Source organism: Adiantum capillus-veneris, chromosome 1, assembly GCF_014529385.1.
Source record: "Adiantum capillus-veneris isolate H3 chromosome 1, ASM1452938v2, whole genome shotgun sequence".
Classification (NCBI taxonomy): domain Eukaryota; kingdom Viridiplantae; phylum Streptophyta; class Polypodiopsida; order Polypodiales; family Pteridaceae; genus Adiantum; species Adiantum capillus-veneris.
In genome coordinates, this window is record NC_140931.1 from 150,069,015 (window position 1) to 150,213,193 (window position 144,179).

The window sequence follows — 144,179 nt, forward strand, 5'->3', positions numbered from 1 at the left end:
CAACTTAAGTGTACAAAAAGATCCATGTCATGAATCTTAATGAGTCATGTGATGTGTGATGAGAGAAAACACATAAGAGATGTTTTCAGAACACGACAAGAATACCATGGATGCATCCGGAACGTCCAAAACCTTAGGACAGCACTTTAAAACGCTGCAATCTGACGTCTCTAGCGCAAGATATAGCATTTTTAAGCCTAGGGCCTCATGAGGTCAGAACCAAGCGAACAGAGGCCCTTGAGACTTGACCTCATGAGGCCCTAGGCTTAAAAATGCTATATCTTGAGCTAGAGACATCAGATTTCAGCGTTTTAAAGTGCTATCATAAGGTTTTTGGACGTTTCAGATGCATTCTAAGGCTTAAAAATGCTATGTCTTAAGCTTAAGGCCTCATGAGGTCAGAACCAAGCGAATAGAGACCCAAAAGACTCCTCAAGAACCTCTATTTTCTTGGTTCTGACCTCATGAGGCTCTAGGCTTAATATGCTATATCTTGAGCTAGAGACGTCAGATTTTGACGTTTTAAAGTACTATGCTAAAAATTTTGGACGTTTTGGATACATTCTAAGAATTAAAAATGATATATCTTAAGCTTAGGGCCTCATGAGGTCAGAACCAAGTGAATAGAGGACCAAGAGACCCTCAAGAGCCTCTATTCGCTTGGTTCTGACCTCATGAGGCTCTAGGATTAATATGCTATATCTTGAGCTAAAGACGTTAGATTTCAGCGTTTTTAAGTGCTATGCTAAGGTTTTTGGAAATTTCGGATGCATCCTAAGGCTTAAAAATGCTATATCTTAAGCTTACAGCCTCATGAGATCAGAATCAAACGAATAGAGACCCAAGAGACCCCTCAAGGGCCTCTATTCGCTTGGTTTTGACCCCCTCATAGTCTTAAATAGCACCTATCAATCGCTATCAAGTATGATTCATTCGAATCTGAATTGCAAGTACTTCATAAAAAGGTGAATGATTCTTGTGTGAGATGCACACATACAAGTACTTCACTTTATAGGATAGCAACAAAAGGTCATAAAAAGGAGTTTGGTGCTTGTGCAAGATGTCACTATCAAGCGCCTTACTTTTCTGGTGATAGTGACAATTTCATCAAAATGGTTTTCATGGACATTTTCAAAATGAGAAAAAAGGCTTTTTCAACGTAACATTAACCTTCTTACTATTGTCTAAGGAGCATTATCTCATTAGAGCTAAAAGGCCCAAAAGTGAGTCCATTTCTTTCCTAATGATTCACAAGGTCTTGTAACATTTTAACATGCAAGGGGGGAAAACATTGACTACCCCAATGGCTACAGATGTAAAGCTTAGCAAGAATGATTGCCCTCGGATGCTCAAAAGTCAAAGATGGAAAAGGTACCATATTCTTTGACAGCTGGCAAGCTCATGTTTTCTGGTTAGCAAGCGACCAGATATTGCATTTGCAGTGGGAGTGGGAGTGGTGAGTAGGTATATGGAAGAAAGCATTGGAAAGCAATGAAACATATCTTGAGATACATCAAGAGTCAACCGGTAAGTGCTTACGCTTTGGGAATAGTGATGCATTCATAGTTGGATATACTACTTTAAATTATGTCGGTTGTGTGGGCACTAGGAGATCCACATCTGGCTATGTTTTTTTGTTTGCTGGAGTGGAAATCTCTTGGAGATCATGTCTTCAAAATTGCACTTCGTCTTTCACCACTAAGGTTGAGTATGTTGCAGTTTCTAGTGCTAGCAAGGAAGCTGTATGGTTATCTCGTCTAGTTGGAGACCTTGGTACTGGAGTGTTACATTGTGACAGCCAGAGTGCGATTGTGTTAGGAAAGAACCCCATGTTTCATTCCAAGTCAAAACACATCGAGGTCAAGTATCATGTGATACGAGATATTTTGCCTAGCAAACGCGTGGATGACAACCCTGCAGATGCTCTTACCAAGAGCTTAGCCACCACAGAGCGGTTCACACAATGCATTGAGATTATGGGCATAGGTTGAAGCCTCATGATGCTTCACATTTGTACATGATTGTCATAACATAGGCCGGGTCTCTGTTGAGATAGGAGCCAGAAAACCTTTATTAGGGAGTAACCAAAGTTTGTGCTCCACCCCTAAAGATTCAACCTCCACTTGTCGTATTGTTAGAAATGGGAAAATTTTGGATACCTTAGGTACCAATTCCAAAAGCGAAGTCTCACTAAGAGAACATAAATCTTTCCAATAATCTTTAATAGCTTTCGCAGCTGCAGCATCTCTACAAAAAATGCTGCTGGTATGTGGGAGAATTGGAATAGTCGGGGCCGTGACAAAACTCGAATTGAGCGCACACTACTTTTTGAGAAGGTTAGCAAGTTGGCACCATCAGACACGAACTTGGCCAAGTCCTCTTTATGAGCTTTAGAGATAGTTGGAATATTAACAATAATGTTAGTAATAACTGAGACACTCTACAACCAAAGTTTTGACCCATTTGTCAAGCAGACTCTCGAAATTAGGGAGGTAGTAGGATTACTAGACGACGCCACAATGAGAGCAGATGATTCCGCATCTTGAATGCATCTAAGAACCAAAAGTGAAGCTTGTAACAGCGGCTCCATTGGCAAATCCAATCGCTGATACAAGGAAATTTCCTGAAGAAAGCATAATTAGAAATGTCTCAGAAATTTGAAAGAAAGTATACAAGGTAGAATCTAAAATAAACTATACAGTTAATGGTTTAATGTAATATTCTAGTAGCTATCTCAACCTTCAACGAGTCAAAAAACATTCATAATGACCGTGTGAGGCTAGCCCCTCCTAGCTTAGACTGACTATTTTACCAGAACAACCTGACCTAGCACAATACTGGGAGCCTGGTCCTGACCCAGTGGTAAGACTGGATCTAAGTGCGATTTGTGTGTGTTTTAGTTATTTACTTATATTACCCACAGACGAACGTATACATGTTCAAAGACCAAGGTACCCAGATAAATACAAAATTTATTATACAAAACAAACTTAGATAGCCTGATTTTGTACAAATGAATAACATCAGGTTGGTACAAGACACCATTTAAAAGGTAGAAACTCCTTCACAAACTTCAAACCAGCTGTCAATCTTGCAAACAGTAAAGCACCAAAAAGTTGAACCAAACAGAGTAGCCCTCACCTGCATCCATAGAAACAAGACAACATTCTGTTAGCATTGGCTCCGTATGCAGGTGATGCATGGGCATCCTAGTTGTTATCCATGTCACAAAGGTACAACTTTTTTGTGCAAGTACACTTATCATTGAAAGAGAAATTTCAAGAGACTTTGGTAGTCAATTACACCATCATAAACAAACCTTTACCAATTTGGTATACTGGTACTGGTACCAGTCTTAGATTTTTCAGTGTTAGTATTGGTACTGGTAGTATTGGTACTGCTAAATTGATATACTGGTACACAAGTATTGGTACTAGTCTCAGACGTTAGTGCTAGTACTGGTACTAGTAGCACTGGTACTGATACTGCAATATTGCTATATTGCTATACTAGTATACTTGTTCCAAGACATATTGTCTATGTCGAGAATACCAAAGAAAGGTAAAAACCAGTAGTTTTATACTCGAAAATAGGAAATAGGTATTTCTATAAGAGTCTTGCAAAGAGCTTGTGTACTAGTACTGACACGGGTCTAGTATATTGGTATTGGTACTAGTACCAGTTGTTAACCACTTGCGTCCACTCCTAGTAGTCATGGGTCGGGCTTGTCGGTCCGATAGGAAAAGGGTAAGAGTGATCGTCGATGAGAGGTGCACTCTAACAGTAACATTCAAGGGTTAGTTGGCTAAGTATGGGCGTCCAAGTGTCAATGGGGCGAGCTCATATAAAAGTCACCTAAACCTAAAAATCATTCATTCTCTCATTTGTGCAATGCAAGAAGAGTGCTCTTGCTCCATCTCCTTCTTCGTCTCCCTTGTGTACTAGTGTGTGTGTGTGTGTGTGTGTGTGTGCGTGCGTGCGGCTTGTGAGAGAGAGAGAGAGAGAGAGAGAGAGAGAGAGAGAGAGAGAGAGAGTGTGTGTGTGTGTGTGTGCGCGTGTGATCAAGCATTGCAGCGGCACGACGACGGCGAGGCGGTTGAGCGCGGTGCAACGGGGGCTTCTTCTTCTTTGTGCGAGGAATCCTCCACGAAATCAAGTGTAGAGCGGTGAGTGACACACCATTGTCATCTTTGAGCTTACTAGTTTAGGCTAGTTGCGTGCTTGGAGCCATCTGTGGCTTGCACACAGTGCTAGGCATGGCCCTTGATTCGATACGTGCAGCAGAAGCCCACATTTTTGGCATCGCTGTTGGGAAATCGCCCTGCACTAAGCTGAAGAGGCACTATGTGCTTCTTCTGTGAGTGTTTGTGTTAGGACGGAAGAGGAAGAAGAAGAAGTTATTTTCTGCAAGCTTTAATTTCCTACATAATCTTTGTTTTTTGCCATTGTCTGCTTTTACAATTTTTTTTTTAATTTGCACAGTTAGTAGTTAGTAGTTAGTAGTTAGTAGTTAGTAGTGAATGAGTGTTTTTTGCCAATGTCTGCTTGCACACAGTCTTTACATAGTTAGTGAATAGCTTGTTTTATGTCAATGTCTGCTTTTACGCAGTTTTTTATTTGCACAGCTAGTAGTTAGTGTGTTAGGTAGTAAAAGAGTAAGCAGTTAGCAGAGTAGGAAGTTGTAATGTGAGTTAGTAGTTAGCAGAGTAGATAAGCTTAGTTAGCAGAGTAGTTAGCTGCAGAAGAGATAAGGTTAGGTTAGTTAGGAGAGTAGGCAAAAAGTTTTTGTGTGTGTGGCCCAAAAAGGCCACCGAAACCGCGCGCAACAACTGGCCAAAAAAAAATTAAAAATTAAAAAAATTAAAAAAATTAAAAAAAATCGAAAGGTATGAGCGTGCTCTACAAAAAAATTGGATCAGGATCGGGATCATTTCCCCAAGCCCCAGCCCACCCTAGGCCCAGGCCTAAGTCCTTACTCTTATGATATATACTAGACTCACTCTTATATATATACCCTACCCTCACAAGAGGGAATGAGGGCATGTGGGAAAAGTTCCTCAAGTCCTCCACCATCCCCTTCACACTCACCCTTTGGACTTACTAATTCTAGCCCTCTCTCCACCAGAAAAAGTCTATTTTTAGGATTCTGGGAGCTGTACATAACCAAAATGGGGGTTGTAAAGCACGGTACATCCCTCTAGCCAAGACGCTTGTTTTGAGCTATCGCACGCTATATTATGTGGCTCGGTTAAAAAAAGGGACCAAAAATACCAAAAAATGGGTTATAAACACCTAAAAAACTAGGTGGGCGGCCTCCATGGGCACTCACCAACACCTCTAGAGTGTCGAGGTCACATGCACCTACGCTCTGGTCGTGTGCTAGAGGACGAGCACATCAAAAGTGTCTCCGTTTACGTGAGTTCTCATTATTCCTCTACCTTAGGCTCTAGACCCTCAGCAGGAACCCAAGGTAGTACCACTCAGGACCCACATATAGCATCTAGTGACTCTTCCTATGACTATGACATCATGGAGGGTTACCCAATGCCTAATCCTGATAGCTCAAGCCAAGACATGCATGCCATGGGTCCACAGTCCAGGCCGAGCGTGCTTAGCCGCTTGAAGAAAACCTTTAGTAGAGCCACTCGCTCCGAACATGGAGCTAACAATGTAAATGAGGGGGTGGGAAAGTAAATTCTCCATTCATGACCAACGTAGACCCTGTGCCCTTAGAGAATGTGCACGTGAATACTCCATTGACTGCACCTCCGGACTCTTCAGAGCTATTTCCCTCCGAGGTTATATTACTGATGGTAGAATCCTTGCCGAAGTACAAGAAGTTGAGCGGTATATCATCGCGGCTAGGGAAAAGGAAATTGAAAGCTTACGCAAGGCGGAGCAACAAAGAGAGTTAAAATCGAAAGCCCCTATGTCAATATCTTTGCTAGGAGAGCAATCGAGTGCTCCTGAATTAGCGACCACTAAGGGTCGACCCATAGAGATCCACATTGCATCTAGTTCAAAGGACACCCCTACAATCTCAAGCCTAGATGGAGCGTTCCTAAATGATAACTGGGAGTACGAACTACAAACAAAAACTCTAACCGACCTATACACAAGTCACACGTATCACGTGGGCTAGTTAGATGTCCAACAATCCACAACGGGTGCTACTAGTATGGAGGATCAACAACAAAGAGTTTCTGCGGTTATCCATAGGGTTATTGAGGTAGATAGACAGAACAAGGGGATCCACATGCCTTCAACGGGTCTCATGAGTATCTTGGATAGAGGGAAGGCTAAACAACCAACCTTATCGCAAATGGAGACACCCTCGGTAAGTCGGATGGATCCTCCATATGTTGTTTTGCCAGGGGTCTCAGTGCAATCTGAGCCCACAAGCAGTAGCTTTACTTTTCCAAGCCTAGCTCATCTTTCCCTTGATGACACCACGGCTACCATGCCTACCCCAATGATGGGCACGCCAAGAAACACTCCATGGACCTCATTTGTTATTAAAGCACCACTACATGGTAGCTCAATGCAGACAACGGCCCCTACAAGTGTGTACCAATAGTATGCACCTATGGGTCATTGCACTCATGTAGCCCCTATCCCTCCCATTGTTTCAACAACCTATGCTCCACAACCACAACACCCAAGCTCTTATTTCCATGGGACCATACCGGCTAGCATTAGCATGTCACATCCAACGTCTGCCATGCTTAGGGCCATACATATGAACTTTGGACCGCCACATGGCACAACACCGTACCAAACGTGGAACCCAAGGGCTTCCTATGCACCAAGCAGCCCAATGCCAATACCTACTCCACATGTAGTCTCTGGAGCACCTCCACCCACGGTTCCTGCTCACTTAGGTGACTTGGAAACATTTTCTCAAGTTATCGATCGATCTATTGCTGAGAATATGTGTAATACGCCTGATAGATAACATAGAAGTAAGGCAGTACAAATATCCAAGCTCACACAAAAATTTAGTGGAGACGGGGATGTGATAAAGCAAATCAAAGTGTTTGAACAAATACCTAACCTTAAGTGGGAAGGCTGGGGATTGGTATAGAACCCTAAGGGTGGAAGAAAAAACAATTTACCCTACTCTTAGGAGACTGTTCTTAAAAGAATATATACGAGAGGGAGTGCTTTGGGGTGTAGCCTCTCAGCTCTAGAAAGCCCAACGAGAGGAAGGAGAGTCGGTAAGAGACTTTATTAGTCGCTTGAAGCATTTGAATTCTCGTTGTAAACCAAATAAGCGCTACAATAATAATCAATTGCTTGATAGATTCATTAGGGGATTACAACATGAGGATATCTACAATGGCCTAAGTCATTAGAGGTATCACCACTTGGGAAGCGGTCACCTAACTCGCAAGCATCAGGACACCAGCCAATGACCCTAAAGCCTATTGCTAAGGAGCCAAAGATATTTGAGATGACTTTAGCAGATCTCACCAAGGCCATTCAACAGAGTCTTAGAGAAAATCGTGCTCCACAAAACAAACATATGTATCCAAGAAGGGAGCAACAATGGTTCTCAGTATGCTATGGACCGCATAGTATCAGTGCATGTCCTACTTTTAGAGTAAAATTCAATGGGAATTGCAATGCCTGTGGGACGTATGGTCATCAAGCTAAGGATTGCATAGTATTTAAGCGTGCGATGGCCAATAGACCAACCTTAGCATGGACATACACACATCGAGTGCCTGCATTGATGCCGGACCCACCTCTTGAACAAATGTCACAACACATGGTCTCTATGGTCCCGAATGTTGTTCAAACAACACCCTTACCACCTCCAATGCTAGGGCCGCAACCACCACATCTGAGAATCACATCAATGAATCAAGTGGGTTGTGAGTCATCTAATATAGACCCTAATATTTCCTATGGGATTGATGCGCTTGAAGAAAGTTCACAATACTACATGGAGGACTATTGGGGACAAGTCAAACCTGTCTAGCCATTAAACTTGATTGAGGTTACCGAGGATCCATCACAAAGTACACCTATGGTACCAGTAAACAAACTCACACGATCGATGCTCCAAAAACAAAATATATTATTGAGGAAAGAGACACGGCATCAATTGCCCAATCTCAGAAAAACAAGAAAACACGAAGGAAGAGATCGCAAAAAGCAGCGAAGTCAGAACCCAGTTCAAAGACCAACAATAGGGACTGGTGACAACCCCGTATATATGAACGATGATGAAGAGGATTCTGATTCAGGTGAAACCATGGAGACCAAAACAACCACTAAGATAGAAACCAACAAGGAAGATCTTCATGAGCCACAAGGACCAGGATCCAAGGAGAAGATAGGAACTTATTCAAACCCTACATAGGAGATCGAGCGAGTCAAGCAATTAAGGAGTTTGGTAGAAGATACCCAAAGGTATCTAGAGCCAGCACCTAGGTAGATCCAGATTACACACACGGTGTTCCCTACGCAACAACAACCTCACCAAGTCCATAGACCCTTATCCATACCTAGTGTCATCCAAGAAGAAAGTGATTTAAAGTCATGGGAAAGTGGACGTACTCACTTCTTGATGGAAAGAATGTTTACAGAGGGACTACCTGACCCTATTGAAGAAATGGATATCCCATCTTCCCCATGTCAAGGGACTGAAGCCCAACAGGTGCCGTTAAACATTGCCAAATTGATGGATTTCATGTCTTCAGAAGTTAGAACCACCATCATGTCCAAACTATATAAAGACCCGGAGCTAGTCTCAGCTCTTCGAGCTTTCCTCAATGGAGAACTGAAGGTTGGTGGGCCACCACAATTTTCACATATGGATGAGCTAGGGAGATTCCAATAGAGGAGGAACACTTAGATCCACAACCCAACCTAGATGAGAACCTTGTTGTAGAATTACCTATTAACAAGTTGGGACAATACTTTGAGGGAGATGAATCCAATGCAACCATACCGATCACTACCAAGGGATTAACTGTGAAGGGAATCCTTGATGGTGGTGTTGGGGTTAGCATTGTAGCTAAAAATTGTTGGAAAATTATGGGAAGACCTCACCTTGCGACCACAACCATAGTAGTGAAGACGGCCAATGGGTCTATTGTTAAACCTATTGGGATGCTAGAAGATCTCAAGATCAAGGTCTTTGGACATAAAATAAGAATTATCTTCATTGTTATGAATTTCTCCAAGCACACTATGGCATCAGTGATGATCTTAGGACATCCTTTCATGAGGGAAGCAAAAATGGCACATGACTGGTCTAAAAACCATGTCTACTTGCAGTTCCAAGATTCTGTCATTTGAGTGGATCTTGTAACTGGTTGAGCACATCCCCTAGGAAACAGGTTTATAATTGATCATAGATCTAACACCACAGTCCACTCGGCCCCATTGCAGTATTGTTACACGTGTAAAGCGGACACTGATGTTGGGGAAGATTCTCCTTATATGGATGTACTACCTGGGATGACTGAGTCGGACAATGTGGATTGGGTCCACCTAGCAGAAACCATAGACACTTGGGGAAACAGGGGGAAGACCTGGGTAACACCTAAAGAGGATGAAATGCCACCACTCGTACCCTTAAATCTGCTAGAAGCAAGGTATGTAGCTTCTGATGACCTATAAGATGAAGGTTTGACTGGCATTGGAACCAGTAGCGTCTCATTAGACTATAGCCCACACGATTTGGGGTCAGAATCATCAATTGAAATTGACTCTGAGGATGAAGAATCTGAGTTAGATCTTAGTGTAAATGTGGGGCAAACCATTCAGGGCCCAGTGGTACCCTAGATAACAATCTATCCAAGGGAGCAGAAGACACAAGTAGCGATTCATCTAGTGACTCTTCACTAGAGATCGGTCATAATCAAAAATTAGACAAGAAGAATAAGAGATATAAGAGGCAACAATACCAAGCAAATGTGCGTGCTAGAATAAATGAAAAGAAATCTACCGCAGAATGGCTTAATTATATGGGGGCATGTGATGCTCATCAAAAGTTGGTAGATAACTAGGGTGAATACCTTCAAAGCGTTATGTGGTGTAGTCCACAACCCATTGACGTCGCACAACTAGAGGCTACATAGAAGCCAAAGTTGATCCGTACCATAAGGAGACGACAAAATCAAAAGTTATCTCAACAACAAAAGGAATTGGAAGTGAAGTCACAGTCCACAGAACAACAGGACCCCGCAGACTTACACCCTCCACCTAAACATTTCAAGTCCTACACCACAGAGGAACGTAAGGTTGTGTATACAAAGGCTCAAAGAAAACCTATCGATGGGAGCAATGGAGTCTATGACGGTCCAATGATAGTTAAGGAAATAGAGTTAGCAGACCCAGGAGAAGAGTCCAAACCTGTTTTCATTGCCCAAGATCTGAGAGAGACTGAGGAGTGTGTACTTAAAGAACGTCTCAAGGAATTCAGGGATATATTTTCCTGGACATATCATGATATGAAAGGTGTTCCACCTTCCATGGTGCAACACACAATCCCCATGAATAGCACGGCTAAACCAGTTCAGCAATGACCCTACCCAATGAATCCTATATATGCAAAGATCGTTCAAGAAGAGATTGAAAATCTTGTGAAATGTGGAATCATATACCCTATTGAGCACTCAATATGGGTGTCTCCAATAGTGATTGTGCCAAAAAAGGATGGGAAACTCAGAGTGTGTGTTGATCTCAAGAAGGTCAATGCCGCCACTAGGAGGGACCATTACCCCTTGCCATATTCAGAACATGTGCTCCAAAGAGTTGCAGGGAAGGAAGCTTATAGCTTTTTAGATGGGTACTCAGGCTACAATCAAATCACATTGCGCTAGAGGACTAAGCTAAAACAGCCTTTATAACCGAATTTGGAGTGTTCACATTTCATGTTATGGCTTTTGGCTTTACCAATGCCCCTGCTACCTTTCAAAGATTAATAAACACTACTTTTAGAAAATATTTGAGGGAGTTTTGTGAAGCTTTCTTAGATGACCTTTGTGTTTATTCCTCTTGGAAAGAACATCTATCATGCTTACGAAAAGTGTTTGAGAAGTGCAAATTGTATCGCATCTTCTTAACCCCTTTCAAATGCCAATTTTGGATTAAACATGGAGTCATTTTAGGCCATATAATGTCCAAAAATGGTATTTCCACAGATGAGAGCAAAATTAAAGCCATTGCTGAATTGCCACCACCTACAAACTATAAAGGAGTTCAAAGGTTCATGGGCCATGTTGGCTATTACCGATGGTTTATTTTAAATTTTGCCGAGATAGATCGTCCTTTGTACAAGCTTCTTATTGAGTTCCACTGGACCTCGGAGTGTGCACATGCTTATGAGTCATTGAAAAAGACCTTGACCAGCGCTCCTATTCTACGAGTGTCCGATTGGAATGTAATTTTCCATGTGCATATTGATGCATCGAACTTTGCTATTGGGTGTGTTCTAGATCAACCAGGAGAACATAAACTGGACTACCCCATTAGCTTTGCAAGTCGTCAATTGAATGATCCCGAGAGAAACTACACCACTACAGAGTGAGAAGGATTAGGTATGATTTAGCTACTACCTTCTAGCCAACAAGTTTGTTTTCTATGTTGATCATCAAGCCTTGTTGTATCTAGTAAATAAACCTTGTTCTACGGGAAGAATTACACGATGGTTGTTAATTCTCCTTGAGTTTATTTTACCGTTGTGGTGAGACTTGGTCAAAGATGGAATTTTGGAGGGAAAAGACGTCACTAATGAGCAAAGAGATATTCGATTTGGCTATGATAGAGAAGTAATAATTCTTCTATGAATGTATATTTACAAAGTTGTTTGAATTTCTCTATGAACATATATCATGAAGCTGTTTGAATTTCTAATATTCTTACTTAGAGTTTAGTACTCGTCTTTATACTTTTAGGTATAGGCATATAGCAACATGTGGGCTTATGGACAACACCTTTGAGTCGACAAAATTAATCAACGATGTGTTACTCAAGATTCTTGCATTGTTTCATCTTTTACACAACAATCACGTGCAAGTGAAAGAGATACAAACCCTATCAATGAGGAGGTTGGTTATGTGGAAACCGTAGTTGGTATTTATGAACTCAAATTCCATGTTTGCAAGTGGGTAATAAGATTTTGTACATATACACAAATATGGATGCTATTTCTTCTAAGGCAATTTGAAGATCTTATGTTAAACATATTATATTAAAGATTGATTGGTTCCATGGTGAGTGTAAAGGAGCTAGAGCCACAATGAGACAAGTGCCATCTAGTTTTTGAGCAGTTGACTCTTCAAAACCATTATGTACAACACAAGAACCATATGTTTTCCGGCACATTGTGAGCAGGCCATCTTCTCAGTTCTCCAGATTCTCTCAATCCATGGAGGTAAGTCGTGCCTGTCAATCCTAAAGCATGTCAGATATTTGACACCACCAACTCAAATGGAATCTTATATGATGTAACTCAAAAGACCGACACAACTTCTACACATTCCCATCTCCTAATAACATTAGCACATGACGACTACTCTAATGAAGAAGAGAGCGGCACTGATGCAATGGATGATGAAACAAAAGATTTGGCCTTAGAGTTAGACATTGAGCCTTCATACAAGCCTAATCCATCCTCGATTGGTTTGCTAGACACTCTCTCACTTGATGCAAACTCGACAACTGAAGAGCTTCAAGAAGCAATGAAGGACCGAGTTTGACTGAACCCTAAAGAATAGAGTACCGTAGAAGAGAATGAGCATTGTAATCCATTCAAAAGCATGAGTACCCAAACCCTGAATAATCGGTAAGAACAAACTCCCCTAATTTATTTTTTTAGTCGAATAGAATTTGGTACTACATATTTTTATTTTTATTAGTTCTCTCCTACTTTCTCCCCTTTCATATGGGACACCAGCCCTTGAGGTAGAGGCTAGCCCACCAGCTATAGGCCCTCAGGCTCGAGGGTGAGCCCAAATTGGCTCTATGGCTGAGAGGTGAGCCTGATGTCCGCCCATTACGTGTCTAGGAGTGAGTTTGACTTGCGACATACCATGTGTATAGGATTTTCTTGGTTTTATAACCGCGAATATTTTTGAGGACAACATTTTAAAATAAGGGTAGAAGTGTTACATCCCCAAACATTAGGATGGGTGCCTGCAGTATGTTTGATTAGTGTGATCCTATAAGTAAGTCTTGAGTCTCATTTGCGATCGTCATGTGTGATCACCACACTTGGACTCTACACCGATGGTGGCTCTTCCCGCGCACCCATATTGGTGTGGGATCGTTGGTATGGGACACCGCCTCTTGCGGCAAAGGCTAGCCCACTGGCTATAGGCCCTTAGGCTCGGAGGTGAGCCCATATTGGCTCTATGGTTGGTAGGTGAGCCTAATGTCCGCCCATTACATGTCTAGGAGTGAGTTCAGCTTATGGCATTCCACGTGCGCAGGATTTTCCCGAATTTATAACCATGAATAATGTTGAGGATAGAAATTCAACATAAGGGGAGAAGTGTTACATCCCCATACATCAGGGTAAGTGCTTGCAATATGTCCAGTCAATGTGACCCTATAAATAAGATGAGTCTCATTTGCGATCGTCTTGTGTGATCACCACACTTGGACTCTACATCGATGGTGGCTCTGTCCACACACTCATACAGGTGTGGGCTTGTTGGTATGGGACACTGGCTCTTCCAGTATAGGCTAGCCCACTGGCTACAAGTCCTCAGGCTCGGGGGTTAGCCCATATTGGCTCTATGGTTGAGAGGTGAGCCTAATGTCCGCCCATTAGGTGTCTTGAAGTGAGCTCGGCTTGCGGCATGCTTGTGTGTGCATGACTTTCCCGATTTTATAATTGTGAATATTATTGAGGAAAACAATTCAAAAAAAGGGGAGAAGCGTTACGTCCCTAGACATCAGGTTGGGTGCCTACAATATGTCCAGTCAATGTGACCCTATAAGTAAGACTTGAGTCTCATTTGCGATCGTCTTGTGTGATCACCACTCTTGGACTCTACATCGATGGCAGCTCTGCCTGCAAACCCGTACTATTGATATGGGAATCGGCTATTGCGATAGAGGCCCTCAGGCTTGAGGGTGAGCCCATATTGGCTCTATGGTTGGGAGGTGAGCTTGATGTCCATCCATTACGTGTCTAGGAGTGAGTTCGGCTTGCGGCATGCCATGTGTGCATGATTTTCCTGATTCTATAACCGTGAATATTATTGAGGACAACAATTCAAAATAAGGGGAGAAGCGTTGCGTCCCCAAGCATCAAGATGGGTGTCTGCAATATGTCATATACACGGCGATGCACTTCACTTTACCCGATAGGTTGGCTTGAGGCGGGACATGTGTTCCTAGGGTAACTTGGCATCAAAGTCTCTATTTCTCTACAATTCTGGTACCAAATATGTTTCCCAGTCACTTTTAGTGAGTTTACATATTTATTAGCATTTGGGGCATTTCTCTCTCTCTCTCTCTCTCTCTCTCTCTCTCTCTCTCTCTCTCTCTCTCTCTCTCTCTCTCTCTCTCTCTCTCTCTCTCTCTCTCTCTCTCTCTCTCTCTCTCTCTCTCTTTGCATCTCTCTTGTTCATTACATTCACAACTAGGGAGATCGAGATGCCCCCGCGAGGAGCTTCACAACATCGATGGAGAAGACAACAAAGGATTTGAGCCATACTATTGCGACATCCTGAGTACATATGAGGGTAGATTCATCACCCATATTATCTCTCTCTTGTATTGGGTACCCATTGTATCAATGATCACACATAGCCAACATAGTTCAAGCTAGTAACACTTCTAGATTCAATGTAGTATCTCTTTTTTGTACTCAAACATGGTATGAGATTCACCAATTTGTAACAAATTGGTCTCATAGGTCACTTTGGCCTTTTGGAAATGTTAATATATCGTTTCATTTATCTCATGGCTTCATCAGAGAATGTCCCGTTGTGTCGTAATAGCTTGGCCATTCGCTACCCGATTTTTTTTTTTGTCCCATCCCTCTCCAAACTTGCATTGTAGCTGAGCAATCATAAACTTTTTGTCGATATCTAGCTAATCTCTACATTACAAGAAGATAGATTAGAGCAAGTGAAGAATTATAAAACGTTTAAAACAACATATAGATATGTACGACCAAAGTATGTGGAGTCGAGACATGTACTATTCCGCAACTGCCCTATGTGTTGCCAAAAAAGGACGCCGCCCTCTGATGGACACAATCCGCCTGTTCATGTCAATGTCGCAGGTGACACCGTAAGAGCCAACACACGTCCACCAAAACGGTCCATGGTGGTCAGAATCGGATCCTAGCGAGGGCGTGGCAGACGCATGGGAGCTCGACCGAGAGGGTGTCAATGTCGAGATCGGAGAAGGTCCCTAGGCCGTAGAGGTATGTCGTCAAACTTGTCAAGAATAGACTCTATGTGCATAAATTAACAAAAAGATAATTAGATCAATGTTTATGGAAATATTATACTTCTATAATCAAATATCTAACAAATATCGTGTGTCTTGGTCCTGTTGTGTGACTGCGCCATCCGATGGCCACTGAGTCGTCTGTACTGACGGCTGAGCAATGGTAGATCTGGCTCTAGAAGAGGGGTCCTACTATTATCACGAGTGTATCACATTTTGGTGAGAAAAAATGATATACCTAGGTGCACAATATATATCTACATACATACTTTATATAAAAAGAGATTCAACATGTGTGTTGCTCCTTCTAAAGGGTCTTGAGAAGAGCCCTCATTTGGGCGTACAGGTCTCAAGACCTCCTATAGCCGATGTATGGTGGCCTCCAACTCCTCATCGGGGAGTTGCTTGTACTCTATGATGTCCTCTACTATCTGCTCCCTCGAAACGTTGGTAGGTCGTAACATGCTCTTCAATGCCGGTAGTAGTAGCCCCATTCAACTTGAGATGGGAGTCCTCGAAATGATCTGTTTGAAAATTTTAGGTTTTAGTCAAAGGTAAAATGATCCACAGAGCTTCTTTAAAGACATTTTGTCTCTTATCAAAGAAAAAGAGAGAGGCTTTACACTTCCACAAATCTTTACTTCTTTCCTTCCTTCAATGATTTCTTTTAGCATGAATGATGGTTCGTTTTACTTTATGTGAACAGAGGGAATGGGAGCGAGCAATAGAGATGTGTAGAGGAGAAAGAGAGAGAGAAGATGAGACCGACACTGGATGGGGTCTCAACCAACCCTCTCAAGGACCCCCACACCATTGCCCATATGGTATTTGATTTTGATTGCGTACATGGAATGTTGCCGTGGTAACTTCTCATGAAGAGGCACCTCTGGGTTGTTTTGATGCACCGTTGGATCCATCTTGATGTGGGATTTTTTATGGTTAGCAAGGGGTATATTTGGATTTGTGCGCTTTCCATGAGGTCTCGCACGGCCGTAGAGGTACCCAAAGAGTTGATTTGGGGGATCATGGCTCTATACAAGTCAGTGGTGGGGAATGTACACACTCCATAGGGGATTTTTGATGTGGTTCACTCCACTATTGGGGTGAAACGGGGTTGCCCTCTATCTCCTACACTATTCGGCATGTATGTGGGTGAGGTTGCTAACTACATTGAGAGGTTCGATGATAGAGGAGCACAGTTGGCAGGGACATGTATTCCACTATTGTTATATGTTGATGATATTGTGTTGATGATTTGTACACATTTTCCCATGATGGTGGACTGTCTATTAACCTAGGGAAAACCAAGGTTATGGTGTTTAACACCACACCACAGTGAGTCAGGAGGTCAGCACCCACTTTTACATATGACGAGGAGTGGTGGAGTATATAGATGCACACATCTATCTTGGGGTAGTCTTCAATGGACCGGTGTTTTCATTGAGTAGAGCAACAAAAACTAGATTGACGAGAGCTTATGTAGCCTTGGGAGAATTGGAGAAGATATGTTCGGAGGTTCAGTTTCAAGAACCTCAAACAAAACTATGGCTTCCTAGAAAAAGTATTATTCAATAAGGAGTCTCATTCCAGATTGGAGCTCTTGATATCTTGGGTCGTTGGCTTCCCAAAAAAATATCATCCAATAAGGAATATTCAGTGGTTGTTGGCACGTCACAATGCAATGTTGGAATTAGGGTTGCAGAGAAACACACACAGCTTGGAGAAGACGAAGGAAGCTCAAGGCACACAATAGAGAGTGTGTTACTTAGTGTTCAATGGAAAGATAGATAGCCCTAGAGTGATGGGCGTATATACAATGCACGGGGGAAAAAACCTCCTAAAGAGGGAAAAAATGCTCCGGCGGTCCTAGTGTGTTCACACACATCACTACCACATGTATATGGTAACAAATCCCCCCTGGAGTGATGCGGTGAACGAGAGCTGGCACATGAGTAAAGGGAAGTGCCATGCCCTGAGGACAGGACCAGTCCACAAAGGGGAGTAAGCCCAAAGCTTTGCGGAAAGCTTCAAGCTTCTCACGAGACAATGCCTTTGTGAAAAGATCTGCAAGGTTGTCTTGTGTTGGCACATAAGCCAAGCTGATCTCTCCTGCTGAGAGCCTCTCCCTGACATAGTGGTAATGCACCTCAATGTGCTTTGTGCGAGCATGAAAAACTGGGTTCCTCGCAACTGCCAATGCACTCTAACTGTCAGTGTAGATAGTGTTGGCAGTGTCCTGTCCAACACCCAAGTCAGCCATAAGGCGTCTGAGCCATACACACTCAACCGTAGCTGTGAAGACTGCCCTGTACTCAGCCTCACAACTCGAAGTGGCCACAGTAGGTTGCTTCTTGCTCAACCATGATATACATGAACTGCCAAGCATGAAACAAAAACCACTTGTGGACACTCGCGTGTCAAAACAACCAGCCCAATCTGAGTCCGAAAAAGCATGTAAGTCTGGCAGCAATGATCCCCCCTTGGGATAAAACAAGCCAAGATGTAAAGTGCCACTAAGGGAGCGGAAAATCCTCTTGACAGCCTGCCAATGCTTAGACCCTGGGCTATGCATAAATCTGCTGACCTGCGAGACTGCAAACTGAATATCTGGCCTCGTGTTGCATACATAAATGAGGCAGCCAACAGCAGTTTGGTAAAGAGTGACATCAGCAGGATCGCCAGCATCATGTAGACTCAACTTCAAACCTGTTTCCATGGGAGTGGCAATAGGTTTGCAATCCTCAAGTCCAAACTTACATAGCAATGTCTCTATGTAACTTTTCTGACACAAGGCAATACCACCATCACACTGCTTAAACTGTATACCCAAGTAATGATGCAACAGCCCCAAATCTTTCATCTTGAAAGTAGCATTCAAATCAGCCTTAAATTCAGCAATATGTCTCTCATTTGGTCCAGTGATCAGCAAATCATCAACATAAAGAACCACAATGAGAAATACATCATCCTCACGCTTTACATACAATGTGCTTTCTATGGGACTGCTACGAAAGCCTCGTTTAACCAAATGAGTGTCAGCTTTCTCATACCAAGCACGAGGAGATTGCTTCAACCCATACAAAGCCTTCTTACATTTGCACACTTTGTCCTCTTGTCCTTTTATGACAAAACCGCGAGGCTGCGTTACATAAACTTCCTCAAATATGTCACCATTCAAGAAAGCAGTAACAATGTCTGATTGATGTACATCCCAACCAAAATGAGCTGCCAATGCACATAGAAAACGCACAGTAGTCATACGACAAGTGGGAGCAAAAGTCTCTTCATAATCTATGCCTTTTTGTTGTGCATAACCCTTTGCAACAAGTCGAGCCTTATGGCGATCGATCTCACCATCCGGCTTGCGTTTCAACTTGTAAACCCACTTCGTACCAATGGCCTTTTTGCCAGGAGGAAAATCACATAAAGTCCATGTGTCATTCTCTATAAGTGCATCATATTCTGATTTCATGGCAGCAATCCAATTTTCTGAATTCTGTGCTTCATCAAAAGACAGAGGCTCCTCAACATGATGTAAACTAGACACAGCCAAAGCATAACAATCTGATGCATAAGATGCATGGCGAGAGCCTGAACGAGTACGACTAGATAAAGGTGCATCCAATTTACTGTCACGCAAAGTGTGCACCAGCCATTTTGGCATACCTCTAGCCTACTCATTTTCAGCCCTTTCCTCATCAAGTACATCATGTACATCTACATCAGTGATAGGCTGTTCTAAAAAAATTTCAGAAACCCCCATAGGCTGTACATTTGCCTCATTGGAACTTACATTCGTATTTCCACCACTGAAAAGAGGCAACAAAGTGTCATAAATGTCCTGTGAGCTTACATTACTGTCTCTAGTACATGACAGCAAGGGCTGAACAGAATCTTCCACAAACACTACATCCCGTGAAACCAGAATACGTTTTGTTTGCGGAGGATACAACCTGTAACCTTTGCTTTCAGCACTATAACCAAAAAAAATACATTTGACAGCCTTATCATCCAATTTTCTGCGCTGCACTTGTGGCACCAAAGCATATGCCAAACAGCCAAAAACACGCATGTGCTCAATAGAAGGCTTTCTATCATGCCATGCTTCATATGGAGTAATAGACTGCAAAGCTTTCGTAGGACACCTGTTAAGTACATAAGTGGCACACATGATGGCCTCAAGCCAAAAAGAATGCGGCAAAGCTTGACTTTTGACCATACATCATGCCATTTCCGTTAGTGACCTGTTTTTCCTCTCAGCAACACCATTTTGCTGAGGTGTATAAGGCACTGTACATTGGTGTTTTATCCCACGACTAGCCAGAAATGCATTAAATTCATGAGACATATACTCCCCCCCTCGATCGGAACGGAGGGTGCCCGTAGTACATTTTGAGACATTTTCAGCCATAGCCAGAAATTGTTTGAAGCACATAAAAACTTCGGACTTCGCTTTAAGCGGAAATACCCATGCATGCCTGGAGTAATCATCAATGAAAGTCACGAAGTACAGGTAATTGCCCAAGGACGGAGTTTGCATGGGCCCACAAACATCACTATGCACAAGCTGCAACCTACATGTGGCCCGAACTGAACCATCCTTTGGAAACTTAGAACGCTGCATTTTACCCAGAATACAGCCTTCACAAACATGTTTGACAGGTGCTTCAAGAGGCGGCAAAGAAGCAACCATATCAGATTTTTGCAAACGCAGCAAACTGGCAAAATTCAGATGACCAAAACGTGCATGCCAAAGTTTTGCATCTGAAATAGCCCTTGAATCTGCAACAGCATTTGCAAAATTTTGTCCACACTTGTCATACAAAGTGAGCTTATACAGCCCACGGCACAAAAGCCCAGATGCAACAATGTCATCACCAAAACTGAGATCATGAACTGTACATCTGTCATCCACAAATTTGACTACAAGTCCAAGTCTAGCAAGTGCGGATACAGACAAGAGATTCTTCTTGATCCCAGGTACATAAAGTGCATCAACAAGTGTGAAGGAACTGCCATTAGCAGCAGTGAGCACAATAAGAGGCGTTGTTGGCACAAGTGATTGAATTCCCATGAGGGACAGACTCGAGAGAGGTAAACAATTCACGATGTGAGGTAATGTGCTTTGTAGCACCACTGTCGAAATACCACACATGTGAATCTGCAGCAACTGACAAGCATGCATCATGGACATCAGGATTGTAAGTGCACTCTGCGCTAAAAGCCCATTCTGCATCAACATCAGCATCACAATCTCCTTTCACAGAAGACTCAACAATGGTTGCATTTGTAGTGGAACCACCCTCTTTCTTCTTAGCCTCTTTGGCCTTCAACTTAGGACACGACTTGATCAAGTGATCATTGGCTTTACAATAATGGCAATGCATCTTCTTTTTGCCCTTATCACCAGAATTTCCAGACGAAGTGCTGCCAGTAGAAGCATTAGGAACAGAATTTTTGCCACTCGCAGCAGAACCATAAGAAGTGGCTGCATTACTGTTACCACCCTTTCTTTGAGAAGCAATAAAAGCCTATTCAACTGCACGCTGCCTAGTCCTATTTTTTCTAGAAAGTGACTCTTGCAACAGCAATGTGCATAATGCATCAAACTTGACAACTTCATGATTTCCTTGGGTCATCAGTCTCCAAGTACTAGCAAAAGTCTGGTAGGAATCTGGTAAGGCATCAAGAACAGTCTGCACAAGGGAACTGTCCGAAATGACTTCACCTGCAGAAATGAGTTGCTCATTGATATCCTTGACACTAGCAAGGAAAGTGTCCATATCATCTTCCTCATGCATAATCTTCGACTCTAGCTCTTTACGCAGCAAAGCTATTTTAGCTTCATTGCGGCTTGCATAAAGACCTGCTAGAATATCCCAAGCCTGTTTTGCAGATTTTGCTGAACGGATGTGAGGAATAATGGTGCGCTTCACAGACAACGCAATCAATGCATGAGCATGTGCATCCTTAACATCCCAACGAGCTTGTTCTGCCGTAGGCAAAACAACTCTAATAGCTGCAATCCTTGCAGCAAGACCTGCAACATCCTCAATATCGCCTACATCTTCAGAACCAGGACGTACATCAATGCCCTGCACAATGTTCCAGACACCTTTTGACACAAGAACATGTTGCATCATATAAGCCCACATAGGGTAGTTGTCCCCATCCAACCTGTCCTCAGCAGCAAACATCTTGAACACATCTGTGTTGTTGTTGTCAGCCATGGTAAATGCTGCACCTGATGTGAAAACTGCCCGAAAATAGGAGAAATGGAGTGGGAACAACTTGTGCTATATAGCACAAACCGTAGAAGACTGTAAGGCACCTGTTATGCAGAAAACGGCACTGACAGAAAATCTGCACAAAATGACGAAATAGCCTGTGCAGTACTGCCCGTAGTGGAAACGGAGGCCGAAATGAGCCCAAATCAAAATTCTGAGCAGACCTAGCTCTTTGAGCTATCCCGAAATATTTGTCGACCTGCGAACGCTCGCCAAAGCTCACTAAAATCGGAGAAAGTGAGCAGGCGTGTGCTGGAGCAGCTGGCGACTAAGCCCGGGAGGACGTGACCTACTCTGATACCAATTGTTGGAATTAGGGTTGTAGAGAAACACACACAGCTTGGAGAAGACGAAGGAAGCTCAAGGCACACAATAGAGAGTGTGTTACTTAGTGTTCAATGGAAAGATAGATAGCCCTAGAGTGATGGGTGTATATACAATGCACGGGGGAAAAAACCTCCTAAAGAGGGAAAAAATGCCCCGGCGGTCCTAGTGTGTTCACACACATCACTACCACATGTATATGGTAACATGCAACACAAATGATCACATATGTTAAAATACACAAATGCTCACACATGCATGTTAAAAGACATAGAAACATAAAGTCGCCAAAATGAACACTCCCCCCCCCCCTTCCTGCAATTAACCTTCTTGGTTCGGGCCATGAGCTGTTCAACGACTCCCTCATCACTCCTCCCACATAAGCTAAAAAGAGGTTTTTTACAACCAAATGCCCCCAGATCGTAGCATGTGTCATTTGGAGGTTCAAGCATACAAGCAAATGCTCCCCAGCCATCTCGTCTGCATCATTTAGAGGGTTTTTAGCATACAATGAAAGGCTCCCCAAACATCCCCTATCCGTGTCGTTCTGATATTTTCAAGCATGCAATGAAACGATCCTCAGACATACCGTTTGCACCATTTTGAGGTTCAGACAACACCAAAACAACATTTCTCACTACTCCACCCGAGAGTAAATCACCAAGCATTGAAACCAATATTAAAACCAGAGTCAAAAAATTCAAATCAGCACCAAGGCAGGTTTAAATTTAAAATAGATACCATCCATTTCAAACAAATTCCAAGGTGAAAAAGCATTCTCAACATCAGCCAAGCTCAAAAGTCAACAGGGCTTTTGTCTTGAAACCTGCAACAAAATTAGGGTTTCATTTTTTTCCATAAATTTGTAGTCAACCACAAAATGGTCCATACGCTTTTGAATAGACAAAACAAGCCTCACACACAATGTTCCTGTGGCAGTGATGGTAGCCCCAAGACATTCACTGGATGGGTATGCTTTCAAAAAGCACACACTTGAAGCTCTGATACCTCTTTCATGGGGATAGGCACCACGTGCCAACCAAAAATAACAGATTGAACAACTTTAAGCACTTCAAATGACAATGGAACTAAAAGAGATAGACACACAAGACAGGGAGTCCTAGAGTTCCACCCCCAAAGAGCATTGGCCCCAAACGTTGGCACCCCTTTTGGTATTTCTTTATATTTCTTGAACTCAGTACATCGTTGGTACTCCTTCCTCTGCATGTCCACGCGGGAGCGTGCCAGAGAATGAGCCCTTGGCTCATATTTAAAGGCCCTTGGCCTCTCATAATCAGTTACATGAAAATCTTCAAGTTCTAAAAGAATCTGGTCCCACAAACAACCAGCCCAAAGCATGGAAAATCCGTACACTATGCCACATCATTAGCATAAAACATGGAAGTTCGTACAGGTTGCCACATCATCATCACAAATCACAGGTGTTCGTACAGCCACCACATCATCATCGTATGTAGAGTCTTGCTTTATTGTATTGTTTTTAAGTCCCTTGGGCCCCATTGGACGGGGTCCCATAAGTTGGTGGGAACTCCTCTTTAAAGATATGCCACTCGGCAAGACTTTGTAAGTTGGTAAAAATTCTTGTGCCACTTATACTTCTTCTTCTGCTTCTTCTTAGGGTTTAGGCCCCTCAACCGAGATCTGGATGTTGGCTCCATTCTTAAGTGTCTTGACGCATTAGCAGTTTGTGATAGATAAATATGCTCAGCTAGCCCTTGAGTCTTCTCGATAGCTAGAGCTACTAATGGGGGGCACAACATGCTGGTATGGGCAAATGAAATCATGGTTCTAGTTACATGGTTTCAGCATGGATAGACTACCTCCGTTCAAGTACTCCTTGGATGCAACCTCCCTATCTCTCACACAAACATAGATCACCAAAATCATATGTCATGATTTGATTCAGCTAGATACCAGGAGCACATAGATATGACTGCCACAAAGTTCGGGTACTAAGATGGATTTCTACAGAGAGCATCTTCTCCAACTAATAGAAGATGGATATGTGATCACTGGCCTATATGAACACTCATTTAGCGCATGGGATACGATGTGCTATTGGTCAAATGGGGACATCATTGCACTAGCTAGAGATTGAGATTGGTAGATTTAGGAGAGTACCAATAGAGGCCAGGATATGCTAGTTGTGTCATATAGAGCCAGAGATAGAGTTACATCACATCTGTCATTGTCCATTACTTTCACTGTCTATTCAGAGAGGGCTTTGGACCATTGGCTAGAGTCATGAGATATCAGGATCAGAGATGCCTAGGCTTGTTTTTGCTAGAGCTACGTAGATATAGGGAGAGTCTCTTGAGGAGATCACACAATGGGAGACATTCACAGAGGGAGATTACTGACTTCTTTAGAGCAAGGACTCAGCAGCCAGATGAGCAAGCTTCACAGCAGACTTTAGAGCGCACTTATACTGGAGGTATATTAGTTGACAGAGCCATTGAGCTCAAGAGAGCTAGACGCCCACTTCTATGAGGGCAACCACAACATCGATGGAGGCTCCATCAGGGGATCATGGCTATTCTAGCACGACATGGGAGATGCCCAATTTGATTATTTATAGAGGTGGACATTGACAAAGCTCTTCAACAACCAATGCAGTACTTTCTCGTACAACCTCGTTGCCCGATGTCAAGCATCCTCGAGCATTGATGACGATGGTGATGGTGATTTTAGTCTTTTACTTTACTTCACTTCATTTTTTTTAACTTTTGTACCCAGACATTGGATTAGATCCACCAAGATTGTATCGGTTTTGTCTCATAGGTCATTTTGGCCTTTTGAAGACGTTTAATATAACATTTGATTCATCTCTCTCTCTCTCTCTCTCTCTCTCTCTCTCTCTCTCTCTCTCTCTCTGTGTGTGTGTGTGTGTGTGTGTGTGTGTCTTTCAGGATTTAACAGTAGGACCAAGAACAGTGGGTGTATGAGAACAGTTGGTATGAGGAGGAGTGTAGAGAGATGAGAGCATAGCTTCATAGGGATATTCTCCTAGGGTTCATCAATCTCAGACGGTCTTGGATAGCCTTCAGGTGCCTTGTGCGACAGAATAAGCAAACATACCTAGCTCAAATGGAATGAGACTTATACTAGTTGTTCTTGAGTAGAGACTCGGGAGAGGCATGGCGTTTCTTTCATGAGCACTCCCCTTCCCCAGTGATCACTTTTCCTGATGTGTGGAGTCAATATTGAAAATCCTTATATACGGTCCTTGGATAGACACCCCTTCTAGATCCTCTTGAACCATGCCCATCTACGAGTACCTTCTTTACCATTGAGATGGTAAAGACGGCCATGATAGGATGAGGACCAAGAAGGCATATAATCATGATGGTCTAGTAGCATAGCACTTTATACATGCTAGAGATATGTTGGCAAAGGTTCTTGAAGTTCTATTCAATCATGTCATGTGTGAGGGTCTACCTGAGACTTGGAGATTGTCTACTATTGTGCCTATCTTCAAGGCAAGTGATCCTTCAGAGCCAAGAAACTACCATACTATTATTATTGGACACACATAGGCACGGTTTTATGCATCTATCCTCGTGCAACAGTTGAGCAGATGGGCAGAGAGTGAGGGCATACGTGCAACATGACATGCCGGTTTTAGGAGAGGCTTCTCCACTCTTAACCATATTTTGACACTCAGAGCCATCATTGAGGAGGGTAGGACACATGGGAGACGGATTAGAGCCAAGAAACTACCATAGTATTATAATTGGACACATGTAGGCACGGTTGTATGCATCTATCCTTGTGCAATAGTTGAGAAAATGGGCAAAGAGTGAGGGCATACGTGCAACAGGATGTGCCGGTTTTAGGAGAGGCTTCTCCACTCTTGACCATATTCTGACACTCAGATCCATCATCGAGGAGGGTAGGACACATGAAAGACGCATTTATTGTAGCTTTGTGGATTTTCACAAAGCATTTGACGTGCCCGGAGCTAGATTGATGCGCAGACTATAGGAGACAGGAGTGCCCATTTAGTTTTGGGGATCATGGCTCTATACAGATCAGTGGTGGGACATGTACACACTCGAAAGGGGATATCTAGTTTAGTTCACTCCACTGTTGGAGTGAATCAAGGTTGTCCATTGTCTTTTACTCTTTTTGGTATGTATCTAGATGAGGTTTCTGATTACATGAACACAGAGGTGCCCAATTGGCAGAGACATGGATTCCATTGTTGCTATATGCTAATGATATTGTGTTGATTTCTGACTCATCGAAGGGTATGCGACAACATTTGGATGCATTGCATAGCTTTGCAAAGGATAGTGAGTGGATTTTTGTAAACCTTGGTAAAACCAAGGTTATGGTGTTTAACACCGCACCACAGTGGATCATGAGATAGCACCTACATTCACTTATGGTCGGGAGATTGTGGAGTACACATATGCATACACTTATCTTGTGGTAATCTTCATTGGGCCAAAGTTTTCTTTGAAGAGAGCAACAAAGACTAGACTGACCATAGCGTATGCAACCTTGGGAGGATTGGAGAGGATGTGTTTACAGGTTCAGTTCCCAAGAGCCCCGAACAAAGCTCCAACTCTTTGATACCTTGGTAGCTTCAGCTATGCTATATGGGGTTCAGGTTTTGGGACCCTCAGTGCGCCAGGATTGGTGGAGAGGCCCTTGGTACCTATGATCTCTCAATTGATTAAGGTAAAGGCCTCGGTGCCACACGAGATCACTAGAGCGGAGTTAGCAGGCCCCTCTATGGAGATAGAAGTGCTTACCAAAACAATCTCCTTTATACACAGCTTATGGAATACTATCAAAGATAGATATTCCAGATTGGCCCTTGAGTCCTCCAAATAATTAGCTTTACAGGGGGACACATCATGCTGGTATGCACATATGTCATCATGGTTTCAGAACATGGCTTAGCATAGACAACTTGCCTCCCTTCCAGTACTCCCTTGATGCACATGTGTCAACATGGTTTTAGATACATGGCTTCATCATCTCCCTTCTAGTACTCCCTTGAGGCACCATCATTGTCTCTTACAAAGGTGGAGATTCCTAGACTCATTCGGCAAGACCTGACCCAGTTGGACACTAGGAGGATATGGATAGAGCCGACACAAAAGCTGGGCTCGATGATGGATTTCTATAGAAAGCATCTTCTCCAACTCACAAGGGATGGGTTTGTGATTTGACCCAGCTATATGGATACACATCTATCTCATGGGTTACGGTGTGCCATTGGTCCGATTCGAACATCTTCACACCAGCTTGAGATTGAAACAAGTAGATTCAGAGGGATACTAGCAGCTAACAGTATATGCCGCCTATTCCATACAAAGCCGGAGCTAGAGATGCATTATATATGTTAGTGCACAAAGTATTACGAGATACGATCGCTTTCACTGTCTATTCAAAGAAGGCTTCGAACCCTTAGCCAGAGTCAAGAGCTATCAGGACCAAAGCCCGGGGGATTCACTCTATATACAAAATGGGACGCCACCTGCGAGCGGACAACTTTGATAAAACCCCTATATACGACCCATATTACGGAATATGACCCCCCTTTATACGCTTATACAACAATCAATGAAGAAAAATATCATACCCCTATCTTACATATAAGATTTAGGTCTCACATGATCTAATGGAGTAAAACTAGTCAAAGAGTTGTAGCATAGTGACTGGTAATGTACTAAGGAACCACTTCTATTGATAACTAGATGCACCCTCAATGTGTCTTAGTTTGACTTTCAAACTATGTGTCCAATCAGCATACACTCTAGCTACTCTCCAATTCTGACCCATCCAAAGCTGGTGTAAATCAACCGTTGACCTGCTCCAAATCAACCCTTATCTATGACCAGCTTGATGCAAAACTAGATGTGTGACCTGATAAAAAACTTTTCCTAAATTCATCCGAGTTCTAGTGCACATCGGTGACCAATCATTACAAGCATTCAACCCAAGTCAGGTCCCCCCCCCCCCCCCCCCCCCCAATAAATATGATACCCCCTCCCTTATTTTTCAGCTTGGGAATAAATTATTGGGGGTCTGGCCCCTAACTTATACGCTCATGTAGCTTGTTAAAAAACCCCCCTCCCCTGCACTTACGTGGTGCAGTAAGTTTTCCATGGTGAATCCCCCGGGGACCAAAGATGTCTTGGAATGTATCTACTTGAGTTACACATACACAAAGATAGTTTACTGAGGAGATCTGGAGAGAGACAATCCCAAAGACAGATTACTAATTTCTTCACACTGGACACTAGACAGATAGAGGAGTAACCACCATTGCAAATCTCAACTCATGCTCACACCCGCAGTACTCTCATTGACTGAGCATTGGAGCTAGGGAGATCAAGACGCTCACGATTGAGGTTAGGAGCTTCATAACATCCACAGTGACTACAACATAGGATTCAAGCCATACTATTTTGACATCCGGAGTACATATGAGGATGGATTCACCCATTGTATCTCTCTCTTGTATTGGGCACCCATTGTATTAGTGATCGCACATATCCCACACGATTCTAGCCAGTAACACTTCTAGATTCAATTTAGTATCTCTTTTTTGTACTCAGACATGGTATCAGATTCAACAATATGTCAAATTGGTCTCATGGGTCATTTTGGCCTTTTGCAGACGTTAATATATCATTTCATTTCATTTTTCATCTCTCTCTCTCTCTCTCTCTCTCTCTCTCTCTCTCTCTCTCTCTCTCTCTCTCCCCCCCCCCCTCCCTCTATCATGCTGGTATGCACATATGTCAATATGGTTTCAAATACATGGCTGTAGACATGTAGTAGTGTTAGTGTGTATACGCGCTTCACCAGGGGCACTTTTCTCCCACTGGGTTTTTCCCCCTGGACATCTGGTGTGAAAGGACACCTTATCTCTTAGGGTTTCATATAAGCTTTGTAGCTCTGAGTTTGAACACATTATTATTCCAATACAAAGAGAGAGACTACAGAGATCTCGTACACAAGCTCTGTGTCTTCTCCTTCTCCATCTTCTTCCTACTCTGAGTTGCTGTCTTCCTTCTGTTTCCTGTTTCATCATCTTCAACAATTGGTATCAGAGCAAGGTGATTTCCAGAGCCTCTACTTGCGTTTTCGCGTCCGCGCGCGCAATCGCAGTTTTCAGGCAGTTTTCGGAAAATTTGTTCGTGGGAGCATCCTCGACGTTCCGGGAGTATTCTGAGCAGGTGACCTGCGGTTTTACCCCCCTTTCGAAGCCGTTCGAGCCCTCAGAATTTTGTTCTGAGCAGCGTAGCAGAAGTTACTTTTCGGAGGCGTTTAGATCAAGAGGGTGTGCTTTTTGACAGATTTTCTTCAGGTAAACAGTTCTTTTGGGAAGCAACTTGTCTTAGCTTTGTGCTGAGATTTTGTGTAGAGTTTTGCTTGGATTGGAGAGGAGATTTGTGAATCTCTTGGAGGTTCTTTTGCTCTCTTGTGTGCATCTACAGTATGGCTCAATCTACGGAGAAAGAGATTTTTGGTGCGTTTACATCCGAAGACAAATTGGATGGTACCAACTATTCTCTTTGGTCTTTTATGGCCAAAAATGTTTTGGTTGGTAAAGGATTGTGGGATTATGTATCTGGAGATGAAGTTCGTCCAGGTAGCATTGCACCTGCCACGCCTGGTCGTGGTGCTGGTCGTGGTGCAGCTGTTGGTGCAGGACCCTCACAAGTCACTCCAGAGCAAAAGAGATGGGATACTAAAGATGCACAGGCTATGGCTGTGATTGCCTTAACCATAAAGAGGACAATCACACCACATATCAGATCTTGCAGAACTTCTGAGGATGCTTGGAACACTCTGCAAGCTATGTTTGGAGGAAGAAACGCTGCCAGAATAGAGTTTTTGAAGAAACAACTTGACAAAATACAGATGGACGAAGGTGACGATATTGTCGAGCATCTTACAAAAATCAGGGATCTTAAAGAGCAATTGCTTAGCATTGATGAAGTGATTCCAGAGAAGGACTTGGTTTCCAAAACACTCAATTCACTACCACCATCTTATTTGACTTTTCAGACTTCTTTGACTCTGTCTTTGCGAGCTAATCCTGACCCTCTTCATTTTGAAGAGTTAGTGGCTTTGCTATTGCAGGAGGATCAATCACGTAAGAACAAGTCTTTACAGGTGGATGGTATGGATCATGCTCTTGTTGTACAGAACAAAAACAGGGGTAAAGACAGTGCTCATCACTCCAAGTCTGGTGCAGGACAATCTTCAGAGAAGTCTAAAGGTGATTCCGACAAGTCCAAGAAGAAATGTAAATGTCACTACTGCAAGAAACCTGGTCACTACATTAGTGAGTGTAAAAAGCGAATTGCTAAAGAAAAGAAGAAAGAGTCAAGTTTGGTTGTTTCAGCTTCTGGTGATTCTTCTACAGCTAAAGAAGAGTCTGCAAACTTTGTGCAGGATTCTTATGCTTTCGTAGTATGTTCATATTTTTTTGCTTACAGTGTTGACAAGACACAAATTATTTGGTACTTTGATAGTGGTGCATCCAGGCATATTACTTCAAGGAAGGATTTGTTTTGTTCATTGGACGCAGCTCCAGCAGGAAAGAAGGTGACATGTGCAAATAATGCTTCTTATCCAATCAAAGGCGTTGGTAAGATTTTGATTACCATTTCAGATGGTTCAGATTTATGCTTGCCAGATGTCCTATATGTTCCAGGGATCAAGAAGAATTTGTTGTCTGTATCCTCTCTTGCAAAAAATGGTCTTCGGGTCATTTTTGAGGATGACAGATGTGTTGTACGAGATCGAGAGAATGGTTATTCTCTTATCACTACAGGTACGCTGGACAATGGACTATTTGTGCTAGATCGTTATGAAAAGCAGATTCAGGTATGTATTGCAGAAACAAAGACTCAGGCCATGCAGGATGCTGAGTTGTGGCATGCTAGATTTGGGCATGTTGGTTATGGCAGTTTGATGACTTTACAACGTCATAATATGGTGCATGATTTGTCTTTACTGGAGATGCCACCAAGACATGTATGTGAAGGTTGCGTTCTTGGAAAGATGCACAGATTTGCATTTTCGCAGGATGGTTCAGTTAGAGCGACACGAAAGTTGCAGCTTGTACACAGTGATGTATGTGGTCCTATGAGGACGCCATCTATAGGAAACAGCCTTTATTTTGTGACCTTCATTGATGACTTTTCCAGGTTTTGTTGGGTGTATCCACTCAAAGCAAAGTCAGATGTGTTTGCAGTTTTTCAACATTATGTCGCCATGGTTGAAAATGAAACAGGTTGCAAAGTACAGACTCTTCGTACCGATCGAGGAGGTGAATACATGTCAGGTGCATTTAAGGATTTTTTGGGAAAGAAAGGCATTAAACACCAATGCACTATGCCATACACACCACAACAGAATGGTGTTGCAGAAAGGAAGAACAGGTCTTTAATGGAGACGGCTAGATGTATGCTCAAGGCTAAGAGTTTGCCTCATAAGCTATGGATGGAGGCAGTTGCTTGTGCAGCACATGTTTTGAACAGGTGTCCTACTCGTGCCTTGAAGACCATTACTGCATATGAAGCTTGGTATGACAAAAAACCTTCAGTCAGTTATCTTCGTGTTTTTGGTTGTCTTGCTTATGCTCACATCCCTCAGCAGTTACATGGAAAGCTTGATGATAAGGCAATCAAATGTATATTTGTGGGGTACAGTAGTGGAAGTAAAGGTTATAGACTTTACAATCCTGCTACAAACAAGATTTTTGAAAGTCGTGATGTAATTTTTGCAGAAACTACTGCTCAACCTATGGTTGCTTTTGATGTACCGCATATGCTGACACATGATGTATTTGAAGGTTTGCTTCCTTCTTTTGTGGAGAATGAAGAATCACAACAGGTTGATAATCTTGATCAATCTTTTGATCAGCATGTGACACCTCATGATGTAGAGGAAATTGTGCGCGAAGAGCAAGAAGTTCTCAGGGAAGAAAGAACCTTGCCTAAATGGGTTCAGAAAACTTTGCAGGATAGCAAGTTGGATGCACCGTTGCCACGGAAAACACGTGCTGGTACTACTTTTGGCAGAGAGCAAGTAGATTTGGCTTGCTTTAGCACTCTTTGTGATGCAGATGAGCCTGATTCATTTGAACAAGCTTTAGAGTGTGTTCAGTGGAAAGATGCTATGCAGCAAGAAATTGATTCTATTCATAAGAATCATACATGGGATCTAGTGGACTTGCCTACAGGTAAAAAGCCTATTGGTACAAAGTGGGTTTTTAAGGTAAAAAGGAAACAAGATGGTACTGTTGACAGGTACAAAGCAAGGCTTGTGGCAAAAGGCTATGCGCAACAGAAAGGCATAGATTATGATGAAACCTTTGCTCCTACTTCTCGTGCGTCCACAGTTAGATCACTAGTTGCAATTGCTGCTCATCATGGTTGGAAAGTGCATCAGTTGGATATCAAAACTGCTTTTTTGAATGGTGATTTGCAGGAAGAAGTTTATGTAAGTCAACCAAGTGGTTTTGTTGTAAAAGGTCAAGAGCAAAAGGTATGTAGATTGCGTAAAGCTTTGTATGGTCTCAAACAGGCTCCAAGAGCATGGTATGAGAAGATACATACTTATTTGATTGGCCAGGGATTTCAGAATAGTCCAACAGAAAGTACTTTGTATGTCAAAAAGAGAGATGGAGTTCTCATTATGCTAACACTTTATGTGGATGATATGCTTCTTACAGGCAATAATGCAAATGAAATTGAAGCGTTTAAAGATGCTTTGAGAAAAACCTTTGAGATGTCTGATCTTGGTTTGCTACATTATTACTTGGGTATTCAGTTTGTGCAATCAGAGGATGGCATATACATGTTGCAGGCAAAATATTTGCATAAAATTTTGGACAAGTTTGGTATGCAAAATTGTAAGCCAATCTCTACACCCGTAGAAACTGGATCAAAGTTGAGCATGCACGATGCTGGAGAACCTTTTGATGTACATACTTATGCAGCAGCGGTTGGTTGCTTGATATATTTGGCAGGCAACACTCGTCCAGACATTCAATTTGGGGTTTCACAAGCAAGCAGATTTATGCACAGCCCAGGTATGCATCATTGGCAGGCTGTGAAGCGCATACTTCGTTACCTTTCAGGTACCCCTAATCTTGCCATGTTCTTTCCAAGGGGGGATATGTATGGAAAGCACAGTTCTATGCAGCTTCTTGGTTACAGCGATTCAGATTGGGCTGGTGATTTTGACACACGACATTCCACAAGTGGCAATTGTTTTTTCTTGGGAAATGCATGTATATCTTGGCTAAGCAAGAAGCAACCCACAGTGGCTACATCAACTTGTGAAGCTGAGTACAGGGCAGCTTTCACGGCAACAGTTGATTGTGTATGGATACGCAGGTTATTGGCAGATCTTTGTGAGTGTCAACAGGCACCCACTACCATTTTCACTGACAGTCAGAGTGCTATGGCAGTTGCAAGGAATCCAGTATTTCATGCAAGAACAAAGCACATAGAGGTTCACTACCACTATGTCAGGGAAAGGCTACATACAGGGGAGATCACACTAACTTACTGTCCTACACAGGATAACATTGCAGATCTATTTACGAAGGCGTTATCACGAGAAAAGTTTGAAGCTTTCCGAAAAGCTTTGGGCTTACTCTCATACACATGATGATCTGCTACCTTGTACGGATTCACACTCACTACAGGGGGGATTTGTAGACATGTAGTAGTGTTAGTGTGTATACGCGCTTCACCAGGGGCACTTTTCTCCCACTGGGTTTTTCCCCCTGGACATCTGGTGTGAAAGGACACCTTATCTCTTAGGGTTTCATATAAGCTTTGTAGCTCTGAGTTTGAACACATTATTATTCCAATACAGAGAGAGAGACTACAGAGATCTCGTACACAAGCTCTGTGTCTTCTTCTTCTCCATCTTCTTCCTACTCTGAGTTGCTGTCTTCCTTCTGTTTCCTGTTTCATCATCTTCACAAAAGGCTACTTTGGATTGCCCACCACAAGTTACCTTGTCACACCCTCATCAAGGGCGTTCCTCTTGATCGAGCCATCTAGCTTGGCCGCTCACGATGCCCGCGCTCTATAGCCTCCGATGTAGATGAGGTCTACATCGGAGGCTACAAAGCATCATTGAGCGACATCGAACACCCCCCCCCCCCCCCCCCCCCCCCCCGAGAGCTGACCTTGGAGGACATTGAAGGCATATTGTAGAGACACATGAGGGAGCTCATGGGATGATCACCATTGTCTACTTCCCCCATTGTGCACCTCATTAGCCCTCATGTACCCACTCCCCATATGTTTTGACATGTATTATGTGATAAGGACATTAATGATGATGAGGATATAGTTAGGCTTGCATACCTGCCCACTCTAGGTACCCTAATTTATTTTTATATTTATGTTCCCCTGACATGGTACTAGAGTCACACATGGTTGTAACCTTTTGGTTTGATAGGTCATTTTTGCCTTTTGAAGACGTTAATATACCATTTCATTTCATTTGTGTGTGTGTGTGTGTGTGTGTGCGCGCGCGCGCATGGCGAAGGAGAGATGCGGTGGGACCAAGGGGAGATGAGGGTCACTGAAGAGAGATGGCGTGGGGGCAAACCAACCTTGCTTCACTAGAGAGGCGATGGAGAATCTCTTTGCTCAGTTGCCATGGGAGCAAAAATGGCTCCCACAACAAATTTGGGCTTTTTAAAAAAGTTTTTAGCGTTGTGTAAGCGACACCATCGCTTATACGATGCTTTACAGTTTGTAAGAGTAGCTACATGCGACACACTTAGCAACGCTATTATCGACATTCATAGCGACGCATTTATTATTTTTTGGGGCAAATTTTTGGGCGACGCTCGTATATTTTGTAGGCATCCCTATTTACAAAGCGCCTTTGTAGTGTACCAATATGGTGGAAACAAAAGTTGAAATTAGCTCGGATATCTCAATATGAAAAAGTGAGTAGAAAGGTACTAGCTACTTTTCCTAGGATGATGAAGCGTGCTCTGATATGAATTATTGGAGACATGGTTGCGAGAATGCATGCATAGATGGAGAAGATGAAGGAGAAGCTCAAGAGCATACACCATAGGAAAGCAATATTAGGCATATATATGTAGAACATGGGGAAAAAACCTCCCAATGAGGGAAAAAGTGCACCAACAATCCTAAGTGTGTTCACACACCTCACTACCATAATATGATAAGAAGGAAGGAGGGTGATTGAGAAGGCACGAGCTACACGAAGAACATACACACACCCTTTGCAACCCTCTACAATAAGAGGAGGAGGCCTCATGGACAAAAAGCATGGATCACTTGTTTCTCAACTCAAACTTATAGTAAGTAAATGTGCCATACAGCTCACATTGGACATGCATGCAGCGAAACGGCATCCAAAGAATGGGCATTTTATGGCCAAAACATGCATTTTGAGGGAAACTAGTCTTGTCTACAAAATCAATGGTAGAACATAGGTTCAATGTTTCTATAATCATTGAGTTTTTGTTTGCATTATTCTTGAAACACGTGATTTAAAATTTTTAAGTCGTCCAATTTGCAAAAATTCAAATGATTCTTCAATCCTATCGAAAGAATTTTGGAGAATCGATACAAAAATTTGAAAAATTATAAAATCATACTTTTACATAGATGCAACATGCATTTTTCCTCTTCTTGATCTCAATCTATTTTGAAGCCTTTTTATAAAAATGCATGAATACGACAATCTTCTAGAAACATATAGCAGTAGGTTGGCATAAATGGATATTTAGATTCAAGCTCAATAATTGAAATCAAATGTACTTTGGAATAACTAATTATTTATTTTTGAATGCTAGAAATATGGGGATCTTTTAAAGTGAAACCTTGAGAACTTTATTTTCTCTTTTTTTTGTGGACATGATAAATGCAAACTAATGATTTTCGCTGATGATAGATTCACTAGCCTCATTTTCTACATGCCAACATACAATCAACTAGAAAATAGGCAAGTTTGGTAGATAGTGCACAATCATACCGGGAATTTCTCTATTTTTCTACCAATAGCATTATTTTTTGGATGAGAAAATAAAATCAAAATTTTAGTGAAGCCAAAAAAGATAAGCAGTATTATGACCGTGCCCTAAAAAAAAGAAGCCATTGTTTACAAAAGTAAGGTCACCCTTTGCTTAGGGACTTTCTTTACTTTGTTATCTATATCTCTCAATTCAAGAACTTGGTTGTTGCTCCTTTGACATGTCTTGGCTTCAAACTGCACTTGCTTTTTGACAAGCCTCTTTTTTATTCTCCCAACTTGGATTTTTAAATCCCAACAAAGCAACAAATCCTCTATGTAGTATTGAATAACACTTCCAAGAAACTCCACAAGCAACAATAAGATTCATTGCTACATCCTTGCTACATGCATTGTCATTGTTGGCATATCCTACAATCAACATGTTCCAAGTGATTACATCCTGGAGAGGATGCCCATCAAAAACTTTTCATGCTTTCATGATGACACCACCATTGGAACGTATATCAACCAAAGAATTGGCAAACACAAAATTCTCTTTATGAGCTTTCTTTGCCAAACGTCATCTCTTGGAGCATGTCGATTGTAGGATATGCAAGACATAGTTGTGTCAAGAATGAGCTTCCTACCGAGAATGTTACCATGGGAACATGTTCATTATAGGATATGCCCAACATGGCTCTGGCAAGCAAACAATGTGTGTGCTTGTGGTATCCGAAGTGAAGACCTCTCTCCAGATGCAATCACATATGTTTGCACCTTGAAAGCCTCTAACCTTACTCAAGATGCTAACATGGGGGAGGGGATTCACACTGAGATTGCAAGTTAGGGGCTGTTGGAGAAAGATGTTGTGCTTGCCCATGCTTTGGTCAATATTTATGCCAAATGTCATAATAATCAATATCTAATTCTCCTAAATGATTTTCTCATATTAAACTGATCATTTAATGTGGGGAAGTGCCAGGGGAGAAAAAGCTAGAATATTGATTAAGTTAGGAGACCGGCCACAGTAGGGATCCAAAGGAGGGAAAAAAGGGATCCAAAGGGGGGGCCATCTGCAAAAGAGCCATGTGCAACAATGGGCTAAAAAGACCCTAAGGTTTAACCCATTAAGACTTCCAAAATGCTAAGGTTCCAAAATTCAAAGGTTGTGTCCAAAGGTCAACCCTAGGGAAATTGGATGCTTTGTGTGTGACCAAAAAGTCTTTTCAAATCCCTACATAGGAGGGGGCGAGCCTTGGGAGTAGGGGATGAGAGAGAAAGTCACACACACACACACACACAGGCTCCCTTTACACAAAGGGAATTAGGGACACATGTCAGCTCCCTAGCCCAGATGCCCACAAGGTGTGCCCAATTCCTATTGGATGGCCTTGGAGGTGGACCAATGAGATTTAGGCTAGAGTAAATCTAGTTTAATTAATTTAAAAACACTTAATAAAAGAACCAATGAGAATTAAGTCCTCTAGAAGACTATTGGACAGTCTCCCAAGGGGTCCAATGAGCATCAGCAGCCCAATGGCTTGCCTGATTCCTATTGGCCAGGAGGCAAAGGGGTTCAATGAGAGTTTAGTTTAATTATTAAATTACCTAAAGCTCTCACAAAAGGGGAAAGGGGGACACATGTCAATAGGCTATCACTTATGCTGCTTAATAATCATTGGCTTGACTTGGGGAGGGCCAATGGGGAGATAGCAAGAGCAAATAGCAAGAGGGCTCGCCCAAGAGAGAGAGTGGGCTGATTTTTGCAAGGCATTATCACACACACACCCACACAATCTCATGTGTGAAGAAAGAGAAGACTATCTCTTCCCAAGCTTTAATGGAGAGCTCATCACCTACTCCAAGCTTGTGAGATAGAAGCCTACATCAACACACTCTTGGCATGTGGATGCAAATCCAACCAAGAGCCAAGCTTCAATGCATGCTCATCTCCTCTACCAAGCTAATTACTAAGCTAAGCTATGCTAATATGAGTGATTATGTGAGGAGATGTACATCTTTCTCGTAAGATACTCCTTCTTCCTCTCAATCTACTCTCATACCCTGCTAGCTCTCACCATCTTCGAAGGTGTGTGAGGTCTCGGGTCTGAGAACGGGGATAATTAAAGTTGTGTTTGCTAAGTGTTTTGCTTAGTGCATGAAGATTTCATCTTCATTGTACTAGCTAGTTTTTAAGGAACACAAAGAATTGTATTGTACAATGTCTCTCTTGATGGGAGAAACTATAATACAAAGCCTTTTGGAGGGGGGACCGGCTCCATGCAAATCCGGTCCTCAACTGTTGTCAATAGCTTAATTTCTCTCTCTTTTGAAAGTATTGTTGATGCTATCTAACTAGGTGTTATGCTTTTTGTTGCTCTCTCCACCCAAGCACTCTTGTAATTCTCATTAGGAATCTATTCTAATGAAATGCCCACTATGTTCATGCTAATTTCCGCTATACATAAGTTTTTAGACCATTAAATGTTACACCAAATGTGGTGTCATCACAAAATCATGAAAAGTTCTTGATAGACACACTCTCTAGAATGTTAACACTTGGAACATGTTGATTGCAATATATGCTGACAACAACGATGCCTATGGCAAGGAATCTTTCGGTTGTTTTAAGCAGATTCAAAGAGGAGCCTTTCTCAAATGCATTTACCGATGCTTGGACCTTGCAGGCATATGGCCTTATGCAAAATCTTCACATGGGTGAGAGAATTCATGATGAGGTTGCTAGTCAGGGGCCATTAGACAAAGATATCTTGCTTGGCGGTGCTTTGATTGATATGGATGCCAAATGTGTTGTCCTCACAAAAGCACAAAACGTTCTCTATGGGAATCGTGTCCAAGATGTTATCTCCAAGAATGCATTGATTGCAAAATATGATGTAGCAAGGAAGCTCTAGCTCGTGTTAACCTTAAGCAAATGAGAAAGGAAGGCCTTTCTCCAATTGCACTCACTAATGCTTGTACCTTGAAAGGTTGTGGGCTTAAGAAAAATAGTCACATGGGTGAGAGAATTCACAATGAGATTGCTAGTCGTGGGGTGTTGGAGGAACATGTTTTGCTTGACAAGGCTTTCGTCGTATGTATGCCAAACATATATATTGAGCAATAAATTCCTAGAGATCGCAAGATATACCAATGGGAGCATGCTAGCAAGCTTGATAATAAAGGTTTTGTCGACAACATTACATTGGTTACGATAGTTGATAAAGCTGCGTAAAAGGTTCTGAATTCTTTATTTAGTAACAACAACACGTTGAAACAAACACATTGAAAATTCCATCGTGTCGTGGGAATGACATGTTTTTACATATTATAAAAATTGGGGAGGACTGCAAACGCTCCCATGCAAGGAAATTTGCATGCTTTCTTTTTTCCAAACATAAAAAGGGAACAACATATACTAAAAAAAAAATATTACAATTGATCTAGATCACCAATTTAATTGAATTTTAACTCTTCTTATGGTTGTTTTGCATAAAGACATATCAAAATTTGCAACATCTCTATTGCAACACACTAGATATGATACCAAGTAAAAAACAAGGTAACATATTTGATAGAAACAAAGCACTCACTCACTCTCTCTCGCTCTCTCTCTAAGCTTCTTGATCAAGGATGTGTATTGTCGTTCGACGTTGAAATGTCACATCTACAAATTAGCAAACACATTCTTATACGAATGGCAAGACTGCACACAATGGAGGAGTGAGATGGACTTAGAGAGATAATACAAACTTAGAAGTGCTCCTTTCTAGCTTTGGCAGCTTTGGCTTGACTTCTTATTGAATTACCCTGTAAATAAACTTTACTTGGTTCTATGATCGTACAAGTAGAAGGTTGATTAGCGTATGCATCTGTGCTCTCAGGGTCAATTCTGCAGTCCTAGTAACATTTCTATCAATCACATTTCGATTGCTGAGAGGCTGAGAGCTATGGCGTTGCAAGGGGAAGCTCGTGAAGGGTAAGCTTCTCAATCCGCCCATGTTTTCCTCCCCTCGGCCGGTTCGTTTCATTCTTCTCCCGGACATTGTTGAGCGGCGAATCCTGAAGCAGGCATGCATCGTTATGCAGATCGTCACCATCAACTTGGAAGAGTAACTCATCTGGCCATTCGACCTGCATTTTTATCGTGCTTGTTTGCATGAAGCATAGCTTGCTACCTCTCTGTGATTTGTGCCTACTTTGGTAGAGAGCACCAGCTTCAGAAGGGAATGTTGAGAGCTTCGTTAATTCTCTTTCTCATCGCCGGCATCTCTTGATAAGCCTGCAATGGGTAGTATTGATGAGGTCTTTTGGACTCTTGCGGCCAAGGCTGACAAGAAGTTTTCTCGCCTCCGTGATCTACCTCCTTACGGTGGCAACAAATGGGATTCTTATTTCAATAAAGCTTTCCAGGTCTATACAAAGCTATGGAAATTTCAGCAGGAGAACCGTCAAACTTTAGTTGATGCAGGTTTGAGGAGATGGGAAATTGGCGAAATTGCATCCAGAATTGGTCAGCTTTATTACAACTATTACATGCGCACCAGCGATGCGGCTTTCCTTTCGGAATCATATATTTTTTATGAGGCAATCATAAGTAGGGACTACTTCAAAGACATTGTCAAGGATGTTACCCTTGCTAACAAGCATCTCCGCTTTTATGTTCGTTTCATAGTTGTTTGCCTACTCCTGAATCGCAGAGAAATGGCGATTCAGCTAACTCGGCAGCTCCGAGCACTAATTGATGAATATCGGCGTAATTTTCAGGTTTGCTTCACCTCAGCTAAAACTTACCTTTTGCTATAGAAAACCCCAAGTAAAATCCCCGCTCCCCCCCCCCCCCCCCCCCCTCCCCCAACCCAACACGCACACACACAGAAAAAAGAAATAACACCACTGCAAATGCCCATAATAGAAATTATTCACCCTGAAAAGAAAAAGAGGAGCAAAAAAGGCCACCACCACCTTCGTGCTTGGGATGCATACCTATGCAATTCATAAAGGCATTTTAGATGCCTTTCTGTCCTATGTAGGTCTTCAGTTGCAAAGTTTGGTCCTTTTTTGTGCAAGAAATTAATTAGTTGGTGGCCTTTAAAGCTAATGAATTGGCTAGCTCATCAAGCAAGCCTATGTTTGAAAGCTGGTATTACGTGTTGTCATCAGCTCTTTGTGGCCTGCAAATGCTATTGTCAAGTGTACCCCTTAACCATGTTTGGGGCAACAGAATCAACCATCCTTTGAGTGTTACTGGTCTCATATTCAATGACGGTACAAGCTCAAGTTGAAGACATGATTATCGACTTTAGAATCTGTCTAAGTGCAAGATAGGGTAATGTAGGGAGGCTTCAATAAAGAAGACTGCTGAGGTTTTGAGAAGAGCTGCAGTAAATACTTTTGCAACTGTGTTGCAGAGAGGGAGGGAGTGCCTACTTTTATAGGACAGGGCTGCCCCTCTAGTAGAGAGCTTTGTTTTTCACACATTGAAGTAGAACCAAAGGGGTGTTGACTCTTGAGAGAGAGAGAGAGAGAGAGAGAGAGAGAGAGAGAGAGAGAGAGAGAGAGAGAGGAGAAAAAGAAGAAGAAGAAGAAGAAGAAGAAGAGAGTTTTAACGTGGTAGGAAACTATCCCAAGAGACCCTAAAGATCTAGCTGACGAGGAGTTGAACTCAAGACGTGTTTTTCAAGAGGGAAATGACATAACCAATCTCCCACACCATGGTGCTCTTTGTCACGAGGACGTGGCAGTTATTAACCATGTCACAGAGATGTGGCAACTGCTAACCTTGGTTGTTGGTTTCTTTCCAATGGGGTTTATTTTATTTGTTTAAGACCCTCTTTTTGAAGTAGCAAACGGTCGGACATTGTATGGCCAATGTGAATGGTAGATTCACCCGCAGACGGGAAGTGGTCGGCACTGGAATTCGTATGGTAAGAGGATGTCTAGGCTCAGAGCAAGATCATATAGGTCCCCCCGTCGCACTTAGCAAGTTGGTGGATACTAGGAAGTGAACTCAATTAAGGCGTAAAGTCAAGGTGGGACTACCAACAAAAAGTATCCAACAGTTGGGCCACATTGCATTTTTGGATGCGGTCCCAATGAGGATAGATGGTCAGAAGACCAGTGGGAGCCCAACGGAAGCATCTCCTAAAATTTAGGGAACTGCTATTTTGGGCCGTGAAATGTGTTCGCGTCATTACCTTCGGTATGACTAGGGGAACACTTTATAACTCTGCCGCGAAGTCAACTGACGCGTCGGTTGGGATATTTTTAAGCGGCGAACCCGAAACGGAAAAATGCTTGTAAATGCGCCAAGTGTCACATTTTCAGGGACTTGCCTCTTCCAGAAAAATGGGCGCTGATTTTTAAGCTGGGAGAAGCCTCATTTGCAACCTGTCACAGGTTAAGAGCTATGGAGTGCTTTCTTTCCCTCTCATGTACAGTGTGGTGCTAGGAGTGATGCCCTGCACACTACACACTGCTCTCTCTCTCCCCTACGTGCAGTTATGTGATGCCCCACAAGAGGGCTCCTCATTTGACTGATGTACAGTTGTGTGGGTTCATGCTTTTGTGCTGAGGCAAGAGCCTCCTTGAGCAGGAACAGGGGTAGCTAGCTGCTGCTCCAAAGCAGGCACTGGTGAGGGTCATAACCTCACCGTACAGGTGCGAAATCAGCGCTGTGTATGCGCTGTAAATTCACTGTTTTTCAGCCATACGGACGCCAGGACCATTGGAATCGTGCCCCACTGGCAGAGGACAGTTAGGGGACTGTTTGGGGCTGAAAACAGGGCAAAAACCAGTAAATACAGCGTGCTGAATTTACTGTTTTTGGACAGGAATCAGAGGGTATACGACAGTGCAAGCGAGTTCCAGCAGGGGAATTGGTTTCGCGCAAGTTTTGGGGTTGTTATGCTGCCGAAATTTGGCCAAATCAAATGGTATCTAGGTGGATACACGTGAAGGATTCCCAGGACCTTACCTTGTAATTTACCCTCCTAAAGAATAAAGAAATACCGAAAGGGGCGCCAATTTTGGGGCCTACAGGTTGTCGGCGTCTGCTCGGAGCATTCTAGCTTCCGAGCCGTGTGTGTATTCAAGTGTTAACTCCCGTCGCAGGTTCTCTTTGCAAAGTGCTCTGTGTGTGTGTTTAAAGTAAAGAATTTCGGGTGAAAGCCAACGCCTACCGCCCTACGGGCCGGTTTCATGGTTCCGTTGCCGGGACTTCAATCACTTTTTCCTCAAAGAGTGAGCCTGGATTGTTCAGGGTAAAGACACACAGTGCAAGAACGCGGGGATTACTCTATGGCCGACAAGGGGAAGGGAATTATGGAAGAGGGTTCCTCTCCAAAGGACAGGCAGGAGATTCCTATGGTTTTTGAGATTGGCGAGAGCTCACGGCCACGTCAGTCTGTACCTCCTGTCAACGTGAATGTCCCTCCAGTAGTACAGGGCTTTATGACAGGGCAACTCGAGGATGATGCGTTTAAGACTCAGTTAGTTGCCGCGGTGAATGTCTTTTCGCAGCTGGTGCAGAATCCGAGGTTTATGGAATTCTTGCAAGCGCCACCAGTGCAACAGCAAAATAGGCAACCTACGCCGCGTACGGAGCTTGTTGAAGCTCAAGCCCAGGTACTTCATGAGGCGCAGGAGGAAAGGGAACACTCGCATGTTGCGGAGTCGGGGGCTCCAAAGCAGGTTCCTCCCGTGCTTGAACAGGTGGCTAGAACGCCTATTCCACAGGTTATGCCAGTTCAGCCCGCCACCTTTCAGAGCCAGCATGCTGCCTTGAATGGACAGGGAGCTGGATACTAGGCTATGCACTCAGTTTTTCCACCACCCACGGTACATCCTGGGTATTTCGGGGGTGGATCAGTGTTCCAAAGCATGGCTGGTTATGCGTCTGGAAGTCAGCCGTACATGCCAGGAACAGTGTTCGGGGGTATGCAAGGCATCATGCCAAACCCCATGTATAGTACTATCGGCATGCAGCAAGGTTTCCACGGCAACCAGGGCCAGTTTGGGGTGCCACAGGGTCATTTTGGCATGGCTGGTTTTTCTGGACAGCAGCCAGATATCGCACCTCTGACGCAAAATGTGAATGGCCAACACGTGCCGATCATGCCTAGTACAGTGCCCATGTTGCAGACCATTCCGTATGACAATTTGGGGGCACTAGAGAAGCCGAAGGCTTACAAAGAAGGTGGTGCAGCGGTAAAGTTCAGTACCTTCAGTGGTTTCGAGGACAAGACAAAGGCACTCACTTTCCTCCAGCAGTTTGATACAGCTTATGCGGGAGGGAATTTTACAGAGGCCTCGAAGGTCAGGAAAGCTGCCACTTTCTTAAAGGACAATGCGCTTACATGGTGGACGACATTGTTAATGCAAGGACAGGCACCCGCCACTTGGGTTTACTTCAAGCAAATGTTTGCATCTGCTTGGCTATCAAATGAATTTGAAGCCGATGTCTTGACAGATTGGCACCAGCTTACGGCAGCTTCGTGCAAGAGCTTGCTGGAGTACAATAGGAGGTTTTGTAAAGCATTACTCTCAGTGACCTCCTACAGATTTGTGCCATTGACAGAGCAGATAGAGAAGTATTGTTGTGGGCTGCCTAAAGGGCTTCGCGATTACTGTACAAAGAATAGAGTGGCTACCCTTACTCAGCTTATGGAAGTTGCGAACACTGGTCTTGCCCTGTTGAAAGGAGAGGACAATGGATTTCCGAGCAATGATAAAGGAGGGCAGCAAAAGAAAAATTCAGCGAAGAAGCCCTTTGTGAAAACGGCTCTTGATGCGTCACAGGGGTCAGAACAGGCCACCAAAGACAAGGATTCAGCTGGGACTTCTGGAGCGCAGGCAAAGAAACAGAAAAGGAAGCCTTTTGTGCGCAAGTCGCTCGAGGAAAAGAAGGTCCTAATGGCTGAGAACAAATGCTTTATATGCGAGCAGCCTGGTCACTTTTCTATCAATTGTCCACAAAGGAAAAGGCCAGCTGACTCAGAGGATAAAGAAGACCAGAAAGGCAAGAAGCCAAAACCCACGGCAGGTTTAGTGCCAGACATGGTGGGTGACAGGCCCAGCACAGATGCCAGTGAGTTATGCAGGGCATGGGGTAAAGTTAGGGATCAGACGGCACTCATCTTCTTTGATCCAGGTGCCAAAGCCAACTTTATCTCACCAGAGTTAGCTATGAAGCTCGACATCAAAGCTGAAGAGATGGGGTACACCGCAGAGGCAGGGTTGGCATGTCCTGGCCACTCAGAGTGTGTTACTCCCATCATTGGAAAACTGCGTCTGCATATTCAGTCGTATGTGGACACTGAAGAGTTTTACATCATGCCGCTGGAAGGTTGTGACGCCTTGTTGGGGATCCCGTGGATGTTCCGAGTGCATGGAGTCTTGGATGCCTACAACAAAAAGATCACTGTACAGCATAGGGGCAAAACTCACATCTTGGATGTAAAGCTTAAAGGAGAGTCAGTCCCTATTGTATCTGCTTCTGCTATCACTTCTGTAATAAAGAATCATCTTTCTGTGTACTTGATTTTTGCACGTGATGTCTCAGATAGGGATCAGTCAAATTTATCTGTGTTAGATAAAGAAAGGTCAGCATTTTTGCAAAAGTTTAGTGACTGTTTTTCTGATTCATTACCGTCGCAATTACCGCCAGAGAGACCTGAGGACCATCGGATAGATTTGGTGCCAGGGTGTAGCCCACCAAATAGACCTCCCTACAGGGTTAGTGCGGCGCAGCAGAAAGAGATTATGGGCCAGGTTGAGGAGTTATTAGAGAAGGGGCTGATTCAGCCTAGTTCTTCACCCTTTTGCTCCCCAATGCTCCTAGTGCAGAAGAAGGATGGCTCATGGCGCATGTGTATTGATTACCGTGCGTTGAATAAGAATACCATCAAGAATAGGTTTCCTATTCCTCGCATTGATGATATTCTCGATCGTTTAGAGGGTGCTGCAATTTTCAGCAGGATAGACCTTAAGAGTGGGTACCATCAGATTCGTATAAGCCCAGAGGATGTGCACAAGACTGCGTTTAGAACGACATTTGGTCTTTATGAGTTTCTAGTGATGCCGTTTGGGCTAACAAATTCTCCTGCCACGTTCAACAGAATGATGGACCGGATTTTCCGCTCGCATCAACAGTTTGTTGGAACATTCTTCGATGACATGATTGTGTATTCGAAGAATGAAGAGGAGCATAGGCGTCACTTGACCATTGTGTTCGAAGAGCTGCGCAGTCACAGGTTACTTGTCAATCCTAAGAAAAGTGAATTCTTCCTTGAAGAGATCCACTTCCTGGCCACATAGTTTCAAAGGATGGTGTGAGAATGGATCCCGCAAAGGTCGAAGCTATCAAGACATGGCCAGACTTGAAGACTGTGCACGATGTCAGAAGCTTCTTGGGATTGTGTTCCTACTATAGAAGGTTTATCAGAAATTTTGCAGAGATAGCATCGCCTCTTCACGCATTGCAAAAGAAAGAGGTCACTTTCAGATGGACCCAAAAAGAGATTTCAGCTTTTAGTCTCTTAAAGGAAAAGTTGACTTCAGATCCAGTTATTGTTTTGCCAAATCTCAGGAAGTCATTTGTGGTCCAGTGTGACGCGTGTGGCAGTAGCATCGGAGCAGTGCTAATGCAAGATGGACGGGTAGTAGCATATGAAAGCCGAATTTTGCAAGGGCCAGAGAGGACTATGCAAGTCTATGAGAAAGAACTCTTGGCCGTTATTCATGCGCTTTCTAGCTGGAAGCACTACCTCTTAGGTGCTGATTTTGTTGTCCAAACAGATCATCAGACCTTGCGATACTTCTTGACACAGTCAAAGTTATCCGAAAAGCATATGCGATGGGCAAATATTCTTTCCATGTTCCACTTCCAGATTATGCATGTGGAAGGCAAGAAGAATGTTGTGGCTGATGCGTTATCAAGAAAGCCACAAATTTCAGCTGTGTCAATTCCTTATCATCATGAGTTAGATGACATGAAGGAACAGTATACTGCTGATGAAGATTTTGCAAGGATCTTTGAACAGTTACAAGAGGGGCAACATCACGAGCACTACCTCCTCAGAGATGGTTTTATGATGATGCATGGCAGACTTTGTGTCACTAGGCCACTGCGACATAAGGTCATGGAAGAGAGTCATGTCCCACCGTATGCAGGGCATCGTGGCATTGATGCAACAGTTAAAGCGGTAGAGACGTTCTTCTATTGGCCTACCTTGAGGAGAGATGTGGATGCCTTTGTGCGAGCATGCATAGTTTGCCAAAAGGTCAAGTTTGACAAGCAAAAGGCACTAGGGTTGTTACAACCACTGCCGATTCCGGATAAGCCATGGGAAAGCATTGCTATGGACTTTATCTTTGATCTTCCAAGGACGCCAACAGGGAATGATGGTATATGGACCATTATCTGCAGGTTCAGCAAGCAGGCCCATTTTATCCCTGTCAGGAAGAAGATAAAATCTGATCAGATGGCACGCTTGTTCATGTACAATGTGTTTAAGTACCATGGTATGCCACAATCGATTATCAGTGATCGTGATCCTCGCATGACCAGTTTGTTCTGGAGAGGATTGTTTGAGAACATGGGTACTACGCTCAAGTTCTCGTCTTCGTTTCATCCACAAACTGATGGACAGTCAGAAGAGGCCAATTCTACTGTCTTAGATCTGCTGAAATGCTATGTGTCAGATAATAAGGGCAAGTGGGAACAGTATTTGCCTATGCTTGAGTATGCGTACAATAATACGGTGCATTCGTCTACTGGCAAAGCACCTTTTGAAATTGTTGAAGGCGGCAAAAAGGTTCCTCCCATTTTGCACACAAAGGACAAGATCTTTGAGGCAGATCGATATGTTGAGAACATGGATGAGATGTATAAGAAGATTAAAGTTGCCTTGGAGAAGACTCAGGCAAAACAGAAAAAGGCTGCTGATCGTCACCGTCGTGAATTGCTACTATCACCTCGTGATTGGGTTCTCTTAAGGTTCGAAAAGGCAAGGTTAAAGAAGATGAAGGGCAAGGAACGGCTGTTTCCTAAGCTCAGCATGCGTTACTATGGGCCTTTTCAAGTGCTTGACAAGATCAGCGATGTGGCTTACAGGCTGAAATTGCCTGATGCGTGGAAGATTCATAATGCGTTTCACGTGAGTCTTCTAAGACCCTTCGTGGGTGATGTGCCAGACGATATGCCAGTTGAGGATCAGCCAGAAGTTGAGGAACTTGATGAGATCCTGGTACCTGAGCAAGTTTTGGCACATAAGGACAGAAAAGTTGAAGGACAAGTTGCAAGACGCTATTTGGTGAAGTTCAAGAACTATCCGCCTATGGATGCAAAGTGGATTGAAGAGCATGAACTGTCAGAGCCACCAAATGTATTGCAGCTTTACCTTGAAGCCTTTGGGTTACAGCCTACTTATGCCCCAACCCAACGTGTGCAAAGGAGGGGTAATGATAGAGCTAGTATATCAAATGTACATATGAATTCAGTGCCATAGATGGAAATGGCAAAAGTATGAAGGCCTCATTAAGTCATTTGTATCTATGTATGTTACGACCTTTCTTGCGGATACATGCGATGATAAAAGAGTGTTAATAGCACAAGATCATCAGTGGCGTGTATTTATGGTATGCAATCGAGGACGTTTGCGATTTCAAGAGGGGGGTATGTCACGAGGACGTGGCAGTTATTAACCATGTCACAGAGATGTGGCAACTGCTAACCTTGGTTGTTGGTTTCTTTCCAATGGGGTTTATTTTATTTGTTTAAGACCCTCTTTTTGAAGTAGCAAACGGTCGGACATTGTATGGCCAATGTGAACGGTAGATTCACCCGCAGACGGGAAGTGGTCGGCACTGGAATTCGTATGGTAAGAGGATGTCTAGGCTCAGAGCAAGATCATATAGGTCCCCCCGTCGCACTTAGCAAGTTGGTGGATACTAGGAAGTGAACTCAATTAAGGCGTAAAGTCAAGGTGGGACTACCAACAAAAAGTATCCAACAGTTGGGCCACATTGCATTTTTGGATGCGGTCCCAATGAGGATAGATGGTCAGAAGACCAGTGGGAGCCCAACGGAAGCATCTCCTAAAATTTAGGGAACTGCTATTTTGGGCCGTGAAATGTGTTCGCGTCATTACCTTCGGTATGACTAGGGGAACACTTTATAACTCTGCCGCGAAGTCAACTGACGCGTCGGTTGGGATATTTTTAAGCGGCGAACCCGAAACGGGAAAATGCTTGTAAATGCGCCAAGTGTCACATTTTCAGGGACTTGCCTCTTCCAGAAAAATGGGCGCTGATTTTTAAGCTGGGAGAAGCCTCATTTGCAACCTGTCACAGGTTAAGAGCTATGGAGTGCTTTCTTTCCCTCTCATGTACAGTGTGGTGCTAGGAGTGATGCCCTGCACACTACACACTGCTCTCTCTCTCCCCTACGTGCAGTTATGTGATGCCCCACAAGAGGGCTCCTCATTTGACTGATGTACAGTTGTGTGGGTTCATGCTTTTGTGCTGAGGCAAGAGCCTCCTTGAGCAGGAACAGGGGTAGCTAGCTGCTGCTCCAAAGCAGGCACTGGTGAGGGTCATAACCTCACCGTACAGGTGCGAAATCAGCGCTGTGTATGCGCTGTAAATTCACTGTTTTTCAGCCATACGGACGCCAGGACCATTGGAATCGTGCCCCACTGGCAGAGGACAGTTAGGGGACTGTTTGGGGCTGAAAACAGGGCAAAAACCAGTAAATACAGCGTGCTGAATTTACTGTTTTTGGACAGGAATCAGAGGGTATACGACAGTGCAAGCGAGTTCCAGCAGGGGAATTGGTTTCGCGCAAGTTTTGGGGCTGTTATGCTGCCGAAATTTGGCCAAATCAAATGGTATCTAGGTGGATACACGTGAAGGATTCCCAGGACCTTACCTTGTAATTTACCCTCCTAAAGAATAAAGAAATACCGAAAGGGGCGCCAATTTTGGGGCCTACAGGTTGTCGGCGTCTGCTCGGAGCATTCTAGCTTCCGAGCCGTGTGTGTATTCAAGTGTTAACTCCCGTCGCAGGTTCTCTTTGCAAAGTGCTCTGTGTGTGTGTTTAAAGTAAAGAATTTCGGGTGAAAGCCAACGCCTACCGCCCTACGGGCCGGTTTCACTCTTTCTGTTCTTGGTAGGATCGGTATGCTTGTCGAAAACACACGTTTGGAGCTCTGATATCACTATAACAAGAGGGCACCATGTGCCAACGGAAAAGAACAGACTAGATAGACTTCAGACGCTTTAAAACAACCGAACGCAAAGAGATGCATGGCATGGAGTGGCAGAGTTTCACCCCAAGAGAGCATTGGCCCCAAATTGTGGTGCCCCTTTTCGCTAAAAGCTGCTAGCGCAATTCGCAAAAGTCAGTATGCTTGCCATGTCATCAGCCTTTGCAAAACGTGGACGTTCGTATAGTTGCCACGTCATTAGTTTTTACGCAAGTCTTTGTGTGTGTAGTGTTTTGCTTTATTTTATTAATTTGGTCTTGGATTGTAGAGAGAGAGAGAGAGAGAGAGAGAGAGAGAGAGAGAGAGAGAGAGAGAGAGAGAGAGAGAGAGTTGGTGTGGGGAAGAGGGGGCGATCAACCCCCTTGACTACCATAGCTTGACAGACCTGTCTATACAATGTGAGTCTATCTGAAGTGGGTACCTCCCTGGCCCTATATATATGAGTGCCCAGGGAGGGCGACCGTTCCAAACCTAGGTTGCCTGTCACAAGGCGTGCACAACGTGCCAATAGCAAAGAACAGACTGAACAGATTTTTAGCACTTCAATACCAACTGAACTGAGAGAGAGACGACACGCGACACGGAGTGGTGGAATTCCACCCCAAAGAGTATTGGCCCCTTGGCGCCCTTTTCGGTGTTTCTTTATATTGCATCAACACAGTACAAGCCGGTACTCCAGACTTTGCACCTTCTCCAAGAAGCTTGCTAGAGAATGAGCCCTTAGCACATATTTAAAGGCCCTTGGCCTATGAAAAGCAGTTTACATGAAAAGCCTTCAAACTCAAAAGCTTTTGGTCCAAAAGCAATGCCAAAAAGCTGCCAGTGTAAATCACGGAATTCCGTACAGCAGTCAGCGCAAAACCTGAAAATCCGTACAGTTTGTTGCGTCATCATGTCAGCGCAATTTTCAGAATTTCCGTACAGTTGCCACGTCATCAACTGCCATGCAAAACTGTCAGAGTGTGTGTGTGGGTCTTGCTTCGTTTTAATCCTTTATGTCACTTGGGGCCCCATCGGACGGGGTCCCCATAAGTTGGTAGAACTTCTTCTTCTGTTACTTGTTCTTCTTAGGGTTTAGGCCTCTCAGTCGACATCTACAAGTTGGCTCCCTTCTTTAGGGCTTTGACATGTCAGCAATTTGTGACACTGCCGGACAAAAGTGCAACCTATGCATGGGTGGCCAGCCCGGAGTCCGGAGACATACAAGCCGTACAAGTATGCCGTAGACCTATGTGAAGCAGCAGAGTGGTGTAAATGTAACACTCCCTCTAAGCACCTGATGGTGAACAAAGTGTGTGAAGCCGAAGATGTGAGGCAAATGATGAAGATGTCTGCTGCAATGTCCCTTGAAGTATACTCCATGAGTGTAGAAGCAGTCAAGGGTGTCCCAACCGCCAAGAAATCTCCGTCGAAAGATGCCGTCATGGGCAATGTAGCAAACTACTGTACTATGCCGATATTGGGTGAAAATACTGCATGAAGGTCCTGAACTGGGTGTGAAAACAACTCCTTGTTGTGAAAGGAGGGCCAATAGGCCTGCAAGTGTCCTTCCCAATAGGATCTGTGGTGTCTGTAGTCAAACCGTCTGGAGAAAATGGGGATACCAAGAACCGTCATGAGCATGATCGGAAGCCTGTCAATGCATGAACGCGTAACCTAGCGTGGCAAGGTGGCTAAGCTATGAAAAACTCCAGGAAGGCCAGATGTAGCAATCTGTGCCGTAAACGTCCTCCAAGGAAAGCCAGACTAAGCAGTCTGCACTGTAGAAGCTACCGTAAGCTGCAACAGTCACCAATAGACCGCATGGACCACCATCGGATGGTGTCCTGTCAATAGGGAGGGTAATCCAAGATGAGGGGAAAGCCAGATTCAACAGTCTGCGTTGTGAAGGGCCTCTCAGAAGAGGTGTAGTCAGACCAAGCTGTCTGCATCGTAATCATCCTGTATGAAGAATGGAAACCAAACTGAACAGTTTGCGTTGTGAATAATCTCTGAGAAGAGGAAAGGCCAGACCAATCTGTCTGCACCGTCTTGCCTGTATTTCTTGCCTCCAATCCTTTAGTGTCAACCAAAAGAGAATCCGTGCCAACAACGCCACCAAACTGCATCTCGGTGTGGCTCTCAATGTGAATGAGCAAGGAGTGACCTATTGCCTAGGTTGGGGGATAAGTCTGTTGCAAGGTTGTCGAGGGTGAGTGTAAGCAACTCTGAAGGTAGCAATCCAAATGATCAAGAGTGTAGTGCCAACAACGCCACCAAACCGCATCTCGGTGTGGCTCTCAATGTGAATGAGCTAGGAGTGGCCTATTGCCCAGGTCGGGGGATAAGTCTGTTGTAAGGTTACCGAGGGTGAGTGTAAGCAACTCCGAAGGTAGCAATCCAAATGATCAAGAGTGTAGAGGAGCAACTGCACTACCATCCAAGCCAAGCTCTGGGTGACTCTGGATGTAGTCGTGGGATGCTTGATCTCCCACATCTCGCGGGTAAACTCTCCAAGAGAGTCTAAAGCACTGAAGTCCCACTCCAGTTTGTAGATCCAAGCAATGAACCTGTCCAAGAAGAGATCCAAGATCCTCTCCCTAAGTCCATGTAGATGCTCCTGTGTAAGCAAAGTGATCTGACGTGTCGAGGTCAAGTGGTAAGTGTCTGTCCACCCAAGATGGTGGCGTCTTCTTTGGGAAAGTCGGAATTCCATATGCCATGAGCATGGCCATATCTCGTGTGAACTCCTTTGATGAGTGCATAGGTGTGTCCATAGAAAACCACAAGTCACCACCCCCTCTGGAGTGTGCAACCGCCGAATGATGGCTGTAATGAATGGATTTCCCAAGGATCGTACGCTTGTAGATGATCAAGCCGATGTCGAAGATACCGTGTATTGTAGCAGTCACTGAGAGACTGCATGGACCACCATCGGATGGTGTCCTGGCAGGAGGTAGCAACGTCCTCTCCATGAAACGCGAACCAAGTGTCTGCTGTCCACCCATAAACGCAACTGCGAGGTGATGAAAACGCTGCTGTCCAGCGAATTTCAGCGTGCTCGTACGCTCCCGGCAGGGTCCGGAGCCGTGCAAAGGGTGTGGGGAGGGTGGTGAATCAATGTAGCAACCTTGGGTGGGCTGGAAACAGAGAAAACAGCAGGGTATAATGGCTGAAAACTGAAGTGTAGAGAGAGGATGCGGGTCGGCAAAGCACAGGATGCTAAGCCGGTTGAGTGTAGGCATGATCCATGGTGGGCAGGGCCTAGCGCCTGAAAACGCAGCTGTAAATGCTGTTTTGCGTGCCGAATCCGCTCTGAACGAAGCCCACCTCCTCCAATGCAAAAACGCTGAAGTTTCCCCCCCCCCCCCCCTCTGGAGCTGAAAACACTGCTGTTTTTCCTGCTGAAAAACGCTGAAGTTCTCCTCCTGCTCCGGGATGAAAAACGCTGAGGTTTTACCGTGCCAAAAGCTGAAAACGCTGCGGAATTTCCTGCGCAGGCAGGAAAAAAAAACAAACGTCTTCCTCTGCCTCTGATGTTTTCTTGCTGGACAGCCCCACGCAAAAAACGCAGATGGAGGGGTTTTCGCGATGAAAAGGCCTGTAGAGGCCAGCGCTTGCTACATGGAGGGTGATCGCCATGGGAGGATAACCTGTTGCACGTGAAGCACCTAGAACATGAAGAGTTGAGCTCTGATACCATGTGTGCGCGCGCCTGTGCTAGAGAGAGAGAGAGAGAGAGAGAGAGAGAGAGAGAGAGAGAGAGAGAGAGAGAGAGAGAGAGAGAGAGAGAGAGAGAGAGAGAGAGATGAAATGAAATGAAATGTTATATTAACGTCTTCAAAAGGCCAAAATGACCTATGAGACCAATGTGTTACAAAAATACCATGTCTGGGTACAAACGAACTAGAACAAAGATACTACTACTAGAATCTATCCTCATCTCCAATCTGGATGTCGAGAGTATGGCTCGAATCCTCTGCTGTAGTCTCCGTCGATGCTGTGTAGCCCCTCTCCTCAATCGTGGCCGTCTGGATCTCCGTAGCTCTAGTGCTCGGTCAATGAGAGTGCCGGTAGTGGTCGAATGAGTGTGGGCCGAGCTCTGCAGTGATGGCTGCTCCTTTGGCTGTCCCATATCTAGTGAAAAGAAATCTGTAATCTGTCTCTGGGACTTTCTCTCTCTCCCTAGTAAAGTGTCTCTATATGTGTAACTCAAGTAGATATAGCCCAAGAGATCTCTGATCCTCATAACTCATGACCCTAGAGAAAGGACCGAAACCCTCTCTGAATAAGTAGTGGAAACGGCCCCGTATCTCATAGTACACTGTGCAATGACATATGTAATGTAGCTCTGTCTCTGGCTCTAGCTGGCATAAGGGGCATATCCTGCTGTCTGCTGGTATCCCTTTGAATCTACCAGTCTCAATCTCTAGCTGATGTGAGGATGTGCGTATCTGACCAATGGCACACCGCAAACCATGAGACATATGTGTGTCCATGTAGCTGGGTCGAACCACAAACCCATCTCCTATGAGGTGGAGAAGATGCTCTCTATAGAAAGCCATCTTCTGTCCATGTAGGTGGGTCGAACCACAAACCCATCTCCTGTGAGGTGGAGTAGATGCTCTCTATAGAAAGCCATCTTCGTGCCCAACTCCTGTGGCGGCTCTATCCATGTCCTCCTGGTATCGAGCTGGATCAGGTCCTGACGAACGGGTCTAGTAATCTCCACCCGTGTAAGAGACATCGAGGGTGCCTGAAGAGAGTACTGGAAAGGGGGCAGCCTGTCCATGGTGAATCCATGTGTCTCAAACCATGATGTCATCTGTGCATACCAGCATGAAGTGTCCCCCTGAAGAGCTAACTGTCTGGAAGACTCAAGGGCCAGTGTAGTATATGTGTCTCTAGAAGTATCCCACAAGTTCTGCACAAAGGAGACTGAACTGGTAAGCGCCTCAATCTCCATAGGAGGGGTAGCTAGCTCTGCTCGAATGATAGCGTGGGGTACGGAGGCCTTGGCTCTGATCAATCTAGAGATCATAGATACCAAGGGCCTCTCCAGAGTCCATACGTCTCCGACCATCCTGGCCTACAAAAGTCCCCATATCTGCACCCCATACAACATAGCTGAGGCTACTAGAGTATCAAAGAGCCATAACTTTGTCCGAGGTTCCTGGAACTGAACGTGCAAACACATCCTCTCCAAGCCTCCTAAGACCGCAAAAGCTCTAGTCAATCTAGTCTCTGCTGCTCTCCAAAGAAAACCTCGGCCCAGTGAAGACAACCCCAAGGTAAGCGTATGCATCTGTATACTCTACAATCTCCTGGCGATATGTGAAAGTCGGAGCTGATCTCCTGATCTACTGTGGTGTGATGTTAAACACCATAACCTTGGAGTAGACACAAAATGCTGGTGTGGGGAAGAGGGGGTGATCAACCCCCCTGACTACTAGAGCATGAAAGACCTGTCTATACAATGTCAGTTTATCTGAAGTGGATACCCCCCTGGCCCCATATATAGGAGTGCCCAAGGAGGGTGGCCGCCGCAAACCTGGGCGGCCGGACAAAAGTGTAACCTATGCATGGGTGGCTAGCCCGTAGACATACAAGCCGTACAAGTATGCCATAGACATATGTGAAGTAGCAGAGTGGTGCAAATCTAACACGGACGGGGTCCCATAAGGGGGAGGTGTTAGGGTTAAAATCCTAACCCTTTTGTTATTTTTGAGCCCCATCGGCAAGACTTCAGAAGTTGGTAAGTCCTGCTGCTTCTGCTTTTGTTAGGGTTTAGGCCCCTCAGCTGAGATTTGCCGATTGGCTAGGTTTAGGCTCGGGGAGCCTTAACCCTCAATGTCTTCAGTGGCATGACACATCAGCACTTTGTGACAAGTTTTGGAGGTCGTAGTGTGGTAGAAGGCTGTCCACACTCCGACCAAGTCAGCAATGAAGACCAAGGCAAAGCTGGGTGTAGAGAAGCATAAGCTGCATTATAAGGAAGAGTTTATGAAGCCCTTGAACAAAAAGTCAGCAAGTTGATGAAAGGTAAAAAGCACTCTTGGAAGGGCAGCAGGTCATGATGTGGATGACATAGAAGATAAACATACAAAGATGCAGTGGATGATTCTTTGGAGCATTTGCAAAGGTCTACTCATAACGAGGACTTGCACGAGTTACTTGAGAGGAGGGTTCTGGTGTTGCTCATGTTTCCAGAGGATCAAAGATGCCACCAACTACCAAGACCGGAAGATGCTAATGGAGTGCTAGATTTATACCACTCTGCTGCTTCACAGCTCTATGGCATGCATATACAGCTAGTGTGCCTCCGAGCTGGCCACCCTTTGCATATGCATTTAGTCCGGCCGCCCAGTTCTAGGCTGGCTACCCACCTCCGGGCGCCCATCATATTTCATTTATTCCTTGTTGGGTCGTGGGGGATTTTTCCAGGCATTGCCCTACCTCCCCTTTGGCACCTATATATGGGGCCAGGGGGGTACCCACTTCCACACTATCTGGTCACTGTGTATTGGGTTTTCTGCTCATGGTAGTCATGGGGTGCTGATCGCCCCCTCTTCACCATATCTTGCGTTTGTGGTCTCTCTCTCTCTCTCTCTCTCTCTCTCTCTCTCTCTCTCTCCCCCCCCTTTCTCACGCTTCCGCATACGTGCACTCACATGGTATCAGAGCATCAGGCTCTCCATGGTCCTGGCACTACTTCAGCAACAGGTTCTCCTCCCAAGGGATCACAACAGCCAGCGTTTTTGGAAAGCATCAGCGTTTCTGCAAAATCAGCCAGCGTTTTACGCCAAGAGGGGGGGCGCCATCAGTTGGTGGACATCCCTTGCGAAGACCTCAACCCTCTCCTAGCGTTTTTGTTGGAGAACTGCAGATCTGCAAAAAGGAACACAAATCTGCCAGTGTTTTGCAAAAAGCCAGGCATGCGATGGACTTTGGCGCTTTTCTGTCACGGAAGACCCCCCTCCACCTGCGTTTTTCCAGATCAGGCCAGCGTTTTTGCTTTTGGCTGCCAGCCTACACTTTCTGGGCAATTTCGTCGCCGGAAAACCCCTCCAATCCATCAGCATTTTTGTTGCCTCTTGCGTTTTTGGGATCTGCTGCGTTTTCAGCATGGAGGGGCAGCGCTCAGCTTCCAACCCAGTGGATCTTGCTTTCCCACATGGCTTCGCATCTGGTGCGTCGCCGTCAAAAATCCTCTCCATTTCCACCAGATTTCAGCCATATACCACTGCTGTTTTTTCTCTGTTTTCAGCCTTCCGACGGCTGTGCACATAGAGATAAACCCTCCCTAGGGCCTACACCCTCTGCACCGCTCTGGACCATGCCGGGAGCGTATGAGCATGCTGAAAATCGCTGGACAGCATCGTTTTCATCACCTCGCAGTTGTGTTTTTGGGTGGACAGCAGCCACATGGCTTGTGTTTTTCACAGAGGATGTAGTTACTTCTGCCAGGACACCATCCGGTGGATGGCTTGTGTTTTTCACAGAGGATGAAGTTACCTCCTGCCAGGACACCATCCGGTGGTGGTCCGTGCGGTCTCTCAGTGACTGCTGCAGTACACGGTATCTTCGACATCGGCTTCATCTAAAGGCGTTCGATCCTTGGGAGATCCATTCATTCTAGCCTTTCTTCGGCGGTTGCACACTCCGGAGGGGTTGGTGACTTGTGGTTTGTTTTGGACATGCCTATGCACTCATCAGAGGAGTTCACACGAGATATGGCCATGCTCATGGCATATGGGATTCTGACAATTCCGCGAGAAGACACCACCATTTGGGGTGGACAAACACTTACCACTTGACCTCGACACGTCAGATCACTGGCTTACACAGGAGCATCTACATGGACTTAGGGAGAGAATCTTGGATCTCTTCTTGAACTGGTTCATTGCTTGGATCTACAGACTGGTGAAACCAGCCCGTAGGGCGGTAGACTTTGGTTTTCACCCGAAACTTTACTTTAGACTTTAGGACATAGAGAAACTTTGCAAATAAAACCTGTAACTGGAATTAACTCTTCGAACACACAGCTTAGAAGCTAGAGCACTCCAAGCAAACGTCAACAACCTGTTGGCCCCAAAGATTGGCGTCCCTTTCGGTATTTCTTTATTCTTATCAGAAAGGGAATAAAACCTGCGATTTCCTACGAGTTGTTCCTCATAATCTGGGCTGAAAAGATTTGTTCAGGCCCGATCTCGGTAGCATAACTGGACCAGGAAACTCCACAGACAAAATCCCCATGCAATGGATGACTTTCTAGGCGCATACAGAGACTTTACAAAACTTGGCGAGAATGTGCAACACACTAGATTCTCTATTTAAAGCCTTAATTGCGCTAGATCACCTGTTTAACGATCCCCTCGCTTCTTTGGACCTCCTAGGGGTATTAGGGACCGACTAGGGCCGAAACCCTAAACCTGCAAATTTACACAGCAGGCTGTAATTTCGTGTTTTGGGCTCCGTTTCGTGAGCTGAACGCATCCGTAGCGAGCCCTTGTACTGTAAGGTGCAGCGGAATGAATGTTTGAACTTTGCTCAAGATGAGTGCTCCGAACTGTGCTCAAGGTTCCTTTTGTTCTTATGGAAGGGAGAGCCTTCCCATCTTAATGTGAGGGTGCAATGATCACAAACAAAGTGAATGGACATTGTGCGTGAAAGTGCATGAGACTGAGAGATAGAGAGAGAAGAGAATACGACACCAGAGATGTTGTAAAACCCTCCTCGGAAGGCCCCACTCTCGTTGGCGAGAGTGGTCTACTATTGATTGCACAAATTGGTACAAAGTGGATGCATGGAATTGACACTTAAAAATAATAAGTGAAAAATGTCAAAAATAGGGAAAATAGGCCTATGCACTGTAAAAATGCTACTAATGGGATCTGATTGGAATTTGATGGTCATGCTGTGTGCAACCAGAGGATATGCATCTAATCTAAGTGTCTGGACATGCACGGCCTGCAAACAGACTCACAAAAGCGCCAGAACACTTGCTAATCTAGATTGACTGGATTGACTGAACCCTTGTCGTGCTGTAGCTTGTCCACACACATAGGGTTGGATGTGTCACGTGACACGTACTCCCGCACTGGTTGGGCTACTTGCCATCTGAATCGAACGAGATTTCTCATGAGAAATCTCTCCGAATTCACCTGTACTTGTGGGGGATTAGCAATTAGCTAATCCAGTACCTGAACAAGGGGCTCTTGCCTTGGCATACGCATATTAACCCAGATAATTGTACATACAGATGAACAACCCTCGAGCGGGGCATTGTAACAATGTCAAACTTTGTAAATAATTAATTTATTCAGGAGAAAATAGTTATCTAAGTAATTGTGTGCACATGAGAATAGAACTACCAGTTCTAGGGCCTCAGATGCGCCCAAACTTGGGCCAGAGCACCTCAGGGAGACCCTAGCATAAAATACCTTTAAGCCCTAGTGATTCGGAAATCGGGTCTTCAATAAGTGGTAGACAGTGGCCTCAGATTTAAGGCTCAGAAATTTACGCGCGTCAGTGCGAGCACAGGAATGAGGTGGGGTCCTTAGAACATTGATCCTAAGGCTTGGATCATTTTCAAGGCCTTAGGATAAGTTAATCAAACTAATTTAAATTGTTTGTGCCGGACCAAATGGCCGAGTAGGTAATGTCGGAGCAGTGCCGGTATGGCATTGTGCTGTGGAGCAGCTAACGTTTTTACAAATAACATTCATGTGTCCAGCTGTGGGTTAAGTTGCACATTTCATTAATAGCCTAGGAACTTTTAAATGTGAAAGTTGAATGGTTTTAAGTTATTAAGTGTGCCAAGTGGCACACTTACCAATGCAAAGTGACTCTCTCTCTCATTCTCACCCTCCCTCATCCTCTAGCGCCTCCTCTTCTTGCTGGCTATATAGGAGCACCCCCTCCTCCTTTTCACAGGTTGGCAGTGCACCTACCCCCCCCCTAAAGTGAGCACGCTCTACGCACCGGAGCTCTCCATTGAAGCTTGAGAATCAGCCCTTATGGTGTATGTGGAACCCTGGAGCTCCCATCACTTAGAACAAGGTTTCTCTTGATCATAGGTGCTGTGGGGGAAGATTCATCGCAAAAAGTAGAAGAAAGCTCTCTTTCTATCATGCCTAGCTGCTGCAAATTCTCTGTTTTCAATCCCTAATTAGGGTGAATTTTAGCAAAGTACTCATAGAATCTAGTTCTTCTCTACGTACACTATGCAGACACAAAGCATCGCGAAAAAGGTCTTTATTTCGGCATTGGAACGTGTTCAAGTAACATTTTCAGGTTATGTGTAGAAAATTACATCAAGCATGTGTGGGTGCATTTTGCGTGTTTCTCCCTTGTTTTTATTGCAGGAGTGATTATGCATAAAGGGACACAGTTAGCGGAAGGTAGACTCTCATTTTTAAGAGCTTCCGTGGAGTTTTGTGGAAGATAGACTCTTGCTTACGAGAGCTTCCCAAAATCTCACAGCAGAGGGAAAATCCTCTCAGTAGTTAGAGAGTAGTTTTCTCACTCTCTCAGTCAGAAGCAGGAAAGGAACCAAGAAAGAGTAGAGGACGGGCTTTTGCCCGTTCCTGTGCTTGTAATGATTCTCCCTTAGTAATAAAGATAATCTCTTTATGAGGGGGGACTAGCGGCCAACCCATCTTCTGGTCCCCAATGAAGTGTCAAGCTCTCTCTCTCTCTCTCTCTCTCTCTCTCTCTCTCTCAAATTCTCTTGAGTATTTGAAGTGCAATTAAACGTCAGTTTACACTTCCGTATTTTTGTGACAGTGGTATCAAAGCAAGGTCATGACACATATATCAAGCATAGAAGTCTTCTAGTGCACTCTTGAGCACAAACTTCTCTAGCTAAATTCTGTATGGAAAGAGTAGATACAATTGCTTAACTACTCTCTTGAGCATCATGAACCATGCTCTTGCCTTGCTCCAAAAAGGCTGCATCAAGTCACTGTGGGTTCCATTTGAAAGGGTTCAAGATACAATTGCAATAGCTGAGGTGAATCAAGCAATTCAGACTCTTCCATCCATTTGGCATCTAATGATGGATAGTTCTTGAACTTCACCAAATAGCGTCTTGCAACCTTTCCTCTAACCTTTCTTTCTTTATGTGCCAATATCTGTTCAGGAACAAGGATTTCATCCAATTCTTCCACTTCGGGTTGTTCCTCATCAAGCATATTCTCTGGCACATCACCAACAAAGGGCCTTAGAAGGCTGACATGAAAAGCATTACGTATTTTCCAGCCTTCTGGTAGCTTTAACCTGTAAGCTACATCGCTGATCTTTTCTGAAATCTGAAAAGGACCATAATATCGCATACTGAGCTTAGGAAACAAGCGTTCCTTGCCTTTCCTTTTCCTTAACCTGGCCTTTTCAAAGCGCAAAAGTACCCAATCACCAAGTGAAAATACAAGTTCACGACGGTGACGATCAGCAGCTTTCTTTTGCTTAGCCCGAGTCTTCTCAAGAGCAATCTTTATCTTCCTGTATGTTTCATCCATATCTTGCACATACTTGTCTGCCTCAAATATCTTGTCCTTAGTCTGCAAAATGGGTGGGACTTTCTTTCCTCCTTCCACTATCTCAAATGGTGCCTTACCTGTTGATGTATGCACAGTGTTATTGTAAGCATATTCAACCAATGGGAGATGGTGTTCCCAAGTTGCCTTGTGCTCTGAGACATAACATTTGAGTAGGTCCAAGACAGTAGAATTTGCCTCTTCTGACTGTCCATCAGTTTGCGGATGAAACGAAGAAGAGAACTTGAGCGTAGTGCCCATGTTCTCAAACAATGCCTTCCAGAAAAGACTCATCATACGTGGATCCCTGTCACTGACAATTGACTGAGGCATCCCATGATATTTAAAGATATTGCTCATGAATATCTTGACCATGTGTTCTGGCTTTATCTTCTTCCTAACAGGAATGAAATGGGCCTGCTTACTGAACCTACAAATGATAGTCCAAATCCCATCATTTCCTGTTTGCGTCCTTGGAAGATCAAAGATAAAGTCCATTGCTATACTTTCCCATGGCCTATCAGGGATCGGCAATGGCTGCAACAATCCCGATTGCTTTTGTCTGTCAAATTTGACTTTTTGGCATACTAAGCATGATCTTACAAATGTGTCAACATCTTGACGCAAAGCTGGCCAATAGAAGAATGCCTCAACCCCTTTCACTGTCGCATCAATTCCACGATGCCCAGCATAAGGTGGAGCATGAATTTCCATCAAAATCTTTGGCCGTAACTGTTTAGTAACGCATAACTTTCCATGCATCATGAGAAAGTCATTCTTAAGCATATAGTGCTCGTGATGTTGCCCATCAACAAGTTGGTCATAGATCCTTGCAAAATCTGAATCTTCAGCATATTGTGTCTTCATTTCGTCTAGTTCACAATGGCATGGAATTGACGCTGCTAAAATTTGGGGCTTTCGTGACAACGCATCAGCCACCACGTTCTTTTTCCCTTGCACATGCACAATCTGAAAATGGAACATTGACAAGATGTTTGCCCATCGCATGTGCTTCTCAGACAACTTCGTTTGTGTAAGAAAATATCGCAAGGTTTGATGATCCGTTTGGACAACAAAATCAGCCCCTAGCAAATAGTGTTTCCAACTAGTGAGAGCATGAATTACTGCCAGCAATTCTTTCTCATAGACTTGCAAGTTCCTTTCATTCTTCAAAAGAATTCTGCTCTCATATGCGACTACTCGGCCATTCTGCATTAGAACTGCACCAAGACTATGGCCACACGCATCACATTGAACCACAAAAGGTTTAGAAAGATCTGGCAAAATAATTACCGGATCTGAAGTCATCTTCTCTTTCAAGTGTTTGAACGCTAAAATTTCCTTGGCTGTCCACTTGAAAGTAACTCCTTTTCCTTGCAGTGCATGGAGTGGAGAAGCAATCTCAGCAAAATTTCGGATGAACCTCCTGTAATAGGAACATAAGCCTAGAAAGCTTCGAATGTCATGTACGGACTTCAAGTCTGGCCATGACCTAATTGCTTCCACTTTAGCGGGATCCATGCGTACCCCATCCTTTGAAACAATGTGCCCAAGGAAGTGAATCTCTTGCAAAAAGAATTCACTCTTCTTCGCATTAATGAGTAGCCTGTTCTTACGTAACTCATTGAAAACTGCAGTCAAGTGATCCCTATGCTCCTCTTCAGACTTTGAGTAGACAATCATGTCATCAAAGAAGGTATCCACGAAGTTTCTATGTGGTCTAAAAATTCTGTCCATCATTCTATTAAATGTGGCAGGAGCATTTGTGAGACCAAATGGCATGACAAAAAACTCATAGAGACCAAATGTTGTCTTGAACGCAGTCTTATGGACATCTTCTGGCCTAATGCGTATTTGATGATACCCGCTCTTTAGGTCTATTCTTGTAAACAATGACGCTCCCTCAAGCCGATCAAGAATGTCATCTATCCTCGGTATGGGGAACCTGTTCTTGATAGTATTCTTATTCAAGGCGCGATAGTCAATGCACATGCGCCATGAACCATCTTTCTTCTGCACTAAGAGTACAGGCGAACAAAAAGGGGATGAACTGGGCTGAATCAGCCCCTTCTCTAAAAGCTCGTTGACCTGACCCATAATCTCTTTCTGCTGGGCTGCACTAACCCTGTATGGTGGTCTATTCGGTGGACTAGAACCTGGCACAAGATCTATAGTATGATCCTCAGGTCTCTCAGGAGATAACTCCCCTGGCAAAGAGTCCGAAAAACAATCACTGAAACCACTCAAAAAAGTTGACCTGTCTTTATCTAAGGTAGACAAATTAGATACAACTTGAGGTACTTCTTTTGCAAAGATCAAGTACGCAGAAAGATGATTCTTTATTACAGATGAAATAGCAGAAGCAGAAACAACTGGAACAGACTCGCCTTTAAGCTTTACATCAAGGACATGAGTCTTTCCTCTATGTACAAGGGTAATCTTTTTGTTGTAAGTATCCACCATAACATGCAACCTGTAACACCATGGGATACCCAATAACACATCACAGCCCTCAAGCGGCATAATATGAAATTCTTCCGCATCCACATAGCTATGAATGTGCAGACGAAGCTTTCCCAGAATGGGAGTAACAGGCTCTGAATGTCCTGGGCATGCCAAACCTGCTTCGCCTGTCATACCCATCTCCTCTGCACGAATGCCCAACTTTGATGCCAATTCTGGTGATATGAAATTTGCACGGGCTCTTGGATCAAAGAAGACCAGCATTGTCTGGTCTCTAACTTTGCCCCAAGCTCTGCACAACTCCGTTGCATCTGTGTTTGGCTGATCTCCAACCAAATCTGGAACAAGTCCTGCACTCGGCTTTGGCTTCTTCCCTTTATGGTCTGACTTGTCATCCTTATCCTGTGACTTCTTCTGTGGGCACTCATTTGCAAAGTGTCCTTCCTGTTCACAAATGTAGCATTTCTTGGCCTCCCTAAGAGCTTTCCTTTCTTGAAAAGTTTTGCCAGAAAAATGCCTTTTTTGTCCTTGTCCTTAGTTTCTCTGAAAGTTTCAAACTTCACTCCCTGCCCACCTTCCTTGTAATCCTTAGGCTGACTCAAAGGAGCCACATTATCATAAACAGGTGCCTGTAACAGTGGTGCTCCATGAGTGTTCATTCCAGCACTCGCATCAACTGTTTTCCCTGTCATATTTGCATTTTGTACGTATGGCTGCGAAAAACCAGCCATACCAAATTGTATTTCAGGCACTCGAAACTGGCCATAGGCACCCTGAAAACCTGGTTGGACACCCATGTTCGCGTACATAGGGTTACCCATGCCTGTTTGCATTGTCCCGAACACATTCCCTGGCATATAACCTGTGGAAGGTCCAACCATAGCTTGAAACACTGAACCACCTCCAAAATAACTAGGATAAGTATTAGGTAATGGAAGGGTCTGACGCATAGCCTGTTCATTGCTCCCTTGACCATTCACAAACGGTTCCTGTCCAGCTAAAGCAAGTTGCTTTGGATCATTGGACACCGCTAGTTGCTCAGCCACATGGGCTTTCCCTCGAGCATCATGAGTCCTCTGCGCATTAGAAATCTCCTTTTCCTGCAATGGCTCAGTCATTCCCTGTGTAGGAGGCTTAAAACCCTGTGTCAGATCTTGTAAGAATTCCTGCATCCTTGGGTTGTTAACCAACTGCTGAAACATGTCCATGCAGCAACGCAGTTGAGTTCTAAACAACCTGTCCTCTTATTGAAGAGTTGAAGGAATTTTCTTTGTGCCATGCGAGGAAGATCCCTCTTCAGGTACTTGGTGTCTCTTCTCTGCCATATCGACAAGCTCTGTGTTGCTTTCACCCACAACAATCCATGCTGCACTTTTTGAAGAAAAAGTGACTATCCCGTCGATGGAACCATATAACCGGCCTGTACAACGTAGAGGGCGGTACTATTTCAATTACCTGTTAACTTTACACTGAGCACTGAGAAGGGAAGAGAACACAGTTGCGTCCAGCGACTAGAATGTCACTGCGCACACGAGACCGACACCCTGTAGGCCCCAAAGACTGGCGCCCCTTTCGGTATTTCTTTATTCAAATTAAGGTAGACGATCTGACCACTTAGCACAAGCTTTCACAAAGCTGTCCAAACCTGGCGAGGGCTGAAAACGCAGGTTTTCGACCGGATTTCGACAGCATAACGGCGCAAAAACCCCTGTAGGTCAAAAACACATGTCTAGGACGGATTCCCTCGATATCTGGAAGCTTTCTGGTGAGCTGTCACAGAAATTCAGCGGGCTGTAATTCTCTGTTTTTCACTGCCGGGAGCCCAAAAGCCTGTACATGCATCCCAAGGCTCTCACGAGGCTCCCCCGATGTTCCCTTGCAGTTCAGGTGCGAAACCCTAAACCTGCAGAAAAACACAGCAGGCTGTAATTCCCTGTTTCGGATCGTTTTTAGCGGAGCGAACACGCCTACGCGTGTCCCAAGGGCTCCCGCACGCAATGGGACAGTTCCCCTATGAATTGGACGAGTTTTCACGCGAGAAAACTCTCCAAACTCGCAATCTTTCGTGATGGAACTGTGCGTACCTGTGGGGGATTAGCAATTAGCTAATCCGGTTCCTGTTCAGAAGGCTCTTGCCTTGGCAAACGCGCATAAACCCCCAGAACTGTACATAGGTCAAATGAGAAGCCCACTAGTGGGGCATAACATACTGTACGTAGGGGAGAAAGAGAGCAGTATGTAGCGTGCGGGGCATCACTCCCGTCACCATACTGTGCATAGAGGGCAAGGTAAGCATTCCATAGCTTCTGTACTTGGTACAATCCACCTGCAGCTGAAAATGGCGCCCCCTTTGTTGATATGCAGCTCGTTTTTGCCTCCCAGAGTGGCAGAATCGCTCACAGGCTGACACGTCGCCCAGTTTCCGAGTTTGGGCTTTCCCTGCTAAAAATATCTCAACTGGTGCGTCAGTTGACTTGGCAGCAGAGCAATAAAATGTTCCCCTTGTCATTCCAGAGCTAATGACGCGAACACATTTTCCGGTCAAAAATAGCAGTTCCCTAATTTTTAGGAGATGCTTCCATGGCGTCCCTATTGGTCTCCTGACCATCATTGAAGACTACCATTTGACCACCATCTACAATGTGGGTTAATTTACTGGCCCCTTTCAACTTATAAAGTTACAGTGACTTGACGAGTGGCCCAAATTCCAGTTTGGCGCACACAAGCTTCCATACTCATCAGAATTCAGTGCTAACTGGCCCGGGCAGTCCCTGTCTGACCGACCTAGATCCCCGATGTAAGAAACCCATTTGGCTGCAGCCGTTTTACACTCGCCATGCAATGTCCACTTGCACCTTTTCAAGGGTTTTGGGACAAACAAGTAAAAATAAAATAAATATATCTAATACTTATTTACAGAAGGCAACAGGAAAAATACACCTACTGGTGACAAAATTTTTCTGCCAGAACAGATAATACACCAGTCTGAGAGACAACTAAAGTTTGGGAGACTACATCGAAAGTGTTTAGTCAAGTTCAAGAATTACACTCCTTTAGATGCAAAATGGACGACTCAGTCCAATCTCAAGGACTACCCATACATCTTGCATAGTTATGTTGACGCTCTACAGTTGAGGTCAACTGTATAGAACCAAGAGGGATGTAGCAATGTCGGACTTTGTAAATAATTAATTTATTTAGGAGAAAATAGTTATCTAATTAGTTGTGTGCACATCAGAGCAGTCCTAGGGCCTCACGTGCGCCCAAACTTGGGCCAGAGCACCTCAAGGAGGCCCATCTTCTGGTCCCAATGAAGTGTCAAGCTCTCTCTCTCTCTCTCTCTCTCTCTCTCTCTCTCTCTCAAAGTCTCTCGAGCATTTGAAGTGCAATTAGAAGTCAATTTATGCTTCCGTATTTTTGTGACAGGCATCATGAATCTGTATTCAAAAGGGGAGAGAGGTGCGCGAGAGCGGAATCATCGCGCTACATAATGCAGGCAAGCTTTCCATTAAAGCTTTATTACCTGCAACAACTACTCACACACACTCTGTAGGTCACAATGAGGAAGAAAAACAGCTCCCAGCTGCCCAAATCGATTTGGGGCGTCCAATCTAGCATGAGGTGGCTGAATTTTGACTTCTGCAGCTTCTGGTGCTGCTATGTGTCCATTATGCCTCTTTTGAGTTAATGTCCTAGTATCCACCAACTTATAAAGTGTGGCGAGGGGCCTAAATGACTTTGAATTGAGGCTAGAGATACTTTTACTGCTCGGATTCCAGTGCCGGTCGGCCCGACCAACTTGTGGCGACGAGGCCTTCCCGTCTGCCTGTGAAACTCTCTGCTGTTGACCGTTTCACACTGGCCATACAATGTCCGACCATTCACAACTTCAAAAAGAGGGTCCCAAAAATTAAATAGAAATCATCGGAAAGAAACCAACAACTAAGGTTGGCAGTTGCCACATCCTCGTAACATACCACCCTCTTGAAATCTCCTTGATTGCATGCCATACCTCCCTCTTGAAATCGCAAAGGTCCTCGATTGCATGCCATTGATGACCTTGTGTTGTTAGCACCCTTTTATCATCGCACATACCCGCAAGAAAGGTCATAACACAGAGATACAAATGACTTAATGAGACCTTCACACTTTTGTCATTTTTATCTACTATAGAAGTGAACATTATACCTTTAACACTTGAAGAGCGATGCACACTTCTATTACACTGAATCCATATGTACACTTCATGTGCTAGCTCTATCATTACCCCTCCTTTGCACGTTGGGTTGGGGCATACGCTGTAACCCAAAGGCCTCAAGGGTAAAGCTGCAATACATTTGGTGACTCTGACAGTCCTTGCTCTTCCATCCACTTTGTATCCATAGGTGGATAGTTCTTGAACTTCTCCAAATAGCGTCTTGCAACCTGTCCCTTAACTTTTCTTTCCTTATGTGCCAAAATCTGCTCAGGAACCAAAATTTCATTAAGTTTCTCAACTTCTTGCTGATTCTCATTTGGCATATTTTCTGGCATATCACCCAGGTCCCACAAAGGTTTTTAGAAGATTCACGTGAAACACATTATGAATCTTCCAAGTGTCAGTCAATTTCAGCCTATAAGCAACATCACTGATCTTATCAAGCACTTGAAAAGGCCCATAGTAACTCATGCTGAGCTTTAGAAACAACTGTTCCTTGCCCTTCATCTTCTTTAACCGTGCCTTTTCAAGCCTCAATAGAACCCAATCACGAGGTGAAAACAACAGCTCATGTCAGTGACGATCAGTTGCCCTTTTTTGCTTTGCCCGAGTCTTCTCAAGGCAACAACTTTGATTTTCTTATACATTTCATCCATGTTCTCAACATATCCATCTGCCTCAAAGATCTTGTCCTCATAGTTACCAGGGAACGCCCCCTAGCCCCCGTTCCGGCGTTCCGGGGGGCAATTCTCTTCCCGAACGTTCCGGAACGTCCCGGAATGTCTGACATTCCGGGTGGCCAATGCAAACCGGAACGGCCGTTCCGGAACGTTCCGAAACGCCCTCGGACCGTTCCGGAATGCCCCTGGAACGGCCAACGGTTACAAACAAATTTGGCAAAAATTGAAAAAATTGAAGTAAATGTTTGGGCTTCTTTTGAAAGTGTGCAAGGCCTCAAGGACTCATAAAATGCACCCCCCTTCCCCTTTCTCTTCACAAGGCTCAAGCTCTCCCTCTCACTCTCAAGATCTCTCCCTCTCAAGACTCACTCTCTCAAGGCTCAAGGCTTCAAGCCTTCAAGCTCTCTTCCTCTCCCTCCCACTCTCTCAAATCTCTCCCTCTCCCTCTCTCTCTCTCTCTCTCTCTCTCTCTCTCTCTCTCACATCATCTAGTCATAGCAAGGTTGAATGGTCTTCAAAACGAGTTTTTTGTGAGTATTAGAGTCAAAGCACTCTAATACTCCTTGTATTTAAACACAAGGAGCTAAAAATTGCACTATTTGGGTGTTTTTTATACCTCCCGTTCCGCGACGTTCCCGTTCTGGACCCCTAGGCGTTCCCCCGTTCCGCGGGGATCCCGTTGCCGTTCCCGTTCTGCGTTCCGGGTAACTATGCTTGTCCTGCGTATGCAAAATGGGAGAAACCTTTTTGCCACCTTCAACGATCTCAAAAGGTGCCTTGCCTGTGGACGAATGCACCGTATTGTTGTACGCATACTCGAGCATAGGCAAATATTGATCCCACTTGCCCTTATTATCTGACACATAACATTTCAGCAGATCCAAGACAGTAGAATTAGCCTCTTCTGACTGTTCATCAGTTTGTGGATGAAACGAAGACGAGAACTTGAGCATAGTATCCATGTTCTCAAACAATCCTCTCTAAAACAAACACGTCATGCGAGGATCACGATCAGTGACAATCGATTGTGGCATACCATGGTACTTGAACACATTGTAAATGAACAACCGTGCCATGTGATAAGATTTTATCTTCTTCCTGACATGGATAAAATGGGCCTGCTTGTTGAACCTGCAAATAATGGTCCATATACCATCATTCCTTGTTGGCGTTCTTGGAAGATCAAAGATAAAATCCATAGCAATGCTTTCCCATGGCTTATCTGTAATCGGCAATGGCTGCAACAACCCTGGTGCCTTTTGCTTGTCAAACTTGACCTTCTGGCAAATCACTCATGCTCGCACAAAGGCATCCACATCTCTCCTCAAAGTAGGCCAATAAAAGAATGTCTCTGCCACTTTAACTGTCGCATCAATACCACGATGCCCTGCATACTGTGGGACATGACTTTCTACCATGACCTTATGTCGCAATGGCCTAGTGACACAAAGTCTGCCATGCATCATCATAAAACCGTCTCTGAGGAGGTAGTGCTCATGACATTGTCCTTCTTGCAACGGTTAAAAAATCGTTGCGAAATCTTCATTTGTAGCATATTCTTCCTTCATGTCATCAAGCTCATGATAATAAGGAATCGACACAACTGAAATTCGTGGCTTTCTTGATAACCCATCAACCACAACATTCTTCTTGCCTTCCACATGCATAATCTGGAAGTGGAACATAGAAAGAATATTTGCCAATCGCATATGCTTTTCGGATAACTTTGATTGTGTCAAGAAGTATCGCAAGGTCTGATGGTTTGTCTGGACAACAAAATCAACACCCAAGAGGTAGTGCTTCCAACTAGAAAGCGCATGAATCTTGACCAAAAGCTCTTTCTCGTAGATTTGCATAGTCTTCTCTGGCCCTTGCAAAATTCTGCTTTCATAAGCTACTACCCGTCCATCTTGCATTAGTTACTCCGATGCTATTGCCACACGCGTCACACTGGACCACAAATGACTTCCTAAGATCTGGTAAAACAATCACGGGATCTGAAGTCAACTTTTCCTTTAAGAGACTGAAAGTTGAAATCTCTTTTTGGGTCCATTTGAAAGTGACCTCTTTCTTTTGCAAAGCGTGAAGAGGTGAAGTGATCTCTGCAAAATTCCTGATAAACCTTCTATAATATGAGCACAACCCCAAGAAGCTTCGGACATCGCGCACAGTCTTCAAGTCTGGCCATGTCTTAATAGCTTCAACCTTTGCGGAATCCATTTGGACACCATCCTTTGACACTATGTGGCCAAGAAAGTGGATTTTCCTCCAAGAAGAATTCAATTTTCTTAGGATTGACAAAGTAACGTACAACTGCGTAACTCTTCGAACACAATGGTCAAGTGACGCCTATGCTCCTCTTCATTCTTCGAGTAGACTATCATGTCATCAAAGAATGTGCCAACAAATTGTTGATGCGAGCGGAAAATCCGGTCCATCATCCTATTGAACGTAGCAGGAGCATTTGTAAGATCAAGGCATCACTAGGAACTCATAAAGACAAAATGTCGTTCTTGGACCCAGCCAAGATTGAGACTATACGTGATTGGCCCGATTTGAAGAATGTCCATGAAGTTAGAAGCTTCTTGGGCTTATGTTCTTACTACCGGCGGTTCATTAGAAAGTTTGCAGAGTTTGCTTCCCTTTTGTATATCTTGACACAGGAAGGAGTCCCTTTCTCGTGGGGGCCCACATAGGTGACTGCCTTTTAGACTTTGAAAGAGAATTTAACTATGTAGTACGGGACCAATTTTGACTTTGCCGGATTTGCAAAAGTCATTGGTAGTATATTGTGATGCTTGTGGTCGTAGTCTGGGTGCAGTCTTAATGCAAGAAGGCCATGTCGTTGCCTATGAGAGCCGATTGTTTTCAAGGCTGGAATTGACAACACAGATATATGAGAAAGAGCTTTTGGTGGTTATCCATTCTCTTACTTAGTCGGGACATTACCTACTCGGAGCCGATTCTACGGTCTTCGCTGATCATCAGAGTTTACGCTACTTCTTGTCACAGTAGCAACTATCGGAAAAGCAGATGCGGTGGGCTAACATCTTGTCACAGTTTCACTTCCAGATTGTCCATGTGCAGGGACAAAAGAACTTGGCAGCATATGCTTTGTCCCGGAAGCTGTTGGTCTTGGCTATTTCCGCGATACATCATAGAAGCTTCGAGGACATGGTCGATCAGTACGCCACAGATCCAGATTTTTTAGATGTATTCGGTCGAATACAAAATAAAGAGGTAGTAGCGGGATATTCCATTTGGGATGGCTACTTCATGATGAAAACGATGTTGTGCGTTACACAGCCGTTGAGAGAAAAGGTTCTAACTGAATGCCACTGTCCACCATTTACGGGTCACCGTGGCATTGACACCACCTTGAAAGGTGTGGAACGATATTTCTTTTGGCCGAGACTCAAGAAGGACGTGGAAGATTTTGTACGCAGTTGCTTGGTATGCCAGAAGGTCAAATTTGACATGCATAAAGCACAGGGATTGTTACAACAGCCTTTACCCATTCCCACCCGCCCTTGGGAAAGGATTGCTATGGATTTCATTTTGATCTCCCGAAGACACAGTGGGCACGATGGTATCTGGACTGTTATTGACAGATTTAGCAAGTAGGCTCATTTCATTCCAGTGAAGAGAACAGTGAAGCCGGATCATTTAGCGAGACTGTTCATTGCCCAGATATTTAGATTACATGGCATGCCTTAGACAATCGTCTCTGACAGAGACCCCCGATTCACGAGTTTGTTTTGGAAGGCTATTTGGGAGAACATTGGCACATGGTTGCAGTTCTCGTCATCTTTACACCCGCAGACAAATGGGCAATCTGAGATTGCAAATTCAGTCGTACTGGATTTATTGAAGTTTTACATTTCTGATCAGAAGACTCGATGGAAAAAGTTTTTGCCTTTGGTGGAATTTGCCTACAATAACACGTTCACTCTTTGACAGGGAAGGCGCCATTTGAGATTATTGAAGGTGCTCTGAAGGTTCCACCCTTCCTAAGCACGAAAGATAAGATTTTGAAGCCGACCTGTACACGAGGGACTTGGACACTGCTGTTGCCAAGGTCCGGGAGGCTTTAGAGAAATCTCAGGAACAACACAAGAAGGCAACAGATCGACACCGTCGCGATTTGAAATTAAAGGAAGACGATTGGGTGCTCTTACGTTTTGAGAAGGCATGCCTGAGAAAGAAAAAGGGAAAGGAGCGGCTTTTTCCAAAGCTTAGCATGAGATACAATGGACCTTTCTAGATAAAAGAAAAGATAAATGATGTCTCCTTTAGACTGAAGTTGCCCGATACTTGGAGAATTCACAATACTTTTCATGTGAGTCTCTTGAAGCCTTTGAGCCCGATGATGGGGGGCCAAATGAGCAACCCGAAGTGGAGGAAAGCGAGGAGATACTCGTTCCAGAACAGATATTGGCACATAAAGATAGAAAGATTAAAGGTAAAGTGATTAGGCGGTTCTTGGTTAAATTCAAGAACTATCCTGCATTGGATACGAAGTGGATGGAGGAGGAGGACCTAGCAGATACTCCTCAGATTGTGGAACTTTACCTTGAAGCATTCGGTTTAGCATAGTCTACTGCGATAGAACCCCGATTTCAGCATGGGCGAATCTAGTGTAGGGGGTTTGCACAAGAGGGGAGTCACTCTGCTCCTTTGTCGATAGATTGCCCGGATATTTTAATATAGTCACTGATGTCCCTTTGGGTTTTAGGGATATTGCTAAGCTGACAATATTCTGTTGTATGACTTTATGAACTGGAATTCCCGATAATGAAAACGATACTGATTGATTTGTACTTGACTTGTTTGAGTGCAGGAACTGATAGACGAAATGACTGCAGCATTTCGGTCTCATAAATCTCTATAGACATAATTGCAATATGGATTAGTTAATCGGGCATCTGTGAAGTCCCGATTGGATCTAGATGCGATTGCTAAATACGTTGCCAATCAATCATGATCTGAGATTTGGAATGATTTTTGAATGTGATTTGTCATGTGATGTCCTGTGATGTGACTGTCGATTAGTACATGTGCTAGATGTGTTGTTCCTAGTGCGTCGGTACTAACATTCAGTGTCTGCTAAGACAGTTTATGGCCTCTGTCTGTTTTGCAGGCGTAATCGAGGGTGATTACAATGCTTTCAAGAGGGGGGTATGTCACAAAATGGTGACGTGGCAGCAGACCTCGGGCATGACACGTGGCAGATAGTACGGTTCTCCATAAAACGCGCCGACAGGTTGACGTGGCAGGCTGTACGGGTTGCCGTACGGAATTTCCGTAAATCGCGCCGCAAAAAGCGGGCTGTACGGAATTTTGCGCTGGCTGAAAATCCTTGGCAGCTTTTGGGCTTGTTGCTTTATTTCTAAAAGCTTTTAAGATTTTGATTTTGGGGCTCTGCTTTTGGGCATCCCTTGTAACAATAAATAAGTGGGCAGGGCCTCACTTCTTGGAGCATCTGGACACAGAGTTTGAGAGTGAGCACCTACCCACTCTCTTATACTTTGAACACAAATTAATACAAAAAGAAATACCGAAAGGGGCGGCCAGTCTTTGGGGCCAATATCTCTAGGCACGGAACTATGCCGGGCCGTGTCAACTCAAGTGTGAATTGTCAACTGTTTTGAAGTGAATGTCTGCTGTGTCGCGATAGAATCTTGACTTGGGGTGTCCAAGTTTGTTACATAAAACCTGATGCACTGCCTGGAAACTGGTTCCCTGTCCATTTAGTGCAACATGCGGGCTCTGAAAGGTGGCGGGCTGAATTGGCATAACGTGTGGAATCGGCGTCCTAACCACCTGTTCATGGACGGAAGGAACTCGTCTTGGAGCCCGTGACTTTGTAACGTGCGAGTGCTCCCTATCGTGCTGGGACGCATGAAGTACCTGGGCTTGAGCCTCAATGGGTTGACTGAGTTGCCTGATGAGCGCACAGCAATGTGTGCAAGTGATAGAGCACGAGGAGATGTGCAGGACTTGTGCCTTGGAGAGGAGGCACTGATATGCAGAAGTGGGGCGCTAGGGATCGAAGTAGCAGAGAGAGAGAGAGAGAGAGAGAGAGAGAGAGAGAGAGAGAGAGAGAGAGAGAGAGTGCACGATATCTTGAGGGGAATAAGTGAGAGTGTGTATTGGGCTCTCTCATTCCCTTTATTAAAAGTATAGGACCATTTTTAAGTTAGTGGCCAAGTTCACATTTGGCCAAGTTCAATGTGAACTTGGCCAAAGGTTAGTAACCTTTAAAAATATACACAAAAGGGATCATTTGGGCCTTTAACCCAACAACCTCCCACTTAAAGGCATAAATGGCGCCTTTAAGCTACGTGAGTCCCACCATCTATATGCATAGCTGATGTTGTGCTTTGGGTAAGCACTTAGTGAGAGCATTTGCTGGATTTTGTGATGTATGAACCTTAACCAATGTGATAAGGCCATCCTCAAGCACTTCTCGAATGAAGTGATACCGCACATTAATATGCTTTGTGTGTGCATGAAACATGGCATTCTTTGCCAGACAAATGGCACTCTGGCTATCACAACCAAGCATAGGTACCTTGTTTGGCAAACCAAAATCACTGCATAGACGTGCTAACCAAATGGCTTCTTTGGAAGCCTCAGTGGTTGAAATATATTCAGCCTCTGTAGTAGACAATGCAACGATCTTTTGCAATCTAGAACACCATGAAACAACACCTCCTGCAAGAGTAAACACATAGCCACTTGTGGGTATCCACATCACCAGCCATGTCAGAGTCACAAAATCCCTTCAACTCCAATGGTCCTTTACCATAGCAGAGGCATTTGTTTTCAGTCCCTTTCAAGTACCTCATAATGGACTGGATTAGCCATAAACCGGCTCACAACTCCCACGCATGGGCTATGCCAGGCCTAGTAGCAACCATAGCATACAGAAGTGAACCACAAGCTGAAGCGTAAGGCACACGTTGCATGTCATTGGCTTCTTCCTTTGACTTGGGGCAATCATCCTTGGAGATTTTGACATATGGCTGTAATGGCACGCCAAGAGGCTTTGCTTCAGCCATGTTAAATCTGTCCAGCACCTTTTCAATGTACTTTTCTTGCGACAAATACAATATGCGCTGGTCCCTTTGCCTTCTAACTCTCACTCCAAGTATATGTTCAGCTGCCCCAAGGTCTCTCATTGAAAATGCAGATTTCAGCTGCACTTTAAGAGCATCAACAGTGCTTCTTTTCTTTGCAGCTATTAACATATCATCCACATAGAGCACAAGAATGATAGGGCTGCCATCCTTATCATGTTTGATATACAAACAATGGTCTGCATGGCTTCTTTTGTAACCATGTTTGAGCATGAAACACTCAAACTTCTTGTACCATTGTCTACATGATTGTTTCAGCCCATACAAGCTTCTATTGAGCATACATACCAAATGTTCCTTGCCAGGAATAACAAAACCTTCGGGTTGCTTCATGTGAAGCTCTTCCTCCACATCACCATGCAAGAAAGCGGTATGTACATCCATTTTGTCCATTTCCAAATCAAGGGCAGCCACTATGGCAAACAATACACGCAAAGTGGCCATCTTCACTACAGGAGAGAACACTTCCTGAAAGTCTATGCCTTTGGTTTGAACATATCCCTTTGCAACCAGCCTTGCCTTATACTTGGGTTTTGCATCAACTGTCTTGATTTTATACACCCATTTGTTAGGAATAGCCTTCCTTCCTTTGGACAATTCCACCAAATCCAAAGTATGATTAGCATGCAAAGCTTTAATCTCTTCTTGCATAGCAAGCTCCCACTTGTCGCTGTGCTCACATGTCTTTGCCTCTTTATACGTAAGAGGCTCTCCCTCATCTGTCAAGATAATGTAATGCAAAGAGGGATCATATCTACTCACAATCAGTCTTGGACGAGTAGACCGCCTCACCCAATGATCCACATTATCCGGTAATGGGTCTACATCAGGTGGCATGATAAAATCATCAACAATGGGCTGCTGTACATCATTTTCAGCACCATTTTCAGCATTGTTTCGTGGCTGCAAATGCCCTTCAGGAGCCTCAATTTGCTACCCAACATCTTCTGGCTCAAACACCACTGGATCATCTACATTTTCAGCCATATGTAGTGCATCCTGAGGGTCAATAATAGGCCTAACAGGTGGCTGGTCATGCTGAAATTTGACCCTTTTATGGTCATGCTTTGAGGCACAATTCTTTTGAAGCAGCCTTGCCTCATTAAAAATAACATCCCGGCTGCGTACAACGGTCAACCCTTTTGAGTTGAGGTAACCAAATCCTGTAACCCATTTCGCCTTCTTCACCATATCCCATGAAAAGGCCTTTAATGGACTTGGCATCTAGTTTGCTTCTCAACTCAAGTCTAATATGCACAAAAGCTTCGCAACCAAAAATGCGCAAATGATCATATGAAGCAGGCTTGCCAGACCAAGCCTCTTCAGGGATGTCACCTTTCAAAGACATGTGAGGGGATCGATTGCATATATGCACTGCAGTTTTCAAAGCTTCTTTCTAAAATCCATGAGAGAGATTAGCTGTGGACAACATGCGTCTCACCCTCTCACAAAGTGTCCTATTGAATCTTTCAGCCACACCATTAGAAGAGGGGCTGTACGGCACAGTAAGTTCCCTCTTAATGTCCAAAATTTCAAAAAATTTGTTAAATTCAGCACTTGTGAACTCCCCCCCATTGTCCGTACGCAAGTATTTCAGCTTTTTACCTGTTTGGGTGGTCACAAATGCATGAAATTTCTTAAACGCAGCAAAGGCTTCATCCTTAGATTTAAGCAAATAAACCCAAATTTTTCTAGAATGATCATCAACAAAGGAGACAAAATAGCATGCACCTGCCATAGACTTAGTAGGCATGCTACATACATCAGAATGTACAAGATCAAGCACAGAAGATTTACGAGACACCGGAGTAATAAGAACGCTTTACTTGCTTGCCATATTGACATTCATTACAAAAGTCAAGCTTTGTGCCTTTAGCATCAAGCTTGTTCAAAGTACAAAGCTTATCAAGGCCCTTTTGGCTCATATGGCCAAGCCTCTTGTGCCATAACTCCATGTGAGATTTAATTTGAGCCAATGCAATAAACTTGCCCAACACGGCCTTTCCATGCATGCAGTAAAGTGTCCCTTTCTTTGTGCCTTTTACAATTACCCTTGAGCCTTTAGTCATTTTCCATGATCCTCTCTCAAACAAGATGCTGTAACCATGCATATCCATCTGACCAACAGAAAGCAGACTCTTCTTGATTCCCGTCACATATCTAACATCATGCAAGACAAGCTCATTTGTGCCATCTATGGAGAGATGCACAGTGCCAATACCCTCAATGGAACATGCATGATTGTTTCCAAGGTATACATGGCCATGCTTGCCTGTATCAAAAGTAGAGAAACACTCCTTGATAGGAGTGACATGAAATGAAGCACTAGAATCAACTATCCAAGTCTGGGATAATGCATCATTGACAGTCAAGAGAGGCATCAAGGTCATGAGCATCATCATCTGACAAAGTGACACACAAGACGTCCTCTACATCTGACAGCTCCTCAATCACAACACTAGAAGCCACATTGGCCTTCTCTTTGTCCTTTGAGCTGTCGTGTGCATTTGTCTTGGCTTCCTTCTTCTCTTTCTTTTTGTCTCCGCCATTCTTTTTCCGTTCTAACTCGGCTTTGTAGTACCTGCAATCGGGTTTGTTGTGACCTTTCCTGCCACACTGATAGCAAGTCACATCATCCTTGCCTTTGCTGGCATTTCCCCTTTCCTTACTCTTACTCTTACTCCTTTGTGCATAGACATTCTTCTTTTCTGTCCTGCCTCTAACCATGTTGGCAGAGCTACCTCCCTCTCCACCTGCTTTCCTCATTCAAGATAGAACCCCTAACACCATCAAAGGTCAAATTGGGGTTATTCGACAATGAAACCACCAATGTTTCCCATGAATCAGGTAAGGTCATAAGCAAAAAGATAGCTTTCAACTTATCATCAAAAGGAGGTAAACCCGAATCCTGTAACTGCGACAAAGTGCCTGTAAACAACGACAAGTGCTCTGCAGCGCTCTTAGACTCATCTAGTTGCATGCCAACAAGTTTTCGCATCAAATGCACTTGGTTGACAGGCGTTGTATTCTCATACATTGCCTTTAACTTCTCCCACACGTCAAAAGCATTTGTGAGACCTTTCAAATCAATGACTGTTTCATCGGTCATGGCCATTTTGATGTATGTAACTGCCTTCCTGTTCAGGCTAACCCATGCTTCATCCGACATATTCTGTGGCTTTACCTGTTGAAGTGCCCCTTCACAATCCTTAAGAAATAGGATTCCCTAGATCCTGTCTTTCAAAAGGTCGAAACCTGTTCCATTTAACCTCCTAATCTCGAAGAGATTCTTCACATCCGAAGAAGATGAGGCCATAGTTGCACGAATAAGAGGGTTAATACGCTGAATTTTTGGGCAAAATGCACCAAAACCGAAGTATAACCTCACAGAAGTGTGCACTACCGCTCCAAATGATCACTGGAGCAATTTGGGGCAAAATGGTTCAATTTAGGCACAAAAAACAATTTCTGAAATTTCAGCGAGTGAATTTGTGCTCAAAAACAACAATTTTAGTTGTTTTAGCTTCACAGAACATACATAAGGCTAAAGCACAGCCTTTAGAAGCATGTATGAGCAAAAGCCTCAATTTGTAGCATCAAATTGCAGAAAATTGAGCCACAAATGGTCATACATAGCCAAAACTTGTCAAATGTGCATAAATTGCATCAATTTGCACTTTTCTCAATGTAGATGCATCAAAAATACACTTGCAAATCTGAAATTTGCTGAAACCACCTGTTTAGGACATGTTTTTTGGTAATTTCTTTGTTTTCGGGTAGCGGGGACCTAGTAAAGATGTTCCCACACTTTCATATATGATTTGCAAAACGTGTATTTTTCTGTCATAATCTGTAATTTACTGATTTTGACCTAATTTCAGCCTCTGTTTTAGGTCAATTTGAATAGCCGGAAGCCCTCTAGTGTCCGGGGACAAGTCCTTTGGCGATATAATTGCAAAATCTCGCGTGAGTTGATTTCCTTGGCTGAAAATCAGCATTTGTAGGTTTGGAAGCAAACCCTAACTTGGCTCTGATACCAATTGATGAGCGCGCAGCAATGTGTGCAAGTGATAGAGCACGAGGAGATGTGCAGGACCTGTGCCTTGGAGAGGAGGCATTGAAATGCAGAAGTGGGGCGCTAGGGATCGAAGTAGCAAAGAGAGAGAGAGAGCGCACGATATCTTGAGGGGAATAAGGCAACTTGGCCAAAGGTTAGTAACCTTTAAAAATATACACAAAAGGGGTCATTTGGGCCTTTAACCCAACATTGCCTTCTTTGCTGTGGCAATGGCGGCGCTGCTTAGAACTCCATAGACCGTGGGTTCTGCATTAGTTGAGAAAACACATTCACCGTGGCAACCAACCGAGTCCTGGATGCATCATCTTCTAGTTGCCCAGTCATAAAGCCCTGCATTGGAGGAGCATTCACATCAGCAAGAGGTACAGACAAGGGTGGCTGTGAATTCTCGCCAACCTCAAACACTGTAGGAATTGCCTGCCTGTCCTGCAAAGAGGAACCCTCTTCCATAATGCCTTTTCCTTTGTCGGCCATAGTGTAATCCTGCGTTCCTGTACTCTATGTCTTCACTAAAAACCAACGCCGAGGCTCACTTCTTGAGGAAAAAGTAATTTAGTCCCGGCAACGGAACCATGAAACCGGCCCGCAAGGTGGTAGACTTTGGCTTTCACTCGAAACTTTCCTTTAGAGTTTAGGATACAGAGAAACTTTGCAAATAAAACCTATAACTTGAATTAACACTTCGAACACACACGGCTTGGAAGCTAGAGCGCTCCAAGCAAACACCGACAACCTGTTGGTCCCAAAGATTGGCGGCTCTTTCGGTGTTTCTTTATTCTTATCAAAAAGGGAATAAAACTTGCGATTTCCTACAAGCTGTTCCGCATAATCCGGGCTGATAAAGATTAGTTCTGGCCCGATTTTGGCAGCATAACTGTACTAGGAAACTCTCCATATTCAAAATCCCCACGCAATGGATGACTTTCCCGGCACATACACACACTTTACAAAACTTGGGGAGAATGTGCAACACGCTGAATTCTCTGTTTAAAGCCCTGAAATTGCGCGAGATCACCTATTTAATGATCCCATCGCTTTCCCGGACCTCTTGGGGTTATGAGGGACCGATTAGGGCCGAAACCCTAAACCTGCAAATTTACACAGCAGGTTGTAATTTCTTGTTTTGGGCTCCGTTTCGCGAGCCGAACGCATCCGTAGCGAGCCCTCTTACTCCCGCACCTGTTGGGCTACTTGCCCTCTGAATTGGACGAGATTTCTCATGAGAAATCACTTCGAATTCACCTATACCTGCGGGGGATTAGCAATTAGCTAATTGAGTACCTGAACAAGGGGCTCTTGCCTTGGCATACGTGCATGAACCCACGTAACTGTACATACAGATGAATAGCCCTTGAGCGGGGCATCATGATTCTGTATTCAAAAGGGGAGAGAGGTGCGCGAGAGCGGAATCATCGCGCTACATTGTGCAAGAGAGAAGGCAAGCTTTCCGTTAAAGCTTCATCACCTCACCAACTACTCACACACACTCTGTAGGTCAGAATGAGGAAGAAAAGCCCAAATCGATTTGGGGCGCCCAATCTAACAGGAGGTGGCTGAATTTTGACTTTTGCAGCTTCTGGTCCTGCCATGTGTCCATTATGCCTCTTTTGAGTTAATTTCCTAGTACCCACCAACTTATAAAGTGTGGCGAGGGGCCTAAATGACTTTGAACTGAGCGTAGAGATACTTTTATTGCTCAGATTCTAGTGTCAGTCGGCGCGACCAACTTGTGGCGACAAGGCCTTACCGTCTGTGGGTGAAACTCACGGCCGTCGACCGTTTCACATTGGCCATACAATGTCCGGCCATTTGCAACTTCAAAAAGAGGGTCAAAAAATTAAATAAAAATCATCGGAAAGAAACCAACAACTAAGGTTAGTAGTTGCCACGTCCTCGTGACAGACTCGAGTGGCACTTGAGTGCTTTGGACTCTTGGAGAGTTTATCTGCAAGACGCGGGAGATCAGATATTACGGGACTACATCTGGAGTCACTCGGAGCTTGGCTTGGATGGTGTTGCAGTTGCTCTTCTACACTCCTGATCATTTGGATTGCTACCTTTAGAGTTGCTTATACTCACCCTTTGTAACCTTACAACAGACTTATCCCTCGACCTGGGCAGTAGGCCACTCTCAGCTCATTCACATTGAGAGCCACACCGAGATGTGGTTTGATTGCGATGTTGGCGCGGATTCTAGTTTGGTTGACATCGGAGGATTGGAGGCAGGAGATACAGACAAGACGGTGCTGACAGATTGGTGTGGCCTTTCCTCTTCTCAGAGGATCTTCACAGCGCAGACTGCTCAGTCTGGCTTCTCTACTTCATACAGGATGATCATGGTGCATACGGCTTGGTCTGACCACACCTCTTCTCAGAGGCTCTTCATAGCGCAGACTGTTGAGTCTAGCTTTCCCCTCATCTTGGATTACCCTACCTACTGACAGGATACCATCCGTTGGTGGTCCGTGCAATCTATCAGTGACTGCTGCAGCTTAGGGTAGCTTCTACAGTGCAGACTGTTTAGTTTGGCTTTTCTTGTTTGGGAGGACGTTTATGGTGCAGATTGCTACATCTGGCCTTCCTGAAGTTTTACACAGCTTAGCCACCTGGCCACACTGGGTTACAGGCTCATGCATTGACAGGCTTACGATAGCTTCTACAGTGCAGACTGTTTAGTTTGGTTTTTCTTGTTTGGGAGGACGTTTACGGCGCAGATTGCTACATCTGACCTTCTGGAAGTTTTACACAGCTTAGCCACTTGGCCACACTGGGTTACAGGCTCATGCATTGACAGGCTTTTGGTCATACTTATGATGGCTCCTAGGCTTCCCCATTTCCTCCATACGGTTTGACTACAGACACCACAGATCCTATTGGGCAGGACACTTGCAGGTCTATTGGAACTTCTTTCATGACAGTCTTCTGCTCATGGTAGCCATGGGGGGCTGATTGCCCCCTCTTCACCATATCTTGCGTTTGTGCCATGTGGTCTCTCTCTCTCTCTCTCTCTCTCTCTCTCTCTCTCTCTCTCTCTCTCTCTCTCTCTCTCTCTCTCTCTCTCTCTCTTCTGCACATGCGCGCACTCATAAGGAGGTGGTAATAGAGACCTACAACCTAATCTTGATGCTCCACAATGAGATTGAGCAGCCTACAATTGATGTTTCTTTCAACGAGTTGGGGCAGCTTGCACAATATCAACGCTCTTGGGATCAAACGAATGCTAGCTTCGGCCAATGCTTGAGAGATCTTGAACTTGTCACAAACAGGAGCGCATAACAACATAAAATATACTCGGATAATGTTACAAACTGTTGACGTGTCAAGCCACTGATGGGTTGGGGTTTCCTAAACCCAACCCTAGTTGACTTGTAGATCCCGACCAAGTATCCTAAACCCTAGAAGAAGCAGAAGAAGGTGAAGTGTTTACCAACTTACACGTCCTCGCCGAGTGGGTCAAATTATAATAAAGTGTTACCAACTTATGGTACCCAGTCTGATGGGCCCCAATTTATTAGAGATAAATCAGGACCCATACATACACACAAAAGACTAGAGTAAAAATTGATGATGTGGCACAATTGTACGGACATGTTGGATTTTGCGTTGACATGCTGACATGGCAGGCTCTACGGACATCTCCGCGATTCACGCGGATAGGTGCGGACATGGCAAGTGTATGGATTTCCACGTTTTACATTGATGGCTGCCTAGCGCTTGCTTTTGGGAGCCCCGGTGCTTTTAAACTATATGCTTTTCATGTACTGCTTTTGGATGGGCCTAGAGCCTTTAAATACGAGGGTGGGCTCTCTTCTCTGGCATCATTGCGGAAGCGGGAGCAGAGTGGAGCAACCTCCCGTGCACTGAGTTGAAGCAATATAAAGAAATACCGAAAGAGGCGCCACGGTTTGGGGCCAATGCTTTTCTGTTTGTTCTTTTCCGTTGGCACGTGGTGTTGTAACAGACTTGTCGAGAATCTTGCACGACACACGGGAGAGAAATTGAAAACAAACTTAATCACATTTAATATGAGGCAACACGGCCCGGTGTAACAAACTTGGACACCCCAAGTCTAGAATCTGTTGCGACACGAGAGAGAGATTTACTTAAAACACTTCACAAAATTCAATCACAGTTCAATTGAGTCGACATGGCCCGACGTAGTTCCGTGCTCAGAGAGATTGGCCCCAAAGACTGGCGCCCCTTTTGGTATTTCTTTTTGTATTAACAGATTGAGCAAGTACAATTGCCCTGGCCTCTCCTATGCTCACCGGCTCTTCACCTCTGTATCAGCCAGAGGGAGCCTAGGGTCTTATTTAAAGGCCTTTGGGCCTTGGAAAAGTAGTTTACATAAAAAGCTTTAGTTTAAAAAGCATCTGGTGCCAAAAGATGCCACCCAAAACAGCCAGCACAAATTGCGGAATTCCGTATAGCATGCCACGTCAGCAGCGCAGTTCGCGGGCGTCCTCACAGCCAGCCACGTCAGCAACTCTTATGCATTATTTTAATGCCTTTGTGTCCCTTTGACCCCTCAGTAGTTGCTCATAAGTTGGAACAACTTATTAGCTGGTCATTCCACGTTATCACTTTGTGACATACCCCCATGTTGAAAGAATGGTAGTCGCCCTCGCCTACGCCTGCGAAACAGACAGAGGCCATAAACCAACTCATTAGACATTGACCTAAGTACCAACGCACTAGACCAACACAAATCTAGCACTTGCACATAGACGATATAGTCAGTGCACATTCACATCAGATCAATCACATAAAAATTGATTCCAATCTAAGACCATGATTCTTGGCAACGTATTTAGCAATCGCATCTAGGTCTATCCCAGACCTCATTGATGTCGGATTAGCTAATTCTTATTGCGATCATGTCTACAGATTTTCAAGACCGAAATGCTATAGTCATTTTGTCCTTTAGTTCCTGCACTCAAACAAATCACATGAGAGAGTAACATCATTCAGGTTCAATTTCGGGAATTCCCATTTTCATCATTCATAAAGTCGTACAACTGAATACTGTCAGCAGAGTAGTATCCTTGAAATCCAAAGGGAAATCGGTGACTTTATTCCATCCAGATAATCTGTGACAAAGGAGCGGAGTGACTCCCCTCTTGTGGAGTCCCGTGTGCACCAGATTCAATCCTGCTGATTTGTGGGATCTTTCGGAGTAGATGTAGCTAAACCAAAAGCCTCAACGTAAAGTTCCAAAATTTGAGGAGTGTCTGCTAGGTCCTCCTCCTCCATCCACTTCGCATCCAATGCCAAATAGTTCTTAAAATTCACTAAGAACCACCGAATCACTTTGCCTTTCACTTTTCTTTCCTTTGTGTCAAAATTTGTTCTTGAACGAGTATCTCCTCGCTTTCTTCCACTTCGGGTTGCTCATCAGGCTCCCCATCAAGTGGCACCTCACTCTTAAAGGGTTTCAACAAACTCACATGAAATGCATTGTGAATCTTCCAAGTATCTGGCAACTTGAGTCTGAAGGATACATTATTTATCTTTTCTTTAATCTGGAAAGGGCCATAATACCTCATGCTAAGCTTTGGAAAAAGCCGCTTCTTTCCCTTTTGTTTCCTTAGGCGTGCCTTCTCAAAACGTAAGAGCATCCAATCATCTTCCAGTCGCGTCGATGTCGATCTGCTGCCTCCTTGTGCCGTGCTTGAGACTTCTCTAGAGCCTTGCGAACCTTGGCAAAAGCAGTGTCCAAGTCCCTCGTATACTGATCGGCTTCAAAAATCTTGTCTTTAGTGCTTAGAAAGGGAGGGACCTTCTTAGCACCTTCGATTACCCCAAATTTCTTTCCCGTCGAGGAGTGAACCGTGTTATTGTAGGTGAATTCCACCGAAGGCAAATATTTTTTCCATTGAGTCTTCTGATATGAGATGTAAGACTTCAATAAATCCAAAACCACTGAATTGGCTATCTCAGATTGCCCATCTGTCTGCGGGTGGAATGATGACGAGAACTGCAACCGCATGCCGATGTTCTCCCAAATAGCCTCCCAAAACAAACTTGTGCATCGGGGATCTCTGTCGGAGACTATTGTCTCAAGCATGCCACATAACCAAAATATTTGAGCAATGAACAGTCTCGCTAAATAGCCTTCCAAAACCAACTCGTGAATCGGGGAGACTATGGTCTCAGGCATGCTATGTAACCGAAATATCAGAGCAATGAACAGTCTCGCTAAATAGCCTTCCAAAACAAACTTGTGAATCGGGGATCTTTGTCGGAGACTATGGTCTCAGGCATGCCATGTAACCGAAATATCTGAGCAATGAACAGTCTCGCTAAAGATCAGGCTTGACTGTTTTCTTTACTGGAATTCTATGACAAGAAGTAGCGTAGACTTTGATGATCTGTAAAAACTGTGAAATCGGCTCCGAGTAAGTAGTGTCGCCACTGTGTAAGAGCATGGATCATTGCCAATAGCTCTTTCTCATATATCTGTGCTACCAATTCGGGCCGTGAAAACACTCTGATTTCATAAGCAATCACATGGCCGTCGTGCATCAAGACCGCTCTTAGACTACGACCACAAGCATCACAATAAACTTTGAACGGCTTTTGCAAATCTGGCAAAGCCAACATTGGTCAGTAGTCAATTTTTCTTTAAGTGTCTGAAAAGCAGTCACCTCTGCCGGTCCCGACGAGAAAGGGACTCCTTTCTGAGTCAATAAATGCAAAGGTGAAGCTATCTGTGCAAACTTCCAAATGAACCATCGATAGTAAGAGCACAAGCCCAAAAAGCTTCAAGCTTCGTGAACATTCTTTAGGTCAGGCCAATCGTGGATAGTCTCAATTTTGGCCGGGTCCATCTGAACTCCTTCTACTAAGACGATGTGTCCCAAGAAATGTATCTCTGGTAATTTTTTTTGGCATTGATAACCAATCTATACTTGCACAATGCGTGAAAGACTTGTAGCAGATGGTGTCGGTGCTCTGCTTCATTCTTGGAGAAAACTATAACGTCGTCAAAGAAAGTGCCGACAAAAGACGGATACTCTCGGAAAATCCTATCCATCATTCGATTAAAAGTCGCTAGAGCATTTGTAAGTCCAAAAGGCATCACCAAAAATTCGTATAAACCAAAGCTTGTTCGAAAGGTTGTCTTGTAGACATCTCCCTGAGCGATTTTGATATGATGATATCCGCTTTTCAAATCAATCCTGCTAAAACAAGAGGATCCGTGAAGTCTGTCAAGAATATCATCGATCCTTGGAATAGGAAATCTATTCTTGATGGTGATTTTATTGAGAGCTGAGTAATCAATGCACATTCTCCAAGATCCTTCTTTTTTTAGTACTAACAAAACCGGAGAACAGTAAGGTGATGTACTAGGCTGGATGAGAACCTTTTCTAGTTCTTTTACTTGGTTCATGATTTCTTCATTCTGGGCTCGACTAACTGGATAAGGTGGCCGGTTCGGTGGTGTGCTTCCAAGAATCAAGTCAATGGTGTGATCCTCACGACGAGGTGGAGGTAACTCGCCTAGTAGGCCTTCAGAGAAACAGTCAGCATGTGTGTGTAGAAATTCTTATCGTTCTTTATCCAATTGAGACATATTGGTTCTTTGTTCATCATTCAATTATTTCAAGTAGATCGAGTAAACAAAAAGACTAAATTTCATCAATTTCGAAATGGCCGAAGCCGACGGACTCGCTCTTCAATTTTACATCAAGTACAATTTTCCTACCTTTCTCATTCGTCAAAGTCGCTTTCTTGGCCCGATAGTCAACCATGGCGTTGTTCTTGTGGTACCAAGGGATTCCTAGAAGGACGTCACACCCTTCCAAAGGCATAATGTAAAAGTCCGCGTGCCCTAAATACCCTTGACAATGCAAATGGAGTTTGCCAATGACAGGTGTAATGGCAACATCTAGTCTGGGCGCCGCGAGAATTGCCTCCACCTGTGGCCTCATCCTGTCGGGCGTAATTCCAAGTCGAGCTGCCAATTTAGGTGAAACGAAGTTTGCCTTGGCTCCTCCGTCAAAGAAGATGAGGGCTTTCTGATCTTTTACTTTGCCCCATGCGCGACGAAGTTCTGTGCTTTCGTCCATCCGCGGTCCCCATACAATTTGTTACCAATCTTGCTTTCATCTTGCCTTTTCTACCACGTTCTTCTATTGCTTTGGAGCTCTCTGGCTTATCTTGAGATTGTCCTTGCTGTGCCTTTTTAGGGCACCTCGTAGAGATGTGTCCTTGTTCTCCGAAGTCAAAACACTTCCCCTCTTTGAGATATTCAGTTCTCTGCTCCTCGGTCAATCGGGGTTGTGCATCCTTGTTTCTCTAGAACTTCCTCTTTTGTCTATTTTCATTTGTCGAATTCTGTCCGGTCCTTGGTGTCAAAAACTTCATCAACGGGGTAAGCAAGGTTACCCGAATGTATAGAGAATCCCTGCTTAGCATGTCCCATCAATTGTTGTATGGACTCAGTGTCACAAACTGTTGACGTGTCAAGCCACTAAAGACTTTGAGTCAACTTGCAGATCCCGGCCGAGGGGCCTAAACCCTAAGAATAAGCAGACGAAGAAGAAGAAGTTTCTACCAACTTATGGGACCCCGTTCGATGGGGCCCAAGTGACACAAGAATAAAATAAAGCAGGACACACACACACACACACACACACACACACACACACACACACACACACACACACACACACACACACACACACACACACACACACACACACACACACACACACACACATAGACTTGCACAGAAACTGATGACGTGGTAGCTGTACAAACAACCTAGATTTTGCGTTGATTGCTGATGCGACAGCTTGTACGGATTTCCGTGATTTGTGCTGGCTGATTTTTAGTGCCAGCTTTTGGGCGAGTTGCTTTTAAGTTTGAAGCTTTTCACTGTAACTGCTTTTAATGGCCAAGGGTCTTTAAATATGAGGCTAGGGCTCATTCTCTGACACTCTTCTGGGAGAAGGTGCAGAGCGTGGAGTACTGGCTTGTACTGTGTTGATGCAATATAAAGAAATATCGAAAGGGGCGCCAAGGTTTGGGGCCAATACTCTCTGGGGTGGAATTCCGCCACTCCGTGTTGCATGTGGTCTCTCTTTCAGTTCAGTTGAAGTGCTAAAAGTCTATTCTTTTCTATTTACACGTGGTGCTCGTCTGGTGACAGTGGTATCAGAGCAGTAGGCGTGTGCGTTTCTGAAAGCATATTGGTCCTACAAAAGAGCAGACAGAGCAAACCGACGCTTCAAAAGTCTATTGGAATCATGCTTCAATATCGTTGGGTCTTGACCTCGACTTATTAGCCACTCCCACCCTTACTTCATCGCGCATCGGGTGCGCTCCCGTCTTCACCACTCTGTCTTATAGGGCATAAGCCATAAAGAACCCAAGACATGGCATTCATGGATTCAACAGAATATTTGCAGTTTCTTCTCGACGAGCTTCACGACATTCTTTCGCGGCATCCTCAATAGAATCTTTCGATTCTGCAAAGTTTTCAACAATTTTTGAATTACATGTTACCCCCTCTGATGCCTCAAGTGGTACCTCCTCCTCCAGCATTAGAAAGTACGAGAGCTTCCAACTGGCAACCTTTCTAGCCGTCAGTTCCGATGGGGGGAGTCTTCAGGAATATGGTGCAGCCATCTGACCCTGATCCAGTGCAACCGCCTTTGGCACCGCTGTTGCCCCCACCTCCCCCACCGCCACCGCCATCAGGCTACAATGGTTGGAGCCCATATGGATACCCTTATTATCCGTACCCAAGATACGCGCCTAACCAACCCAAAGATTTCAAGGATCGCGGCACGACAATCAAAATTTTCACTTTTCCCTGAGTGAAAGATCGGAAGAAAGCATTGCATTTCCTACAACAATTCGACATTATCTATGCTTTGGGAAACTATACAGAAGAGTCCAAGATTCTTCGAGCAGTGCGATTTCTTAAAGGTAATGCTATGCAACGGTGGAGTTCAATCGCGACACAACCCCATGCTCCAAGGACATGGCAAGCTTTCAAGACAGTTTTTGCATGTAGTTACATGACTTCTATGTTTGAAGTCTGGATTTTGGCAGAGTGGGGCAACTTGAAAATGCTTGCCACCGAAACCATGGACGATTATAACCAAAGGTTTCTCGACATGTACCTTCTGGTATCCTTCTCTAGGATCGTTCCCTTGGAGGCCCAATGCGAGCGATACACCATTGGATTACGATCACCATTGCAAGAATATTGTCTCTCCAAGCAAGTCTCGACTTTGCAAGGGCTTATGGACCATGCCGCGGTCGGCTACAAACTTATGAAGGGAAAGCTAGAGTTTACCACAGAAGAACCTCTGGCCACTAACCACAACTCTTGCCAAAAACGAACAAATTCGCGAGTCTCATGAAAATCAACCGCCAAGGCCTCGTTTGACGCCTCAACAATAAGACACCTTACTACAAGAAGGCCGATTCGTTGGATGATTTCAAACAAGGCATAACCATTCTAGTTGTCCCCATCGCACTGATAGACCAGCGGAGCCGACGCGTGTACCAATGGTGGACAAAACCCCAACGTCACCTCCAGCTAAGAGCGCTAGATCAGCTATTGGACTAGTCCCTGATATCTATGGCATATGCCTTGAGAGTACAAATGAATTGTGCCGAGCATATGGCAAAGTCAATGGCTTCAAAGCCCTTATTTTCTTTGACCCCGGAGCTACAGAGAACTTCATCCATCCAGAAGTCTTGAAGCAGGTGCACTTTGATAATGATGTAGAGGGTGGAGAAATTGAAACTCAGCTAGCCACGGGGCAAACTCAGAAAACGGTACCGCTCATTGGCTCTCTTCTAGTGACTATCCAAGTTTATCATGGAAAAGATGATTTCCACATTATGAAGTTGGGCTATTGTGAAGTTCTCTTGGGCATGCCCTGGCATGACAAGAATGATGTGACTCTCCAGGTTCGGAACCGAACCATCATCGTGATGCAGAAGGACAAGCCTCAAAGTTCGGTTGTCTGAACAAAACCTTGAATGAACTCTCTAGTTGTTTTTATAGCTAGATACTTTTGAACATCATTTGAGAAAGTATTGTTTGAAATGGATGGTATCTGTTTTGAACTTGTCTTGGTGCCAATTTGAAATGTTTTGACTCTGGTTTTAAAGCTGGTTTCAATGATTGGTGATTTTCCCGGGTGTAGTAGTAAGAAATGCTGTTGATATTGTTTGAACCTCGGAACGACGTAGACGGGATGTTTGGGGAGCGTTTCGTTGTATGCTAGAAAACCTCCGAACAACGCAGATGGGATGTTTGAGGAGCGTTTGGTTGTATGCTTGAAAAATATTGTTGTTGTTACTCCCAGGCTGGACCTGGATGGTTATGCGGGAGGAGTATTAAGAAGTCTGAGCAGTGGTTACTCTCAGCACCTCCAAACAACGTAGGCTGCCGTCTGGGGGCGTTTGGTTGTAAAAGGCCTCTCTATCTCCCGGCCCGGACCTTTTTAGGTTATGCGGGAGGAGTGATGAGGGAGTCGTTGAATATCTCCCGGCCCGGACCTTGTTAGGTTATGCGGGAGGAGTGTTCATCGATGACTTAATGTTTCTATGTCTTGTAACATGCATGTGTGAGAATTTGCGTTGCATTGTGATGTGCCAACCACTGAATGTTCCTAATTGGATGAGATTGCCGGGGTATGTAATTTTAGTGCATCAAGACACCCGTAGAAGATCAATGTGGTCTCGGTGTGATGGCTACGCCGGAATATCAAGAGTTCTAATCCGGACGAAAGGAGAAGCCAACTCCTTAATCAAAAGAGCCGAAAGGAGAAACCAACTCCTTCACAAAAAAAAAGCAAACTGATTGTCCCTTGAATTTTTTTAAAGCTAACTTGAGTTGTTTTGCAGATATGCTGTAATCGCGGACGATTACTTTCTTTCAAGAAGGGGGGATGTCACAAATCGCTGACGTGTCAAGCCACTGAAGACCTGAGTCAACTTGTAGATCCCGGCCGAGGGGCCTAAACCCTAAGAATAAGTAGACGAAGAAGAAGAAGTTCCTACCAACTTATGGGACCCCGTCCGATGGGGCCCAAGCAACACGAGAATAAAATAAAGCAGGACTCCCCCCCCCCCCCCCCCCCCACACACACACACACACACACAAAGACTAGTGCAGAAACTGATGACGTGGCAACTATACGGACAACCCGGATTTTGCGTTGCGTGCTGACGTGGCAGCCTGTACGGATTTCCGTGTCTCATGCTGACAGTCTATACGGATTTCCGTGATTTGCGTTGGCTGATTTTCAGCGCCAGCTTTTGGGCCAGTTGCTTTTGAGTTTGAAGCTTTTCACTGTAACTTCTTTTAATGGCCAAGGGCCTTTAAATATGAGGCTAGGGGTCATTCTCTGACACTCTTCTGGGAGAAGGTGCAGAGCGTGGAGTACCGGCTTGTACTGTGTTGATGCAATATAAAGACACGGCCCCAATCTCGTCCAACTCCTTGCTGGTTCTCAAGGGTTCCTTTCGACAAAAATGGAGTAGACAACCGTAAGAACCAAGGACCAGAAGAAGGCATGAAGAAGAAGAAGGGTTTTGGTTAAGCTTAGATCGTCTCATATTTCTGCATTTGTGCCCAAGGATCCGCCAACTGTATATTTCTATGATTTGGCGGAAACAGGGGCTGATGATACTACACTAGTCTGCAGGGAACATAGTTAGCTAGTGGGAGAGTGTAGAGGCTATTTTTTCCTTGTTACGAGTGATTGTCATTATGGAGTCTTTGTGTGCAGGGTGATCTTATGCGCAATATTATGCCTAATGTGCAATATTTAGGTAGGTGGCAAGGTTTGTCTAGCGTAAAAAGAAAGCGGCCACTTTTGAACTAAGTAGGCTTTTGTTGGTTTTTTGGTGGGCAGACATGATCAAGGGTTGCATAGAAAGCATAGTACTGGTTTTATACTGGAATCTCAATGGGAAAGAAAGCGGCCACTTTTGAACTAAGTAGGCTTTTGTTGGTTTTTTGGTGGGCAGACATGATCAAGGGTTGCATAGAAAGCATAGTACTGGTTTTATACTGGAATCTCAATGGGAAAGTGCATGTTTCAAGGGTTCATAAGTTTTGCTTATCATTTGAGTGCCTTAAGAAATTTATTGAAAATCTAGGAATAGTAGGCCTTCTAATTTTTCACCTATATTTCCAGGGCCATGATGGGAAGGAATGGAAACGTGTTGGACAGGATATCTCCAGGTTTTTGAAAGCGGATGCTCCCTGCCAAAATAGTAGGCCATTACGGTATAGTGTATTATTGGATCCACTGCCAACTTCTTTTCCTTCCCCGTCAAGGTTGGGAGGTCGCAAGCCCCTCAATCTGAAAGATGCAGTACTTGTCAGCTACCATCAAAATGAGGTGAGATGTGAGCAGCCTTAGTAGACAACCCAGAATTTCATGAATTGGTCGTCATAATAAAAGAGTTCTGGCAACAATGAAGAAACAATTCATCTATGCTTCTGTCATGCTTCTCAACACAGGTCAAGTTTGCGGAACTCACTTTGGATACTTTTAGATTTCTTCAATGTTTGGAATGGGAGCCAAGTGGTTCATTCTTTCGGTCAAGGGTTAATGAATCAAATGGGAGTGCTGCTGCTGCATCCATGCGAGTAGATGATATCATGGATCAGTCATTACCTCCTAATCCTCATAAATACATACTGCATCGGCCTAGCATTTTGCAGCTTCTACTTGTATGTTCCTGTTTGTCTCTCTGTTTCGACGGTCGTATTTACCATTTAAAATGGTTTTCAAAAGCACTGACTTAATATCAGAATTTTGGAATCAGGTTCTGGCAACAGCTTGTGAAGAGCTTCCAGCAGACAGCATTATCCTACTGTATTTGTCAGCTCTGGGTAATGATGCTCACTACCTCACATCATCTCACATTTAGATCTCTCTCACAAGTTTCATGCAAATTTTTTTGCTGTTGCAGGTTTCCGGTCTAAGTTTTCATAATGTACTTTTGGGCTTGTCTTTTCACAGGAAAGTCATCTTCGACTGGGGCAATGCAACTCTCTATACCTATATCTAAGGCATCTGCATCTACATCTTTTACTGGATTAGAGAACAATATAATCATGCCCTCAGACCACTCAGAGGGAACCTTGGAGGTGAATGACATTTCACCGTCAAGCTCTCCTGATCGTATCTCTGTTACCGGTGGAGATACAGTGAGCCTGGATTTGATCAGTTTGAATGCAGGACTCTGGTTTGGCTCACGTGCAGATGCAGGTAAAGCTTTTTGTTTAAGTGTATATGTGTGCTTTTTATTCATGTCAGCATTCAAAGATTTTCCTGTAGGGCTTGTCCCACCTTCTCTCTCTCTCTCTCTCTCTCTCTCTCTCTCTCTCTCTCTCTCTCTCTCTCACGTTCTTCAAAGTTGAATAGCCTCTACCTTGGACGGATCCATACAAACACCTTCAGCCGATACGACATATTAAGAAGTGTATCTTCCGCATAAAGAACTCACTTTTCTCTTCATTGATGATGAGCTTATGATCTCACAATGCTTGAAATACTTGTGCACAGGGGCCCTAAAGCAACTGATCTAGGCGCCCAAAAATTCTTTGTTAAAACACATTAGGAAACCTTTGGACCTTGCATGGGCCTTGTAAGGTTTTTGTTAATCTTAAGGAATTAGAGGTTAATTTGGATTCAATCAGGGGGACAAGGTGAATAAGTGCACTTCTCTTTCTAGCCTTTTTTTTAATCCATGCCTTTTTTCTAGTTTCAAAGTAGGTCACTTAGGTAAGAAGCTTAGACTTTAGATTTAGAGTCCTCTTTTTCTCTCTACTTTTTTTTTTAGCTTGAAGGTGGGTAAAGCATAGCTATCCACTCGTCACCTGAACAAAAACGTGGGTGTGGGGGGACTAAAAATTCAGTCTTTTGAAAGATCCAGAATAACTGCATTCAGGTCTATCTCAGCTATGTAAAAGATGTTCATTAATGCTAACATCCTTTCTATCTTCTTGGTCCCATACTTCCTACATAACTCCTTTGAGTGCATTGCTCTTCTCCAACTTCTGGTGTTGTTAGTTTTAATTTGAATTCTCCTTGTATTGTTAGTCTTTGGCGTGCATAATCATGTATGGCTCCTTCACTCCTCAGCCATGGCCTTCCTAAGAGCATGCTATATGCACCTTGGACATTCAGAACGAGAAAACTGGTTTTAAACTTCTCTGATCCGACTCTGATTTGAAGGTTCTCAATCAAACCATTAGCTTGGACAATCCTTTGGTCTGCCATTCTGATTCTGAAAGAAACAGATTTCATCTCCTAAATCCCTAGTCTCTGTTTGACATGCTTTCCCTAAATATTGACTCCTGCACCGCCATTCAGAATCACCCTTGACAGTGGTTCCCTGATTTTGTAGTCGATCTGAATGTTTGGTTCTTCGTCATCCTTGATTTCAGATAGGTCTACTGCCATTGTGCCTGATTCTCTCTTCCTCTGCCTTTTGATAAAATTGGCAGCTTCAGGTAACGTTCTTTTGATATCATCAAGTTCAATAGTCAGCTTCTGGATTCTCTCACATACTTTGACATATATTTGATCCTGTTCATTTCCCAAACTGCTATTTGAACTGGATGACCTCCCTTCGGGAAAATTGTCTTCACAGTGCCATGCCTTTGCTAGCCTCTTGCGTCTCTTAGTTGAAGGATCCTTTTGTGGAGATTCTTGTTGTTGTTGCTGAACATTTTTTGTTTATCAGATTCGGTGATGAATTGCTGTACCTCTCTCCCAGGGTGCTCCTCAGAACCCTTTGCCGGTTTCTTGGATTCTACTCGAGCACTTTTCTTACCAGGTTCATTCCACAGCAGGCATTTCCTTCTCTAGAGCTTTTGAAGCTTTCGGCGAAAGCCTTTGAATGGTTTTGGCATCTAAGCATTCTTCTTTTCTAGATCTTGAGTGATCTGAGCTGCCAGTGCCTTCTTCTCTTGCCACTCATCCACTTCTTTGGCCGTTCCCTTGGCCTTCCAAACAACTCTTTGTTTCTCCCTCTTCTATGCCTTTTCGCTTTGCTTCGTTTGACTGGATGGCTCATGTGGTAATTCTTTGATGAAAACTCCAGCACTCCTAGTGATCACACGCATTGGAACTGGTTTTGCCATCTATCCCTTGACCACTTCAGTTTTTAGATTATTTGGACATTGCGCTGCAAACTGTCTGTGTTTTCCACAGGTATAATAGCTGAAGTTACGTCTGGTAAAGTCAGCTCCACCTCTACCTCTATGAGAAAAATTTTGATAGTGTCTCTTCTAGACATATTGCTGGTACTGGCTTCATTGTCCATGTTCTGAGGTAGCCTTTCTTGCTTGACTGATTCAGATTTGTTAGAGCTATCATGGAAACATCTTTTCCTTCCTTGAAATGATGCATTTTGATTTTGCAATTGTTCCATAGGTGCCTAAAAGTTTTGTGCATTGACAACATTCATCAAACCTATGCTCCTTTGACTTGCATTTCGTGCACTAGGTCTCCACTTTTCCTACTGAAGGTCTGGTCTTTGTATATGGACATCTGGATCATCTTTTTTGTTGCCTTTGAAAGTGGGAAACACGATTTTAAAATCACTGGATCGTTCACCATATATGGATTTATCTAGTCTTGTTTAGTAGCAAATAAAGTGATTTAGTTTTTTTTTTCCGGTTTCCTTGTTTTCTTGTGTCCCTTGCTTTTGTAGTTTTGTGAGTGTTTTATCCCCTCTTATAATTCGTAAATTTAGACTATTATGACCTTATGAAGGTATATTTTTCAGTCATCTAGCGGACATGCAAATCTTTTTGATTTTTGTTTGAGTGGTGACTAGCTGTTGAGCTTCATGGAGATACATGCATCAATGTGATCTTATGTGTGTATATGTCCAAGCACTTTGTCCAAAGTGCCACCACTCGCCCTCTAAGCTCTGGATCGTCATACATAGACGCTCTGCTCCCAAGCTGCCAACTCAGCCCCGTGCAGAGTAGCATGGCTACCTCTAATCTTGTCAGAGGGGTCCTCCAACATGTTGAAGTCTCCCCCAACACACCACTGCTTTGCATGCGGCAAAGACTCTATAATATGAGACCAAAACTCTGCTCGTACACTTGTCACATTGGGCGCATATATGTTCAGGAAGCCCATGAGGCAACCTTGAACCTATCCATTGAGCCGTGCCTGGCACAATAATACCTTTGCCCACAATGGCCTGCAGAGCCATGAGTCTGCAATAGTCATACATACCCCTCCCTGGATATCACCAGGTCCAAATGCAGCTGACCAAGATGTCTCATAGCGACCACGCAAAATCTGACCATATCGTTTAATGCGGCTCTCACAGAGATGATGCCCCTGAAGCATAAGAATATCAATCTTACCACCCACCAGGCATCATTGAATATCCAGACGCAACCGCTCCCTCTGGCGCTGAAACTGGGGCCCTGCTAATCCCTGCACATTCCATTAGACAATCCTCATGGGTCGGTAAAAGAAAACCGATGCTGCAAGTGCAGCGAACCTCGCTATCTTCGAGGCCTGCTTTGATGAGGTGTAATCCGCATCCGAGCGACCCCGAGATAGATGACTGTAAAGACTGTCCAACCCAAGACCAAAAAGAGCGTGCCGTCCGTTGGGTTACCTTCTTTGTCTAGGAGTCCTCATGTATACATACATAGCATGGTGGGCTCTGCGTGTCAGCAAAAAATTGTACCACAATGTGTGTACATCCTGCTATGTCCAGAGGTGTCACTGAGAACTTGGCTAACGGCCACAGAGTCTGTACCAAGTCTGTAACCCCCAAGTCTCCTGTGTGATGAGAGAACTCGAGAGCCTGAGCCTGAGCCATCACGGAGTCCAGAGTCCACTCAGATTGGTCCCTACCACACAGGAAAAGAGAAACCAACCGCTGTGTCCAGGGCCTCTATCCCTCTAGCTGCAAGAAACAATACATGGATTTTGAAACAAGCCGCCTCAAAGTCTGGTGAAGGGTCATCGAGGAATCGTGTGAAGTCGTAGACGAAGAAGTCCCACCGACGACGAAGGTTGAAACTCGTCAATCCCCGAAGGACTGCGGCAAAGGGTGACGTCTGCACCAGAAGGGGGGCCCGTAGGAAAGTCTGCTCCTCTCTCGCCAGGCGGCTCGTGGGAAAAGCGTTGCCAAGAGACCTCCTAGTAGACGATGAAGGTCCTGCCCCCTGAGCCGGCAGGAGCAGGAGAGGATGATGAGACGAAGGGGCTAGTGGGTGTAATGGGAGGGGAGGGGGCAGCAATGGGGGAGGTGGAGGAGATGGAGGTGGGGCGGTGGGTGGCATGGGGGGAGGAGGGTAGTCAGTGGTGAAGGTGAGGTGGAGGGTGGAACTGTGGCCTCGTCCTACTGTATGGGGTCAAAACAGTTCCCTATGGGAACCCATTGTTGCTGGCCTGGTGTAGGACGACCACCAGGAGGGCCGAAGTTCGAACTTGCGTGGTGGTCCTCGGCGGCGACAACCACGGACCAGCAGCTATCCCTCCTCTGCCTGGGCACCAGGCTCGAAGGAGAATCCTGCCTGAGCTCTGTGAGTCTCTGTCTGCTGTGTTTGGCCAGCCTTAGGAGGCTGGGTCTAGGTCTGTGCCTCCTCCGTGGACAGGCCTTTGCTAGATGGCCCATCTGTCGACAAATAAAGCATTGGTTAGGGAGGCCCGAGTACTTCACAGTCTGGCGTAGCCAACCACCACTGACCCGAGGTAGTAGAATGACCTTCGGGAGGGTGTGGGTGTCACGAACCAAAACGCGTACTGTAGGTATGCCACCTGCCTTGGCAGCTACAGAAGTTGCCTTGCGAGGTGTCTCCAGGACAATCCTAATCTCTGAGCCAATCCTGGAAAGAAGCGGGAGGTTCTCTCTCCTCAAGCCTGGGAAGCAAACTGAGATGGGAAGGTCTACCTCCTCAATGAGAACATCGGTAGCCGGATCCAATCCTTGGTGCCATTGTCGAAAGTGATCTCTAGCTGCTCGGATGGCTAGGGGCTCATCTCAATGACCTTGGACGCCATCTTGGGAGACTCAAACTCTATTTGATAGTAGCTGCGCCCGAGGAGTTGAACGTCGATGATCTTGCCCCACCTTTGCTAAAAGGCGGGTTTGAAGGAGATCTCACACCTCACCTCTGCTAGGTCTGGTGCCAATAATCTTGCAGATAATAGAGGTGGCTTGAAGGGGCGCCACCTCTGCCTCTAAGCTCGCTTGCTTTGTCGATGAAAGAGCAAGTCGGATGGTGGGTTCCCCAGGGTTGGGCGAGAGGGCTTCCGTCGAGTCCCTTTGTGGCGGAGCAGAATCCTCCTTTTGTGTCTTGCTATGACTGCGAATCGAGGAAGAGCGTAGGCGAGAGAGGACGACAAGGCGTGGTCAAGAGGCGGCAACCCTGCCTTGAGAAAACAAGGGGTAGGAGATGGGGAGGCAGGATGGGGGCCGAAAAAGGAAGAGGGGGGTGGGGGGGGTTGGGTGGGGTGTTTGTTGGCAGGCTGCGATGGCTAGCGCGAGGGGCAGGGCTAGCAGGTTGCAGGGTGGGGGAGTGGGAGCAGGCTGAGGACAGCATGTAGGGCAGCGCAGTGCTGTGGGGGGGGGGGGGGGGGGGGGGGGGGTGCGACTGTCGTTCAGGTTTCCTCCTTAGTCGATTAGCGCTAGCTTTTGGTGCATATGCTTTTAGGATTAATTGCCCACTTATTCTTCGACTTAGTAACTCTTTAGTGCTTCTAGTATTTTTGCTCTTACTTGACAAATGCTAGCCTTTATCATGGCTGAGTGTGCCCGTCACCTCCGGAGGGTGATAGAAACTTAGTTTGTTGGTTTTATAGAGTACGTTCAAAGCATGAATGACCTCTATGCGAACCTGCACCTACTCTTGGGCACTGACGACGTGAGTAGGGTTGTCATAGCTATTGTCCAAGCTATGCATGATGAAGGTGATAATCTTATTCTTCCTGTTTGGACAAGCAACGAAGTTGAGGTTGCATATTGTCAAGTTTGAACTTTGTACTTCTTTGGTTATTTTCAGCCTCTTCTTCGTAGGTTTGTAGTAGTATTCACTTCTAGTTTCTAGCTTACATTAGGATTTAAGAATTTGTTCCTTTAGAAGGTGTTGTATAGAGTCTGATTTCTAGGATTAAGTCTTTGTGATATTGTATCCTTGTTAGTTCAAACTTAAGTACTTGTTTCAAGTTTTAGTTAAGTAAGTTGCTTCAACTTTTTTTGCTTATGTCTTTCTAAAAACATTCTAAACTAAATAATGGTTTGTTTTATCTAGTTTTGTTTAGTAGCAAATAAAGTGATTTAGTTTTTCTTTGTTTTTTTTTTTTTTTTTTTCTTGTTTTCTTGTGTCCCTTGCTTTTTTGGTTTTGTGAGTGTTTTATTCCCTTTCATAATTTGCAAGTTTAGACTATTCTAACCTTATGAAGGTATATATGAATTTATGATGATGTGATTCTTTTTCTTGGCGTCTAGATTTATCTTTGTAATTTGGATTCCTCTCTTGATGTGTGTGCTTGCTATGATGGTGTGTGTTTGCCTTCCATCTTTCATTGTAGTTATCATCAGTCTAGCTCATTGCCTCGACTAGCTTTTGTGCGTGATCTTGCTCGTTTACTATGGCTTTATGCATCACTGACATCCGTATGAATCTTCGGTTTGCCTTTTCCATTTGAATGTCGAGATCCATGTGAATGAAGCTCTCTCGGAATGTCGTCTTCTTGAATGTGTTGAGTGTTGAGTGTTGAGAGGCTCGATGCTCCTCACCCCCTCTCCTCCCTCGATTGGCATCAATTTCCTCATTCGGAGCATGTTTCTCCATCGGAGCCTTAGTCTGATCCCGCAACCAATGTGCTGATGTGGTTGTGGTCTTCAACACACACTATAGTAGATCTCCTTCCTCGCACTGGACGACGTGGTGGGATTGCGAATAGCTGATTGACTATGAATTCTAAGTAGGCGACTAGTTCTTGTCAAGAGCTTTAGCACCACCGTGATCGTGAAAATGGAATGAGCTGGTCACTTGACAACTATTCCAGGTTTAGAATTTCAAAGTCAGATGCCAGATGTTAGATTAGAAGAGATCAACAGAATCAGACTTAAGATGACCAGACGAAAAAGTCAGATAGATAGTTGAACCGAAAAGAAAGACTTCAGATGACATGAACTGAGAATCTGGAATTAGACGTTGCGATTCATAAACTAATTTAGTATAAGTCTGGAAGTACAAATAATACTATAGTGCTCAGTTACAAGATGATACAAGAGTTCCAATCTATTGCTAAGCTGAGACTGACAGATCGATAGACTTCTTGAAACTCAAAATAGAAGTAATGGGTCCGATTTATAGGTGCCCGTACTGGGCTCTGACTGATTGTATAGTCATACAGATCTCGTAACTACTGGTAATTCTGCTAGGTAACTTGTAGAAGCGACTTCTGTGTAGACTATCTTCAAGGACAGGTTCCCACTATCTACAAAGTTGATTTTTGTTTTCAAATTGGATGAATGTCAAATTGTGAAAGGTTGCAGGCTCAAGAGGCTTGTGTCACCTTAATGAATATGTTAGTTCAGGCATCTCTCTTGGTTTGTCGAGTCAGTCCCAGTTTCTCCGAGGGATAGGTGCTAGGGAGTGAGGTCTATTTAGTGGCTGTGCCTGTCGAGTGTGAGGTAGGTTTCTCATGTCGGGTTGTGTCTAGCCATGTTTAAGGCTCCTGCAGGGTGGGAGTCCCATTGCCTACTAGGCCTCTGTGATTTTCTTCCCTAATTTACCTCCTCTCTGACGATGGGGCTGCTACAGATCTGGCCGAGCAGCCTTAGTGGCAGTATACATGCACAGGAGAGGGTTTACCAGAGCCATTGCAGTGCACAGTGCTCTTGGGAGCAGGGCGCCCCTAGTGGGCAGCCCTAGGATTGCAGATGGGTGGTGAGGAGGGCTTTCAGCCCAGCGTTTTCTCTTCAGCCCAGTGTTTTGGGCAGAACTCAGCCCTAGCGTTCTTGGTGGGCAGCAGGCTTAGTGCATGGAGTTCCTCTACGGTGCAGTTACAATTGAGAGCAGCCTTTCATAGCCCATGTGACCATGGAGTGGTAGGTTTCCTCGTCCGAGATCTAGATCCACGAGATCGAGTGAGGAGGAGATGTATCTATGCTCTTAGAGCATCTTGGAGGTGATGCACATGAGGAGACCATGTCAGTGGTCTTGTATGCAGAGCAGTTGGTAGTGTCAGTAGCAGTCGCAGTTGTGTGCACCTTGGGTCTGTTTAGTTGGCATGTCAGTTCTATGCCTGACCACCCTTGGTCACTTGTATGAGCAGATTGTTATGAGCATGGAGAGCCTCTCTCTCTCTCTCTCTCTCTCTCTCTCTCTCTCTCTCTCTCTCTCTCTAGCTTCTTTTGTGCTAGGCTTCATTATGGCTGAGTCTGCCCTTGATCCCCGGAGTCATGACAGAAACTCATACGCTGAACTTTGTGTTGATGTATGCTCATGTGTGTGTGCGTGCGGTGTGTGCTGTGTTTGGGAGCATATGTTAGTACCTAGTTCTACACCCACTATTGGGCACTGACGACATTAGTGGGGATGTCGTGGTATTTAGTCAATACTATGCATGATGGAGCTGATGGTTATATTGTCCTGTTGGTGACTTCCATGGGTCTATACCTTGCACTTTCCTTGAAGGGTGAATCTGGGCTTATCCTGGATTCATCTAGGTATATCTCTCTCTCTCTCACACACACATTCTCAGATCTCCTGTCTCTTTCTACGTTAGTGATCTCTCTTCTCCAGGTGTGCCTTGTTGATGTGTTTGGCGTTGCAGGTGTTCTAGATTGGAGTCGAGGTGCCCACCGGATCACGAGCTAGTTCTTGTCTTCATTGCATCTTCCGTCGCCACCTATGACATGTATCAGTCCTATGGTAATACGACCACCTGGATGCTCCGATTTGGCTGATTCGGTGCGGTTTTGGACATGATTGAGAGAGAAGAAGCTTGCTGTTTTTTCCTGGTTTTCTCCAAGTTTGGGGCAGATTTGGGTACGTGGAGGCCTTGGATCCTCGTCTACGACTTCCCCATCTTTACCCTTACTTACCTCGACCTCTCTTCACCGAGGGGAATGGAGGCTTTAGGATGTGTAGTAGTGTTGGATTGCTTTGGTTTCTTCCGGATGGAGTCATGGTACCGTGCCTTCCCACAAGCGGAGCAAGCATGCGGTTGTTTGATTCAGAAGGGGAGCTATTCATTCCAGCGTCTTCTTTAGAGAGAAGTGTTTGGGCAGCAGTAGGATCCTCTTCAATACTTCTGGAGCAGGTTTCTATGGCTGTGTTTTCTTTGAGGAGATGGATTGGTAGATTTGCTGTGCCTCTTACAAATGCACATCTTTCTTGGAATGTCGACGGAGCTACCTATCCGATGGGTAGCAGGTTGATGATTCAACTGCACATTTGTACGAGATTGTGGATTACGGATGACAGAGGGGGATCTCATTTCTTATTGAAGCAAAGGATGTTCTTTGATTTTCCATTTGTCATCTCAGGATGGAAGTTTTAGTTCCAGCTTCAGTAGTCTCTTGCTTATCCGGGTCGGCAGTTCCTGTGCATATTCGAGTGCATGTGTTGGAGTTGGCTTTGACAGGCAGAGAGGGATATCTCTATCTCTATCTTATGAACCACTTCTTGTTTGATCATCCGACTTTATTGGATGAGGTTTAGAGGTGGAGCATGTGGTGCCAGACCCTTAGCCGACAATGACAACAATTGAAGGAATCTTTTGATGGGGTGTGGACTTCTCCTTTCTCCATGTTCTATCACCCAAGTGTGGTAGATTGGTTATGCCATTTCCTCTTAAATAACAGGTCTTGAGTTCAACTGTCCTCGTCAGATAGATCTTTAAGGTCTCTTGGGATAGTTTCCTACGATGTTAAAATACTCTTCTTCTTCTTCTTCTTCTCCTTCTCCGGTGGTAGTGTGGTGAGCTTGTCAGTATCAGTTGTGGGACAGTTTACGATTCTTGTGAGCTTGTCAGCACCAGTTTTGGGACAGGTTTGCAACCTTCTATGAGAGGTTTTCGTTATGTTCGACGACATATTTTTCAAGATCCTTTGGATGACAGGTTTGTACGCAGTGTCGACAATTGGTGTGGGGACATCTAGTTCCTACTCCCGCGGCCAACAACATTCAGATGCTTCTTCCATACATCCCTTTGGAGAGCTCTAACCTTGGGGGCAGCCCTTTTTCGGGTGCAAATGTGGCCACGGTTGGCTAGTATAGCAGGTTCTTTCCTTGTGGCTTTAGGCCCAGCTTTTTGGTATTTTACAGATCAGCCCTAGCGTTCTTCACGGGCTTGTTTTCCGAGCCGGTTTCTTTACTCTCCCTCGAGTAATGGTGTCATTTTCTGTATTGGATACGGAATGCACAGTTCGGTAGTGTGTATGTTCTCTTCAACACAAGTACAAAGGTTAGTTTTTGATAAAGATTTGAAGGAAGCAAGTTACAATAGTAAAAAATGTCATTTTAGGTTGAAGCAAGTTCTGTGCTGTACCTAGTTAAGTCAGGTTTTGGAACTGAGGAATGCCTAGTTTGTTGCTAGGTTTGTAACAAAACTGTGTTGACTCTTTCTTTTGTGTTGTAGGTGTCAGTTTTTTATGTCCTGCCGACTTATTTCCGTTTACCAGAAAGCCCCTTTTTATAATTATTGATAGTGACAGAAGTAATCTTTTCGAGGTAATGACATTGCCAGCTATTCAGTAATCTACACAGGAATTCAGAGACTCCATTGAACTCTTGGAATCATGTTTTTGAGCAGGTAATTCATGGTGAAGAAAGAGGCGAGCCATCAGCGTTATTGCTCTCCCCTACTTTGCGGCCGTGTGGAGAGAGTGGGGACCATCAAGAGCGGGGGACGGGGAGTTTTTTCACCTTTTTCCTAACTGCACCTCTCCTGGCATTTTGCCAGTTGGTCAGCATTCCTACAACAAATTTAGCACAGGTAGTTATGATCGGCATGCAGGTAGGTGCATATGCTCTTACAGAGAAGGTGCTTATGTGTTTAGATGTGGCATGTGGGTATAATAAGACCCCCCCCCCCCCCCCCCCCCCCCCCCCCCCCCCCCCCCCCCCCCCCCCCCCCCCCCCCCCCCCTTCCCCTTCTCTCTCTCTCTCTCTCTCTCTCTCTCTCTCTCTCTCTCTCTCTCTCTCTCCCCCCATACACGCACAGGCACACACGATTCCATTCAATGGATAAGGGACGAGTGTATAGGTTATTGTATTATTGTATGCACACACTGGAATACACAACTGGGTACGTCAAGCATTATGTTTGAATGAGACAGTATGTATACCAGACTAATTTCCTTTGGCCTACCCTAGGCATTCGGTTACTCCTAAGAGCAATTGTGGACCGTTCGATAACGCTTATGGATGTGTGCCACGTAGCAAGTTATTGATGGCAAGCCTTTTTTCTTTTTGTAATAGGGGCATTAACTAAACCTTCTCTTATGTATTTGTGGGCCACTATGAGATGGTTGACATTTGTTTTCCTATTTCTTTAAAGAGGGACATTGAGTACTGGGTCAGTCACTTTCTCATCCTCTTATGTAGGTCAATGTGACTTTTCACCTTGTTTCAAGTGGGTTTACTGGGTATTTTATAATGTGTCATATTACCCGTGCCTATTCAGGTGATCTTTGCCTTACACCCAAATCTTTATTTGGCCCATCGTTTATTGGTTTGTATGGATATTAGATATTCTCATATTAAATTGACATTTGCATGGGAATCTACATATGTCTAATGCATCTCACTTCACCCAAGCTTACTCTTAGGACACCCTATTTATTTCAATAATGACCTGCATGATCGTGAATCAAGATGACAGTTTTATGAAGTGAATTGGGAAAAGGGTTAGATTTTTTAATCATTTCTTGAAGTCGGAATTCCCCTCTGTGTATGCTGTTGAAGTATTGAGCATGGACATTTGATTTGTGCTGGATGATTGTGAGGTCTATGGGTTAGTCACGTTCTTTGAAACAGTAAGCCAAATGATGTCATTGCTTAGTAAATTGCAAGCTTTAGATGAATACTGTTTCCCAATCGTCTTGGTCTAAAACCACTAAGAACTAGTAGTCTTTGCGCTCTCAGACAAACACTTCTGCAGTCAAAGATGCAACGCCTTCCGGCGACTATCATGTGCATTGGCTTTTCATGGAAAACAAAGGCATTCTGTAGAGTTTAAACTTTTTCTGAATTTTGGTGATCCTAATACGCATAGTAGGTGGTTGAATATTTTGAATTTGGAGTGCAATGCTGAAAATCCTTGTTGCTGTTGGTCGTGTTGTATCGAAACCACCTGAGCGATGTTTGCGACCATCAAAACAACAGCTCATGGGAACGTTTGCAAGTTTCTCATGCCTTTTTTTCTTCAAATAGATCTCATGAATGCCATGTAGGGCTGCTTTTCTGAAAGATCTGATGTTATTCTAGGGTACAAATGAACAGCTGCAGAAGCTACTGACGTCTGCAATTGTGGAATGGGGTAAACTACTGTCAGTGACAGCTCTGGACCTTGTTTGGGTACGGGTAATGTGGGACCCATTTTTGCGACAGCTGCTTTTAAGGTATGTATATTGCAAGTCTCATCAACAAAAGCAGAAATTTTGAGTTTTTGTCTCATGGGTAGAATTTGCAGATTCATCTTTTGCAGGGCTTGCTTAGCCTTGCACAGGGACTATGGAGGCAATGAGGAATATTTACCGCACTGTTTACCGTCTCTTCCAAGAGAGTTACTTCCCACGGAAGCAGCTATAGAAGGTCAAGTGTATCAAATAGCTAGCCACATTGGGGTTGTAGACCAGTTCAAGTTTCCCTCGAAAATAGCAGATCTAGAGGGAAGGCTGGAGTCACTGAACCTTACTGACTAGTAATGGAACGCCTCTTATTTGTGCTTTAAATGCAGTAGTCCAGGTAAGAATAAAGGCTTCCTTTTCCAGCTGTTAAGCTCTCTATAGTGGCATTGATGAGCGCAAGGCGTGGCTTAGATATATGACGCAGCAGGTGTTACTTGATATCTAGAAAATCTCTATCCTCCAAATAAAAGTCGAGCAGACTCCCCCGAGGTTTCGAAATTTACGAGTACGAAGGTCCTTTCTCAGGCACTTAGGACTCATGCCCACACAAGAAGTTGAACGAGTCGGTGTCCATACATCAGCAATTCATATGGAAGGAGGCTATTTCTGTAACATTAACTGTTTGTTACTGCTGTTGAGAAAACAGAAGAGTGTTCCTTACTCATCTCTATTGAAAGAGGGATACAAGCTACAGCTTCTCACAAAGCTGGTGATTTTACCTTTAGTTATTTATTTATTTTCTAATGCACTGGGTTGTTTTATTTGGAGACAACACACATACCCACTTGTGCCGTGTGCGCGTGCGCCCACACACACACACACACTACGATACACTTTCTTCCAGGTTTTTGCATGAATCAGGATAGACTTAGTGGTGCTTGAACCCTGTACCTTCAGAAAACTATTCAGGCACCTTGCAATTGAACTATTGCCCAATGAAAACTTTCAGTTTGTGTGTGCATACTCCACGCTTTTCAAGTTTCTGGACCGAGAGAGCCGAATTATGTGCTAGTTGCAGGTTCTTAGGAATGACAAACTGGACTATTACTGTAAAGTGGCCTTTTGGATTTAAGTGTTTTGAGGACCTAAATGAGAGCTTAAGGTAGTCATGTCCATGAACAACACTCATACAATTTGAAGCCAGAGTCTAAACATAAAGTAATAAAAACTAAGAATGAATATATGTGCTTGGAAAGTACATTGAAAGCTGGAACATGTTTGAAGTAAGGCTAAGCTAAGTTATTTTTCCGATTCGTTAATTCGAGAACTGCTTACTGTTGCGAGTAAAAGAGAGATTGATTGCCCTTTACTATTGCTAAGTACAAGTTCTATAAGTACCTTTACCACTTGTAGGTGCCATATATAGTCTTTGTGGCCTCTATACTTCTGGTCATCATAACATTCTCAACCTTCTTCACCATTTCTTTGGCACTCTATAACTTCACTTTTCTCCCTCATGCTCTTCCTTGTTCCCCTTAAATTTCTCTCTCTTCTGGTAAAGTAGGCTTCAAGAGGACAAGGATGATAGGCGCACAGATCAATTCTTAATTATTTGTTAGCATGCCAATGGGTCTGAACAATTAGTCCCAACAACGCCATAGTCTCCCATGTTTGTTTTTCAAGTCTCCCATATTTCTATTGTGGTCGATGGTGTGGATGAATACTTTAAATCAATTAGTTGGCATCACTACTGGCAAGATTATTCATAAGGTGTTATAGTAGGGATGTATAGATATAATAGCCACAAGGAATCGTGTATCCTAGGTTTAGGTAGCGTCGCAAAAGAAATGCCCTAATTCTCATGGATGTAGATAGATAGGGTGTTGTTGGGGTTGCAACAAGTTGCAACGACAATAATCGATAACAGTGAACGATTGAATGGGAGTTGCTTTTATAGTTGAGATTACTTTGTTATCAAATCTCCATTGTAGATTTTGATGGGTGTGATGACCCCCCTTGATCCCTCACCCTCATGTCCGTGATAGTTATTGGGGAGGGTGGGTGACCCAATCACGCACCTAAAAATTTGCACTTTGTTTCTAGACACATCCTTGTCCTTGATTCTCGCAATTATCATGCTAACTTGAGTGTGAGGGATTGGGTTGTAGAAAGGATGGCGTAGAAAGCTAGCATCTATTGCACATTTTGTGCGTTTGATTAATTATTATGTAAAAGTGTTATTTTGATGACAAATCCAACACCATCATGCTCCCCTTTGCCATGTTCGGAGGCAAACAATTTCCTTGAATTTCCAAGCTAGTTTTAATAGTATCTTAATAAGAAGAAAAGGGTGGCCTTGATTCAAATTGAGTTGTGCTAGCCATCTGGCCAAACTTGATGTTTTTATAAGCCAAATCCTTGATCTTTTAACCATGTGATGTGTATGCACAAGTAGTGTTTCGCAAAGAGAGTGTTGAGCTTCTTATCATATGAACTATAAACATGTGAAGTTCTAGATCTCACCGCATAGGGAATAAATGTTTGTGATGTACACAAAGATGGTGATTTGGGAGGAGAACCAATGGATAGATTGGATTTCATTTTGTTTTGTGAAAGAGGAATTCTCAACAAAGTGAGTTGCAGATATGACAACGTCTATTGGAAACTTAACCAAATAGTATGAGCACAATTTAAAAGTACCTTGTGCTTCTTTTTGCTTTTGTGTTCATCCTTGTAACTGTTTGATTTTCAAAGGCCTTGATTGAAGCTTGCATCTTGTTTGATGTCCATTCCTTTGGACATTTGATCAACTTCCCATAGACTTAGTGCTTAGTACATTCACTACATTTGTGGGACGTATGTCTAACCTCACCATTCTATCTTATTGCAGCATTAGCGAGAACCACGATTAAATTGTTAATTCATGGGATGAAGCTAACTCGACTAGTGCATAGAGGCTACAAGAGGTTGTCAATCTCTCGGAAAACAACTAACAACTCTCATCTAACTCACACTCAAGTGACTGAAACCACCAAAAGCCAATCGCTCATCGGTAAACAAATCACATCCGTTACAACATCAAATGACATCCAAACGTAACGAAATTTTTAGGATATGTTTATAAAACCTAAGCACATATGCTTATGGTCTCAAACCCCACTTTAAATCAAGTTTCAAAATCGCGATTATTAACAACAATGGATTTTTAACTTAGTCGTTTTTGACCCAGAATGCATTTAAATGCTTAGCAATGATGCCCCAATATCCCGCCTATGCTTAGTTTTTTATTTGAAAGTGTAAATACTTAGTTATGATGAAATTAGGTCGTGGGTCGATGACGCCAAAAGCTACGAAATACCGTGATGTGTTTACGTCAATGCGTAGAGCTCTTACCTGCAGTTACAATGCAACAAACACGACTCCAATGTGACAACCGGAGAGGGAGTAGGAAGCGCGAAAAGGAGAGGAGTGAGCGCCGTTAGCTCACGCTGTGTATTTCATTATCCAAAACTTGATAAAATCTTTACACAGTTGGATTTTATACCTTAGCCGATGTCTAAAATGTGTAATGTCTGACGCCCAAGACCTTTGAAACTCCACACTTATTGTATCTGCAACCTAGGTACACTAAGTGGCCTATGTTTTACATCTTGGGACTCTTATTGAGCTCGTAACATGTTACAATTATCACAATGGCTAAATAAATCAAAAAATTATAATACATGGTTATTTTGAAAAAAATGTGAAAAGTGTGTAACTCCAATCTTCACTGCTTCTTCATATTCATCTTCGATGTGCTTTTATAAGGCTTTGATCTTTAGCAGCTCTTGTTAACTGACGTCGGCTCAGTTAACATTCTATCCTTTCGATTTTAGTGCCCGTCCTCGAGCACTGTTGAAAAGTGTCCGTGGAGGCTGTGGAAGATTTTGATTGGTTGTTGATGGGCTGATCGTCTACATTTGTCTTTGAATTTGTTGATGAGATTCAATTTGCCGCAGCATCTTCATTGGTCCGAACATGTCTGATGTGAGAGATGGTGTTGCATTTGTCCATTGTAATAGCATAATGATGAGGCTGCTATTTATTTATGAAAAGTATATACAAGGGAAGTAGAATGATGGGGTTCTAAATTAAGGCATAATACCTGATGACCAAATGAAAAAAACTCAATGGAAAAAAAGTACCATTGGGATACGTGCATTATTGGAGTACTTATTAGCATTGGAAATATTAAGAAAATACTCAAGGGATTATTTGTTGATAGATATGGAATTAAAAAGGCAGCAAATATAAAAGGGTAGCATGATGGAACATTGGTTTGCCTGTTGTAGTCCGCTCAAGGTGCATAGGTGGAAGTAAAAAAGAGTGTCTAATGCATATGTACACTGATGGGACATTCTATATATGCATACACAAAAATGCATGAAAAACATATGCTGTGCCTGAAAGATTTTGAGGGATTCTTCAGAAAGATGGTGTAGCTATAAAAGCATATGACATGGCTTTGCAAGCTGGCACCCCTTTAAGAATGGTTTTCGTTGACGAGGATATGTGCTCTTATCTTATTGTGCACTGTGCGTGAGTGTTGAACTCTACACACTCCACCAATTGTAAGTTAATAGACTTTGACTTTTATGCTCATCTCATCCAACATGAGCAACACGATTTAGATATGCTCAACTCTTCCAGCTTGAGCGTAAGCCTAATAACTATGACTCTTAGCACATAATTTAATATGACTTGAAGCTTTGAAACTAATGCTTTGCTTATTTTATGGCTCAGCAGCCCGACTCTGACTATGCCAAAGAGTGTTTTTTGCACCCTGGCGACTTGACTTTTTACATTCTTATGCTTACTACTTCATTTCTTCTGGTAAAAGTAAGCTTGAATCCTCAAAAAGAGGATTAGTGAAGGACCAAGTTGGCATTGAAGGTTTCTTTTGCCATACCCGTTTTATCATCTTTGAATCTGCATTCGCGTTGGTTGGGTCGTCCTTCTTTGACTGTGAAGACCCCATTGTTTGTTTGATTTTCCAAATAGGCCGGTTGATAGGAGTCTTTGATGTTATTGTAGGCCTTTGTTCACTGTCTGCATTTGGCTTTTGACTAGGAGCATTGGAAGACTTAGAAATCCAAACCTCTTGATGACGACTTTGCCTTGCTCTAGGCCTTGTTGAGTTTTTTAGATCTTCATGCAGGTTTGGTGTAGTTGCAGTTGGCTTGCGGTTGACTGATAGCCAAATCTTTGTATAAACTGTGTAGAATCCTTGTCTGAGAGGAAGATCCTTTGAAATCCGTTTTTGTTCTGTATTCTCTTAAGAGTTGTGGTTGACTTTAGCATCTTTCAATGTTGTTTGTTGTATACCTGCTTCTAGGTATCCTAGGATATTGTTGAGGTTGATACCTTGTTGGCCTTCTTTCTTGGGAGGGAATTGACGTTACTTCATATGCCTTAACCTACGGTTTTGGCACCCATATATGTCTGTTACCTCCATAGTACTCTTGTTCCTTTAAGCTCCAGTGTGATGCTATTCATCCCATGTGTTTGTCTTTTGTGTTGATTTTCCGTCTTTAACCCAAATCGGATCATTGACTTTGACTAAACTGCTCGGAACGAACACTTGCTTAACTTTTCTTTGCATTCTTGAGTACTTTGGCTGATATACTTTTTCTTTTCCGGGTGTCTCCATTGAGGTTTCAGTTGGGTCAGCAATTGACTTGAAGTTTTGAAAGCTTAACTTGCTTGAAGAAGCTGATCCATGAGGGTTCTTTGATGTAGAGGCATATGCTTTCACACCTTCTTTGCTAATCGGTGGAAGTTCCACTTTAGCTTTACCTTTGTCTACACGATTTGTCTTTGATTCTAGTGACTCCTGCAACTCTGAATCTAGCATTAACGGTATCTGTAATTGTTGCTGGCTACCTCTTGGAGAAGAGAGTATTAGCATTTTATCTTCTTTGTAGGCCTTGTGTTGGTCTAACCATTGATGTCCAAGGATGACATCTACAAGTATTTCCTTTGAAGGATTCACCTGAAACTTCACCTGCTCTTCATGATTTTGGATGCTAAGGGTAGCAACCATTTCTTTTTTACATGTATGCAAACCTCGCATTGTTTTGCTATCATGTTTGCATGGAGTGATTTGGAGGATCCTTTGGATGTTCTCTGCAACCATATTGTATTTTGCTTCTTTATCCAGTAGAGCATTGCATCTGACACTTGCTCCTTTTGTACTGCTGAGAACTATAGCTATTCTCATTGTTGGTTCTATTGAAGATCTTTGTATTTGTTTTTCTTTTTCCATGGTCTCATCTTGATCCAATTGTGTCTCTATGGAGAGTAGCTTGAGACTTTGTGTTCCAATCTGGCTTGCATTAGTTGATTCGACTAGCAGTGTCTGATTGATCTTTGGGCTTTCTATTTCTTCCTGGTTGTTTGCAACCTCATTCTCTTAACTTCTGGCTCTGGTGGTATTCTTTGCTCAATAGCTATCATGGTTGCTTCTAATGGTAATGCAGAATCATCCGATTGCATTAAAAGTAACAAGTTAAATGCACTTACATTGAGATTTACATTTCCAATTTTCTCTGTACTTTGCTTGGTGGTTGATGTGTCCTTGTTGTCTGGGTTTCTTGGACAATCTTCAGAAAAATGTCCACCTTTTCGTTCACAAGCTGGGCAATACGCCATGACTGGTGGTATTTCATTTGGTTATATCATGTCAAGCTCTAGTTGAGAAGTTTCTGCGTCTCTGTTGGCCAAGTTGTCGGCCTCTTCTTTTAAAACACTAAGCATCAAGTTGTAGAATGCTCCATCTTGACCTTTGTACCACCTTTGGCTCGGTTCTCCAATTAGACTGGCTTCAATTGGTTGATCTGTAGAATCTTTCATTTATGGTTCTCGATTATAGATCTGACCATTGTAGTCCATGTACAATGACCTTGATTGCATATGCACTGACTGTATATTTTGCTAGATTGTGCAGATTTCTAGATAAACACTTGGGTTGACTATCTGAACTTCTATCTGCACTTCATCTTTGAGCTTGCAATACCTGGCTCCACTGAAGTCACATCTGGGAGTTCTCTAAATCTGGCTTTACTCTGATCAATAAGATCTTGGCTCCTATGCTGATTTTGTTGTTCATCAAGTATCTATGGCCTTTTGAATCTGTATACAAGACTTTATCTCCATTGTAGCCATAAAGCTGTAAAATCTGCTCTGTTGCACTTGTACCTGTGTTACCACTGCTACTGGCTTGCTCTGCTGTACTTGAACTCTTAGCTCAAGATGAGTCCATGTCGACTGGTTCTGTAAAAACTGTCCCCTAACAGATTTTGGTATTGATTAGCAAAAAATTTTCTGCTCGGGTTTGATAAGACTGCTTATGCCAAAGTACTTTTGGCAGTTGATTACTCTTAGACTCACAAGAGTTGATTAACTCTAGCTCGAAAGTGTCAGAATTGATTGCAGCCTTTGAAATGATGAAAATCTAGGCCTTGAATAACCTAACCTGCAGATTAGATTGTTATCCGTTTTTTCCACTTGACTTGAATTTAGCTCTTGTCAAGCTCCCAATTCTTTGCCTACAACCTAATTCTTCAATCTGAGCTAAGTGAATCAACAATTGAGATTTCCAAATTCTATCCTTGCAAGGAGCTAAAGGACTAATCTGCAACTTGAAAACTGAGTTATCATGTATTAATTTTAATCTGATGGAACCCAAACTTGGCTAGTGGCTTTGTATTATGTTGTTCTAGCACTGTACAAGCTCAAAAGTCCAAAATCTTATTTCTGGGGCTCAAAAGTAAATAATCTTGATAATTTACTTTTCTCAGTTTCTACGCTTTTTAAGCTTGTTTTGCCAAATAATTACCTTGTTGTGGTCTTTGGACAAGTTTGGTTGAGTTTGATCAAGATTTGTCCAAGTTATCAACTGTTTAGTGTCCGCCGCAGACTCTGATTTCAAGAATCTGGCTTAAGTCTCAATTTTGTGATCCAAACTTCACTAAATTTGATTTATAGAGTCTACTTGATGTGCTTAACCCTGTGGTATATTCAGTTGGGCAAAATTTCTCAATTCTGGAGCAAATGTAAATAATTACGATTATTTACTACATGGCTTTTTTTTAAAAATAAATTTTTTTCTTCTCAAAAGTAAATAATCGTGATTATTTATTTTTGTTAATTTTTTACATAATTTTGGTCAACTGAGCATGTACACTTGTTTAACACATCAATATAAGCCTATGAGTCAAGTTTCACTGAATTTAAACAAGATTTACCAAGTCACACTCAAGTTCTCGACATTTTGTACAGATTTCAGTTTTTATCAAGGTTTTGGTATGTTTTGTGATCCAAATTTCATGAGCCTTCACAAAAGATGTTTGCAATCATGCTTAGAGTCTATGGTATCAACCTTGGTCATTTTTGAGCTAAAAGTAAATAATTACGATTATTTACTTTTGACCTAAAATGAAAACTTTTTTCAACTTTTTTAGTGGACAGTCTTTTTATGATCTATTTTGAGCCTCTGAGTCAATTTAAAACTTAATTTGAATAAGATTCATAAAGTCAGACTCAATTTCTCGACAATCAGTACAGATTTCAGATTTTGTCAAGTTTTTGGCCTGTTTTGTGATCCAAACTCTATGAGCCTTCACAAAAGGTGTTTGTAATCATGCATAGAGTCTCTGGTATCAACCTTGATTAGTTTTGAGCCAAAAGTAAATAATAATGATTATTTACTTTTGACCTAAAATGGACAATTTTTTCAACTTTTCACTGGATAGTCTTTTTATGATGTATTTTGAGCCTCTGAGTTAAGTCAAAACTTAATTTGGACAAGATTCACCAAGTTTATCAATTGTTTCGTGTCCGTAGACTCTGATTTCAAGAATCTGGCTTAAGTCTCACTTTTGTGATCCAAATTTCATCAAAATTGATTTGTGTGAGGTCTACTTGCTATGCTTGACCTTGTGGTATGTCCAAATATGCAAGATTGTCAATTTTTGGAGCAGATGTAAATAATCGCGATTATTTACTCTGGCTATTTTTTTGCAAGTTTTTGTCCCAATCTTGACACAGATCTGTTAAGCACCTCAACTTAAGGTCTCTAGCCAAGTTTCATCAAGTTTGGACTATTTTTGGTCAAATGGTCATCAGTTTTCTGTCCGCAGACTGACTTTGCACATTTGGTCACAATTTTCAATCCAATGATCCAAATCTTACCAAATTTGGTTTGTGGGCTTATTACAACATGATAAAACTAATGGTATGCTGACTTGGTAAAAAAAGTTAAAAAATGGGACACATGTAAATAATCGTAATTATTTACAATTGGCAACTTTTTGCATCTTTTTGGTCAAGTGAGCATATACACATGTTTATCACATCAATATAAGCCTATGAATCAAATTTCATCAAGTTTGGACAATTTTTTTTCCAATTTATACTCAAGACTCAGAAAGTCAGTATAAACTTTAGTTTTTATCCAGTTTTTTGCCAGTTTGGTGATCCAAATCTTTTGTGCCTTTACAAAAGTTGTTTGTACACATGCAATGAGTCACTGGTATGAACCTTGGTCAAATCTGAGTTGAAAGTTAATAATCGTGATTATTAACTTTTGGCCCAAAACTGACACTTTTTTGAATCTTTTCACTAGAGAGTCTTTTCATAATCTATTTTGAACCTATAAATCAAGTCAAAACTTGATTTGGCCTGAAATATCAAGAAAAAGGAAATAATCTGGGTTTTGGTTAACTCTTGAAATTTTTACCTCAAAGTGTCATTGAGCTTACCCACCACTGGTTCATACAACTTTTAAGCTTACTCTCCAGTCGGATTGAGTGGTTTGGAATCTTTTCGTGCTATTTCTAGCCGTAGACCGAAAATTTTGCAACTTCCAATAACAACTCACACTTGATTCTTTCAGAGAGAGTAATGTTCTGAAATCCACCTCGGATCCTACTTATTCTACTCATAGATTCTCTTGCAATGGGGTTGTGGAAAGTGTCCACAAACACTTGTTTTCTTGTTTTTTATGGTTTCTTGAGCATTGATCTTAAGACTTGTCTCTCCTTTCAATCATTCTCCAAATCCTAATCTAAATCTATAATCCTACAATACTGAAGGCACTCGAAAAGTACGATTACTTCCAAGCTACCTACACAGCAAAAGACGACAATCTTAAGCTATACGGTTTCTTAAAAGAAAGTTTTACTCTAAGTGAACCTAGAGGAAGTTAACGGACAACTACACAAAACGCTTGTGTTTTTTCTAGTTTAGGTCTATTCGTCCCCGACAACGGTGCCAAATGTGGAACACATGTATAACCTCACCATCCTATCTTATTGCAGTATTAGCGAGAACCACAATTAAACTGTCAATCCATGGGACGAAGCTGACTCGACTAGTACATGGAGTCTACAAGAGGTTGTCAATCTCTTGAAAAACAAATAACAACTCGCATCTAACTCAAGCTACACTCAAGTGACTGAAATCACCAAAAGCCAATCGCTCATCGACAAACAAATCACATCCGTTACAGTATCGAATGACATCCAAACGTAACGAAAATTTTAGGACATGTTTATAAGACCTAAGAATACATGCTTATGGTCTCAAACCCCACTTTAGGTCAAGTTCCAAAATCGCGATTATTAACGGTAGTGGATTTTTGACCTAGTCGTTTTTGACCCAGAATGCATTTAAATGCTTAGCAATGATACCCCAATACCCCGCCTATGCTTAGTTTTTGATTTGAAAGTGTAAATTCCTAGTTATGATGAAATTAGGCCGCGGGTCGACGACGCCAAAAGCTATGAAATACCGTGATGTGTTTACGTCAATGCGTAGAGCTCTTACCTGCGGTTGCAATGCAACAAACGCGACTGCAATGTGACAATCGGGGACGGAGTAGGAAGCGCGAGAAGGAGAGGAGTGAGCGCTGTTGGCTCACGTTGTGTATTTCATTATCCAAAACTTAATAAAATCTTTACAAAGTTGGCTTTTATACCTTAGCCAGGGTCTAAAATGTGTAATGTCCGATGCCCAAGACCTTTGAGAATCCACACTTATTGGATCTGCAACCTAGGTACACTAAGTGACCTATGCTTTACATCTTGGAACTCTTATTGAGTCTGTAACACGTTACAATTACAATTATCACAATAGCTAAATAAATCGGGAAATTATAATACATGGCCATTTTGGAAAAATGTGAAAAGTATGTAACTCCAATCATCACTGCTTCTTCATATTCATCTTCGATGTGCATTCATAAGGCTTTGATCTTTAGCAGCTCCTGTTAACTGACGTCGGCTTAGTTAACAACATTATGATATCAACATTATTTTAAAATGGAACATTGCATCCACAACCTTTGTACAAAGCACTACTAACTCCCACAGAGTGGTTACTTTGTTGGTATATGGTTGATTGGCAGCTCTGCATGTTGTTTAGCCTTCTTTAGATATGCATATCAGACAATAATAGTCTGATGGAATACTTTGTACTCCAAATTTTCTTTACTCTATTGCATTCAATGTATCTTTCATAAAAAACTTATCTAGACATGATAAATATAGCGATCCTTCAATAGGCAAACGAAATACAACTTTAAACTTTCAAAGCATTGTATAGAAATTCTAACTTATGGGTACTTCTATTGAAATCTCTCAAAAATCTGTCGGTTATAAAAGATGAGGCTCAATTGAATGAATAAGGCATTCAAAGCATTGTATAGAAATTCTAACTTATGGGTACTTCTCTTGAAATCTGTCAAAAATCTGTCGGTTATAAAAGATGAGGCTCAATTGAATGAATAAGGCGATCATTTGAATGCAAAATAAATTCCTAAAAGAAAACATAAGGCAATTAATTGAATGGACAACATTCAAAGATTGAATTGATGCATCGGCATTCAACACTTGCACATCAGCCTTGTGACACTCGCCACTACCAGAAGGTAATTTGAAAGTAGTAAATGAGACGTGCAGTTCTAACATGACAATTAGTTGTTACATTTTATGTCCATTTGAAGGTGTTTCACATATGAAACAGTTAATGTGGTTAAAAAGTAAAACATAAGAGAGCCATGCTTGCCAAAGTTGACTTCAAAGTACCTATACTATATTAAAAGTAAATGTGGTTAAAAAGTAAAACACAACAGAGCCATGCTTGCTAAAGTTGCCTTCAAAGTACCTATACTAGATACATAGTACCAATAACCCATACTTCTTGGACTACCAACCTATGTCACGTATCTTGAAAGAATCTTGAGTAGAGGGGAAAGAATGAATCTTAAAGTATCTACTAAAGGTACAAGAAGAGCCATCTAAAGGTACTTCTCAACTAGTCATAGGTACTCTTGGAAACACTCATAGGTACTTTAGGAACCATTCATAGGTACATCATGAGCTACTACAACCTTGAGTATGAGGGGCAAGGAGGGATGTTGAAGTGGCTACTAAGGACTCATTACATGTATAAGACGCATTTAAAGGGTACTTTTGAAATCAATCATGTTACTTCTTGAACTAGTCAAAAGAACTTTGATAAGTAGTCGAATTTACTGTAGGAATCAAGCATATGTACTTTAGGAACCAATGCAACCTTTGTTAAGTACTTTATGAGTACCTTGAGGAGAGTCTTGGCTACCGCAGCTATATTTGCAAGACTTGTGAAAGACACATTGTGCCCAAAATATATACTTGAAAATACTTTAGTACCTACAGAGTACCTTTAACCAAGGTATGGACAAAAAACCTCTATCTCAAAAGTATACTGATCACAATCATGCCTTATGTAGTTGAAGTACATTTAACAAAGGCATGGAACAAAACATCTATCTCAAAGGTATCTTGATCACAACCATGCCTTATGTAGTTGGATGCAGTATCTATTAAAAACAAAAGCAATACTTTCCTAACACCATTCAAATTTGTTTATGATTTAGGGGTTGTAGTGCCCATGGAGTTCGTAGTGCCAAGTTTAAGGATTGGAGTAGAAAATAAAATATCACCTAAAGATTCAGTAAACTATAGATTGGATACTTTACTAAAACTAGAGATTTCGGATAGGATTGATCCAACCTATTTTAAGAGGCCACAAGAAATGTGAGGAAAGAATTAGTAAATAGCAATATCAAGTGTATGCTACTAGAACATAGAGATCTTGTGCCTCTTAAAGTCAAGGTTGAGTCCGCACCCTGGGAAGTTAAAACTCAGATATTTAGGACCCTACTTTATAGATACAATGAGGACCCTTCTTTATAGATACAATGCTTGGTGAAGTAACATTCAACAATTTTGGCTCGTTAAATAATTTTCCCTCACACCATGAAAGGAAAGAATAGGCTGTTCGACACAACCCTAGAGTCAAAGAAGTATATGAGGAAAAGTACCAAGAAATGTGAACTAAGGATGAAGCATCAAGGTAGGAAACATACACCCATGCAAAGATGAATACTATGCTTGTTGACTCAATATTTTTTGTTGATTTAAGAGTGTGAGTGGAGGAGGAAAAGAAGAAGAAGATTTTAACATCCTAGAAACATTCCCAAGAGACCTCATAGATCTATCCAACAAGTCTTGAACTCAAGACCTGTTACTTTAGAGGGAAATGAAAAAACCAATCTACCACACTGGGTGTTAGAAAGGTTTACTTTGGTTTTCTCTTTTATATGAGAGATGGAGGTAAATAAACAGTCGAGACTGCATTTAATAACAAACAAGCATGTAAACAAAGTAGAAAGCATTAGACCTATGTGGAATAAAGGCTCAAAAAATTAGAATCTTTGGGTGGTGGCCTCTACACACCTTGCACTACCTCTCCACCTCACATGGCTAGGGTGGACATCTTCGCCTAGCAGATACGGGGCACTACCTAGAAATAACTCTAAATGGAGAAAGAGTAGTGTTGCTTGATCAGGACCACCCTTACCCATACAAGGTAGCTTGCATGGAAATGGTTTTTCACATTTGTTTTTCAAAAGAAGATGCAATTGCAAGTAAACATATTGAAGTTGCGGAGCGGAGCGTGGGTCGACTCTCTCACACACACACACAGTGAGCTTACACAGTACAGTACGCAGAGAACTGTTAGAAGGGTTATCTCCCAATTAAACTTAGTATTCACAAAGTATAAGTTAGTATATACAAAGAGTTAGAGGGAAGTGAGTTAGGCGGGCGGCCAGCCATATCCGCATAAGAGGCCACTTGGGCTTTAATCCCAACAACCTCCCACTTAAAGTCCAATGTGGCACTTTAAGTAACTGTAAATCTATGAACATAAATGTACAAAGATTTACATGGATGCCATCTATCCAATGCCCAATAACTCACGACAATGCACAAAGCCCTCTCGTGGAAGTCCCTTTGTGAGTAGATCAGCAGGATTGTCCTTGGTGTGGATCTTCAGCAGTTGTATCTGCTTATCTTCAAGTACTTCCCTAATGAAGTGATATTTGACATCAATATGCTTAGTCTTCGAATGGAACACTGGATTCTTTGCCAATTGTATAGCACTTTGACTATCACAATATAACTATGGCATATCTACTTTGATTCCCAAGTCTGCAAACAATCTACCAAGCCAAATAGCTTCTTTGCATGCCTCATTTGCTGCAACATACTCAGCTTCTGTAGTAGACTGCGTAACACAATCTTGTAATCGAGATCTCCATGATATGGCACCTCCAGCCAATGTAAAGACATAGCCTGATGTAGATCTCCTCTTATCCAAGTCTCCTGCATAATCTGAGTCAGTGTATCCTCTGACACTCAAATCCTGACTACCATAGCATATGCGCATACTCTTTGTATGTTTTAAGTATCTCATGATACCTTTCACTGCCTCCCAATGTTTCTTGCCGGGATTTGACATATATCTGCTAATCACTCCCACTGCAAATGCAATATCCGGACGTGTAGCAATCATTGCATACATCAAACTACCCACTGCAGACGCATATGGAATCTTATCCATTTCAGCCTTTTCTTCCTCAGACACAGGACAATCTTGTTTGCTAAGTTTCACATATGGTGGCAATGGAACACTCAATGCCTTTCCCTTCTCCATATTGAAACGTTGCAAAACCTTGTCAATATACTCTGTTTGAGATAACCAAATCAACTTCTTTGATCTGTCTCTCTCAATGCTCATACCAAGTATATGACTTGCCTCACCCATGTCTTTCATGTCAAACGATTTTGCCATCTTTGACTTCAAAGCTGAAATTTCTTCCAAGTGTTTGCCAGCAATCAACATGTCATCCACATACAAAATAAGGATCAGCCAACTACCATCCTTAGCCTTCATTGTATATAGACAGTGATCGAACTCACTACATTTGTAGCCTTGAGAAAGCATAAACTGGTGGAACTTATGGTACCATGCCCTCGGTGATTGTTTTAAGCCATAAAGACTCTTTAACAACTGGCATACCAAATGTTCCATGCCTTTCTCAACAAACCCTTCTGGCTGCTGCATGTAAATTTCCACATCTAAATCACCATGCAAGAACGCTGTCTTGACATCCATTTGGTGCAACACCAAATCCAATATAGCAACCAATGTAAGAAAGCATCTCAATGTAGTCATCTTGACCACTGGAGAGAAGACTTCATCAAAGTCAATGCCTTGTTCTTGCTTAAAGCCCTTGGCAACAAGCCTTGCTTTGTACTTTGGCTGACTATCATGAGCGGTGATCTTATACCTGTAAACCCATTTACAAGGTAGAGCCTTTTTGCCCTGTGGTAATTTAACCAACTTCCATGTCTGGTTTTTATGCAGAGCTATCATCTCTGACTGCATGGCCAACTGCCATTTTTTCGAGTCAACCACTTGTAATGCTTCCTTGTAACAAGATGGTTCTCCGCAATCTGTGAGCATGACATAATTTAGAGATGGCACATAACGATCAGGTGGTTTGGAGACACACTCAGAACGTCTCACCACGACTGATTCTGCCTCTCTAACCACTATAGGTTGTTCCTGAGCCTGACCATGCTGTCTTGATGTGCTAGCACTAGGTCCATCTTCCCTGAAGACAACTCTTCTGATCTCCTCTGTCTTCTCTGGCTTAGCGTGAAACTTGGCTTCATTGAAATGCACATCATTGCTACGAATAAGCTTTCTGGACTCAGGATCCCAAAGCCGGTAACCCATCTCGCCCGATTCTCCGTAGCCAAGAAATATACACTTCTTGCTCTTTGGTTCTAACTTATTTCTGAACTCCTTAGGAATATGGCTATAAGCTTCACAACCAAAGACTCTGAGATGCTTATACAAAGGTGCCTTGCCTGTCCATAGCATCTCGGCCACTACACTCTTATCCAGAACCCTACTAGGAGACCTGTTGATCAAATGGACTGCTGTAGCCACTGCTTCCGCCCAAAATCCATCAGGCAACTCAGCATTTGACAACATGCTTCTGACCTTCTCTTGTATGGTCCTATTCATACGTTCTGCAACCCCATTCTGTGAAGGATTATATGGTGCAGTAAGTTCCCACTTAATCCCTTTTGCTTCACAAAAGTCTTGAAAAGCTTTGGAAACGTACTCTCCACCATTGTCAGTTCTCAAGCACTTCAGCTTCTGACCACTCTGATTCTCCACCAGCTACAAGAATGTCTTAAAGACCTTGAGCACCTCATCCTTGTGCTTCAAGAAGTAAACCCATACTTTGCGAGAATAGTCATCTATGAATGTACAAAAGTACGCTGCTCCCCCTAGTGACAAACTAGGCATTGGTCCGCATAGATCACTGTGTACAAGAGCTAACCGTTCGTCCCTACGATTCCTCTTTGATCTGTGCGGTTCCTGTGTTTGCTTACCATAAACACAATGCTCACAAAACTCGAAATCTTGAAATGAAAAGCCAGGCAAATAACCATAATGAGAAAGTATTTCCATTCCTCTTTTTGACATATGTCCCAACCTACGATGCCACAATGACACACTTGGCTGCTCAATCACATTAATTACATGGTTTTTAACCTTTGAAACATGTAAAGTGTACAGAGTTCCTGACTTGCTGCCATGTGCTACAGTCATCGAACCTTTGGAGATCTTCCAAGCGCTGTTCCCAAAAACTGTCACATAACCCGCATCATCCAACTTCCCTGTACTAATCAAGCTCTTTCGGATTGCTGGAACATGTTTGACATTCTTGAGCCATAAAGAAGAGCCATTCTGAAACTTCAACTGCACATCTCCCACTCCAAGTATGTCACAAACCTGCTCATTGCCAAGTCTGACATAATCTTTAGTAGCCACATATGATGTAAACCACTCTTTGTGCGGAGAAACATGTAAAGATGCCCCTGAGTCGATAATCCAATCACTCATAGCATGTCCATCCTCTGCAGTCAAGAAAATAGAATCAAGATTGCTTGTAAGGAAGATGTCACCAGCTGCTATACCAGAATCACTGTCTGAACCAGATCCTGTGACATTCACCTCTTCAATCTTCACTGAACTCTTCTTTTCATCTTGCTCAGAACTCTTTGTTTTTCCTTTTTCTTGTTTCCACTTCGTACAGTCTCGCTTCATGTGACCCTTCTTGCCACAATGGTAGCATTCTATGTCATCCTTTGACTTCGAATCACGAGACTTACTTCGGTTTTGTGCCTTCTTACCCTTCTTCTCTTTAAAATGTTGTCTCCCTCGAACGACCAAAGCACTATTGCCTTTGCCTTTGTCAATGTTCTTCCTGTTCACTTCCTCTGTGAGCAAGCTGCCTTCTACATTGGCACTTGTAAGACCTTCTGGCGCGACAGAATTACTTAACGTTGTACGAAAAGTATCCCAACTGTTTGGCAAAGTGATTAAGAGAAACATAGCCTTCACTGAATCTGGAAAGACTATCTCCTCTGCTGTTAACTGGCTGAAAATTGTGTGAAATTCATTCAGATGATTTGACATGGTTGTCCCTTCCTTCATCTTCAAATCCACCAATTTCTTGAGCCAGTAAATCTGAGAAGCAGAACTTTGTTTCTCGTACATACCACATAGCTTTTGCCATACGCCATACGCTGTAGTCTCTTCTGCTACGTTGAAGTAAACATTTTCTGCTAGTGTCAGCATGATTGTGGAACAAACTAACTCGTCAAGCTCTTCCCACTCATCTTCAACCATACCTTCTGGTCTCTCCCCTTTGAGCTTCAGTGGCTTCACTTGTTTTTTCTGCACCAAAACCTGCCAAATCTGCTTCTTCCAGAATGGAAAGTTTGTGCCATCCAGCTTCTTTATGTTGTAAAGAGTCTCACTTTGAGAAGATGCCATATCTGCCAAACTGCTTACTCCTGAGAAAAATCCGGCAGAGTTTCCCCTGTAAACTGGCCTCTGTACACAGTAAACAAGCTGTAATCAACAAGCTGAACACCTCTCCTCAGGAACTGTCAGTATTTTGAAAATTTTTGACAGAGTCTCCCCTGTAAACTGAGCTCTGGGAACCAAAAGATAGCTCAAAAAAAATCATAAATAGCTGACCAGTGACAAATCTAAAAAATCTCTGTAATATGCTGTCCTGTAAGCATACACTGTCTCCTCTCTGGGCGATGACAGAACCTGTATCTGTCTCAAGACTGAACCCTGAACAATGCCTCAACGGCCTGACGCATAAGATGCAAGGAAATGGAGTTTCATGCTCTACCTACATTGTTCAAATTATGTTAAATGTCAAACTTTGCAACATGTATTGCTTTTTTAAACCCAAATGCTCTCATGTACCTTCAAATTTCCAAGATGTTCTAATAACATATCCTGACAAATTGTAACATCTTCATTGATTGGAAATTGACCTTGAGCATTTTCCCCTACTGTCATGTATGCCTCCATTTTTCTGTCATCAATATCCTCATCCGAGTTGATAGCATCAACCACAAACCTAGATGATGATCCTTCCTGTACTTTTTCTTTTCCTTTTGCTGCTTTTTTTTTTTTTAGTTGACACGACAGTTGGAGATGGCATAGTACTTACTGGTTTGCTCTTGGAGAGAAACACACTAGCGGATTAAGATATTTCCTGTGGTTCTTTCCTTGTTGTCTTGGTAACTCACTATTTAACAAAAAATATAGAAATGATCATTCAACAAGTAAACTCATAGTAGACATTTAACAATTTACACTCAAAGGGAAACTTATTCAAAGCCTTTATCGAGATGAACCCAAAAATTACCAGATTGATTCTAGGCCATGCAATGAGACATTTTTTTGCCTTCTTTAGAATAGTCATTTCTTCATTCGTGGAAGGAACATGAGGTAGAGGAGCATCCTTGTCATCGTATACTTATAACACCACAACAGAGAAGCATCCAGGTGGAAATCTGCAACCATGAAGCTTAGCCAAGTTCAAAGTCTTGTATATTTGACCTACACCAATCGCCTCTCCATTGTAAATGAACTCAAAGTAAGTGCCAACATCAGTTTTCTTGGCCATCTTTACTCTAAACTCGTAAATGTAAAGCAAAAATTCTCTGTCTAATCTGCAAGAAAGAAATGGAATTTTCATCCATTTTTTTCTCTCTCTATGTCTATCCCTCTCATCCTTGATCTAGCTCCCACCATCTTCAACTCTCTCTCTCTCTCTCTCTCTCTCTCTCTCTCTCTCTCACCCTCCCTTACTCTCTCCTTCATCCACCCATCCCTCTCAATTCTACAACCTCTCTCTCTTACTTACTCTCTATCTTATGTCCTCCCCCTCTATCTTTCTCTCTCTTCACGCCATTATATCTATGCACCCAGCCCCTTGCCCTTCTTTCTATTTCACTGCTCTTTATTACTCTCCCTCTCTCTCTCTCTTTCCCTCTCCACATTGTTTTCTCCCTACACACCCTTTCTCTTCTCTCTCTCTCTCTAAGGCCTATTATATTCATCCAGTTAAAATTAGCATATGTATCCGAGAACATAGTTTCCCTCCTTCTCCCCCCCCCCCCCCCCCTCTCTCTCTCTCTCTCTCATACGTAAGTTGTGAGCGCTCTCTAAAGCCAAATTTGAGCACTAGTGCTCACAACTTACGTATGAGAGAGAGAGAGAGAGAGAGAGAGAGAGAGAGAGAGAGAGAGAGAGAGAGAGAGTTGGAATAGGGGAAAAGAGCAGGTACAAAAAATAAAGATGAATAGAGATATAGATAGAGGGTGTGGAGAGAGAGAGAGAGAGAGAGAGAGAGAGAGAGAGAGAGAGAGAGAGAGAGAGAGAGAATAGGGAAAAATAGCATGGACAAAAAAGAAATATGTATAGAGATATAGATAGAGGGTGTGGAGAGAGAGAGAGAGAGAGGGGGGGGGGGGATAGAGAGAAAGAGAAAGTGATGTAGAAAGGAGAGAGATAGTTGGGCAAATAAAGATTGTCTATAAATATAGGCTTGGGTGTCAGTTGAAATATATCTGGTTAACCTGTAAGCTCTAATAGATTCTCGGAGCGATGTCTTCAGTCTCGTTATGCAAGGTGAGCTTTTTCTTGAATACTAATAGCAAGGAACCTTTGTTACTTGCTTGCCGTGCAAGATTTTCCATGGTCAATCCTAGAGATTATGGGGGTTGTAGTAACAATGAGATGTTTGCCATCATTTTTGCTCTAGAAGGTGACATTCAGACTCAAGTGAAAGATGGTGTAACATTAGGTGATCAATTTCAATTTGTATTGGATTCAACTTTGTCCACAAAGTTTATGTTGGTCACAAATATGGGTGTGGGTATGTCCTCAAGAACAAATGTTTCAATTGTGGAGTTATTTGAAAGATCTAATGATGAAAAAGAAGGTTTTTTGGCTGGAAACTCAACCAAGAAACTTCAGAAAACTTTTTTGGTTCGGCGGGAGTCAACGCAAGATGTTTGGCTAGAATAAGAAAAGGAAGACAACAAAATACCATGTGGAGAAAACACACAGCATGTTGCAATTCATTGTGCTTAATAACCATAAATAGCCCAAGTTGACCCAAATAATTTCTAGGTGTTAGATTAAGAGAAAGGTAGGTGAAAGTTTCCCAAGTGTACAATGGATATTGTGTTTATGAGTTGGACATTGTGTCGGATGGTGTTGCCAAAATGCTGGTGATGGAGCAGAAGTATGATGGCCATTGTTGGGGCAAGGCTGGTCATTCTAGAATGAGGTATCTAGCTTTAATCAAGAAAAATAAATGTGACAGACATCTCGTCTGCAAAAATAGCTCGTGCTCAATCAATGCAATGAGAGAACGATCGAATGAGACTTCTTGGACATGGAAGTTGCTACCTGCAATTTTGTCAATTGGTATATTGAGCTCCGAAATGGAATAGTACAATGATTCCACTGTGGTTAGAGTCCATTCATGCTTTGAGAGTGTTCGTGTGCTATCTATTACTTGCTCGTTGGCTACAATTGGACCCGTTGTCATTCACATTGATAAGCATAACCACCCCGTCACAAAGGGAGTTTTGTGGTCGGCAATTCGACAGACAAGAGAACTTGTGTCTCGTGTGGTGTCTGAATCACTAGTGACTGAACGGAGGCATTTGCAATTGAATCTTGTGAAGTAGATGGTGATGGGAGCAGTAGCTCAAGAAAATGGAGATCAACTAATAAGCAATGAGCTCCTCTCTATATTGAAGCAGATGCGTCCATTGATCCATACGCAAAGGTGTTATTTTATTTTCTTGTCTCCATACCTTTTTCACTTCCATCTAGCTGACATGCATGTATGTAATATTAATTTTAGGTTTAAACACTGGATGAGAGAGACAACTATAACACGGATTGGAAGTCGATGTGCAGAGTCCCAATTGATTTGGCTCAAAAACAATTGCGGCTATAGGTTTTTCCATAGTATGCTATTTCCAAGGCAATCCATAGAGCATCACAAAAGATGTCATGTGTTCAAAATGTATGTTAATGTGCCTGGATATTGTGTCAAGCTAATAAATAGAATGCGACAAGACAAAAGTGGGGACTTGTGAAGAAGTTGGGTTTGCTTCAATCACGTATGTAGGGTAGTGGGGTAGACAACAATGGCATCACATGTCTACAATCCTACGTAAGGCTAGCTCTACAACTTCCTACTTTTTCTTCATTCATTTGTAGCATTGTTTAATGATTAAAATTTGTACGATTCAAGATATGAAGAAGTTGGGTTTTCTTCAATCACGTACGTAGGATAGTGGGGTAGACAACAATGGCATCACATGTCTACAATCCTACGTAAGGCCAGCTCTACAACTTCCTACTTTTTCTTTGCTCATTTGTAGAATTGTTTAATGATTAAACTTTGTAGGATTCAAGAAATTGCCATCTGTGCGATGAAGGAATAAGACACACAAGTGCAAATCATGTTTTGGAAAATGATGAATTTGGTGATGGTGGATAGTGGACACCATCCAACTGATTCTAGAGGGTTCATGGCAGATGAGGCTCAAGAAAATTGGAAGCTATTCAAACTGTATTCAACAAAGGACCTGACAATGTTATGGAAGGAAAAGAACACTCATGCTTGTTTCATTGGGAGAAAAGCTTGCACATTCACACCATGCAATACGTGCATTTAAATTTCTAAGATGAGCACAAGCATATGTGTGAATTGTGGCACTATGCAAGGACCAAGGAATAAGCAACCAACTTGTACAGGAGGACTTTACAAGCTTGTGGCAAATTTACTGACTATAACTTGTCACAAATGGATTGTTGGCCAAGTTGGTGGCATGTACGGTATCCTTTTTGGAGAAAACACTTCGTTGGGGTAAACATTGGCAAGAAATTTTTGATAGATTCCTATATTTTAATGCTCAAATACAATCCCATAATAACAATATGTTGCAGGAAGTGTATGATCTGTCGTACATTCTGAGTACAAACCCTGTTGAAACAAAGCACGTGAAATGTTGGGCTTGTATGATGCATGCATGTTTGATCTATCAAACGCTTTTCTTCAAAGTGTGAAGATGCTTGCTTTTGTTGAGGGTAGATATAACGGAGATGGACCATCTACAGAAAAAATGTTTGAACATCAAAAAGTTGTGATGTTAGTTCTCACGATAGTGGTTCAAAGGCACAATTAATGTGGTTGTGCAATGATAGTGTGGATCACACATGGAAAATCTATAACACAATCACTCAATGCCCTATAAGAGTCCCAAGTACATGTCCAATGGAAAAGGGAACAAACATAACTGCTTTAGAGTTGCCATAATTGGAGACAAGAGGCTTCACAATAAAGAAGGTTGTAGTTAAGGAAACAAATAATGTGCCTTATCGGCCAGGAGTATCAATACAAGCCTCTAAGAGAGTTGAGTTGGCAGTAACCATGGAAGCTCGGACTGTGCAGCACACTGTTGTGAAGGCAGGCATGCATGAAAAATTCATGGTAGATACATCTTCTTCACAATTTCGGGGCATGAGGTATGAAGTTCATGTTGCAAGTAGCCGGATGTGTATGTGCAAAACTTTGCCAAACGAGTAGCACAAAGAAAACCATATATGGCATGCAAGCATGTTTACTTCATCATCATTTTCTACTTCAACCACAATATGTTTATCCATCAAATAAATCTGACAAATGAGGGTCTGCTATGTGTGTTCAACTATCATCGTACATTACAGAACAGAAATGTGATTAAATTGTTTTGATAAAATCCCATAGTGCCCACATCTAATTGTATGGCACAAACTATAATTGCTAATTTAATATTGTAATTCTTTTTGTGGAAATTCATGATTTGAGAGGGTGGCTTGTACCTTAATGTTCATCTGCTATGTATGAATCATATTTTTTGGTTACTACATGTTAGATGTCGATTTAATATTGTAATTCTTTTTGGAGATTTTTGTGATTTAATAGGGTGGTGTGTATCTTCTTGTCTTAGCCCTAACTTCAAAGCATGATTTTTTTCAATGTACATCTAACATTGAAGGTTCAATTAGATTTTGAAATAGAAAGAAAGCTTCCTCCAAAAAGATCTCTCCAACAAGGGCGTGGAAAGCTTTTTCCTTGCAAACACTACTTCAGTGAAAGGATTGAAAAAGCTCCCTTGAAGGCTCCCTCCAAAGGCTATCTCCATTTCCATTCCCTGGTCTGTAAAAATAAGAGACTTGCTAGATTCCATGAGGAGTCATGGTCCCACTTTCAATGTAAGATGTAGTTACATGTGATATTTACACAGTAAAAAGTAGGTTTTTGGTTGCTCTTATGAGTTATTTCATAACTCAAATCTCATATTAAATTACCTATGTAGTATACTCAAATCTCATGTAACTTTAATACCATTTTGTTTTTAGATAATCCAATATAGGAGGCGGCAGAGGCTAGGGTGGAGAGCAGCCACACATCCCAATTGTGTTGCAAGGGTAGACATGGCTATAGCCACATTTTTAAGTATATGTTTAAAGGCTTTTAGAGTATAGAATCTAGAATGAACAAAACAAGAAAAACTCTAAAACTTAAATTTGTTTTTGTACAGACCAAAGATTATGTTTGGGCCTTGACTCCATTAGAGATCAACCCTTGCATGACACAAGGAGGGAGAGGATATTTTCCTTTAAGTCACTATTGTATCACATGGTATGGGCTACGAGGGTGCTCAATAACAAGCAAGGGAGGAAATGTTTAGTATGTTTGGGCCTTGACTCCATTAGAGATCAACCCTTGCATGACACAAGGAGGGAGAGGATATTTTCCTTTAAGTCACTATTGTATCACATGGTATGGGCTACGAGGGTGCTCAATAACAAGCAAGGGAGGAAATGTTTAGTATGGGTGTGGGGATGATCAATTACGTGTGTCACATGGGTGTAGGGGTGCTCAATATTGGACAAGAACCCATTGAAGATGTCTTCATCTCACAATGATTATGTTTGGGCCTTGACTCCATTAGAGATCAACCCTTGCATGACACAAGGAGGGAGAGGATATTTTCCTTTAAGTCACTATTGTATCACATGGTATGGGCTACGAGGGTGCTCAATAACAAGCAAGGGAGGAAATGTTTAGTATGGGTGTGGGGATGATCAATTACGTGTGTCACATGGGTGTAGGGGTGCTCAATATTGGACAAGAACCCATTGAAGATGTCTTCATCTCACAATGTTCTCTAACCATTCCCGCCTTCTGTTCTACCATTTGAAAATACTTCATCCCCCTTCAACATATCCAGCTTTTGTTCAACATAAGAGAGTATTATTTTCCTGCAGTCATTGTATATTATTTGATGTTTCCAAGGACTTTGTTGACGTAGAAGGAGAACCTCAAGAAGAGTTTTTGGCACTTGATTTCCAAACAACTAGTGATTCTTTTGTTGAGGCCTCTGATGCTCTACCTCTATGTTTGAGAAGAGTTGAAGAGGAGCAACCTACCCTCAAGGATGAGGATTCTAAAGTCAATCTAGAAGATCTTGAGGTGTATTCATTTTGAAGAGACTTAAAGAGATATCAAGTTGCAGATAAAAGAGGGTGATGGTGATCTTGGTGAGGGAGCTAGAGCATGCAATGTGGAAAGTAAAAAAACTCTAGAAGGTGATGAGTTATAGAGGGTAAAGTTCTTCCATTTGATCAGTCTAGTAATTGAAACTTTTGTTATATCCATCCATATTATTCAAAGTATTATATTCATAAAAAGATTTTTCTTTTGTTACTCATATGAAATTTTTCCTTGAATGTGATAATGTTTTACATGTTGTTTTGGTATTTCTTTGTTCAACAAAAGCCTTACTTTTCTACATTGGGAGCCCAAGACAACCCAAATGCTTTAATTTTGTAATATTTCATAGCTTGAAACCAAATTCTCAAGATGTCTCTATATCCCCTTCTACTCACTCCAAGTGTCTCAAATACCTCTTGGAATATGTGGCGGATGAACCAAAACTTTCATCTCTTTCAACAAATTTTAAAGAGCATATTTTTTCAGGTTTTGATTTTTTAATGATTTAAAAAGACTTAAAATGTGTGATGATTCATTATTCATTTATAAATTTCACTCTTTCTTGAGCATTAGACATGTCAAAACCTAAAATTACAGTTTTGTAATGTGTAACTGGTTTCAATCTTTTTCCATATTGTCCAAAATCCTCTATTAAAGTATGATATATTTCATCTCCTTTAGTTTTTCTCTCAATCCGCTTGGTGTTTCTTTATGTGTGATTGATGCATTTTCTTTCAAGTTCTTTGATTTGTGTTTCATTCAGACTAAGTGCATGTTTTAGATATTATATTTATATATTAGATATCGTGGGTTTTGTGGTTGGAAAAGCCTTCAGAAATACCTTAACAAACCATCAATCCCATCTTCAACAAATCTTATCAAATCATGAACCAAATGACATGGTGGATACCTTCTAATGATGAGTGGTTCTATTGGGTGAATTCCATCTATCCATAGATCAATATGTTTCTTTCCTTCATTCTAGAGCGTGTTTGCTTTATTGGCATCTCTGAGAGACTTTTGGTTTACACTTTTTGTAAATGCATACTCGTGACTAATAGTAGTACCACAAAACTCAAAGAGTCTATTGTTCTAAACCTATAAAATCTCTACATTTTTGGAAAATAAAAAAAAAGAAAACAATTAGTTTTTAGTCTACACTCCCACTATGTGATGACGATTGTCCGAATGAAGTGATGTGCTCATTGTAGCACTCTCTTATGAGCCCCTTTTTCATCTTTTTAAAATTCTTTCTCATGATTTTAATAAAAATTGACATACTTTTTTAACTAATCAGGATTTAGTGAGTGTAGTCAAGTGGTAAGTTTCATTGCTAAAGCATCCTATGAGATGGGATTTGGGGGGAGGTAGGAATTTATAATTTAATGTTTTATGGAAAATCATGCTTAAATGGTAATTGATAGTCAAAAAAAGGAACTTAAAGCATTTAAACAACCTTGTAAATAATAATCGGGTCACTGGTAACACCAGATAGTTTTTTTAACAAGTTTCTCAACAATACTATAAATTGTTAGAAACTATAAAGCGCTATGCTAGGAAAATGGTCCAAGTACATATATTCAAGCATGAACCATGAGCTTGCCACAGCCATGTATCAATTGCAAAGGACTAAATTTGAACTGGAGCCAATGAAAGTCTGAACTAAGTTAAACTAGAACCTCAATGAGCTGAAATTGTGCTAAGAAAGCTAAAAGGAGGACACAATTCTCTCTCTCTCTCTCTCTCTCTCTCTCTCTCTCTCTCTCTCTCTCACACACACACACACACACACACACACACACACACACACACACACACACACACACACACACACACACACACACACACACACACACACACACAAAATAACCCTTCTATCGTCCCACTTTGGTTATCCTATTTCCTTATGTATTATCATATCTTGACTTGAGGACTCGTCTGATATATCTTTAAGGTCTCTTTGGATTGTTCCTATGATGTAAAATTATATCGGCTCTAGGGGGCAGACCCTCCCCCTCTATGCATGTGGGTGTGTGACGTGCACTCTTAACAAAGATGGGAAGCTTCTCCCTTTTTCCTCAACATTTTTGGATCTATCTCAACTCTCTACCTCCACGTCTCTTCTCTTATGAAGGAGGAAGCGACCTTCTCCTCATCCATTTTGCAGATTGTAGTTATGTCTAGAATGCTTATGGTGCGATTCTATAGCAAGAAAGCTACTCCTATGTTGAGTGCTCATCCCTAAATTTGGCTTGAAATATGGAGGATTTCCCTATATATGCTTGCTGCTTTTTTTCGTAGAAGGTGAATTTTTTGGCATTTTTATAGGAAGGATAAACCTTGCATGTCCAAGGTACCTCAATTGGGAAGACCTTAGTGATTTAACCCCAAGGTTGAGGGTCCAAGGCTCACTAGCTATGCTCTCAATGGGTGTATCCTACTTCCTCGTTATGGACGTTTTCCCCATGGTCACCCTTGAGGGTGTAATGTAAGCAATATGCAGTTGTTAACACATGATATGTATAAATTATCTCTCTGCTACTCCTTGCCTTGATGGTTTTTTTTTTTAAGTAGTTCTATAAGATAATAGACTATGTGCATAGGTTGAGAGTTATGGATCAGGATTGGTCTGATTGGGAGCATTAGCATGCCTTGCCTACTCATGAAAATGGCTAAAGAGCTTTTTGTTGATAAAAAAATTTGCACTATAGGGATGCTCTTGAGGGGGTTATACTAAAGGAATATTGGATGACCATATAATTTTAGGGGGTTGATATGCAGCCAAATAGAAGCTAAAATCCCCATTCAAGTTATAATTTTCTTGCATGGTTGACAAGTATGATCCGAGTTAATGTTCTTATTATATATGTGGATTCAACCGCAAAATATGGGTACTAGTCATAAGTGTTCTTAAGTGCATACATGAGGGAAAGGTGAAGGTATGTGTGTAAACTTATGGATGTAGCAAAATTTGATTGAGGTGCTTGGTTACTAGTTATCTCTCTCTCTCTCTCTCTCTCTCTCTCTCTCTCTCTCTCTCTCTCTCTCTCTCTCTCTCTCTCTCTCTCTCTCTCTCTCTCTCTCTCTCTCTCAGCAGGATGAGGAGCATTTGTCTCTACCACGCGAGGCTACTTGGCTCTGCGCATCGGCGCTCTTCAAGCAGGACCCTAGCTTGGCGCGGGCTGGCTTCCCCGTTTAGCTCACGTCAACAGAGAGTCTTGCTTTGAGGGCACATGAAGCTTTTGAGCTTTTGAGCATTTTCAAAGGTTGAAGCTTTGAAGTTTTTCCTTTGAAATTTGAAACTCAGGGAGTGTTTCCTTTCTACATCCTCAAGCACAGGGATGACTACCCCAAAGACCCCCGCCAAAACTAAACCGAGTTTTGCAACAGTGTTGGCAACCCCTAGCAAACTCGATCGCATCGCGCAGTTGCAAGCAACTCTTGATCGAGTCTTGGAAGAAAACTTTGAACTCAAATCTCGCCTCAACAAATTAGAAGAACAATTCAATTCTATAGTTGCCCTCACCACCGACAAGGTAAAGGAGGTTGAGGCGAAGGTTAGCCAAGCTCACTCAACAACCATTGCCCAAGTGAAGACCTGTGTAACGAAGGAAATCTCCGAACAAAAATTCCAAAAAGATAATGCCCTCAAGGTACACATCGGTGGGCTCCCCTTGCAGTGGTGCACTATTGAGGACACCCTTGAAGAGGCAATCATCAAACTCAACGACATTATTGAGCCAATCAACATCAAGTCAAATAATGTCGCCTGGATCAATGATACACATCGCCATGTGCGTCCCGAGCATTGTGTCCTTACTTTCAAGAACAAAGAGGAGCGGGTGAAGCTTCTACGTCAATCCCGCCTTCTCAATGAAACCAAGATTTGGATTTCAGAAGAACTGACCATGAATCAATTCAAGAGTAAAGTGAGCAAGCTTAAGAAGGTGCATGAAGCGCGTAAGCAAGGCAAATGGGCAATATATCGAGGTGGCAAAGCGATCATCCAGGAATTTTGAAATCCCAAACCGGCTCTCCCCTTAGCCGGCCCTTAGGTTTTGTTTTCTCTTTTTTCCTACTCTACCCTCTTGATGGACCCTCAGTCCTTAGCTGATATGTATCAGCCCACACTGAGAGTGAATTGTTGTAATGTTGTGTTTTTGGTCCCATAGGTCATATATGACCTCCATGGACGATAATCCAATATATCTATCTATCTATCTCTCTCACCCAAGTGTGGTAGATTGGTTATTCCATTTCCCTCTTGAATAACACGTCTTGAGTTCAACTCCTTGTTGGCTAGATCTTTAAGGTCTCTTGGGATAGTTTCCTACAACGTTAAAACTCTCTTCTTCTTATTCTTATTCTTATTCTTCTTCTTCTTCTTCTTCTTCTTCTTCTTCTTTTTCTTCTTGTGTGTGTGTGTTCACACGTGCGGGTGTGCATGTGTGCATGTGTGTTTGTTTGTGCGTATTGGTTTGTGTGAATGAATAAGGAGAGGAAGCTAGAATAACATTTCTATCCAATTTCCTCCTAAATAACACATCCTCATTTCTAGACTTGTTGAATAGATCTATGAGGTCTTTTGGGACTATTCCTTCGACGTTAAAACTTGTCCTCTCTCTCTCTCTCTCTCTCTCTCTCTCTCTCTCTCTCTTACCATGGTTTTTTTATATGCCAAAATTCTACACAGTGATACTATCTAGGAATCACCATGTTTGATATGGATTCTTGTGAAACAAGGAATTGGACTCCAAGTTTGAAGGGGACGGGTATAAAGAGAGCTTTTCAAGGGAGCTTTTTTTTTGTTCCTCGACTTGGACAATCTTTTCTAGTCAAAAGCTCTCCACGTTGTGGTTGGAGAGAGATTATTGGAGGTAGCTTTTTTTGTTATTTATCGATCCCCTATAATATTCAAACTACCATTTTCTTTGATAAAAATTATGCTTGAAACATATTTGAAGAACAATAAGATACAATCCACACTTTTAGGACATGTGAGCCCTGACACAAACCACAATTTTATCTCAGCACATAGCATCCACTAACAAAGAAATATGTTATGCACAAAGTAGATGAACTGTAAAACTACTTTAACCCAGTACATAGCATCTACAAACAAAGAAATATGATATGCTCAAAGTAGACAAACTACAAAACATTTTTTTACTTAGCATATAGCATCCATTAACAAAGAAATATGTTACGTACAAAGTCGACGATTTTTCAAAACAAAAGACATGACATCATGCTGAACCCAAAGCAGGATTTCTCATTAAAAGAGTTTCAATACCAAATCGGCCGTAATTAATACAAAGTCACAAGTGCTCAATGATAATTATGTTGCACGTAGAAAATTGAACACACGTAGTAGATCTTCATTTGTCAGCTTGCTCTGATGGACGAACATATTGTGGTTCAAATCCAAGCCAAAATAGCGGAGGAATATGTAGTTTATATGCTTACAGGCCATATATGGTTTACTTTGCACCACTCATTTTGCAAATTCTCCACATGTACACATCGGACTACTAGCAACATGAACGTCATACCTCTCTCCTCGAACTTGAGAAGAAGATGTCTCCACCATGAATTTTTCATGCATGCCTGCCTTCACAACAGTGTGTTGAACAACATGTGCCTCCATGGTTACGACCGATTCAATTCTCTTAGCTGCCTGAATTGATACTTTTGGCTGATAACACACATTGTTGGTTTCCCTTGTTGTGATCTTATTTACGATGAACCCCCCTGTCTCCAAATCATATAGCTCCAAGGCGTTATGTTTTTTCCCTACAAGACAAGTTATGGGTACTCTTGCAAGACATTGAGTGATTGTGTTATGGATTTTCCATGTGTGATCCACACTATTATTGCAGAACACATGAATTGTGCCTTCAAAGCGCTACCTTGACCAGTGTTATCCCCTCCTTCCCATGTACGAATTTCCCAGAAGAATGGTGCAACCGCACCTGCACCTCGCACCTGCACCTATGTTCCTTATGTTTTTCTTGCATTTACCAAATCTAGATCCCAACCACCCTTGACATTGAACCCTACTACCCTTTGGTATACGACGGATTGTCCACATTGTCTTATGAATATCCGTATCTTCTACCATCATATTATCCTTGTGTTCTTCGACCTCATGACCTGCCCTTGTAAATGATGTTTGTGGTCCTCGATGATTGTGAGGAATGTTCTTTGTAATATATTCAGGTCGGTGCAACGCTTTCTCTTCCTGACAATCTACTGTCTCAGCATTTCTGCGCCTACGTGATACTGTAATATTATCACCCTCCATTGTCGGTGTTTGATAGAGGGGTTCACCTCCCAGCCCATCTTCAATCTCTTTAGCAATAGCTGTTGGACCCGGTTCTCTTCCTTGTTGTGAGTGATGACCAAGTTTTTCAGTCGAAGGGCCTACTCCATGATATCTACTCTCGACAAAAGCAAGCATCTTCACACTTTGCAACAAAATGTGTTTGATAGGTCAAAAACGCATGCATCATACAAGCTCAACATTTCTTTGTTTCCCTTGCCAGCTAGTAAGCTTGCTGCTTTGTTTCTGCAAGGTTTTTAGTTGGAATGTATGGAAAATCATTTGCTTCTTGCAACATAAAGAAATATTGTAAATGTATTGAAGCAAATAATTATACATGCCACTAAGATAGCATCCCACACAGTTTTATACCAACAAAGTGCTTTGTTTTTGTAAGGTTTTAAGTTGGAATGTATGACAAATCATCTACTTCTTGCAACATAAAGAAATCTTGTAAATGTATTGAAGAAAATATTTATACATGCCACTAAGATAGCATCCCACATAGTTTCACCCCAATAAAGTGCTTTCTCTAGCGAGGGTAACGCATGTGCCGCCAACTGAGCCAACAATCCATCTGCGACAAGTTACTATCAGATATTTTGCCAGTTGCCCACCAAGCTCAAATAGTCCTGTACAAGCTTGTTTTCTCCTCCTCGCTCCTTTCACATCGCCAAAGTTCACACAGACGCTTGTGTTCATCCTGGAAATTTTTATGCACATATTGCATGGTGTGAATGTGCAAACTTTTCTCCCAATGAAACAAGCAAGAACGTTCTCTTTCCTCCATAAGATTGCTAGGACCTCCATTGAATATAGTTCGAATAGCTCACCAATTTGCCCCAGCTTCATCTGCCATGAATCCTTTGAAACAGCTAGTCGGAGCCCACTTTTCTAAAGTACAGAATTCATTATTTCCCAAAACATTGTTTGTGCATGTGTGTCTTATTCTTTCATCTTGTAGATGGCTATTGTCTGCATTTCTTGGATCCTACAAAGTGCATTGATTAACAGTTGTTACAAAAAAAAGCAAAAGAAGAAGTCAACGGGTCTTACGCAGGGTCGTAAACATGGGTTGCCATTGTTGTCCACCCTGCCACTCTATGCACGTGATCAAAGAAAACCCAGCATTTTTGGAGGTCTCCACTACCGTCTTGTCACATTCTATTAATCAGCTTGACACCAGATCCTGGGCCATTGACTGACATTTTGAACACATGACATCTTTTGCTATGATCTATGGATTTTCCTGGAAAAAGAAAACCGTGGAAATACTTATAGCCGAAACTGTTTTTCAAAGATCAATTGTGACTCTGCACCAACACCAATCCGTGCAGTAGTAGCTTCTTGCATCCAATGTTTGAATCTGAGTTACAAACAACAAAGATGCTGGAAAGAACTTACAAAGGGAGAAAAATTGAAACATATATTAGACCCCAATTCAATACCTCTGTGTGTGAATCAATGGTTTCATCTCCTCAAGTACAGAGAGGACCTCATTGCTATTCAGCTTCTCCCTATTTTCACGCACCACCATCCCCATAACCATCTACTTTGCAAGATTTAATTGCAAATTCCTAGGGCCACTTGCTTGGCTTTCAGACAACACACATGACACAAGCTCTTGATCGTTGATTGCAAAACTCCCTTCTCCACGAGATGATTATGCCTTCCGAGGTGGATAAATAATTGGGTCCAATTGTAATTAGCTAGTAAGTAATAGACAGTGCATGGACACACCCGAAGAAGAAATGGACATTTACCACAATGAAAGAAATGTAGTGTTCCATTTTTTGAGCTAAACATACCTACGGAAGCAGTTGATGTTAGCAATTTTCCCGCCAAGAAGTCTCGTTTGGCATCCCGTTCATTGCATTTATTGAGGATGAGGTATCCTTACAAATGAGGTGCCCACCACTTTTACTTCTCTTGATCAAAGATGGATATCTCATTCTAGAATGGACAGGCTTAACCCAACAATGGCCATCATACTTCTGATCAATCCCCAACATTTTGGGAACGCCATTTGGCACAGTGTCGAGATCATAAACGCAGTCCCCATTGTATATTTGAGGAACTTCATCAACACGCTTCTTTATTGAATATCTAGAGATCATTTAGTTTAACTTGGGGTACTTATGTCTATTTAATGTAATATACTCTACTGAACTCTGTATTTTTCCACATGCTCCTACCCTTTTTTCTTTGTTTTTGATATTATCCCCTCTTAATTTTCCTACCGTTCCCTCATGACAGGCATAAAAGGAATCTTTAGCCTTATCGGATGAAATTTTGGCAAACCTTTTTCCTTGTTCTTCAATGGAGCTATCAAACAGCTGAACTATTGCTACCTTCCATGTTGAGGTCATTTTTATACTGTCGTGCATGACCAACGGAAACTTTGAATACAAGGTTGAATATAGCACAAATTGAAATTGTTGACCTACTTTCACACCATCTTTCACCTCTGTCTGAATGTCACCATCCGGAGTTGAATTGATGGCAAACATCTTACTCTCACCAAAACTCCTATAGTCCGATGATTCACCATTGGATATCTTGCTAGGCAATCAAGCAACACTGGGACATCACTAACATTATTCAAAAACAAACTCATCTTTCTAGACGAGGATGAAGCCATAGCTCAACAAATCTAGAAGATGCAAATAGATTTTTGTGAATTTCCAAGATTTCCCCTTACCGTGTATTTATAGGCATTTGAGTTACTCAAACAAAGATTTGGAATCTCAATCTATCATATCATAAATTAGATGTGCAAATCAAAGTCCATATTGGTATCAATTCCTCCTCTATACATACAACTTAGTCTACCGCCACCTGTATATTAATAATCATCTCCCTCCTTCCAACTCTTTTAACCTCAATCTCCTAAATTTTATCTCAATATGGCACTCATTAACCATCCACCTTCTACTTCAACCACCCTTTACTTTGTCCTTATCTATCTCCCTCACTTTGACTATCATTTTCTTCTACCTCTCACTATTTTCCACCCTAACTCTATGTATATAGCACTCCTACTTGGCGATCTCTATCTATTTCTATTCATAGTGTACTCTATCATCTGACCCTTTCATGTTCAATTTTGCTCTATCTCTACACAATACACTCCAAAAATGGGTGGAGAGAGAGAGAGAGAGAGAGAGAGAGAGAGAGAGAGAGAGAGAGAGAGAGAGAGAGTATTGTCCATTCCAAAAAGAGAAATGATTGGTTATTGAGGCCTCTAATTTGTGGAAACTCTCATAATACCCCTTGAATTTCAAAAAAATTTAAAATATCCCCTCTGTTTTGTCATAAATTCCCAAAATTCCCTTCAAATTTTTCAAAATTCCCAAAACACCCCTGGTTGTGAGATTATATATTTTTAAAAATAAAACAAGTTGTAGCTTTTCATAAGAGGACTGATTTTCTATCAATACAAGATGCTAAAAGTAGCGATTCGAGTTGGTTATATAAGTTTTGGAGATGAATTGCTTCTAGGCATAGTTGCCTTTTTTTGCTAGGTAAATGGATCTCAATTGTCAAATAGGGTTAATGATTATAAAACCTTGAACAATCCAAAGAAAGAGCCTAAAGGGTATTTTGGGAAATTTTGAAATTTGAGGGGTATTATGAGAATTTACCCTACTCTCTTCACTGCTAGCGCTCACCCTGAGAGAGAGAGAGAGAGAGAGAGAGAGAGAGAGAGAGAGAGAGAGAGAGAGAGAGAGAGAGAGAGAGAGAGAGAGAGAGAGAGAGAGTGGGAGAGAGGCAATGAAGAGAGCAGGGAGATGAAATGCTTCATTGCTTCTAGGCATAATTGCCTCTTTTTGCTATGTAAACGGATCTCAATTGTCAAATAGGATTAAAGATTATAAAACCTTGAACAATCCAACAAAAAGATCCTAAACGATATTTTGGGAAATTTTGAAATTAGAGGGGAATTATGAGAGTTTTCCCTACTCTCTCTCTCTCTCTCTCTCTCTCTCTCTCTCAATGCCATCTTGAAGGGTGAGCGCGCTCTATCTCTCTCTCCCTCAATGCCATCTTGAAGGGTGAGCACTTCACCCTTCAAGATGGCATTGAGGGAGAGAGGCAATGAAGAGAGTAGGGAGATGAAATGCTTCATTTCTTCTAGGCATAATTGCCTTTTTTTGGCTAGGTAGTTTATGACAAATTATTTGCCAAGCACTCAAAAATGCATCTCAATTGTCAAACATGAACAAAGATTAGAAAACCTTGAGCAATCCAACGAAACCGGCTCTAGGTTATTTTGGAAAATTGTGAAATTTGAGGGGTATTTTGGAATTTCCACATAATAGAGGTGTAATTTGGTAATTTTCTCCCTCTATCATAGTGCAAATATCTCCTTCTGTCTCTCTCTCTCTCTCCATCAAACTCATCATGAAGTCTGAGTGCTAGAGCTTGGACTCATAATGAGTTTGAGGGAGAGAGAAAGAGGGAGAAATTTTGTCTATATAATTATGCATGTTTTAAAGAAATAAATAGAAAATAACTAAAGAAAATCTGCAAAGAACTAACTAAAGCTTATTATGCCAGCAATTCTGTAGAGGAGAGGCGCACGCAAGGCTGTAGACACAGGGCACACACAAGCCAAGGGAGCCAGAGAACGCTTTTCAAGGTAAGACTTCAACTCCTCCAATTGCGTTTTTCTCCCTCCCTCTCTCACCCTCTTTCTCATCATGTTCCTTGAGAGCTCAGGAAACATGATGAGAAAGAGGGTGAGAGAGGGAGGGAGAAAAACGCAATCATAGAGGGTAACATGGCGAGGGAAATTGCCTTGAGGAACATAGATTAGAAAAACTTGAACAATCCAACAAAAATAAGTTACCTCTCTCTCTATCAAACTAAACCTTTAGAAATTAGCCTTCAACAAACCTATTGCATTTTTCTCCCTCTCTCTCACACCCTCTTGCTCATCATGATACCTGAGCGCTAGTGCATTTTTCTCCCTCTCTCTCACACCCTCTAGCTCATCATGATGCCCGAGCTGTAGCGCTCAGGCATCATGATGAGCAAGAGGATGTGAGAGCGAGGGAGAAAAATGCAATAGAGGAGGTTAACATGGGCAGGGGAAATGCCTATATATAGGGGTACCTCATTGATGTATGAAGAGTGACAAGTATCTGGTAACATTTGAGCAGATAATTATAAGATAATCAACTCCTTGACATTGTCTCGCCCTCCATCTTTCACCCTCCTATGTTACTTCTCTCTCTCTCTCTCTCTCTCTCTCTCTCTCTCTCTCTCTCTCTCTCTCTCTCTCTCTCTCTCTCTCATCCTTAAGGTCACCACTCACTTTTCCTCTATCTCCCTTAAGGTCACCCACTCACTTTCTCTCTCATCCTTAAGGTCACCACTCAATTTTTCTTTATCTCCCTTAAGGTCACCCACTCACTTTTCCTCTATTGAGAGAGAGAGAGAGAGAGAGAGAGAGAGAGAGAGAGAGAGAGAGAGAGAGAGAGAGAGAGAGAGAGAGAGAGA

The 144,179-nt window shown here is 42.9% G+C and overlaps 1 protein-coding gene across 4 annotated transcripts; it reads left to right on the plus strand.

Annotated features, from left to right (window-relative positions):
• The first annotated feature begins 39,878 nt into the window (after positions 1 to 39,878).
• On the plus strand, positions 39,879 to 107,637 carry LOC147465794 (signal transducer, putative (DUF3550/UPF0682)). Of its 4 annotated transcripts, XM_086521931.1 has the most exons (10): positions 39,879 to 40,035; positions 40,146 to 40,823; positions 93,576 to 93,782; positions 93,905 to 94,117; positions 94,213 to 94,279; positions 94,410 to 94,658; positions 105,033 to 105,124; positions 105,207 to 105,389; positions 106,883 to 107,016; positions 107,088 to 107,637. In XM_086521931.1, the coding sequence occupies exons 2-10, from the start codon at positions 40,344 to 40,346 to the stop codon at positions 107,317 to 107,319; spliced, it is 1,857 nt and encodes a 618-aa protein (XP_086378057.1). In that variant the 5' UTR covers positions 39,879 to 40,035; positions 40,146 to 40,343; the 3' UTR covers positions 107,320 to 107,637. The 4 variants fall into 4 exon arrangements, with proteins under 4 accessions (XP_086378057.1, XP_086378063.1, XP_086378048.1 ...); XM_086521937.1 differs by having other exon boundaries at positions 39,880 to 40,823; positions 106,898 to 107,016; XM_086521922.1 differs by having other exon boundaries at positions 39,886 to 40,823.
• Positions 107,638 to 144,179: the final 36,542 nt, after the last annotated feature.

Coding starts and splice junctions, on each gene's coding strand:
- LOC147465794 (XM_086521931.1), top strand. CDS start 40,344: ATGGGTAGTATTGATGAGGTCTTTTGGACTCTTGCGGCCAAGGCTGAC. Junction 94,280..94,409: donor ACTGTATTTGTCAGCTCTGG/GTAATGATGCTC, acceptor GTCTTTTCACAG/GAAAGTCATCTTCGACTGGG. Junction 94,659..105,032: donor TGGCTCACGTGCAGATGCAG/GTAAAGCTTTTT, acceptor TTTGTGTTGTAG/GTGTCAGTTTTTTATGTCCT.